At 35.6% G+C, this 144,179-nt stretch overlaps 2 protein-coding genes, 1 long non-coding RNA gene and 1 other non-coding gene across 6 annotated transcripts; 2 read left to right on the top strand and 2 right to left on the bottom strand.

Moving 5' to 3' along the window:
* The first annotated feature begins 76,553 nt into the window (after positions 1-76,553).
* LOC100372432 (next to BRCA1 gene 1 protein-like) lies at positions 76,554-116,066 on the top strand. Of its 2 annotated transcripts, XM_002736625.4 has the most exons (17): positions 76,554-76,787; positions 76,895-76,957; positions 77,077-77,095; positions 81,328-81,569; positions 82,791-83,039; positions 89,877-90,039; positions 90,188-90,260; positions 91,243-91,416; positions 91,920-92,234; positions 93,972-94,101; positions 98,242-98,556; positions 107,492-107,687; positions 109,799-109,969; positions 110,486-110,634; positions 111,005-111,429; positions 111,676-111,781; positions 112,114-116,066. In XM_002736625.4, the coding sequence occupies exons 1-17, from the start codon at positions 76,692-76,694 to the stop codon at positions 112,309-112,311; spliced, it is 3,084 nt and encodes a 1,027-aa protein (XP_002736671.1). In that variant the 5' UTR covers positions 76,554-76,691; the 3' UTR covers positions 112,312-116,066. The 2 variants fall into 2 exon arrangements, with proteins under 2 accessions (XP_002736671.1, XP_006818867.1); XM_006818804.3 differs by lacking the exon at positions 82,791-83,039 and having other exon boundaries at positions 76,555-76,787.
* Positions 116,067-120,108: 4,042 nt separating this feature from the next.
* ctnnb1 (beta-catenin protein) lies at positions 120,109-139,732 on the bottom strand. Of its 2 annotated transcripts, none has more exons than NM_001165005.1 (15): positions 139,602-139,732; positions 130,733-130,828; positions 127,843-127,958; positions 126,864-127,177; positions 126,483-126,736; positions 126,088-126,326; positions 125,552-125,753; positions 124,473-124,617; positions 124,071-124,174; positions 123,598-123,804; positions 123,087-123,341; positions 122,828-122,992; positions 122,405-122,677; positions 121,739-121,871; positions 120,109-121,469 (listed from the first exon to the last, which is right to left on the bottom strand). In NM_001165005.1, exons 2-15 carry the CDS (start codon positions 130,772-130,774, stop codon positions 121,282-121,284), a joined length of 2,637 nt encoding a protein of 878 aa, NP_001158477.1. In that variant the 5' UTR covers positions 130,775-130,828; positions 139,602-139,732; the 3' UTR covers positions 120,109-121,281. The 2 variants fall into 2 exon arrangements, with proteins under 2 accessions (NP_001158477.1, XP_085351615.1); XM_085495489.1 differs by lacking the exon at positions 139,602-139,732 and adding an exon at positions 132,213-132,234 and having other exon boundaries at positions 120,968-121,469.
* LOC144355841 (small nucleolar RNA SNORD49) lies at positions 123,941-124,016 on the bottom strand. Its single transcript, XR_013421320.1, has one exon. It is a non-coding gene; the product is annotated as a small nucleolar RNA SNORD49 (small nucleolar RNA).
* Positions 139,733-140,259: 527 nt separating the features above from the next.
* On the top strand, positions 140,260-141,212 carry LOC144355840 (uncharacterized). The gene is made up of 2 exons (XR_013421319.2): positions 140,260-140,380; positions 140,846-141,212. It is a non-coding gene; the product is annotated as an uncharacterized LOC144355840 (long non-coding RNA).
* The last annotated feature ends 2,967 nt before the right edge of the window (positions 141,213-144,179 follow it).

Genomic DNA, 144,179 nt, shown 5'->3' with positions numbered 1-144,179 from the left:
GTTATAGCGTGCTTTCACTTTTTACTAAATCCAAGATGGCTGCCAAAGGAAGCCATTTTTCGAAAATCTGCTTCAGTCACTTTGTGAAGCTATCAACAGTGATACTATATGCCGAATTGTTTTTCAAACAAGCAAGCAGTTTTTTAGAAGATAATTTTTTGAGTTTTTTGGCATTTTTGTTATAAATTCAACATGGCCGCCAAAACCACTTGAATCATGGGAAATATTTTTATGAACACATAATCATCTTATTGAAGGGATGTTGTATGCCAACTTTGGTTTAAATCTGGCAAATTGTTCATGAGTTATAGCGTACTTTCACTTTTTACTAAATCCAAGATGGATGCCAAAGGAAGCCATTTTTCAAAAATCTGCTTCAGTCACTTTGTGAAGCTATCAACAGAGATACTATATGCCGAATTGTTTTTCAAACAAGCAAGCAGTTTTTAAGAAGATAATTTTTTGAGTTTTTTGGCATTTTTGTGATAAATTCAACATGGCCGCCAAAACCACTTGAATCATGGGAAATATTTTTATGAACACATAATCATCTTATTGAAGGGATGTTGTATGCCAACTTTGGTTTAAATCTGGCAAATTGTTCATGAGTTATAGCGTACTTTCACTTTTTTTTAAATCCAAGATGGCTGCCAAAGGAAGCCATTTTTCAAAAATCTGCTTCAGTCACTTTATAGAGCTATGGCCATAGGTGCTGCAAAGCAAATGTATAATCACATGAATGAGCCATTTTTGAGAAGAAGTGTTTAAAAGTTTTTTGTCAATTTTCGGAAAATCCAATATGGCGGCCAATGTCACATGACCGCTAAAGATTTTATTGCTGATATTTGCTAGACATGAGCCAATGATGCCACACAAAAAAACCGGAAGTTCCTAGACCCCCAAAAAGTGGTGCAATTGAGCACTTCCGGTTTGTCTTCTACCTAAGATGGCGGCCAGGTCATGTGACCTACATAACTGGTTTTAGGATATGAACCACAACTCATTGCCCTTTATCAGCATGCAAAATAGCAAATCAATCGCAGCATTATTTTTCAAGTTACAGCGGTTACAAAAAACGGCGGAAAAATAATAATAATAATAATAATAATAATAATCAAAGCAATTACAATAGGGTTTCGCCCCATAGGGCTCGAAACCCTAAATATAGCTGCATAGCAGCGATGACGGGTTTCGAGCCTGCGTGGCTCATGACAAATTGCACTTGCTCGATGTGATTATTTGACGAACGTTTCATGTCTAGAATGCAAGATAGCAGACAAACTACACAACATATGGATTTGATTTCACAGGAATATGATAAACTTAATGCAAGGACAAATAGTTCATGAGTTATAGAACTTTTTCTCTTTTACTAAATCCAAGATGGCTGCCAAAGGAAGCCATTTTTAAAAATCTACTTCAGTAACTTTGTAGAGCTATCAACAGAGATACTATATGCTAAATTGCTTTTCAAACAAGGAAGCAGTTTTTAACAAGATAATTTTTTGAGGTTTTTTGAATTTTTGTGATAAATTCAACATGGCCGCCAAAACCACTTGAATCATGGGAAATATTTCCATGAACACATAATCATCTCATTGAGTGGATGTTGTATGCCAAGTTTTGTTTAAATCTGGCAAATCGTTCATAAGTTATAGTGTACTTTCACTTTTTACTTAATCCAAGATGGCTGCCAAAGGAAGCCATTTTTCAAAAATCTGCTTCAGTCACTTTGTGAAGCTATCAATAGAGATACTATATGCCGAATTGTTTTTCAAACAAGCAAGCAGTTTTTAAGAAGATAATTTTTTGAGTTTTTCGGCATTTTTGTGATAAATTCAACATGGCCGCCAAAACCACTTGAATCATGGGAAATATTTTCATGAACACATAATTATCTTATTGAACGGATGTTGTATGCCAAGTTTTGTTTAAATCTGGCAAATTGTTCATAAGTTATAGCGTAATTTCACTTTTCACTAAATCCAAGATGGCTGCCAAAGAAAGCCATTTTTCAAAAATCTGCTTTAGTAACTTTGTAGAGCTATCAACAGAGATACTATATGCTAAATTGATTGTCAAACAAACAAGCAGTTTTTAAGAAGATAATTTTTTGAGGTTTTTTGCAATTTTTTGATAAATTCATTATGGCCGCCAAAACCACTTGAATCATGGGAAATATTTTTATGAACACATAATCATCTTATTGAAGGGATGTTGTATGCCAACTTTGGTTTAAATCTGGCAAATTGTTCATGAGTTATAGCGTACTTTCACTTTTTATTAAATCCAAGATGGCTGCCAAAGGAAGCCATTTTTCAAAAATCTGCTTCAGTCACTTTGTAGAGCTATGGCCATAGGTGCTGCAAAGCAAATGTATAATCACATGAATGAGCCATTTTTGAGAAGAAGATTTTAAAAGTTTCTTGTCAATTTTCGGAAAATCCAATATGGCGGCCAAGGTCACATGACCGCTAAAGTTTTTATTGCTGATATTTGCTAGACATGAGCCAATGATGCCACACAAAAAAACCGGAAGTTCCTAGACCCTCAGAAAGTGGTGCAATTGAGTACTTCCGGTCTGTGTTCTACCTAAGATGGCGGCCAGGTCATGTGACCTACATAGCTGGTTTTGGGGTATGCACCACAACTCATGGTCCTTTATCAGAATGCGAAATGGCAAGTCAATCGCAGCATTATTTTTCAAGTTACAGTGGTTACAAAAAACGGCGGAAAAATAATAATAATAATAATAAACATAGCAATTACAAAAGGGTTTCGACCCATAGGGCTCGAAACCCTAATAATAAACATAGCAATTACAAAAGGGTTTCGACCCATAGGGCTCGAAACCCTAAATATAGCTGCAGAGCAGCTATTAACGGCTTTCAAGAAAAAAAGGCCATAACACTATCAAATTTGAAAAAAAAAAGTTTGAAGATTTGATTTGTGCAATGTATATAAGTGTAGGTTACACGACGTTCTGGCCCAATGCCTTCATTATAGCGCTATTTCCATGTCTCTAATTTCAATACTGCTTGAAATATTAGAGACATGCATATTTAATGAGATCTATGACCATATATGGTCAATGGATATGTTGGCCAATTCTCTTTTCTATTGCCTTCAATATAGTGTTTGTTCCATGTTTGTACATGGAATAGCGCTTGAGATATTAGAGACATGAATATATGGTCAACGGATATGTTGGCCAATTTTCTTTCCCAGTTCCTTCAATATAGCATTGGTACCATGTTTATACATGCAACAGTGCTTGAGATATTGGAGACATGCATATTTAATGAGTTCTATGACCATATATGGTCAACGGATATGTTGGCCAATTCTCTTTGCTATAGCCTTCAATATAGTGTTTGTTCCATGTTTGTACATGAAATAGCGCTTGAGATATTAGAGACATGCATATTCAATGAGTTCTATGACCATATATGGTCAACGGATATGTTGGCCAATTCTCTTTGCTATTGCCTTCAATATAGCATTGGTACCCTGTCTGCACATGCAATACTGCTTGAAATATTAGAGATATGCATATTTAATGAGTTCTATGACCATATATGGTCAGCGGATATGTTGGCCAATTCTCTTTTCCACTGCCTTCAATATAGCGTTGGTACCCTGTCTGTACATGCAATACTGCTTGAAATATTAGAGACATGCATATTTAATGAGTTCTATGACCATATATGGTCAACGGATATGTTGGCCAATTCTCTTTTCTATAGCCTTCAATATAGTGTTTGTTCCATGTTTGTACATGGAATAGCGCTTGAGATATTAGAGACATGCATATTAAAAGAGTTCTATGACCATATATGGTCAACGGATATGTTGGCCAATTTTTTTGTCCATTGCCTTCAATATAGCATTGGTACCATGTTTATACTTGCAATGGTGCTTGAGATATTGGAGACATGCATATTTAATGAGTTATATGACCATATATGGTCAACAAATATGTTGGCCAATTCTCAGGTCCATTGCCTTCAATATAGCATTGGTACCATATTTGTACATGCAATACTCCATGAGATATTAGACACATGTATATTTAATGAGTTTTATGACCATATATGGCCAATGGATATGTTGGCCAATTCTCTTTTCTATTGCCTTCAATGTAGTGTTTGTTCCATGTTTGTACATGGAATAACACTTGAGATATTAGAGACATGCATATTAAATGAGTTTTACGACCATATATGGTCAACGGATATATTGGCCAATTTTCTTGTCCATTGCCTTTAATATAGCATTGGTACCATGTTTATACTTGCAATGGTGCTTGAGATATTGGAGACATGCATATTTAATGAGTTATATGACCATATATGGTCAACTAATATGTTGGCCAATTCTCTTGTCCATTGCCTTCAGTATACCATTAGTTCCATGTTTGTACATGCAATAGTGCTTGAGATATTGGAGACATGCATATTTAATGAGTTATATGACCATATATGGTAATTGAACATGTTGACAATTTATCTTGTCCAAACCCTTCAATATAGCAATGGATCCATGTCTGTATGTGCAATAGTGCCTGAGATATTATAGATATGCATATTTAATGAGGTATATGACCTTATAAGGTCAACGAATATGTTGGCTCATTTATTTGACCATTATCTTCAATATAGCATTAGTTTCACGTTTGTGCATGCAATAGTGCTTGAGATATAAAAGACACGCATATTTAATGAGTTCTATGACCATATATGGTTAACGAATATTTTGGCCAATTCCCTTGTCCGTTGCCTTTAATATTCCGTTGGTTCCATGTTTGTACATGCAATAGTTTTTGAGATATAAGAGACATGCTTATTTAATGAGTTCCAAGATGGCGGCCGAACCACGTGACTAATCGAAAATCTGTTCCAGTCACTTTTAATGGCACGACATGTAGAAGGTATATACAAATTTTCAGGCAAAATGGTGCAGCCGTTTCAGAGAAGAAGTCGTTTGAAGTTGGCGGAAGAATAATAATAATAAACATAACAAAAACAATAGGCTTTCAAGCCTGAAGGGACTTGAAAGCCTAAATATAGCTGCATAGCAGCAATGACGGGTTTCGAGCCTGCGTGGCTCATGGCAAATTGCACTTGCTCGATGTGATTATTTGACGAATGTTTCATGTCTAGAATGAAAGATAGCAGACAAACTACACAACATATGGATTTGATTTCACAGGAATATGATAAACTTAATGCAAGGACAAATAGTTCATGAGTTATAGAACTTTTTCTCTTTTACTATATCCAAGATGGCTGCCAAAGGAAGCCATTTTTCGAAAATCTGCTTCAGTAACTTTGTAGAGCTATCAACAGAGATACTATATGCTAAATTGCTTTTCAAACAAGGAAGCAGTTTTTAACAAGATAATTTTTTGAGGTTTTTTGAATTTTTGTGATAAATTCAACATGGCCGCCAAAACCACTTGAATCATGGGAAATATTTTTATGAACACATAATCATCTCATTGAGCGGATGTTGTATGCCAACTATGGTGTCAATCTGGCAAATTGTTCATGAGTTATAGCGTAATTTCACTTTTTACTAAATCCAAGATGGCTGCCAAAGGAAGCCATTTTTCGAAAATCTGCTTCAGTAACTTTGTAGAGCTATCGACAGAGATACTATATGCTAAATTGCTTTTCAAACAAGGAAGCAGTTTTTAACAAGATAATTTTTTGAGGTTTTTTGAATTTTTGTGATAAATTCAAGATGGCCGCCAAAACCACTTGAGTCATGGGAAATATTTTTATGAACACATAATCATCTTATCAAGCGGATGTTGTATGCCAAGTTTTGTTTAAATCTGGCAGATCGTTCATAAGTTATAGCGTACTTTCACTTTTTACTAAATCCAAGATGGCTGCCAAAGGAAGCCATTTTTCGAAAATCTGCTTCAGTAACTTTGTAGAGCTATCAACAGAGATACTATATGCTAAATTGCTTTTCAAACAAGGAAGCAGTTTTTAACAAGATAATTTTTTGAGGTTTTTTGAATTTTTGTGATAAATTCAACATGGCCGCCAAAACCACTTGAATCATGGGAAATATTTTTATGAACACATAATCATCTTATCGAAGGGATGTTGTATGCCAACTTTGGGTTCAATCTGGCAAATTGTTCATAAGTTATAGCGTACTTTCACTTTTCACTAAATCAAAGATGGCTGCCAAAGGAAGCCATTTTTCAAAAATCTGCTTCAGTAGCTTTGTAGAGCTATGAACATAGGTGCTGCAAAGCAAATTTCTATTCACATGAATGAGCCATTTGTAAGAAGAAGATTTTAAAAGTTTTTTGTCAATTTTCAGAAAATCCAATATGGCGGCCAAGGTCACATGACCGCTAAAGATTTTATTGCTGATATTTGCTAGACATGAGCCAATGATGCCACACAAAAAAACCGGAAGTTCCAAGACCCTCAGAAAGTGGTGCAATTGAGCACTTCCGGTTTGTGTTCTACCTAAGATGGCGGCCAGGTCATGTGACCTACATAGCTGGTTTTGGGGTATGCACCACAACTCATGGCCCTTTATCAGCATGCATAATGGCAAATCAATCGCAGCATTATTTTTCAAGTTACAGCGCTTACAAAAAACGGCGGAATAATAATAATAATAAGAAATATAGCTGCGTTGCAGCAATGTCGGGTTTCGAGCCCACTGACTTATTAGCAGCGTTCCAAAATCAGCATCATTGACAATAATATATTAAAGGAAATTGCATGGCCTTCATACTAAACATGTTGCATGTTCCTGTCTGTAACAGTGCTTAAGGTATTACAATCTTGCATATTTAATGATGTCCCATGACCATATATGGTCATCAGATGTTTTTGTCAGCTCTGTTGTGCAATAACTTCAATATTGCATTGGTTGCATTTTCCTATCTGTAACAGTGCTTGAGATGTAACATTTATGCATATTTGATGAGGTCACATGACCATATGTGGTCATCACATTAGTTAGTCACATCTCTTGTTCCATAGATTCGATATTGCACTGGTTGCATGTTCCCGTCTGTAACAGTGCTTGAGTTATTACATTTATGCATATTTAATGATGTCACATGACCGTGTATGGGCATCAGATGTGTTAGTCACATATCTTGTCTCATAGCTTCGATATTGCACAGGTTGTGTGTTTCTTTCTGTTACTGTGTTTCAAATATAACATTTATGCATATTTGATGAGGTCACATGACCATATATGGTCATCACATTAGTTAGTCACATCTCTTGTTCCATAGATTCGATATTGCACAGGTTGCATGTTCCCGTCTGTAATAGTGCTTGAGTTATTACATTTATGCTTATTTGATGAGCTGACATGACCATATATGGTCATCGGATATGTTAGTGACTTCTGTTGTGCAATAGCTTCAATATTGCACTGGTTGCATGTTGCTATCTGTAACAGTGCTTGAGATATAACATTTATGCATATTTGATGAGGTCACATGACCATATATGGTCATCGGATGTGTTAGTCACTTCTGTTGTGCAATAGCTTCAATATTGCACTGGTTGCATGTTCATGTCTGTAACAGTGCTTGAGATAATTCAATTATGCATATTTAATGAAGTCACATGACCATATATGGTCATCACATTAGTTAGCCACATCTCTTGACCCATACCTTCGATATTGCACAGGTTGCATGTCCCTAACTCTTGCAGTGCTTGATATATTACATTTATGCATATTCAATGAGGTCACATGACCATATATGGTCATCTTGTTTGTTAGTAAAATTTCATGTACCATCCCTTCAATATTGCACTGGTTGCATGTTCCCGTCTGTAACTGTGCTTGAGTTATTACATTTATGCATATTTGATGAAGTCACATGACCATATATGGTCATCACATTAGTTAGTCACATCTCGTGTCTTATAGCTTCGATATTGCACATGTTGCATGTCCCTATCTGTAACAGTGCTTGATATATTACATTTATGCATATTTAATGAGATCACATGACCATATATGGTCATCTTGTTTGTTAGTAGAATTTCATGTACCATCACTTCAATATTGCACTGGTTGCATGTTCCTATCTGTAACAGTGCTTGAGATATTGCAATTATGTCTATAAAATGAGGTCACGTGACCATATAAAAGAACAAAAAAATATGAAAAAACATTCTAAAATCTTCTTATAAAAAACGGCTTTTCGCCTGGACTTCCATATTTTGGAATTAAATACTATGTCATATGATCTTTCAAAGTTATTCAGGGTTAGTTGATTTGTCGAAAATTATGCAAATGAGATGCAAAACAAAATTTAAAAAAATTCTTAAAAAAAAAGTCACGTGACCGCTAAAGTTTTTTTTGATGAAATTTGTAGCCCTTGTCGCACTGCTACTATCATAAAAAAATTGGAGCACTCAGTCCCTCAGAAAGGTGCGCAATTCGGCATTGAAAATTTCGCCTTTATTTCAAGATGGCGGCCTGGCCATGTGACCTATGTGTCTGAACTTAGGCTATGCACTAGATCTCATCCAGCTTTACCATTGTGGCAAGTACTGAGCTGATCGGTCCAACAGCGTTGACATAAAGTGTGACCGAAAAACGGCGGAAGAATAATAATAATAAATATAGCTGCGTTGCAGCAATGTCGGGTTTCGAGCCCACTGACTTATTAGCAGCGTTCCAAAATCAGCATCATTGACAATAATATATTAAAGGAAATTGCATGGCCTTCATACTAAACATGTTGCATGTTCCTGTCTGTAACAGTGCTTAAGGTATTACAATCTTGCATATTTAATGATGTCCCATGACCATATATGGTCATCGGATGTTTTTGTCAGCTCTGTTGTGCAATAACTTCAATACTGCATTGGTTGCATTTTCCTATCTGTAACAGTGCTTGAGATATAACATTTATGCATATTTGATGAGGTCACATGACCATGTGTGGTCATCACATTAGTTAGTCACATCTCTTGTTCCATAGATTCGATATTGCACAGGTTGCATGTTCCCGTCTGTAACAGTGCTTGAGTTATTACATTTATGCATATTTAATGATGTCACATGACCGTGTATGGGCATCAGATGTGTTAGTCACATATCTTGTCTCATAGCTTCGATATTGCACAGGTTGTGTGTTTCTATCTGTTACTGTGTTTCAAATATAACATTTATGCATATTTGATGAGGTCACATGACCATATATGGTCATCACATTAGTTAGTCACATCTCTTGTCCCATAGCTTCGATATTGCACAGGTTGCATGTTCCCGTCTGTAACAGTGCTTGAGTTATTAAATTTATGCATATTTGATGAGGTCACATGATCATATATAGTCATCACATTAGTTAGTCACATCTCTTGTCCCATAGCTTCGATATTGCACAGGTTGCATGTTCCCGTCTGTAACAGTGCTTGAGTTATTACATTTATGCTTATTTGATGAGGTCACATGACCATATATGGTCATCGGATATATTAGTGACTTCTGTTGTGCAATAGCTTCAATATTGCACTGGTTGCATGTTCCTATCTGTAACAGTGCTTGAGATATAACATTTATGCATATTTGATGAGGTCACATGACCATATATGGTCATCGGATGTGTTAGTCATTTCTGTTGTGCAATAGCTTCAATATTGCACTGGTTGCATGTTCCTATCTGTAACAGTGCTTGAGTTATTACATTTATGCATATTTTATGAAATTACATGACCATATATGGTCATCACATTAGTTAGCCACATCTCTTGTCTCATAGCTTCGATATTGCATAGTTTGCATGTCTCTATCTGTGATTCTGCTTGAGATATTACAATTATGCATATTTAATGACGTCACATGACCATATACGGTCATCACATTAGTTACTCACATCTCATGTCCCACAGCTTCGGTTTTGCACAGGTTGCATGTTCATGTCTGTAACAGTGCTTGAGATAATTCAATTATGCATATTTAATGAAGTCACATGACCATATATGGTCATCACATTAGTTAGTCACATCTCTTGACCCATACCTTTGATATTGCACAGGTTGCATGTCCCTAACTCTTGCAGTGCTTGATATATTACATTTATGCATATTTAATGAGGTCACATGACCATATATGGTCATATTGTTTGTTAGTCAAATTTCATGTACCATCACTTCAATATTGCACTGGTTGCATGTTCCCGTCTGTAACTGTGCTTGAGTTATTACATTTATGCATATTTGATGAAGTCACATGACCATATATGGTCATCACATTAGTTTGTCACATCTCGTGTCTTATAGCTTCGATATTGCACAGGTTGCATGTCCCTATCTGTAACAGTGCTTGATATATTACATTTATGCATATTTAATGAGATCACATGACCATATATGGTCATCTTGTTTGTTAGTAGAATTTCATGTACCATCACTTCAATATTGCACTGGTTGCATGTTCCTATCTGTAACAGTGCTTGAGATATTGCAATTATGTCTAAAAAATGAGGTCACGTGACCATGTAAAAAAACAAAAAAATATGGAAAAACATTCTAAAATCTTCTTATAAAAAACGGCTTATCGCCTGGACTCAGTATTTTGGAATTAAATACTATGTCATATGATCTTTCAAAGTTATTCAGGGTTAGTTGATTTGTCGAAAATTATGCAAATGAGATGCAAAACAAAATTTAAAAAAATTCTAAAAAAAAAAGTCACGTGACCGCTAAAGTTTTTTTTGATGAAATTTGTAGCCCTTGTCGCACTGCTACTATATTAAAAAAATTGGAGCACTCAGACCCTCAGAAAGGTGCGCAATTCGGCATTGAAAATTTCGCCTTTAATCCAAGATGGCGGCCTGGTCATGTGACCTATGTGTCTGAACTTAGGATATGCACCAGATCTCATACAGCTTTACCATTGTGGCAAGTATGAAACTGATTGGTCCAACGGTGTTGACATAAAGCGTGTCCAAAAATTTAGGCGGAAGAATAATAATAATAAATATAGCTGCATTGCAGCAATGTCGGGTTTCGAGCCCACTGACTTATTAGCAGTGTTCCAAAATCAGCATCATTGACAATAATATATTAAAGGAAATTGCATGGCCTTCATAGTAAACATGTTGCATGTTCCTGTCTGTAACAGTGCTTAAGGTATTACAATCTTGCATATTTAATGATGTCCCATGTCCATATATGGTCATCGGATGTTTTTGTCAGCTCTGTTGTGCAATAACTTCAATATTGCATTGGTTGCATTTTCCTATCTGTAACAGTGCTTGAGATATAACATTTATGCATATTTGATGAGGTCACATGACCATATGTGGTCATCACATTAGTTAGTCACATCTCTTGTTCCATAGATTCGATATTGCACAGGTTGCATGTTCCCGTCTGTAACAGTGCTTGAGTTATTACATTTATGCATATTTAATGATGTCACATGACCGTGTTTGGGCATCAGATGTGTTAGTTACATATCTTGTCTCATAGCTTCGATATTGCACAGGTTGTGTGTTTCTATCTGTTACTGTGTTTCAAATATAACATTTATGCATATTTGATGAGGTCACATGACCATATATGGTCATCACATTAGTTAGTCACATCTCTCGTCCCATAGCTTCGATATTGCACAGGTTGCATGTTCCCCTCTGTAATAGTGCTTGAGTTATTACATTTATGCTTATTTGATGAGATCACATGACCATATATGGTCATCGGATATGTTAGTGACTTCTGTTGTGCAATAGCTTCAATATTGCACTGGTTGCATGTTCCTATCTGTAACAGTGCTTGAGATATAACATTTATGCATATTTGATGAGGTCACATGACCATATATGGTCATCGGATGTGTTAGTCACTTCTGTTGTGCAATAGCTTCAATATTGCACTGGTTGCATGTTCCTATCTGTAACAGTTCTTGAGTTATTACATTTATGCATATTTGATGAAATTACATGACCATATATGGTCATCACATTAGTTAGCCACATCTCTTGTCTCATAGCTTCGATATTGCATAGGTTGCATGTCTCTATCTGTGATTCTGCTTGATATATTACAATTATGCATATTTAATGACGTCACATGACCATATACGGTCATCACATTAGTTACTCACATCTCATGTCCCACAGCTTCGATTTTGCACAGGTTGCATGTTCATGTCTGTAACAGTGCTTGAGATAATTCAATTATGCATATTTAATGAAGTCACATGACCATATATGGTCATCACATTAGTTAGTCACATCTCGTGTCTTATAGCTTCGATATTGCACAGGTTGCATGTCCCTATCTGTAACAGTGCTTGATATATTACATTTATGCATATTTAATGAGATCACATGACCATATATGGTCATCTTGTTTGTTAGTAGAATTTCATGTACCATCACTTCAATATTGCACTGGTTGCATGTTCCTATCTGTAACAGTGCTTGAGATATTGCAATTATGTCTATAAAATGAGGTCACGTGACCATATAAAAGAACAAAAAAATATGAAAAAACATTCTAAAATCTTCTTATAAAAAACGGCTTTTCGCCTGGACATCCATATTTTGGAATTAAATACTATGTCATATGATCTTTCAAAGTTATTCAGGGTTAGTTGATTTGTCGAAAATTATGCAAATGAGATGCAAAACAAAATTTCAAAAAATTCTAAAAAAAAAAGTCACGTGACCGCTAAAGTTTTTTTTGATGAAATTTGTAGCCCTTGTCGCACTGCTACTATCATAAAAAAATTGGAGCACTCAGACCCTCAGAAAGGTGCGCAATTCGGCATTGAAAATTTCGCCTTTAATCCAAGATGGCGGCCTGGTCATGTGACCTATGTGTCTGAACTTAGGATATGCACCAGATCTCATACAGCTTTACCATTGTGGCAAGTATGGAACTGATCGGTCCAACGGTGTTGACATAAAGCGTGACCAAAAATTTAGGCGGAAGAATAATAATAATAATAATAATAATAATAATAATAAACGGAACAATTACAATAGGGTTTCGACCAAATGGGCTCGAAACCCTAAATATAGCTGCGTTGCAGCAATGTCGGGTTTCGAGCCCACTGACTTATTAGCAGCATTCCAAAATCAGCATCATTGACAATAATATATTAAAGGAAATTGCATGGCCTTCATACTAAACATGATACATCTTCCTGTCTGTAACAGTGCTTAAGGTATTACAATCTCGCATATTTAATGATGTCACATGACCATATATGGTCATCTGATGTTTTTTTGTCAGCTCTGTTGTGCAATAACTTCAATATTGCATTGGTTGCATGTTCCTATCTGTAACAGTGCTTGAGATATAACATTTGTGCATATTTGATGAGGTCACCTGACCATATATGGTCATCACATTAGTTAGTCACATCTCTTGTCTCATAGCTTCGATATTGCATATGTTGCATGTCTCTATTTGTGATTCTGCTTGAGATATTACAATTATGCATATTTAATGACGTCACATGACCATATACGGTCATCTCATTAGTTACTCACATCTCATGTCCCATAGCTTCGATTTTGCACAGGTTGCATGTTCATGTCTGTAACAGTGCTTGAGTTATTTCATGTATGCATATTTGATGAAGTTACATGACCATATATGGTCATCACATTAGTTAGTCACATCTCTTGTCTCACAGCTTCGATATTGCACAGGTTGCATGTTTCTAACTGTAACAGTGCTTGAGATAATTCAATTATGCATATTTAATGAAGTCACATGACCATATATGGTCATCACATTAGTTAGTCACATCTCTTGACCATACCTTCGATATTGCACAGGTTGCATGTCCCTAACTCTTGCAGTGCTTGATATATTACATTTAATCATATTCAATGAGGTCACATGACCATATATGGTCATCTTGTTTGTTAGTAAAATTTCATGTACCATCACTTCAATATTGCACTGGTTGCATGTTCCCGTCTGTAACTGTGCTTGAGTTATTACATTTATGCATATTTGATGAAGTCACATGACCATATATGGTCATCACATTAGTTAGTCACATCTCGTGTCTTATAGCTTCGATATTGCACAGGTTGCATGTCGCTATCTGTAACAGTGCTTGATATATTACATTTATGCATATTTAATGAGATCACATGACCATATATGGTCATCTTGTTTGTTAGTAGAATTTCATGTACCATCACTTCAATATTGCACTGGTTGCATGTTCCTATCTGTAACAGTGCTTGAGATATTGCAATTATGTCTATAAAATGAGGTCACGTGACCATATAAAAGAACAAAAAAAATATGAAAAAACATTCTAAAATCTTCTTCTAAAAAACGGCTTATCGCCTGGACTTCATATTTTGGAATTAAATACTATGTCATATGATCTTTCAAAGTTATTCAGGGATAGTTGATTAGTCGAAAATTATGCAAATGAGATGCAAAAGAAAATTAAAAAAATTCTAGAAAAAAATTAGTCACGTGACCGCTAAAGTTTTTTTTGATGAAATTTGTAGCCCTTGTCGCACTGCTACTATCATAAAAAAATTGGAGCACTCAGACCCTCAGAAAGGTGCGCAATTCGGCATTGAATATTTCGCCTTTAATCCAAGATGGCGGCCTGGTCATGTGACCTATGTGTCTGAACTTAGGATATGCACCAGATCTCATACAGCTTTACCATTGTGGCAAGTATGGAACTGATCGGTCCAACGGTGTTGACATAAAGCGTGACCAAAAATTTAGGCGGAAGAATAATAATAATAATAAATATAGCTGCATAGCAGCAATGACCGGTTTTCAAGACCATGGCACATGGCCAAGTCACATGCAATGCATGGCCAGGTATGACTGTTTGCAATAGCCCCCAAAATTAACGTTGGTCCCATGTTTGTATATGTGATAGTGTCCAAGATATTATTGCCATGCATATGTAATGAGTTATATGACCATATATAGTCATCAGGTATGTTTGTCAATTCTCTTGTCCAATGACTTCAATATAGCATTGGTTCCATGTTCCTACCTGCATCAGTGCCTAAGATATTAGAGGCATGCATATTTAAGGAGTTCTATGACCATATATGGTCATCTCATATGTTGGACAATTCTCTTGTCCAATGTCTTCAGTATAGGTTTGGGTACATGTCCCTATCTTTAAAAGTGCTCGAGATATTATGGATATGCATACTTAATGTGTTCTATGACCATATATGGTAATCGAATATGTTGGTCAATCCTTTTGTCCAATGTCTTCAATATAGTATTGGTTCCATGTTTGTGCTTACAATAGTACTCGAGATATTAGAGACATGCATATTTAATGAGTTGTATGACCATATATGGTCATCGACTGTGTTGGTCAATTATCTTGTCCAAAGTCTTCAATATAGGTTTGGGTACATGTTTCTATCTTTAAAAGTGTTCGAGATATATGGATATGCATATTTAATCAGTTCTATGACCATATATGGTCATCGAATATGTTGGTCAATTCTCTTGTCCTATGTCTTCAATATAGCGTTGATTCCATGTTTGAACTTGCAATAATGCCCGAGATATTAGAGACACGCATATTTAATGAGTTATATGACCATATATGGTCATACACTATGTTGATCAATTCTTTTGTTCAATGTCTTCAATATAGCATTGGTTCCATGTTTATACTTGCAATAGTGCCTGAGATATTAAAGACATGCATATTTAATGAGTTACATGACCATATATGGTCATCCAATATCTTGGTCAATTATCTTGTCCAATGTCTTCAATATAGCGTTAGTTCCATGTTTGTACTTGCAATAGTGCCTGAGATATTAGAGACATGCATATTTAATGAGTTGCATGACCATTTATGGTCATCCAATATTTTGGTCAATTCTCTTGTCCAATGTCTTCAATATAGCGTTAGTTCCATGTTTGTATATGCAATAGTTCTCAATATATGTCAATTCAATGTGTATCGTATATGGGCCCTCCCCCCTTTCCCATAATGCAACATTGCTGACTATTTTATATAAAATGTGAAAAATATTCATAAATCAACTGCTCCAAAACTACTGGTCGCACTTCCATGATTCTTTGATTAATCTGTAGTATGTATGATGTTCTTCAAAATTATGGCGTGGAATTTCGATACGATCAAAATTATGCAAATGAGATGCAAAACAATATTTCAGAAAATTCTAGAAAAAAAAGTCACATGACCGTTCAATTTTTTTTTTCTGATATACGTAGCTCTAGGGCCAATGCTTCTTTTAGGCGAAAGTTTGAGACTCCTAGGCCCTCAGAAAGGTGTTCAAATGAGCATGCCATTTTTCGCCTTAAATTCAAAATGGCCGCCGTACCACGTGATCAATATGCGTCATCTTAGGATATGCACTAGATCTCATCAACCTTTACAAACATATGAAAATTTTTTACAGATATGTGCAACGGTGTCGAAATGGCGCTTAGCGAAAAAATCTGGCGGAATAATAAAAAACATAACGATTACAATAGGTTTCCAAGACATGTGTCTTGAAAACCTAATAATAATAAACGGAACAATTACAATAGGGTTTCGACCAAATGGGCTCGAAACCCTAATAATAAACGGAACAATTTCAATAGGGTTTCGACCAAATGGGCTCGAAACCCTAATAATAAACATAGCAATTACAATAGGGTTTCGCCCCATAGGGCTCGAAACCCTAATAATAAACATAGCAATTACAAAAGGGTTTCGACCCATAGGGCTCGAAACCCTAAATATAGCTGCATAGCAGCGATGACGGGTTTCGAGCCTGCGTGGCTCATGACAAATTGCACTTGCTCGATGTGCTTATTTGACGAACGTTTCATGTCTAGAATGCAAGATAGCAGACAAACTACACAACATATGGATTTGATTTCACAGGAATATGATAAACTTAATGCAAGGACAAATAGTTCATGAGTTATAGAACTTTTTCTCTTTTACTAAATCCAAGATGGCTGCCAAAGGAAGCCATTTTTAAAAATCTACTTCAGTAACTTTGTAGAGCTATCAACAGAGATACTATATGCTAAATTGCTTTTCAAACAAGCAAGCAGTTTTTAACAAGATATTTTTTTGAGGTTTTTTGAATTTTTGTGATAAATTCAACATGGCCGCCAAAACCACTTGAATCATGAGAAATATTTCCATGAACACATAATCATCTCATTGAGCGGATGTTGTATGCCAAGTTTTGTTTAAATCTAGCAAATCGTTCATAAGTTATAGCGTACTTTCACTTTTTACTAAATCCAAGATGGCTGCCAAAGGAAGCCATTTTTTGAAAATCTGCTTTAGTAACTTTGTAGAGCTATCGACAGAGATACTATATGCTAAATTGCTTTTCAAACAAGGAAGCAGTTTTTAACAAGATAATTTATTGAGGTTTTTTGAATTTTTGTGATAATTTCAACATGGCCGCCAAAACCACTTGAATCATGGGAAATATTTTCATGAACACATAATCATCTCATTGAGCGGATGTTGTATGCCAAGTTTTGTTTAAATCTGGCAAATCGTTCATAAGTTATAGCGTACTTTCACTTTATACTAAATCCAAGATGGCTGCCAAAGGAAGCAATTTTTCGAAAATCGGCTTCAGTAACTTTGTAGAGCTATCAACAGAGATACTATATGCTAAATAGATTGTCAAACAAGCAAGCAGTTTTTAAGATAATAATTTCTTGAGGTTTTTGGCATTTTTGTGATAAATTCAAGATGGCCGCCAAAACCACTTGAGTCATGGGAAATATTTTTATGAACACATAATCATCTTATTGAGTGGATGTTGTATGCCAAGTTTTGTCGAAATCTGGAAAATTTTTCATAATTTATAGCGTAATTTCACTTTTCACTAAATCCAAGATGGCTGCCAAAGGAAGCCATTTTTCAAAAATCTGCTTCAGTCACTTTGTGAAGCTATCAACAGAGATACTATATGCCGAATTGTTTTTCAAACAAGCAAGCAGTTTTTAAGAAGATAATTTTTTTAGTTTTTTGGCATTTTTGTGATAAATTCAACATGGCCGCCAAAACCACTTGAATCATGGGAAATATTTTTATGAACACATAATCATCTTATTGAAGGGATGTTGTATGCCAACTTTGGTTTAAATCTGGCAAATTGTTCATGAGTTATAGCGTACTTTCACTTTTTATTAAATCCAAGATGGCTGCCAAAGGAAGCCATTTTTCAAAAATCTGCTTCAGTCACTTTGTAGAGCTATGGCCATAGGTGCTGCAAAGCAAATGTATAATCACATGAATGAGCCATTTTTGAGAAGAAGATTTTAAAAGTTTCTTGTCAATTTTCGGAAAATCCAATATGGCGGCCAAGGTCACATGACCGCTAAAGTTTTTATTGCTGATATTTGCTAGACATGAGCCAATGATGCCACACAAAAAAACCGGAAGTTCCTAGACCCTCAGAAAGTGGTGCAATTGAGTACTTCCGGTCTGTGTTCTACCTAAGATGGCGGCCAGGTCATGTGACCTACATAGCTGGTTTTGGGGTATGCACCACAACTCATGGTCCTTTATCAGAATGCGAAATGGCAAGTCAATCGCAGCATTATTTTTCAAGTTACAGTGGTTACAAAAAACGGCGGAAAAATAATAATAATAAATATAGCTGCAGAGCAGCTATTAACGGCTTTCAAGAAAAAGGAGTCATAACACCATTAAATTTGAAAAAAAAGTTTGAAGATTTGATTTGCGCAATGTATATACGTGTAGGTTACACGACGTTCTGGCCCAATGTCTTCATTATAGCGCTATTTCCATGTCTCTAACTTCAATAGTGCTCGAGATATTATGATTATGCATATCTAATGAGTTCTATGACCATATATGGTCAACGAATATGTTGGCCAATTCTCTTTTCCATTGCCTTCAATGTAGCGTTGGTACCCTGTCTGTACATGCAATACTGCTTGAAATATTAGAGACATGCATATTTAACGAGTTCTATGACCATATATGGTCAACGGATATGTTGGCCAATTCTCTTTTCTATTGCCTTCAATATAGTGTTTGTTCCATGTTTGTACATGGAATAGCGCTTGAGAAATTAGAGACATGCATATTAAATGAGTTCTATGACCATATATGGTCAACAGATATGTTGGCCAATTTTCTTGTCCATTGCCTTCAATATATCATTGGTACCATGTTTATACTTGCAATGGTGCTTGAGATATTGGAGACATGCATATTTAATGAGTTCTATGACCATATATGGTCAACGAATATGTTGGTCAATTTTCTTGTTCATTGCCTTCGGTATGCCGTTAGTTCCATCTTTGTACATGCAATAGTGCTTGAGATATTGGAGACATGCATATTTAATGAGTTATATGACCATATATGGTCATTGGAGATGTTGACAATTTCTCTTGTCCAAAGCCTTCAATATAGAAATGGTTCCATGTCTGTATGTGCAATAGTGTCTGAGATATTATAGGTATGCATATTTAATGAGGTATATGACCTTATATGGTCAACGAATATGTTGGCTCATTCTCTTGACCATTTCCTTCAATATAGCGTCAGTTTCACGTTTGTACATGCAATAGTGCTTGAGATATAAGAGACATGCATATTTAATGAGTTCTATGACCATATATGGTCAACGAATATTTTGGCCAATTCTCTTGTCCGTTGCCTTCAATATACCGTTAGTTCCATATTTGTACATGCAGTAGTTTTTGAGATACAAGAGACATGCATATTTAATGAGTTCCAAGATGGCGGCCGAACCACGTGACTAATCGAAAATCTGTTTCAGTCACTTTTAATGGTATGACATGTAGAAGGTATATACAAATTTTCAGGCAAAACGGTCCAGCCGTTTCAGAGAAGAAGTCGTTTGAAGTTGGCGGAAGAATAATAATAATAATAATAATAATAATAATAATAAACTTAACAAAAACAATAGGCTTTCAAGCCTGAAGGGACTTGAAAGCCTAAATATAGCTGCAGAGCAGCTATTAACGGCTTTCAAGAAAAGGGACCATAACACTATTAAATTTGGAAAAAAAAGTTTGAAGATTTGATTTGTGCAATGTATATACGTGTAGGTTACATGACGTTCTGGCCCAATGCCTTCATTATAGCGCTATTTCTATGTCTCTAACTTCAATAGTGCTCAAGATATTGTATATATGCATATTGAATGAGTTCTATGACCATATATGGTCAACGGATATGTTGGCCAATTCTCTTTCCATTGCCTTCAATATAGCGTTGGTACCCTGTCTGTACATGCAATACTGCTTGAAATATTAGAGACATGCATATTTAATGAGATCTATGACCATATATGGTCAACGGATATGTTTGCCAATTCTCTTTTCTATTTCCTTCAATATAGTGTTTGTTCCATGTTTGTACATGGAATAGCGCTTGAGATATTCGAGACATGCATATTTAATGAGTTCTATGACCATATATGGTCAACGGATATGTTGGCCAATTTTCTTGTCCATTGCCTTCAATATATCATTGGTACCATGTTTATACTTGCAATGGTGCTTGAGACACTGGAGACATGCATATTTAATGAGTTCTATGACCATATATGGTCAACGAATATGTTGGTCAATTTTCTTGTCCATTGCCTTCGGTATACTGTTAGTTCCATGTTTGTACATGCAATAGTGCTTGAGATATTGGAGACATGCATATTTAATGAGTTATATGACCATATATGGTCATGAAACACGTTGACAATTTCTCTTGTCCAAAGCCTTCAATATAGCAATGGTTCCATGTCTGTATGTGCAATAGTGCCTGAGATATTATAGGTATGCATATTTAATGAGGTATATGACCTTATATGGTCAACGAATATGTTGGCTCATTCTCGTGATCATTTCCTTCAATATAGCGTCAGTTTCACGTTTGTACATGCAATAGTGCTTGAGATATAAGAGACATGCATATTTAATGAGTTCTATGACCATATATGGTCAACGAATATTTTGGCCAATTCTCTTGTCCGTTGCCTTCAATATACCGTTAGTTCCATGTTTGTACATGCAATAGTTTTTGAGATACAAGAGACATGCATATTTAATGAGTTCCAAGATGGCGGCCGAACCACGTGACTAATCGAAAATCTGTTTCAGTCACTTTTAATGGCATGACATGTAGAAGGTATATACAAATTTTCAGGTAAAACGGTCCAGCCGTTTCAGAGAAGAAGTCGTTTGAAGTTGGCGGAAGAATAATAATAATAATAATAATAAATATAGCTGCAGAGCAGCTATTAACGGCTTTCAAGCCTGAAGGGGCATAACACCATTAAATTTGGAAAAAAAAAGTTTGAAGAAGATGATTCGTGCAATGTATATACGTGTAGGTTACACAACGTTCTGGCCCAATGCCTTCATTATAGCGCTATTTCTATGTCTCTAACTTCAATAGTGCTCGAGATATTGTATATATGCATATTTATTGAGTTCTATGACCATATATGGTCAACGGATATGTTGGCCAATTCTCTTTTCCATTGCCTTCAATATAGCGTTGGTACCCTGTCTGTACATCCAATACTGCTTGAAATAACAGAGACATGCATATTTAATGAGTTCTATGACCATATATGGTCAACGGATATGTTGACCAATTTTCTTGTCCATTGCCTTCAGAATAGCGTTAGTTCCATGTTTGTACATGCAATAGTGCTTGAGATATTGGAGACATGCATATTTAATGAGTTATATGACCATATATGGTCATTGAAGATGTTGACAATTTTTTTTGTCCAAAGCCTTCAATATAGCAATGGTTCCATGTCTGTAAGTGCAATAGTGCCTGAGATATTATAGATATGCATATTTAATGAGGTATATGACCTTATATGGTCAACGAATATGTTGGCTCATTCTCTTGACTATTACCTTCAATATAGCGTTAGTTTCAAGTTTGTACATGCAATAGTACTTGAGATATAAGAGACATGCATATTTAATGAGTTATATGACCATATATGGTCAACGAATATGTTGGTCAATTTCTCTTGTCCGAAGCCTTCAATATAGCAATGGTTCCATGTCTGTATGTGCAATAGTGCCTGAGATATTATATATATGTATATTTAATGAGGTATATGACCTTATATGGTCAACGAATATGTTGGCTCATTCTCTTGACCATTACCTTCAATATAGCGTTAGTTTCACGTTTGTACATGCAATAGTGCTTGAGATATAAGAGACATACATATTTAATGAGTTCTATGACCATATATGGTCAATGAACATTTTGGCCAATTTTCTTTCCCAGTGCCTTCAATATAGCATTGGTACCATGTTTATACTTGCAATGGTGCTTGAGATATTGGAGACATGCATATTTAATGAGTTCTATGACCATATATGGTCAACGAATATGTTGGTCAATTTTCTTGTCCATTGCCTTCGGTATACCGTTAGTTCCATGTTTGTACATGCAATAGTGCTTGAGATATTGGAGACATGCATATTTAATGAGTTATATGACCATATATGGTCATTGAAAATGTTGACAATTTCTCTTGTCCAAAGCCTTCAATATAGCAATGGTTCCATGGGTCTGTATATGCAATAGTGCCTGAGATATTATATATATGCATATTTAATGAGTTCTATGACCATATATGGTCAACGAATATTTTGGCCAATTCTCTTGTGCGTTGCCTTCAATATATCGTTAGTTCCATGTTTGTACATGCAATAGTTTTTGAGATACAAGAGATATGCATATTTAATGAGTTCCAAGATGGCGGACGAACCACGTGACTAATCGAAAATCTGTTTCAGTCACTTTTTTTGGCATGACATGTACAAGGTATATACAAATTTTCAGGCAAAATGGTGCAGCCGTTTCAGAGAAGAAGTCGTTTGAAGTTGGCGGAAGAATAATAATAATAATAATAAACATAACAAAAACAATAGGCTTTCAAGCCTGAAGGGACTTGAAAGCCTAAATATAGCTGCATAGCAGCGATGACGGGTTTCGAGCCTGCGTGGCTCATGACAAATTGCACTTGCTCGATGTGATTATTTGACGAACGTTTCATGTCTAGAATGCAAGATAGCAGACAAACTACACAACATATGGATTTGATTTCACAGGAATGTGAAGGACAAATAGTTCATGAGTTATAGAACTTTTTCTCTTTTACTAAATCCAAGATGGCTGCCAAAGGAAGCCATTTTTAAAAATCTACTTCAGTAACTTTGTAGAGCTATCAACAGAGATACTATATGCTAAATTGCTTTTCAAACAAGCAAGCAGTTTTTAACAACATATTTTTTTGAGGTTTTTTGAATTTTTGTGATAAATTCAACATGGCCGCCAAAACCACTTGAATCATGGGAAATATTTCCATGAACACATAATCATCTCATTGAGCGGATGTTGTATGCCAAGTTTTGTTTAAATCTGGCAAATCGTTCATAAGTTATAGCGTGCTTTCACTTTTTACTAAAACCAAGATGGCTGCCAAAGGAAGCCATTTTTCAAAAATCTGCTTTAGTAACTTTGTAGAGCTATCGACAGAGATACTATATGCTGAATTGCTTTTCAAACAAGCAAGCAGTTTTTAAGAAGATAATTTTTTGAGTTTTTTGGCATTTTTGTGATAAATTCAACATGACCGCCAAAACCACTTGAATCATGGGAAATATTTTCATGAACACATAATTATCTTATTGAACGGATGTTGTATGCCAAGTTTTGTTTAAATCTGGCAAATTGTTCATAAGTTATAGCGTAATTTCACTTTTCACTAAATCCAAGATGGCTGCCAAAGAAAGCCATTTTTCAAAAATCTGCTTCCGTAACTTTGTAGAGCTATCAACAGAGATACTATATGCTAAATTGATTGTCAAACAAACAAGCAGTTTTTAAGAAGATAATTTTTTGAGGTTTTTTGCAATTTTTTGATAAATTCATTATGGCCGCCAAAACCACTTGAATCATGGGAAATATTTTTATGAACACATAATCATCTTATTGAAGGGATGTTGTATGCCAACTTTGGTTTAAATCTGGCAAATTGTTCATGAGTTATAGCGTACTTTCACTTTTTATTAAATCCAAGATGGCTGCCAAAGGAAGCCATTTTTCAAAAATCTGCTTCAGTCACTTTGTAGAGCTATGGCCATAGGTGCTGCAAAGCAAATGTATAATCACATGAATGAGCCATTTTTGAGAAGAAGATTTTAAAAGTTTCTTGTCAATTTTCGGAAAATCCAATATGGCGGCCAAGGTCACATGACCGCTAAAGTTTTTATTGCTGATATTTGCTAGACATGAGCCAATGATGCCACACAAAAAAACCGGAAGTTCCTAGACCCTCAGAAAGTGGTGCAATTGAGTACTTCCGGTCTGTGTTCTACCTAAGATGGCGGCCAGGTCATGTGACCTACATAGCTGGTTTTGGGGTATGCACCACAACTCATGGTCCTTTATCAGAATGCGAAATGGCAAGTCAATCGCAGCATTATTTTTCAAGTTACAGTGGTTACAAAAAACGGCGGAAAAATAATAATAATAATAATAAACATAGCAATTACAAAAGGGTTTCGACCCATAGGGCTCGAAACCCTAATAAATATAGCTGCAGAGCAGCTATTAACGGCTTTCAAGAAAAAGGGGCCATAACACCATTAAATTTGGGAAAAAAAAGTTTGAAGATTTGATTTGTGCAATGTATATACGTTTAGGTTACACGATGTTCTGGCCCAATGTTCGAGATATTGTATATATGCATATTTAATGAGTTCTATGACCATATATGGTCAACGGATATGTTGGCCAATTCTCTTTTCTATTGCCTTCAATATAGTGTTTGTTCCATGTTTGTTCATGGAATAGCACTTGAGATATTAGAGACATGCATATTAAATGAGTTCTACGACCATATATGGTCAACGGATATGTTGGCCAATTCTCTTTTCCATTGCCTTCAGTATAGCGTTGGTACCCTGTCTGTACATGCAATACTGCTTGAAATATTAGAGACATGCATATTTAATGAGTTCTATGACCATATAGAGTCAACAGATATGTTGGCCAATTCTCTTTTCCACTGCCTTCAATATAGCGTTGGTACACTGTCTGTACATGCAATACTGCTTGAAATATTAGAGACATGCATATTTAATGAGTTCTATGACCATATATGGTCAACGGATATGTTGGACAATTCTCTTTGCTATTGCCTTCAATATAGTGTTTGTTCCATGTTTGTACATGGAATAGCGCTTGAGATATTAGAGACATGCATATTAAATGAGTTCTATGACCATATATGGTCAACGGATATGTTGGCCAATTCTCTTTTCCACTGCCTTCAATATAGCATTGGCACCATGTTTATACATGCAACAGTGCTTGAGATATTGAAGACATGCATATTTAATGAGTTCTATGACCATATATGGTCAGCGGATATGTTGGCCAATTCTCTTTGCTATTGCCTTCAATATAGTGTTTGTTCCATGTTTGTACATGAAATAACGCGTGAGATATTAGAGACATGCATATTAAATGAGTTCTATGACCATATATGGTCAACGGATATGTTGGCCAATTTTCATTCTCAGTTCCTTCAATATAGTCTTGGTACCATGTTTATACATGCAATAGTGCTTGAGATATTGGAGACATGCATATTTAATGAGTTATATGACCATGTATGGTCATGGAACATGTTGACAATTTCTCTTGTCCAAAGCCTTCAATATAGCAATGGTTCCATGTCTGTATGTGCAATAGTTCCTGAGATATTATAGATATGCATATTTAATGAGGTATATGACCTTATATGGTCAACGAATATGTTGGCTCATTCTCTTGACTATTACCTTCAATATAGCGTTAGTTTCACGTCTGTACATGCAATAGTGCTGGAGATATAAGAGACATGCATATTTAATGAGTTCTATGACCATATATGGTCAACGAATATTTTGGCCTATTATCTTGTTCGTTGCCTTTAGTATACCGTTAGTTCCATGTTTGTACATGCAATAGTTTTTGAGATACAAGAGACATGCATATTTAATGAGCTTCAAGATGGCGGCCGAACCACGTGACTAATCGAAAATCTGTTTCAGTCACTTTTAATGGCATGACATGTAGAAGGTATATACAAATTTTCAGGCAAAATGGTCCAGCCGTTTCAGAGAAGAAGTCGTTTGAAGTTGGCGGAAGAATAATAATAATAAATATAGCTGCGTTGCAGCAATGTCGGGTTTCGAGCCCACTGACTTATTAGCAGCATTCCAAAATCAGCATCATTGACAAGAATATCTTAAAGGAAATTGCATGGCCTTCATACTAAACATGTTACATGTTTCTGTCTGTAACAGAGCTTAAGGTATTACAATCATGCATATTTAATGATGTCACATGACCATATATGGTCATCGGATATGTTAGTCACCTCTCTTGTTCAATAGCTTCAATATTGCACTGGTTGCATGTTCCCTTTTGTAACAGTGCTTGAGTTATTGCATTTATGCATATTTGATGAAGTTACATGACCATATATGGTCATCGGATGTGTTAGTCACTTCTGCTGTGCAATAACTTCGATATTGCACTGGTTGCATGTTCCTGTCTGTAACAGTGCTTGAGATATTGCAATTATGCATATTTGATGAGGTCACATGACCATATATGGTCATCACATTAGTTAGGCCCATCTCTTGTCTCAAAGCTTCGATATTGCACAGGATGCATGTTCCCGTCTGTAACAGTGCTTGAGTTATTACATTTATGCATATTTGATGAAGTCACATGACCATATATGGTCACCTTGTTTGTTAGTAAAATTTCTTGTACAATCACTTCAATATTGCACTGGTTGCATGTCCCTATCTGTAACAGTGCTTGATATATTACATTTATGCATATTTAATGAGATCACATGACCATATATGGTCATCTTGTTTGTTAGTAGAATTTCATGTATCATCACTTCAATATTGCACTGGTTGTATGTTCCTATCTGTAACAGTGCTTGAGTTATTACATTTATGCATATGTGACGAGGTCACATGACCATATATGGTCATCGGATATTTTAGTCACCTCTGTTGTGCAATAACTTCAATATTGCACTGGTTGCGTGTTCCTATCTGTAACAGTGCTTGAGTTATTGCATTTATGCATATTTGATGAGGTCACATGACCATATATGGTCATCACATTAGTTAGTCACATCTCTTGTCTCATAGCTTCGATATTGCACAGGTTGCATGTTCCCGTCTATAACAGTGCTTGATATATTACATTTATGCATATTTAATGACCTCACATGACCATATATGGTCATCTTGTTTGTTAGTAAAATTTATTGTACCATCACTTCAGTATTGCATTGGTTGCATGTTCTCGCCTGTAACAGTGCTTGAGTTATTACATTAATGCATATTTAATGATGTCACATGATCATACATGGTCATCGGATGTGTTAGTCACCTTTCTGGTGCAATACCTTCAATACTGCACTAGTTGCATGTTCCTGTCTGCAACAGTGCTTGAGTTATTACATTTATGCATATTTGATGAGGTCACATGACCATATATGGTCATCGGATATGTTAGTCACCTCTGTTGTGCAACAACTTCAATATTGCACTGGTTGCATGTTCCTATATGTAACAGTGCTAGAGATACAACATTTATGCATATTTGATGAAGTCACATGACCATATATGGTCATCACATTAGTTAGTCACATCTCGTGTCTTATAGCTTCGATATTGCACAGGTTGCATGTCCCTATCTGTAACAGTGCTTGATATATTACATTTATGCATATTTAATGAGATCACATGACCATATATGGTCATCTTTTTGTTAGTAGAATTTCATGTACCATCACTTCAATATTGCACTGGTTGCATGTTCCTATCTGTAACAGTGCTTGAGATATTGCAATTATGTCTATAAAATGAGGTCACGTGACCATATAAAAGAACAAAAAAATATGAAAAAACATTCTAAAATCTTCTTATAAAAAACGGCTTTTCGCCTGGACTTCCATATTTTGGAATTAAATACTATGTCATATGATCTTTCAAAGTTATTCAGGGTTAGTTGATTTGTCGAAAATTATGCAAATGAGATGCAAAACAAAATTTCAAAAAATTCTAAAAAAAAAAGTCACGTGACCGCTAAAGTTTGTTTTGATGAAATTTGTAGCCCTTGTCGCACTGCTACTATCATAAAAAAATTGAAGCACTCAGACCCTCAGAAAGGTGCGCAATTCGGCATTGAAAATTTCGCCTTTAATCCAAGATGGCGGCCTGGTCATGTGACCTATGTGTCTGAACTTAGGATATGCACCAGATCTCATACAGCTTTACCATTGTGGCAAGTATGGAACTGATCGGTCCAACGGTGTTGCCATAAAGTGTGACGAAAAAACGGCGGAAGAATAATAATAATAATAAATATAGCTGCATAGCAGCAATGACCGGTTTTCAAGACCATGGCACATGGCCAAGTCACATGCAATGCATGGCCAGGTATGACTGTTTGCATTAGCCCTGAAAATTAACGTTGGTCCCATGTTTGTATATGTGATAGTGTCCAAGATATTATTGCCATGCATATGTAATGAGTTCTATGACCATATATAGTCATCAGGTATGTTTGTCAATTCTCTTGTCCAATGACTTCAATATAGCATTGGTTTCATGTTCCTACCTGCAACAGTGCCTAAGATATTAGAGGCATGCATATTTAATGAGTTCTATGACCATATGGGTCGTCTCATATGTTGGACAATTCTCTTGTCCAATGTCTTCAGTATAGGTTTGGGTACATGTCCCTATCTTTAAAAGTGCTCGAGATATTATGGATATGCATACTTAGTGAGTTCGATGACCATATATGGTAATCGAATATGTTGGTCAATCCTTTTGTCCAATGTCTTCAATATAGTATTGGTTCTATGTTTGTGCTTACAATAGTACTCGAGATATTAGAGACATGCATATTTAATGAGTTGTATGACCATATATGGTCATCGACTGTGTTGGTCAATTATCTTGTCCAATGTCTTCAATATAGGTTTGGGTACATGTTTCTATCATTAAAAGTGTTCGAGATATATGGATATGCATATTTAATCAGTTCTATGACCATATATGGTCATCGAGTATGTTGGTCAATTCTCTCGTCCTATGTCTTCAATATAGCGTTGATTCCATGTTTGAACTTGCAATAATGCCTGAGATATTAGAGACACGCATATTTAATGAGTTATATGACCATATATGGTCATACACTATGTTGATCAATTCTTTTGTTCAATGTCTTCAATATAGCATTGGTTCCATGTTTATACTTGCAATAGTGTCTGAGATATTAGAGACATGCATATTTAATGAGTTACATGACCATATATGGTCATCGAATATTTTGGTCAATTCTCTTGTCCAATGTCTTCAATATAGCGTTAGTTCCATGTTTGTACTTGCAATAGTGCCTGAGATATTAAAGACATGCATATTTAATGAGTTGCATGACCATTTATGGTCATCCAATATTTTGGTCAATTATCTTGTCCAATGTCTTCAATATAGCGTTAGTTCCATGCTTGTATATGCAATAGTTCTCAATATATGTCAATTCAATGTGTATCGTATATGGACCCTCCCCCCTTTCCCATAATGCAACATTGCTGACTATTTTATATAAAATGTGAAAAATATTCATAAATCAACTGCTCCAAAACTACTGGTCCCACTTCCATGATTCTTTGATTAATCTGTAGTATGTGTGTTGTTCTTCAAAATTATGGCGTGGAATTTTGATACGATCAAAATTATGCAAATGAGATGCAAAACAATATTTTAGAAAATTCTAGAAAAAAAAGTCACATGACCGTTCAACTTTTTTTTCATGAAATACGTAGCTCTAGGGCCAATGCTTCTTTTAAGCGAAAGTTTGAGACTCCTAGACCCTCAGAAATGTGTTTAAATGAGCATGCCATTTTTCGCCTTAAATTCAAAATGGCCGCCGTACCACGTGACCAATATGCATAATCTTAGGATATGCACTAGATCTCATCAACCTTTACAAACATATGAAAAATTTTTCCAGATATGTGCAACGGTGTCGAAATGGCGCTTAGCGAAAAAATCTGGCGGAATAATAATAATAATAAAATATAGCTGCATAGCAGCAATGACCGGTTTTCAAGACCATGGCACATGGCCAAGTCACATGCAATGCATGGCCAGGTATGACTGTTTGCATTAGCCCTGAAAATTAACGTTGGTCCCATGTTTGTATATGTGATAGTGTCCAAGATATTATTGCCATGCATATGTAATGAGTTCTATGACCATATATAGTCATCAGGTATGTTTGTCAATTCTCTTGTCCAATGACTTCAATATAGCATTGGTTTCATGTTCCTACCTGCAACAGTGCCTAAGATATTAGAGGCATGCATATTTAATGAGTTCTATGACCATATGGGTCGTCTCATATGTTGGACAATTCTCTTGTCCAATGTCTTCAGTATAGGTTTGGGTACATGTCCCTATCTTTAAAAGTGCTCGAGATATTATGGATATGCATACTTAGTGAGTTCGATGGCCATATATGGTAATCGAATATGTTGGTCAATCCTTTTGTCCAATGTCTTCAATATAGTATTGGTTCTATGTTTGTGCTTACAATAGTACTCGAGATATTAGAGACATGCATATTTAATGAGTTGTATGACCATATATGGTCATCGACTGTGTTGGTCAATTATCTTGTCCAATGTCTTCAATATAGGTTTGGGTACATGTTTCTATCATTAAAAGTGTTCGAGATATATGGATATGCATATTTAATCAGTTCTATGACCATATATGGTCATCGAGTATGTTGGTCAATTCTCTCGTCCTATGTCTTCAATATAGCGTTGATTCCATGTTTGAACTTGCAATAATGCCTGAGATATTAGAGACACGCATATTTAATGAGTTATATGACCATATATGGTCATACACTATGTTGATCAATTCTTTTGTTCAATGTCTTCAATATAGCATTGGTTCCATGTTTATACTTGCAATAGTGCCTGAGATATTAAAGACATGCATATTTAATGAGTTACATGACCATATATGGTCATCCAATATTTTGGTCAATTCTCTTGTCCAATGTCTTCAATATAGCGTTAGTTCCATGTTTGTACTTGCAATAGTGCCTGAGATATTAAAGACATGCATATTTAATGAGTTGCATGACCATTTATGGTCATCCAATATTTTGGTCAATTATCTTGTCCAATGTCTTCAATATAGCGTTAGTTCCATGCTTGTATATGCAATAGTTCTCAATATATGTCAATTCAATGTGTATCGTATATGGACCCTCCCCCCTTTCCCATAATGCAACATTGCTGACTATTTTATATAAAATGTGAAAAATATTCATAAATCAACTGCTCCAAAACTACTGGTCCCACTTCCATGATTCTTTGATTAATCTGTAGTATGTATGATGTTCTTCAAAATTATGGCGTGGAATTTTGATACGATCAAAATTATGCAAATGAGATGCAAAACAATATTTCAGAAAATTCTAGAAAAAAAAGTCACATGACCGTTCAACTTTTTTTTTCTGAAATACGTAGCTCTAGGGCCAATGATTCTTTTAGGCGAAAGTTTGAGACTCCTAGACCCTCAGAAATGTGTTTAAATGAGCATGCCATTTTTCGCCTAAAATTCAAAATGGCCGCCGTACCACGTGACCAATATGCGTCATCTTAGGATATGCACTAGATCTCATCAAACTTTACAAACATATGAAAAAATTTTCAAGATATGTGCAACGGTGTTCGAATGGCGCTTAGCGAAAAATCTGGCGGAATAATAATAATAATAAATATAGCTGCATAGCAGCAATGACCGGTTTTCAAGACCATGGCTCATGGCCAAGTCACATGCAATGCATGGCCATGTATGACTGTTTGCAATAGCCCTGAAAATTAACGTGGGTTCCATGTCTGTATATGTGATAGTGTCCGAGATATTATAGCCATGCATAGTTAATGAGTTCCATGACCATATATAGTCATCAGGTATGTTTGTCAATTCTCTTGTTCAATGTCTTCAATGTAGCACTGGTTCCATGTTCCTACTTGCAACAGTGCCTAAAATATCAGAGACATGCATATTTAATACCATATGGTCATCTACTATGTTGCTCAATTCTCTTGTCCAATGTCTTCAATATAGTGTTGGTTGCATGTCTATACTTGCAATAGTGTCCGAGATTTTAGGGACAAGCATATTTAATGATTTCTATGACCATATATGGTCATTGATTGTGTTGGTCAATTCTCTTGTTCAATATCTACAATATAGTGTTGGTACTATGTTTGTACTTGCAATAGTGCATGAGATATTAGGGACTTGCATATTTAATGAGTTCTATGACCATATATGGTCATTTTATATGTTGGTCAATTTTTTTGTCCAATGCCTTCAATATAGGTTTGGGTACATGTTTATATCTTTAAAAGTGATCGAGATATTATGGATATGCATATTTAATGAGTTCTATGACCTTATATGGTCATCGAATATGTTGGTCAATTCTCTCGTCCAATGTCTTCAATATAGCATTGGTAGCATGTTTGTACTTGCAATAGTGCCCGAGATATTAAAAACATGCATATTTAATGAGTTCTATGACCATATATAGTCATCGATTGTGTTGGTCAATTCTCTTGTTCAATATCTACAATATAGCTTTTGTTCCATGTTTGTACTTGCAATAGTGCATGAGATATTAGAGACATGCATATTTAATGAGTTCTATGACCATATATGGTTATCGAATATTTTGGTCAATTCTCTCGTCCTTTGTCTTCAATATAGCGTTGGTTCTATGTTTGTACTTGCAATAATGCCTGAGATATTAGAGACACGCATATTTAATGAGTTCTATGACCATATATGGTCATCAACTATGTTGATCAATTCTTTTGTTCAATGTCTTCAATATAGCATTGGTTCCATGTTTGTACTTGCAATAGTGCCTGAGATATGAAAGACATGTATATTTAATGAGTTATATGACCATATATGGTCATCCAATGTTTTGGTACATTTTCTTGTCCAATGTCTTCAATACAACGTTAGTTCCATGTTTGTACTTGCAATAGTGCCTGAGATATTAGAGACATGCATATTTAATGAGTTGCATAACCATATATGGTCATCCAATATTTTGGTAAATTCTCTTGTCCAATGTCTTCAATATAGCCTTAGTTCCATTCTTGTATGTGCAATAGTTCTCAATATATGTCAATTCAATGTGTATCGTATATGGGCCCTCCCCCCTTTCCCATAATGCAACATTGCTGACTATTTTATATAAAATGTGAAAAATATTCATAAATCAACTGCTCCAAAACTACTGGTCGCACTCTCATGATGCTTTGATTAATCTGTAGTATGTATGATGTTCTTCAAAATTATGGTGTGGAATTTTGATACGATCAAAATTATGCAAATGAGATGCAAAACAATATTTTAGAAAATTCTAGAAAAAAAAGTCACATGACCGTTCAACTTTTTTTTCATGAAATACGTAGCTCTAGGGCCAATGCTTCTTTTAAGCGAAAGTTTGAGACTCCTAGACCCTCAGAAAGGTGTTTAAATGAGCATACCATTTTTCGCCTTAAATTCAAAATGGCCGCCGTACCACGTGACCAATATGCATCATCTTAGGATATGCACTAGATCTCATCATACTTAACAAACATGTGAAAAAATTTTCCAGATATGTGCAACGGTGTTCGAATGGCGCTTAGCGAAAAAATCTGGCGGAATAATAATAATAAAAAACATAACGATTACAATAGGTTTCCAAGACATGTGTCTTGAAAACCTAATAATAAAAAACATAACAATTACAAAAGGTTTCCAAGACATGTGTCTTGAAAACCTAATAAACGGAACAATTTCAATAGGGTTTCGACCAAATGGGCTCGAAACCCTAATAAATATAGCTGCAGAGCAGCTATTAACGGCTTTCAAGAAAAAGGACCATAACACTATTAAATTTGGAAAAAAAAGTTTGAAGATTTGATTTGTGCAATGTATATACGTGTAGGTTACATGACGTTCTGGCCCAATGCCTTCATTATAGCGCTATTTCCATGTCTCTAACTTCAATAGTGCTCGAGATATTGTATATATGCATATTGAATGAGTTCTATGACCATATATGGTCAACGGATATGTTGGCCAATTCTCTTTCCATTGCCTTCAATATAGCGTTGGTACCCTGTCTGTACATGCAATACTGCTTGAAATATTAGAGACATGCTTATTTAATGAGATCTATGACCATATATGGTCAACGGATATGTTTGCCAATTCTCTTTTCTATTTCCTTCAATATAGTGTTTGTTCCATGTTTGTACATGGAATAGCGCTTGAGATATTCGAGACATGCATATTTAATGAGTTCTATGACCATATATGGTCAACGGATATGTTGGCCAATTTTCTTGTCCATTGCCTTCAATATATCATTGGTACCATGTTTATACTTGCAATGGTGCTTGAGACACTGGAGACATGCATATTTAATGAGTTCTATGACCATATATGGTCAACGAATATGTTGGTCAATTTTCTCTTTCCATTGCCTTCAATATAGCGTTGGTACCCTGTCCGTACATGCAATAGTGCCTGAGATATTATAGGTATGCATATTTAATGAGGTATATGACCTTATATGGTCAACGAATATGTTGGCTCATTCTCTTGACCATTACCTTGAATATAGCGTTAGTTTCACGTTTGTACATGCAATAGTGCTTGAGATATAAGAGACATGCATATTTAATGAGTTCTATGACCATATATGGTCAACGAACATTTTGGCCAATTTTCTTTTCCAGTGCCTTCAATATAGCATTGGTACCATGTTTATACTTGCAATGGTGCTTGAGATATTGGAGACATGCATATTTAATGAGTTATATGGCCATATATGGTCAACAAATATGTTGGTCAATTTTCTTGTCCATTGCCTTCGGTATACCGTTAGTTCCATGTTTGTACATGCAATAGTGCTTGAGATATTGGAGACATGCATATTTAATGAGTTCTATGACCATATATGGTCATTGAAAATGTTGACAATTTCTCTTGTCCAAAACCTTCAATATAGCAATGGTTCCATGTCTGTATGTGCAATAGTGCCTGAGATAGTATATATATGCATATTTAATGAGTTCTACGACCATATATGGTCAACGAATATTTTGGCCAATTCTCTTGTGCGTTGCCTTCAATATACCGTTAGTTCCATGTTTGTACATGCAATAGTTTTTGAGATACAAGAGACATGCATATTTAATGAGTTCTATGACCATATATGGTCAACGAATATGTTGGCGAATTCTCTTTTCCATTGCCTTCAATATAGTGTTTGTTCCATGTTTGTACATAGAATAGCGCTTGAGATATTAGAGACATGCATATTAAATGAGTTCTATGACCATATATGGTCAACGAATATGTTGGCAAATTTTCTTTCCCATTGCCTTCAATATAGCATTGGTACCATGTTTATACTTGCAATGGTGCTTGAGATATTGGAGACACGCATATTTAATGAGTTCTATGACCATATATGGTCAACGAATATGTTGGTCAATTTTCTTGTTCATTGCCTTCAGTATAGCATTGGTACCATGTTTATACTTGCAATAGTGCCTGGGATATTATAGATATGCATATTTAATGAGGTATATGACCTTATATGGTCAACGAATATGTTGGCTCATTCTCTTGACCATTACCTTCAATATAGCGTCAGTTTCACGTTTGTACATGCAATAGTGCTTGAGATATAAGAGACATGCATATTTAATGAGGTATATGACCTTATATGGTCAACGAATATGTTGGCTCATTCTCTTGACCATTTACTTCAATATAGCGTCAGTTTCACGTTTGTACATGCAATAGTGCTTGAGATATAAGAGACATGCATATTTAATGAGTTCTATGACCATATATGGTCAACTAATATTTTGGCCAATTCTCTTGTCCGTTGCCTTTAATATACCGTTAGTTCCATGTTTGTACATGTAATAGTTTTTGAGGTACAAGAGACATGCATATTTAATGAGTTTCAAGATGGCGGCCGAACCACGTGACTAATCGAAAATCTGTTTCAGTCACTTTTAATGGCATGACATGTAGAAGGTATATAAAAATTTTCAGGCAAAACGGTCCAGCCGTTTCAGAGAAGAAGTCGTAAAAAACGGCTTATCGCCTCGACTGCATATTTTGGAATTAAATACTATGTCATATGATCTTTCAAAGTTATTCAGGGTGAGTTGATTTGTCGAAAATTATGCAAATGAGATGTAAAACAAAATTTAAAAAAATTCTAAAAAAAAAAGTCACGTGACCGCTAAAGTTTTTTTTTATGAAATTTGTAGCGCTTATCACACTGCTGCTATCATAAAAAAATTGGAGCACTCAGACCCTCAGAAAGGTGCGCAATTCGGCATTGAAAATTTCGCCTTTAATCCAAGATGGCGGCCTGGTCATGTGACCTATGTGTCTGAACTTAGGATATGCACCAGATCTCATATAGCTTTACCATTGTGGCAAGTATTGAATTGATCGGTCCAACGGCGTTGACATAAAGCGTGACCAAAAATTTAGGCGGAAGAATAATAATAATAATAATAAATATAGCTGCGTTGCAGCAATGTCGGGTTTCGAGCCCACTGACTTATTAGCAGCGTTCCAAAACCAGCATCATCGACAAGAATATATTAATGGATTTGCATGGCCTTCATACTAAACATGTTACATGTACCTGTCTGTAACAGTGCTTAATGTTTTACAATCATACATATTTAATGATGTCACATGACCATATATGGACATCGGATGTGTCGGTCACTTCTGTTGTGCAATAACTTCAATATTGCACTGGTTGCATGTTCCTATCTGTATCAGTGCTTGACATATAACATTTATGCATATTTGATGAGGTCACATGACCATATATGGTCATCACATTAGTTAGTCACATCTATTGTTCCATAGATTCGATATTGCACAGGTTGCATGTTCCCGTCTGTAATAGTGCTTGAGTTATTACATTTATGCTTATTTGATGAGGTCACATGACCATATATGGTCATCGGATATGTTAGTCACTTCTGTTGTGCAATAGCTTCAATATTGCACTGGTTGCATGTTCCTATCTGTAACAGTGATTGAGATATAACATTTATGCATATTTGATGAGGTCACATGACCATATATGGTCATCAGATGTGTTAGTCACTTCTGTTGTGCAATAGCTTCAATATTGCACTGGTTGCATGTTCCTATCTGTAACAGTGCTAGAGTTACTACATTTATGCATATTTGATGAAGTTACATGACCATATATGGTCATCACATTAGTTAGTCACATCTCTTGTCTCATAGCTTCGATATTGCATATGTTGCATGTCTCTATTTGTGATTCTGCTTGAGATATTACAATTATGCATATTTAATGACGTCACATGACCATATACGGTCATCTCATTAGTTACTCACATCTCATGTCCCATAGCTTCGATTTTGCACAGTTTGCATGTTCATGTCTGTAACAGTGCTTGAGTTATTTCATGTATGCATATTTGATGAAGTTACATGACCATATATGGTCATCACATTAGTTAGTCACATCTCTTGTCTCACAGCTTCGATATTGCACAGGTTGCATGTTTCTAACTGTAACAGTGCTTGAGATAATTCAATTATGCATATTTAATGAAGTCACATGACCATATATGGTCATCACATTAGTTAGTCACATCTCTTGACCCATACCTTCGATATTGCACAGGATGCATGTCCCTAACTCTTACAGTGCTTGATATATTACATTTAATCATATTCAATGAGGTCACATGACCATATATGGTCATCTTGTTTGTTAGTAAAATTTCATGTACCATCACTTCAATATTGCACTGGTTGCATGTTCCCGTCTGTAACTGTGCTTGAGTTATTACATTTATGCATATTTGATGAAGTCACATGACCATATATGGTCATCACATTAGTTAGTCACATCTCGTGTCTTATAGCTTCGATATTGCACAGGTTGCATGTCGCTATCTGTAACAGTGCTTGATATATTACATTTATGCATATTTAATGAGATCACATGACCATATATGGTCATCTTGTTTGTTAGTAGAATTTCATGTACCATCACTTCAATATTGCACTGGTTGCATGTTCCTATCTGTAAAAGTGCTTGAGATATTGCAATTATGTCTATAAAATGAGGTCACGTGACCATATAAAAGAACAAAAAAAATATGAAAAAACATTCTAAAATCTTCTTCTAAAAAACGGCTTATCGCCTGGACTTCATATTTTGGAATTAAATACTATGTCATATGATCTTTCAAAGTTATTCAGGGATAGTTGATTAGTCGAAAATTATGCAAATGAGATGCAAAAGAAAATTAAAAAAATTCTAGAAAAAAATTAGTCACGTGACCGCTAAAGTTTTTTTTGATGAAATTTGTAGCCCTTGTCGCACTGCTACTATCATAAAAAAATTGGAGCACTCAGACCCTCAGAAAGGTGCGCAATTCGGCATTGAAAATTTCGCCTTTAATCCAAGATGGCGGCCTGGTCATGTGACCTATGTGTCTGAACTTAGGATATGCACCAGATCTCATACAGCTTTACCATTGTGGCAAGTATGGAACTGATCGGTCCAACGGTGTTGACATAAAGCGTGACCAAAAATTTAGGCGGAAGAATAATAATAATAATAATAATAATAATAATAATAAACGGAACAATTACAATAGGGTTTCGACCAAATGGGCTCGAAACCCTAATAATAATAATAATAAACGGAACAATTACAAAAGGGTTTCGACCAAATGGGCTCGAAACCCTAATAAATATAGCTGCATAGCAGCGATGACGGGTTTCGAGCCTGCGTGGCTCATGGCAAATTGCACTTGCTCGTTGTGATTATTTGACGAATGTTTCATGTCTAGAATGAAAGATAGCAGACAAACTACACAACATATGGATTTGATTTCACAGGAATATGATAAACTTAATGCAAGGACAAATAGTTCATGAGTTATAGAACCTTTTCTCTTTTACTAAATCGAAGATGGCTGCCAAAGGAAGCCATTTTTCGATAATCTACTTCAGTAACTTTGTAGAGCTATCAACAGAGATACTATATGCTAAATTGCTTTTCAAACAAGGAAGCAGTTTTTAACAAGATAATTTTTTGAGGTTTTTTGAATTTTTGTGATAAATTCAACATGGCCGCCAAAACCACTTGAATCATGGGAAATATTTTCATGAACACATAATCATCTCATTGAGCGGATGTTGTATGCCAAGTTTTGTTTAAATCTGGCAAATCGTTCATAAGTTATAGCGTACTTTCACTTTTTTACTAAATCCAAGATGGCTGCCAAAGGAAGCCATTTTTCGAAAATCGGCTTCAGTAACTTTGTAGAGCTATCAACAGAGATACTATATGCTAAATAGATTGTCAAACAAGCAAGCAGTTTTTAAGATAATAATTTCTTGAGGTTTTTGGCATTTTTGTGATAAATTCAAGATGGCCGCCAAAACCACTTGAGTCATGGGAAATATTTTTATGAACACATAATCATCATATTGAGTGGATGTTGTATGCCAAGTTTTGTCGAAATCTGGAAAATTGTTCATAATTTATAGCGTAATTTCACTTTTCACTAAATCCAAGATGGCTGCCAAAGGAAGCCATTTTTCAAAAATCTGCTTCAGTACCTTTGTAGAGCTATCAACAGAGATACTATATGCTAAATTGATTGTCAACCAAGCAAGCAGTTTTTAAGAAGATAATTTTTTGAGGTTTTTTGCAATTTTTTGATAAATTCAATATGGCCGCCAATACCACTTGAATCATGGGAAATATTTTTATGAACACATAATCATCTTATCGAAGGGATGTTGTATGCCAACTTTGTTTTAAATCTGGCAAATTGTTCATGAGTTATAGCGTACTTTCACTTTTTACTAAATCCAAGATGGCTGCCAAAGGAAGCCATTTTTCAAAAATCTGCTTCAGTCACTTTGTAGAGCTATGGCCATAGGTGCTGCAAAGCAAATGTCTAATCACATGAACGAGCCATTTTTGAGAAGAAGATTTTAAAATTTTTTTGTCAATTTTCACAAAATCCAATATGGCGGCCAAGGTCACATGACCGCTAAAGATTTTATTGCTGGTATTTGCTAGACATGAGCCAATGATGCCACACAAAAAAACCGGAAGTTCCTAGACCCTCAGAAAGTGGTGCAATTGAGCACTTCCGGTTTGTGTTCTACCTAAGATGGCGGCCAGGTCATGTGACCTACATGGCTGATTTTGGGGTATGCACCACAACTCATGGCCCTTCATCAGCATGCAAAATGCCTAATCAATCGCAGCATTATTTTTCAAGTTACAGTGCTTTAAAAAACGGTGGAAAAATAATAAGAATAATAATAATAATAAATATAGCTGCGTTGCAGCAATGTCGGGTTTCGAGCCCACTGACTTATTAGCAGCGTTCCAAAACCAGCATCATCGACAAGAATATATTAATGGATTTGCATGGCCTTCATACTAAACATGTTACATGTTCCTGTCTGTAACAGTGCTTAATGTTTTACAATCATACATATTTAATGATGTCACATGACCATATATGGACATCGGATGTGTCGGTCACTTCTGTTGTGCAATAACTTCAATATTGCACTGGTTGCATGTTCCTATCTGTATCAGTGCTTGACATATAACATTTATGCATATTTGATGAGGTCACATGACCATATATGGTCATCACATTAGTTAGTCACATCTATTGTTCCATATATTCGATATTGCACAGGTTGCATGTTCCCGTCTGTAATAGTGCTTGAGTTATTACATTTATGCTTATTTGATGAGGTCACATGACCATATATAGTCATCGGATATGTTAGTCACTTCTGTTGTGCAATAGCTTCAATATTGCACTGGTTGCATGTTCCTATCTGTAACAGTGATTGAGATATAACATTTATGCATATTTGATGAGGTCACATGACCATATATGGTCATCAGATGTGTTAGTCACTTCTGTTGTGCAATAGCTTCAATATTGCACTGGTTGCATGTTCCTATCTGTAACAGTGCTTAAGTTACTACATTTATGCATATTTGATGAAGTTACATGACCATATATGGTCATCACATTAGTTAGTCACATCTCTTGTCTCATAGCTTCGATATTGCATATGTTGCATGTCTCTATTTGTGATTCTGCTTGAGATATTACAATTATGCATATTTAATGACGTCACATGACCATATACGGTCAACTCATTAGTTACTCACATCTCATGTCCCATAGCTTCGATTTTGCACAGGTTGCATGTTCATGTCTGTAACAGTGCTTGAGTTATTTCATGTATGCATATTTGATGAAGTTACATGACCATATATGGTCATCACATTAGATAGTCACATCTCTTGTCTCACAGCTTCGATATTGCACAGGTTGCATGTTTCTAACTGTAACAGTGCTTGAGATAATTCAATTATGCATATTTAATGAAGTCACATGACCATATATGGTCATCACATTAGTTAGTCACATCTCTTGACCCATACCTTCGATATTGCACAGGATGCATGTCCCTAACTCTTACAGTGCTTGATATATTTCATTTAATCATATTCAATGAGGTCACATGACCATATATGGTCATCTTGTTTGTTAGTAAAATTTCATGTACCATCACTTCAATATTGCACTGGTTGCATGTTCCCGTCTGTAACTGTGCTTGAGTTATTACATTTATGCATATTTGATGAAGTCACATGACCATATATGGTCATCACATTAGTTAGTCACAGCTCGTGTCTTATAGCTTCGATATTGCACAGGTTGCATGTCGCTATCTGTAACAGTGCTTGATATATTACATTTATGCATATTTAATGAGATCACATGACCATATATGGTCATCTTGTTTGTTAGTAGAATTTCATGTACCATCACTTCAATATTGCACTGGTTGCATGTTCCTATCTGTAACAGTGCTTGAGATATTGCAATTATGTCTATAAAATGAGGTCACGTGACCATATAAAAGAACAAAAAAAATATGAAAAAACATTCTAAAATCTTCTTCTAAAAAACGGCTTATCGCCTGGACTTCATATTTTGGAATTAAATACTATGTCATATGATCTTTCAAAGTTATTCAGGGATAGTTGATTAGTCGGAAATTATGCAAATGAGATGCAAAAGAAAATTAAAAAAATTCTAGAAAAAAATTAGTCACGTGACCGCTAAAGTTTTTTTTGATGAAATTTGTAGCCCTTGTCGCACTGCTACTATCATAAAAAAATTGGAGCACTCAGACCCTCAGAAAGGTGCGCAATTCGGCATTGAAAATTTCGCCTTTAATCCAAGATGGCGGCCTGGTCATGTGACCTATGTGTCTGAACTTAGGATATGCACCAGATCTCATACAGCTTTACCATTGTGGCAAGTATGGAACTGATCGGTCCAACGGTGTTGACATAAAGCGTGACCAAAAATTTAGGCGGAAGAATAATAATAATAATAATAATAAATATAGCTGCAGAGCAGCTATTAACGGCTTTCAAGAAAAAAGAGTCATAACACCATTAAATTTGGAGAAAAAAAAGTTTGAAGATTTGATTTGTGCAATGTATATACGTGTAATTTACACGACGTTCTGGCCCAATGCCTTCCTTATAGCACTTTTTCCATGCCTCTAACTTCAATAGTGCTCGAGATATTATATATATGCATATCTAATGAGTTCTATGACCATATATGGTCAACGGATATGTTGGCCAATTCTGTACATGCAATACTGCTTGAAATATTAGAGACATGCATATTTAATGAGTTCTATGACCATATATGGTCAACGGATATGTTGGCCAATTCTCTTTGCTATTGCCTTCAATATAATGTTTGTTCCATGTTTGTACATGGAATAGCGCTTGAGATATTAGAGACATGCATATTGAATGAGTTCTATGACCATATATGGTCAACGGATATGTTGGCCAATTCTCTTTCCCAGTTTCCTCAATATAGCATTGGTACCATGTTTATACATGCAACAGTGCTTGAGATATTGGAGACATGCATATTTAATGAGTTCTATGACCATATATGGTCAGCGGATATGTTGGCCAATTCTCTTTGGTATTGCCTTCAATATAGCATTGGTACCATGTTTATACATGCAATAGTGCTTGAGATATTGGAGACATGCATATTTAATGAGTTATATGACCATATATGGTCATTGAAGATGTTGACAATTTCTTTTGTCCAAAGCCTTCAATATAGCAATGGTTCCATATCTGTATGTGCAATAGTGCCTGAGATATTATAGATATGCATATTTAATGAGGTATATGACCTTATATGGTCAACGAATATGTTGGCTCATTCTCTTGACCATTACCTTCAATATAGCGTTAGTTTCACGTTTGTACATGCAATAGTGCTTGAGATATAAGAGACATGCATATTTAATGAGTTCTATGACCATATATGGTCAACGAATATGTTGGTCAATTTTCTTGTCCATTGCCTTCGGTATACCGTTAGTTCCATGTTTGTACATGCAATAGTGCTTGAGATATTGGAGACATGCATATTTAATGAGTTATATGACCATATATGGTCATTGAAGATGTTGACAATTTCTCTTGTCCAAAGCCTTCAATATAGCATTGGTTCCATGTCTGTATGTGCAATAGTGCCTGAGATATTATAGATATGCAAATTTAATGAGTTCTATGACCATATATGGTCAACGAATATTTTAGCCAATTTATTCTCTTGTGCGTTGCCTTCAATATGCCGTTAGTTCCATGTTTGTACATGCAATAGTTTTTGAGATACAAGAGACATGCATATTTAATGAGTTCCAAGATGGCGGCCGAACCACGTGACTAATCGAAAATCTGTTTCAGTCACTTTTAATGGCATGACATGTAGAAGGTATATACAAATTTTCAGGCAAAATGGTCCAGCCGTTTCAGAGAAGAAGTCGTTTGAAGTTGGCGGAAGAATAATAATAATAATAATAAACATAACAAAAACAATAGGCTTTCAAGCCTGAAGGGACTTGAAAGCCTAAATATAGCTGCGTTGCAGCAATGTCGGGTTTCGAGCCCACTGACTTATTAGCAGCGTTCCAAAATCAGCATCATTGACAATAATATATTAAAGGAAATTGCATGGCCTTCATACTAAACATGTTACATGTTCCTGTCTGTAACAGTGCTTAAGGTATTACAATCTTGCATATTTAATGAGGTCCCATGACCATATACGGTCATCGGATGTTTTTTTCAGCTCTGTTGTGCAATAACTTCAATATTGCATTGGTTGCATGTTCCTATCTGTAACAGTGCTTGAGAAATAACATTTATGCATATTTGATGAGGTCACATGACCATATATGGTCATCACATTAGTTAGTCACATCTCTTGTTCCATAGATTCGATATTGCACAGGTTGCATGTTCCCGTCTGTAATAGTGCTTGAGTTATTACATTTATGCTTATTTGATGAGGTCACATGACCATATATGGTCATCGGATATGTTAGTCACTTCTGTTGTGCAATAGCTTCAATATTGCACTTGTTGCATGTTCCTATCTGTAACAGTGCTTGAGTTACTACATTTATTCATATTTGATGATGTTACATGACCATATATGGTCATCACATTAGTTAGTCACATCTCTTGTATCATAGCTTTGATATTGCATAGGTTGCATGTCTATATCTGTGATTCTGCTTGAGATATTACAATTATGCATAATTAATGACGTCACATGACCATATACGGTCATCTCATTAGTTACTCACATCTCATGTCCCATAGCTTCGAGTTTGCACAGGTTGCATGTTCATGTCTGTAACAGTGCTTGAGTTATTACATGTATGCATATTTGAAGAAGTTACATGACCATATATGGTCATCACATTAGTTGGTCACATCTCTTGTCTCACAGCTTCGATATTGCACAGGTTGCATGTTTCTAACTGTAACAGTGCTTGAGATAATTCAATTATGCATATTTAATGAAGTCACATGACCATATATGGTCATCACATTAGTTAGTCACATCTCTTGACCCATACCTCCGATATTGCACAGGTTGCATGTAACTAACTCTTGCAGTGCTTGATATATTACATTTATGCATATTCAATGAGGTCACATGACCATATATAGTCATCTTGTTTTTTAGTAAAATTTCATGTACCATCACTTCAATATTGCACTGGTTGCATGTTCACGTCTGTAACTGTGCTTGAGTTATTACATTTATGCATATTTGATGAAGTCACATGACCATATATGGTCATCACATTAGTTAGTCACATCTCGTGTCTTATAGTTTCGATATTGCACAGGTTGCATGTCCCTATCTGTAACAGTGCTTGATATATTACATTTATGCATATTTAATGAGATCACATGACCATATATGGTCATCTTGTTTGTTAGTAGAATTTCATGTACCATCATTTCAATATTGCACTGGTTGCATGTTCCTATCTGTAACAGCGCTTGAGTTATTACATTTATGCATATTTGATGAAATTACGTGACCATATATGGTCATCACATTAGTTAGCCACATCTCTTGTCTCATAGCTTCGATATTGCATAGGTTGCATGTCTCTATCTGTGATTCTGCTTGAGATATTACAATTATGCATATTTAAGGACGTCACATGACCATATACGGTTATCACATTAGTTACTCACATCTCATGTCCCACATCTTCGATTTTGCACAGGTTGCATGTTCATGTCTGTAACAGTGCTTGATATAATTCAATTATGCATATTTAATGAAGTCACATGACCATATATGGTCATCACATTAGTTAGTCACATCTCTTGACCCATACCTTCGATATTGCACAGGTTGCATGTCCCTAACTCTTGCAGTGCTTGATATATTACATTTATGCATATTCAATGAGATCACATGACCATATATGGTCATCTTGTTTGTTAGTCAAATTTTATGTACCATCACTTCAATATTGCACTGGTTGCATGTTCCCGTCTGTAACTGTGCTTGAGTTATTACATTTATGCATATTTGATGAAGTCACATGACCATATATGGTCATCACATTAGTTAGTCACATCTCGTGTCTTATAGCTTCGATATTGCACAGGTTGCATGTCCCTATCTGTAACAGTGCTTGATATATTACATTTATGCATATTTAATGAGATCACATGACCATATATGGTCATCTTGTTTGTTAGTAGAATTTCATGTACCATCACTTCAATATTGCACTGGTTGCATGTTCCTATCTGTAACAGTGCTTGAGATATTGCAATTATGTCTAAAAAATGAGGTCACGTGACCATGTAAAAGAACAAAAAAATATGGAAAAACATTCTAAAATCTTCTTATAAAAAACGGCTTATCGCCTGGACTCAATATTTTGGAATTAAATACTATGTCATATGATCTTTCAAAGTTATTCAGGGTTAGTTGATTTGTCGAAAATTATGCAAATGAGATGCAAAACAAAATTTCAAAAAATTCTAAAAAAAAAAGTCACGTGACCGCTAAAGTTTTTTTTGATGAAATTTGTAGCCCTTGTCGCAATGCTACTATCATAAAAAAATTGGAGCACTCAGACCCTCAGAAAGGTGCGCAATTCGGCATTGAAAATTTCGCCTTTAATCCAAGATGGCGGCCTGGTCATGTGACCTATGTGTCTGAACTTAGGATATGCACCAGATCTCATACAGCTTTACCATTGTAGCAAGTATGGAACTGATCGGTCCAACGGTGTTGACATAAAGCGTGACCAAAAATTTAGGCGGAAGAATAATAATAATAATAATAATAAATATAGCTGCGTTGCAGCAATGTCGGGTTTCGAGCCCACTGACTTATTAGCAGCATTCCAAAATCAGCATCATCGACAATAATATATTAAAGGAAATTGCATGGCCTTCATACTAAACATGTCACATGTTCCTGTTTGTAACAGTGCATAAGGTATTACAATCTTGCATATTTAATGATGTCTCATGACCATATATGGTCATCGGATGTTTTTGTCAGCTCTGTTGTGCAATAACTTCAATATTGCATTGGTTGCATGTTCCTATCTGTAACAGTGCTTGAGATATAACATTTATGAATATTTGATGAGGTCACATGACCATATATGGTCATCAAATTAGTTAGTCACATCTCTTGTTCCATAGATTCGATATTGCACAGGTTGCATGTACCCGTCTGTAATAGTGCTTGAGTTATTATATTTATGCTTATTTGATGAGGTCACATGACCAGATATGGTCATCGGATATGTTAGTCACCTCTGTCGTGCAATTCCTTCAATATTGCACTGGTTGCATGATCCCGTTTGTAACAGTACTTGAGTTATTATATTCATGCATATTTGATAAGGTCACATGACCATATATGGTCATCGGATGTGTTAGTCACTTCTGTTGTGCAATAGCTTCAATATTGCACTGGTTGCATGTTCCTATCTATAACAGTGCTTGAGTTATTACATTTATGCATATTTGATGAAGTTACATGACCATATATGGTCATCACATTAGTTAGTCACATCTCTTGTCTCATAGCTTCGATATTGCATAGGTTGCATGTCTCTATCTGTGATTCTGCTTGAGATATTACAATTATGCATATTTAATGACGTCACATGACCATATATGGTCATCACATTAGTTAGTCACATCTCTTGACCCATACCTTCGATATTGCACAGGTTGCATGTCCCTAACTCTTGCAGTGATTGATATATTACATTTATGCATATTCAATGAGGTCACATGACCATATATGGTCATCTTGTTTGTTAGTAAAATTTCATGTACCATCACTTCAATATTGCACTGGTTGCATGTTCCCGTCTGTAACTGTGCTTGAGTTAATACATTTATGCATATTTGATGAAGTCACATGACCATATATGGTCATCACATTAGTTAGTAACATCTCGTGTCTTATAGCTTCGATATTGCACAGGTTGCATGTCCCTATCTGTAACAGTGCTTGATATATTACATTTATGCATATTTAATGAGATCACATGACCATATATGGTCATCTTGTTTGTTAGTAGAATTTCATGTACCATCACTTCAATATTGCACTGGTTGCATGTTCCTAACTGTAACAGTGCTTAACAGTGCATGTCCCTAACTCTTGCAGTGATTGATATATTACATTTATGCATATTCAATGAGGTCACATGACCATATATGGTCATCTTGTTTGTTAGTAAAATTTCATGTACCATCACTTCAATATTGCACTGGTTGCATGTTCCCGTCTGTAACTGTGCTTGAGTTAATACATTTATGCATATTTGATGAAGTCACATGACCATATATGGTCATCACATTAGTTAGTAACATCTCGTGTCTTATAGCTTCGATATTGCACAGGTTGCATGTCCCTATCTGTAACAGTGCTTGATATATTACATTTATGCATATTTAATGAGATCACATGACCATATATGGTCATCTTGTTTGTTAGTAGAATTTCATGTACCATCACTTCAATATTGCACTGGTTGCATGTTCCTAACTGTAACAGTGCTTAAGATATTGCAATTATGTCTATAAAATGAGGTCACGTGACCATATAAAAGAACAAAAAAATATGAAAAAACATTCTAAAATCTTCTTATAAAAAACGGCTTTTCGCCTGGACTTCCATATTTTCGAATTAAATACTATGTCATATGATCTTTCAAAGTTATTCAGGGTTAGTTGATTTGTCGAAAATTATGCAAATGAGATGCAAAACAAAATTTAAAAAAATTCTAAAAAAAAAAGTCACGTGACCGCTAAAGTTTTTTTTGATGAAATTTGTAGCCCTTGTCGCACTGCTACTAATATAAAAAAATTGGAGCACTCAGACCCTCAGAAAGGTGCGCAATTCGGCATTGAAAATTTCGCCTTTAATCCAAGATGGCGGCCTGGTCATGTGACCTATGTGTCTGAACTTAGGATATGCACCAGATCTCATACAGCTTTACCATTGTGGCAAGTATGGAACTGATCGGTCCAACGGTGTTGACATAAAGCGTGACCAAAAATTTAGGCGGAAGAATAATAATAATAATAATAATAAATATAGCTGCAGAGCAGCTATTAACGGCTTTCAAGAAAAAGGAGCCATAACACCATTAAATTTGGGGAAAAAAAGATTGAAGATTTGATTTGTGCAATGTATATACGTGTAGGTTACACGAAGTTCTGGCCCAATGCCTTCATTGTAGCGCTATTTCCATGTCTCTAACTTCAATAGTGCTCGAGATATTATATGCATATTTAATGAGCTCTATGACCATATATAGTCAACGGATATGTTGGCCAATTCTCTTTTCTATTGCCTTCAATATAGTGTTTGTTCCATGTTTGTACATGGAATAGCGCTTGAGATATTAGAGACATGCATATTAAATGAGTTCTATGACCATATATGGTCAACGGATATGTTGGCCAATTTTCTTTCCCAGTGCCTTCAATATAGCATTGGTACCATGTTTACACTTGCAATGGTGCTTGAAATATTGGAGACATGCATATTTAATGTGTTCTATAACCATATATGGTCAACGAATATGTTGACAATTTCTCTTGTCCAAAGCCTTCAGTATACCGTTAGTTCCATGTTTGTACATGCAATGGTACATGAGATATTGGAGACATGCATATTTAATGAGTTATATGACCATATATAGTCATTGAACATGTTGACAATTTCTCTTGTCCAAAGCCTTCAATATAGCAATGGTTCCATGCCTGTATGTGCAATAGAGTCTGAGATATTATAGATATGCATATTTAATGAGGTATATGACCTTATATGGTCAACGAATATGGTGCCTCATTCTCTTGACCATTACCTTCAATATAGCGTAAGTTTCACGTTTGTACATGCAATAGTGCTTGAGATATAAGAGACATGCATATTTAATGAGTTCTATGACCATATATGGTCAACGAATATTTTGGCCAATTCTCTTGTCCATTGCCTTTAATATACCGTTAGTTTCACGTTTGTACATGCAATAGTGCTTGAGATATAAGAGACATGCATATTTAATGAGTTCTATGACCATATATGGTCAACGAATATTTTGGCCAATTCTCTTGTGCGTTGCCTTCAATATACCGTTAGTTCCATGTTTGTACATGCAATAGTTTTTGAGATACAAGAGACATGCATATTTAATGAGTTCCAAGATGGCGGACGAACCACGTGACTAATCGAAAATCTGTTTCAGTCACTTTTTTTGGCATGACATGTACAAGGTATATACAAATTTTCAGGCAAAATGGTGCAGCCGTTTCAGAGAAGAAGTCGTTTGAAGTTGGCGGAAGAATAATAATAATAATAATAAACATAACAAAAACAATAGGCTTTCAAGCCTGAAGGGACTTGAAAGCCTAAATATAGCTGCGTTGCAGCAATGTCGGGTTTCGAGCCCACTGACTTATTAGCAGCATTCCAAAATCAGCATCATGGACAATAATATATTAAAGGAAATTGCATGGCCTTCATACTAAACATGTTACATGTTCCTGTCTGTAACAGTGCTTAAGGTATTACAATCTTGCATATTTAATGATGTCACATGACCATATATGGTCATCGGATGTTTTTGTCAGCTCTGTTGTGCAATAACTTCAATATTGCATTGGTTGCATGTTCCTATCTGTAAAAGTGCTTGAGATATAACATCTATGCATATTTGATGAGGTCACATGATCATATATGGTCATCACATTAGTTAGTCACATCTCTTGTTCCATAGATTCGATATTGCACAGGTTGCATGTTCCCGTCTGTAATAGTGCTTGAGTTATTACATTTATGCTTATTTGATGAGGTCACATGACCATATATGGTCATCGGATATGTTAGTCACTTCTGTTGTGCAATAGCTTCAATATTGCACTTGTTGCATGTTCCTATCTGTAACAGTGCTTGAGTTACTACATTTATTCATATTTGATGATGTTACATGACCATATATGGTCATCACATTAGTTAGTCACATCTCTTGTATCATAGCTTTGATATTGCATAGGTTGCATGTCTATATCTGTGATTCTGCTTGAGATATTACAATTATGCATAATTAATGACGTCACATGACCATATACGGTCATCTCATTAGTTACTCACATCTCATGTCCCATAGCTTCGAGTTTGCACAGGTTGCATGTTCATGTCTGTAACAGTGCTTGAGTTATTACATGTATGCATATTTGAAGAAGTTACATGACCATATATGGTCATCACATTAGTTGGTCACATCTCTTGTCTCACAGCTTCGATATTGCACAGGTTGCATGTTTCTAACTGTAACAGTGCTTGAGATAATTCAATTATGCATATTTAATGAAGTCACATGACCATATATGGTCATCACATTAGTTAGTCACATCTCTTGACCCATACCTCCGATATTGCACAGGTTGCATGTAACTAACTCTTGCAGTGCTTGATATATTACATTTATGCATATTCAATGAGGTCACATGACCATATATAGTCATCTTGTTTTTTAGTAAAATTTCATGTACCATCACTTCAATATTGCACTGGTTGCATGTTCACGTCTGTAACTGTGCTTGAGTTATTACATTTATGCATATTTGATGAAGTCACATGACCATATATGGTCATCACATTAGTTAGTCACATCTCGTGTCTTATAGTTTCGATATTGCACAGGTTGCATGTCCCTATCTGTAACAGTGCTTGATATATTACATTTATGCATATTTAATGAGATCACATGACCATATATGGTCATCTTGTTTGTTAGTAGAATTTCATGTACCATCATTTCAATATTGCACTGGTTGCATGTTCCTATCTGTAACAGCGCTTGAGTTATTACATTTATGCATATTTGATGAAATTACGTGACCATATATGGTCATCACATTAGTTAGCCACATCTCTTGTCTCATAGCTTCGATATTGCATAGGTTGCATGTCTCTATCTGTGATTCTGCTTGAGATATTACAATTATGCATATTTAAGGACGTCACATGACCATATACGGTTATCACATTAGTTACTCACATCTCATGTCCCACATCTTCGATTTTGCACAGGTTGCATGTTCATGTCTGTAACAGTGCTTGATATAATTCAATTATGCATATTTAATGAAGTCACATGACCATATATGGTCATCACATTAGTTAGTCACATCTCTTGACCCATACCTTCGATATTGCACAGGTTGCATGTCCCTAACTCTTGCAGTGCTTGATATATTACATTTATGCATATTCAATGAGATCACATGACCATATATGGTCATCTTGTTTGTTAGTCAAATTTTATGTACCATCACTTCAATATTGCACTGGTTGCATGTTCCCGTCTGTAACTGTGCTTGAGTTATTACATTTATGCATATTTGATGAAGTCACATGACCATATATGGTCATCACATTAGTTAGTCACATCTCGTGTCTTATAGCTTCGATATTGCACAGGTTGCATGTCCCTATCTGTAACAGTGCTTGATATATTACATTTATGCATATTTAATGAGATCACATGACCATATATGGTCATCTTGTTTGTTAGTAGAATTTCATGTACCATCACTTCAATATTGCACTGGTTGCATGTTCCTATCTGTAACAGTGCTTGAGATATTGCAATTATGTCTAAAAAATGAGGTCACGTGACCATGTAAAAGAACAAAAAAATATGGAAAAACATTCTAAAATCTTCTTATAAAAAACGGCTTATCGCCTGGACTCAATATTTTGGAATTAAATACTATGTCATATGATCTTTCAAAGTTATTCAGGGTTAGTTGATTTGTCGAAAATTATGCAAATGAGATGCAAAACAAAATTTCAAAAAATTCTAAAAAAAAAAGTCACGTGACCGCTAAAGTTTTTTTTGATGAAATTTGTAGCCCTTGTCGCAATGCTACTATCATAAAAAAATTGGAGCACTCAGACCCTCAGAAAGGTGCGCAATTCGGCATTGAAAATTTCGCCTTTAATCCAAGATGGCGGCCTGGTCATGTGACCTATGTGTCTGAACTTAGGATATGCACCAGATCTCATACAGCTTTACCATTGTAGCAAGTATGGAACTGATCGGTCCAACGGTGTTGACATAAAGCGTGACCAAAAATTTAGGCGGAAGAATAATAATAATAATAATAATAAATATAGCTGCGTTGCAGCAATGTCGGGTTTCGAGCCCACTGACTTATTAGCAGCATTCCAAAATCAGCATCATCGACAATAATATATTAAAGGAAATTGCATGGCCTTCATACTAAACATGTCACATGTTCCTGTTTGTAACAGTGCATAAGGTATTACAATCTTGCATATTTAATGATGTCTCATGACCATATATGGTCATCGGATGTTTTTGTCAGCTCTGTTGTGCAATAACTTCAATATTGCATTGGTTGCATGTTCCTATCTGTAACAGTGCTTGAGATATAACATTTATGAATATTTGATGAGGTCACATGACCATATATGGTCATCAAATTAGTTAGTCACATCTCTTGTTCCATAGATTCGATATTGCACAGGTTGCATGTACCCGTCTGTAATAGTGCTTGAGTTATTATATTTATGCTTATTTGATGAGGTCACATGACCAGATATGGTCATCGGATATGTTAGTCACCTCTGTCGTGCAATTCCTTCAATATTGCACTGGTTGCATGATCCCGTTTGTAACAGTACTTGAGTTATTATATTCATGCATATTTGATAAGGTCACATGACCATATATGGTCATCGGATGTGTTAGTCACTTCTGTTGTGCAATAGCTTCAATATTGCACTGGTTGCATGTTCCTATCTATAACAGTGCTTGAGTTATTACATTTATGCATATTTGATGAAGTTACATGACCATATATGGTCATCACATTAGTTAGTCACATCTCTTGTCTCATAGCTTCGATATTGCATAGGTTGCATGTCTCTATCTGTGATTCTGCTTGAGATATTACAATTATGCATATTTAATGACGTCACATGACCATATATGGTCATCACATTAGTTAGTCACATCTCTTGACCCATACCTTCGATATTGCACAGGTTGCATGTCCCTAACTCTTGCAGTGATTGATATATTACATTTATGCATATTCAATGAGGTCACATGACCATATATGGTCATCTTGTTTGTTAGTAAAATTTCATGTACCATCACTTCAATATTGCACTGGTTGCATGTTCCCGTCTGTAACTGTGCTTGAGTTAATACATTTATGCATATTTGATGAAGTCACATGACCATATATGGTCATCACATTAGTTAGTAACATCTCGTGTCTTATAGCTTCGATATTGCACAGGTTGCATGTCCCTATCTGTAACAGTGCTTGATATATTACATTTATGCATATTTAATGAGATCACATGACCATATATGGTCATCTTGTTTGTTAGTAGAATTTCATGTACCATCACTTCAATATTGCACTGGTTGCATGTTCCTAACTGTAACAGTGCTTAACAGTGCATGTCCCTAACTCTTGCAGTGATTGATATATTACATTTATGCATATTCAATGAGGTCACATGACCATATATGGTCATCTTGTTTGTTAGTAAAATTTCATGTACCATCACTTCAATATTGCACTGGTTGCATGTTCCCGTCTGTAACTGTGCTTGAGTTAATACATTTATGCATATTTGATGAAGTCACATGACCATATATGGTCATCACATTAGTTAGTAACATCTCGTGTCTTATAGCTTCGATATTGCACAGGTTGCATGTCCCTATCTGTAACAGTGCTTGATATATTACATTTATGCATATTTAATGAGATCACATGACCATATATGGTCATCTTGTTTGTTAGTAGAATTTCATGTACCATCACTTCAATATTGCACTGGTTGCATGTTCCTAACTGTAACAGTGCTTAAGATATTGCAATTATGTCTATAAAATGAGGTCACGTGACCATATAAAAGAACAAAAAAATATGAAAAAACATTCTAAAATCTTCTTATAAAAAACGGCTTTTCGCCTGGACTTCCATATTTTCGAATTAAATACTATGTCATATGATCTTTCAAAGTTATTCAGGGTTAGTTGATTTGTCGAAAATTATGCAAATGAGATGCAAAACAAAATTTAAAAAAATTCTAAAAAAAAAAGTCACGTGACCGCTAAAGTTTTTTTTGATGAAATTTGTAGCCCTTGTCGCACTGCTACTAATATAAAAAAATTGGAGCACTCAGACCCTCAGAAAGGTGCGCAATTCGGCATTGAAAATTTCGCCTTTAATCCAAGATGGCGGCCTGGTCATGTGACCTATGTGTCTGAACTTAGGATATGCACCAGATCTCATACAGCTTTACCATTGTGGCAAGTATGGAACTGATCGGTCCAACGGTGTTGACATAAAGCGTGACCAAAAATTTAGGCGGAAGAATAATAATAATAATAATAATAAATATAGCTGCAGAGCAGCTATTAACGGCTTTCAAGAAAAAGGAGCCATAACACCATTAAATTTGGGGAAAAAAAGATTGAAGATTTGATTTGTGCAATGTATATACGTGTAGGTTACACGAAGTTCTGGCCCAATGCCTTCATTGTAGCGCTATTTCCATGTCTCTAACTTCAATAGTGCTCGAGATATTATATGCATATTTAATGAGCTCTATGACCATATATAGTCAACGGATATGTTGGCCAATTCTCTTTTCTATTGCCTTCAATATAGTGTTTGTTCCATGTTTGTACATGGAATAGCGCTTGAGATATTAGAGACATGCATATTAAATGAGTTCTATGACCATATATGGTCAACGGATATGTTGGCCAATTTTCTTTCCCAGTGCCTTCAATATAGCATTGGTACCATGTTTACACTTGCAATGGTGCTTGAAATATTGGAGACATGCATATTTAATGTGTTCTATAACCATATATGGTCAACGAATATGTTGACAATTTCTCTTGTCCAAAGCCTTCAGTATACCGTTAGTTCCATGTTTGTACATGCAATGGTACATGAGATATTGGAGACATGCATATTTAATGAGTTATATGACCATATATAGTCATTGAACATGTTGACAATTTCTCTTGTCCAAAGCCTTCAATATAGCAATGGTTCCATGCCTGTATGTGCAATAGAGTCTGAGATATTATAGATATGCATATTTAATGAGGTATATGACCTTATATGGTCAACGAATATGGTGCCTCATTCTCTTGACCATTACCTTCAATATAGCGTAAGTTTCACGTTTGTACATGCAATAGTGCTTGAGATATAAGAGACATGCATATTTAATGAGTTCTATGACCATATATGGTCAACGAATATTTTGGCCAATTCTCTTGTCCATTGCCTTTAATATACCGTTAGTTTCACGTTTGTACATGCAATAGTGCTTGAGATATAAGAGACATGCATATTTAATGAGTTCTATGACCATATATGGTCAACGAATATTTTGGCCAATTCTCTTGTGCGTTGCCTTCAATATACCGTTAGTTCCATGTTTGTACATGCAATAGTTTTTGAGATACAAGAGACATGCATATTTAATGAGTTCCAAGATGGCGGACGAACCACGTGACTAATCGAAAATCTGTTTCAGTCACTTTTTTTGGCATGACATGTACAAGGTATATACAAATTTTCAGGCAAAATGGTGCAGCCGTTTCAGAGAAGAAGTCGTTTGAAGTTGGCGGAAGAATAATAATAATAATAATAAACATAACAAAAACAATAGGCTTTCAAGCCTGAAGGGACTTGAAAGCCTAAATATAGCTGCGTTGCAGCAATGTCGGGTTTCGAGCCCACTGACTTATTAGCAGCATTCCAAAATCAGCATCATGGACAATAATATATTAAAGGAAATTGCATGGCCTTCATACTAAACATGTTACATGTTCCTGTCTGTAACAGTGCTTAAGGTATTACAATCTTGCATATTTAATGATGTCACATGACCATATATGGTCATCGGATGTTTTTGTCAGCTCTGTTGTGCAATAACTTCAATATTGCATTGGTTGCATGTTCCTATCTGTAAAAGTGCTTGAGATATAACATCTATGCATATTTGATGAGGTCACATGATCATATATGGTCATCACATTAGTTAGTCACATCTCTTGTTCCATAGATTCGATATTGCACAGGTTGCATATTCCCGTCTGTAATAGTGCTTGAGTTATTACATTTATGCTTATTTGATGAGGTCACATGACCATATATGGTCAACGGATATGTTAGTTACTTCTGTTGTGCAATAGCTTCAATATTGCACTGGTTGCATGTTCCTATCTGTAACAGTGCTTGAGATATAACATTTATGCATATTTGATGAGGTCACATGACCATATATGGTCATCAGATGTGTTAGTCACTTCTGTTGTGCAATAGCTTCAATATTGCACTGGTTGCATGTTCCTATCTGTAACAGTGCTTGAGTTATTACATTTATGCATATTTAATGAAGTCACATGACCATATATGGTCATCACATTAGTTAGTCACATCTCTTGACGCATACCTCCGATATTGCACAGGTTGCATGTCCCTAACTCTTGCAGTGCTTGATATATTACATTTATGCATATTCAATGAGGTCACATGACCATATATTGTCATCTTGTTTGTTAGTAAAATTTCATGTACCATCACTTCAATATTGCACTGGTTGCATGTTCCCGTCTGTAACTGTGCTTGAGTTATTACATTTATGCATATTTGATGAAGTCACATGACCATATATGGTCATCACATTAGTTAGTCACATCTCGTGTCTTATAGCTTCGATATTGCACAGGTTGCATGTCCCTATCTGTAACAGTGCTTGATATATTACATTTATGCATATTTAATGAGATCACATGACCATATATGGTCATCTTGTTTGTTAGTAGAATTTCATGTACCATCACTTCAATATTGCACTGGTTGCATGTTCCTATCTGTAACAGTGCTTGAGATATTGCAATTATGTCTATAAAATGAGGTCACGTGACCATATAAAAGAACAAAAAAATATGAAAAAACATTCTAAAATCTTCTTATAAAAAACGGCTTTCCGCCTGGACTTCCATATTTTGGAATTATATATTATGTCATATGATCTTTCAAAGTTATTCAGGGTTAGTTGATTTGTCGAAAATTATGCAAATGAGATGCAAAACAAAATTTCAAAAAATTCTTAAAAAAAAAGTCACGTGACCGCTAAAGTTTTTTTTGATGAAATTTGTAGCCCTCGTCACACTGCTACTATCATAAAAAAATTGGAGCACTCAGACCCTCAGAAAGGTGCGCAATTCGGCATTGAAAATTTCGCCTTTAATCCATGATGGCGGCCTGGTCATGTGACCTATGTGTCTGAACTTAGGATATGCACCAGATCTCATACAGCTTTACCATTGTGGCAAGTATGGAACTGATCGGTCAAACGGTGTTGACATAAAGCGTGACCAAAAATTTAGGCGGAAGAATAATAATAATAAATATAGCTGCGTTGCAGCAATGTCGGGTTTCGAGCCCACTGACTTATTAGCAGCATTCCAAAATCAGCATCATTGACAATAATATATTAAAGGAAACTGCATGGCCTTCATACTAAACATGTTACATGTTCCTGTCTGTAACAGTGCTTAAGGTATTACAATCTTGCATATTTAATGATGTCCCATGACCATATATGGTCATAGGTTGTTTTTGTCAGCTCTGTTGTGCAATAACTTCAATATTGCATTGGTTGCATTTTCCTATCTGTAACAGTGCTTGAGATATAACATTTATGGATATTTGATGAGGTCACATGACCATATGTGGTCATCACATTAGTTAGTCACATCTCTTGTTCCATAGATTCGATATTGCACAGGTTGCATGTTCCCGTCTGTAATAGTGCTTGAGTTATTACATTTATGCTTATTTGATGAGGTCACATGACCATATATGGTCATCGGACATGTCAGTCACTTCTGTTGTGCAATAGCTTCAATATTGCACTGGTTGCATGTTCCTATCTGTAACAGTGCTTGAGATATAACATTTATGCATATTTGATGAGGTCACATGAACATATATGGTCATCGGATGTTTTAGTCACTTCTGTTGTTCAATAGCTTCAATATTGCACTGGTTGCATGTTCCTATCTGTAACAGTGCTTGAGTTACTACATTTATGCATATTTGATGAAGTTACATGACCATATATGGTCATCACATTAGTTAGTCACATCTCGTGTCTTATAGCTTCGATATTGCACAGTTGCATGTCCCTATCTGTAACAGTGCTTGATATATTACATTTATGCATATTTAATGAGATCACATGACCATATATGGTCATCTTGTTTGTTAGTAGAATTTCATGTACCATCACTTCAATATTGCACTGGTTGCATGTTCCTATCTGTAACAGTGCTTGACATATTGCAATTATGTCTATAAAATGAGGTCACGTGACCATATAAAAGAACAAAAAAATATGAAAAAACATTCTAAAATCTTCTTATAAAAAACGGCTTTTCGCATGGACTTCCATATTTTGGAATTAAATACTATGTCATATGATCTTTCAAAGTTATTCAAGGTTAGTTGATTTGTCGAAAATTATGCAAATGAGATGCAAAACAAAATTTAAAAAAATTCTAAAAAAAAAAGTCACGTGACCGCTAAAGTTTTTTTTGATGAAATTTGTAGCCCTTGTCGCACTGCTACTATCATAAAAAAATTGGAGCACTCAGACCCTCAGAAAGGTGCGCAATTCGGCATTGAAAATTTCGCCTTTAATCTAAGATGGCGGCCTGGTCATGTGACCTATGTGTCTGAACTTAGGATATGCACCAGATCTCATATAGCTTTACCACTGTGGCAAGTATTGAATTGATCGGTCCAACGGCGTTGACATAAAGCGTGACCAAAAATTTAGGCGGAAGAATAATAATAATAATAATAATAATAATAATAATAAACGGAACAATTACAAAAGGGTTTCGACCAAATGGGCTCGAAACCCTAAATATAGCTGCGTTGCAGCAATGTCGGGTTTCGAGCCCACTGACTTATTAGCAGCGTTCCAAAATCAGCATCATTGACAATAATATATTAAAGGAAATTGCATGGCCTTCATACTAAACATGTTGCATGTTCCTGTCTGTTACAGTGCTTAAGGTATTACAATCTTGCATATTTAATGATGTCCCATGACCATATATGGTCATCGGATGTTTTTGTCAGCTCTGTTGTGCAATAACTTCAATATTGCATTGGTTGCATTTTCCTATCTGTAACAGTGCTTGAGATATAACATTTATGCATATTTGATGAGGTCACATGACCATATGTGGTCATCACATTAGTTAGTCACATCTCTTGTTCCATAGATTCGATATTGCACAGGTTGCATGTTCCCGTCTGTAACAGTGCTTGAGTTATTACATTTATGCATATTTAATGATGTCACATGACCGTGTTTGGGCATCAGATGTGTTAGTTACATATCTTGTCTCATAGCTTCGATATTGCACAGGTTGTGTGTTTCTATCTGTTACTGTGTTTCAAATATAACATTTATGCATATTTGATGAGGTCACATGACCATATATGGTCATCACATTAGTTAGTCACATCTCTTGTTCCATAGATTCGATATTGTACAGGTTGCATGTTCCCGTCTGTAATAGTGCTTGAGTTATTACATTTATGCTTATTTGACGAGGTCACATGACCATATATGGTCATCGGATATGTTAGTGACTTCTGTTGTGCAATAGCTTCAATATTGCACTGGTTGCATGTTCCTATCTGTAACAGTGCTTCAGATATAACATTTATGCATATTTGATGAGGTCACATGACCATATATGGTCATCGGATGTGTTAGTCACATCTGTTGTGCAATAGCTTCAATATTGCACTGGTTGCATGTTCCTATCTGTAACAGTACTTGAGTTATTACATTTATGCATATTTGATGAAATTACATGACCATATATGGTCATCACATTAGTTAGCCACATCTCTTGTCTCATAGCTTCGATATTGCATAGGTTGCATGACTCTATCTGTGATTCTGCTTGAGATATTACAATTATGCATATTTAATGACGTCACATGACCATATACGGTCATCACATTAGTTACTCACATCTCATGTCCCACAGCTTCGATTTTGCACAGGTTGCATGTTTATGTCTGTAACAGTTCTTGAGAGAATTCAATTATGCATATTTAATGAAGTCACATGACCATATATGGTCATCACATTAGTTAGCCACATCTGTTGACCCATACCTTCGATATTGCACAGGTTGCATGTCCCTAACTCTTGCAGTGCTTGATATATTATATTTATGCATATTCAATGAGGTCGCATGACCATATATGGTCATCTTGTTTGTTAGTAAAATTTCATGTACCATCACTTCAATATTGCACTGGTTGCATGTTCCCGTCTGTAACTGTGCTTGAGTTATTACATTTATGCATATTTGATGAAGTCACATGACCATATATGGTCATCACATTAGTTAGTCACATCTCGTGTCTTATAGCTTCGATATTGCACAGGTTGCATGTCCCTATCTGTAACAGTGCTTGATATATTACATTTATGCATATTTAATGAGATCACATGACCATATATGGTCATCTTGTTTGTTAGTAGAATTTCATGTACCATCACTTCAATATTGCACTGGTTGCATGTTCCTATCTGTAACAGTGCTTGAGATATTGCAATTATGTCTATAAAATGAGGTCACATGACCATATAAAAGAACAAAAAAATATGAAAAAACATTCTAAAATCTTCTTATAAAAAACGGCTTATCGCCTGGACTCGATATTTTGGAATTAAATACTATGTCATATGATCTTTCAAAGTTATTCAGGGTTAGTTGATTTGTCGAAAATTATGCAAATGAGATGCAAAACAAAATTTAAAAAAATTCTAAAAAAAAAAGTCACGTGACCGCTAAAGTTTTTTTTGATGAGATTTGTAGCCCTTGTCGCACTGCTACTATCATAAAAAAATTGGAGCACTCAGACCCTCAGAAAGGTGCGCAATTCGTCATTGAAAATTTCGCCTTTAATCCAAGATGGCGGCCTGGTCATGTGACCTACGTGTCTGAACTTAGGATATGCACCAGATCTCATATAGCTTTACCATTGTGGCAAGTATTGAATTGATCGGTCCAACGGCGTTGACATAAAGCGTGACCAAAAATTTAGGCGGAAGAATAATAATAATAATAATAATAATAAATATAGCTGCGTTGCAGCAATGTCGGGTTTCGAGCCCACTGACTTATTAGCAGCGTTCCAAAATCAGCATCATTGACAAGAATATATTAAAGGAATTGCATGGCCTTCATACTAAACATGTTACATGTTCCTGTCTGTAACAGTGCTTAAGGTATTACAATTATGCATATTTAATGATGTCACATGACCATATATGGTCATCGGATATGTTAGTCACCTCTCTTGTGCAATAGCTTCAATATTGCACTGGTTGCATGTTCCCGTTTGTAACAGTACTTGAGTTATTACATTTATGCATATTTGATGAGGTTACATGACCATATATGGTCATCAGATGTGTTAGTCACTTCTGTTGTGCAATAACTTCAATATTGCACTGGATGCATGGTCCTATCTGTAACAGTGCTTGACATATAACATTTATGTATATTTGATGAGGTCACATGACCATATATGGTCATCACATTAGTTAGTCACAACTTTTATCCCATAGCTTCGATATTGCACAGGTTGCATGTTCCCGTCTGTAACAGTGCTTGAGTTATTACATTTATGGATATTTGATGAAGTTACATGACCATATATGGTCATCGGATGTGTTAGTCACTTCTGTTGTGCAATAACTTCGATATTGCACTGGTTGCATGTTCCTGTCTGTAACAGTGCTTGAGATATTGCAATTATGCATATTTGATGAGGTCACATGACCATATATGGTCATCACATTAGTTAGTCCCATCTCTTGTCTCATAGCTTTGATATGGCACAGGTTGCACGTTCCCGTCTGTAACAGTGCTTGAGTTATTACATTTATGCATATTTGATGAAGTCACATGACCATATATGGTCATGACATTAGTTAGTCACATCTCGTGTCTTATAGCTTCGATATTGCAAAGGTTGCATGTCCCTATCTGTAACAGTGCATGATATATTACATTTATACATATTTAATGAGATCACATGACCATATATGGTCATCTTGTTTGTTAGTAGAATTTCATGTACCATCACTTCAATATTGCACTGGTTGCATGTTCCTATCTGTAACAGTGCTTGAGATATTGCAATTATGTCTATAAAATGAGGTCACGTGACCATATAAAAGAACAAAAAAATATGAAAAAACATTCTAAAATCTTCTTAGAAAAAACGGCTTATCGCCTCGACTGCATATTTTGGAATTAAATACTATGTCATATGATCTTTCAAAGTTATTCAGGGTTAGTTGATTTGTCGAAAATTATGCAAATGAGATGTAAAACAAAATTTAAAAAAATTCTAAAAAAAAAAGTCACGTGACCGCTAAAGTTTTTTTTTATGAAATTTGTAGCCCTTATCACACTGCTGCTATCATAAAAAAATTGGAGCACTCAGACCCTCAGAAAGGTGCGCAATTCGGCATTGAAAATTTCGCCTTTAATCCAAGATGGCGGCCTGGTCATGTGACCTATGTGTCTGAACTTAGGATATGCACCAGATCTCATATAGCTTTACCATTGTGGCAAGTATTGAATTGATCGGTCCAACGGCGTTGACATAAAGCGTGACCAAAAATTTAGGCGGAAGAATAATAATAATAATAATAAATATAGCTGCGTTGCAGCAATGTCGGGTTTCGAGCCCACTGACTTATTAGCAGCGTTCCAAAATCAGCATCATTGACAATAATATATTATAGGAAATTGCATGGCCTTCATACTAAACATGTTGCATGTTCCTGTCTGTAACAGTGCTTAAGGTATTACAATCTTGCATATTTAATGATGTCCCATGACCATATATGGTCATCGGATGTTTTTGTCAGCTCTGTTGTGCAATAACTTCAATATTGCATTGGTTGCATTTTCCTATCTGTAACAGTGCTTGAGATATAACATTTATGCATATTTGATGAGGTCACATGACCATATGTGGTCATCACATTAGTTAGTCACATCTCTTGTTCCATAGATTCGATATTGCACAGATTGCATGTTCCCATCTGTAACAGTGCTTGAGTTATTACATTTATGCATATTTAACGGTGTCACATGACCATGTATGGGCATCAGATGTGTTAGTCACATATCTTGTCTCATAGCTTCGATATTGCACAGGTTGTGTGTTTCTATCTGTTACTGTGTTTCAAATATAACATTTATGCATATTTGATGAGGTCACATGACCATATATGGTCATCACATTAGTTAGTCACATCTCTTGTTCCATAGATTCGATATTGCACAGGTTGCATGTTCCCGTCTGTAATAGTGCTTGAGTTATTACATTTATGCTTATTTGATGAGGTCACATGACCATATATGGTCATCGGATATGTTAGTGACTTCTGTTGTGCAATAGCTTCAATATTGCACTGGTTGCATGTTCCTATCTGTAACTGTGCTTGAGATATAACATTTATGCATTTTTGATGAGATCACATGACCATATATGGTCATCGGATGTGTTAGTCACTTCTGTTGTGCAATAGCTTCAATATTGCACTGGTTGCATGTTCCTATCTGTAACAGTGCTTGAGTTATTACATTTATGCATATTTGATGAAATTACATGATCATATATGGTCATCACATTAGTTAGCCACATCTCTTGTCTCATAGCTACGATATTGCATAGGTTGCATGGCTCTATCTGTGATTCTGCTTGAGATATTACAATTATGCATATTTAATGACGTCACATGACCATATACGGTCATCACATTAGTTACTCACATCTCATGTCCCACAGCTTCGATTTTGCACAGGTTGCATGTTCATGTCTGTAACAGTGCTTGAGATAATTCAATTATGCATATTTAATGAAGTCACATGACCATATATGGTCATCACATTAGTTAGCCACATCTCTTGACCCATACCTTCGATATTGCACAGGTTGCATGTCCCTAACTCTTGCAGTGCTTGATATATTACATTTATGCATATTCAATGAGGTCACATGACCATATATGATCATCTTGTTTGTTAGTAAAATTTCATGTACCATCACTTCAATATTGCACTGGTTGCATGTTCCCGTCTGTAACTGTGCTTGAGTTATTACATTTATGCATATTTGATGAAGTCACATGACCATATATGGTCATCTTGTTTGTTAGTAGAATTTCATGTACCATCACTTCAATATTGCACTGGTTGCATGTTCCTATCTGTAACAGTGCTTGAGATATTGCAATTATGTCTATAAAATGAGGTCACGTGACCATATAAAAGAACAAAAAAATATGAAAAAACATTCTAAAATCTTCTTATAAAAAACGGCTTTTCGCCTGACTTCCATATTTTGGAATTAAATACTATGTCATATGATCTTTCAAAGTTATTCAGGGTTAGTTGATTTGACGAAAATTATGCAAATGAGATGCAAAACAAAATTTAAAAAAATTCTAAAAAAAAAAGTCACGTGACCGCTAAAGTTTTTTTTGATGAAATTTGTAGCCCTTGTCGCACTGCTACTATCATAAAAAAATTGGAGCACTCAGACCCTCAGAAAGGTGCGCAATTCGGCATTGAAAATTTCGCCTTTAATCCAAGATGGCGGCCTGGTCATGTGACCTATGTGTCTGAACTTAGGATATGCACCAGATCTCATACAGCTTTACCATTGTGGCAAGTATGGAACTGATCGGTCCAACGGTGTTGACATAAGCGTGACCACTGTAACAGTGCTTGAGATATAACATTTATGCATATCTGATGAGGTAACATGACCATATGTGGTCATCACATTAGTTAGTCACATCTCTTGTTCCATAGATTCGATATTGCACAGGTTGCATGTTCCCGTCTGTAACAGTGCTTGAGTTATTACATTTATGCATATTTAATGATGTCACATGACCGTGTATGGGCATCAGATGTGTTAGTCACATATCTTGTCTCATAGCTTCGATATTGCACAGGTTGTGTGTTTCTATCTGTTACTGTGTTTCAAATATAACATTTATGCATATTTGATGAGGTCACATGACCATATGTGGTCATCACATTAGTTAGTCACATCTCTTGTCCCATAGCTTCGATATTGCACAGGTTGCATGTTCCCGTCTGTAACAGTGCTTGAGTTATTACATTTATGCATATTTGATGAGGTCACATGATCATATATAGTCATCACATTAGTTAGTCACATCTCTTGACCCATAGCTTCGATATTGCACAGGTTGCATGTCCCTAACTCTTACAGTGCTTGATATATTACATTTATGCATATTCAATGAGGTCACATGACCATATGTGGTCATCTTGTTTGTTAGTAAAATTTCATGTACCATCACTTCAATATTGCACTGGTTGCATGTTCCTGTCTGTAACTGTGCTTGAGATATTACATTTATGTATATTTGATGAAGTCACATGACCATATATGGTCATCACATTAGTTAGTCACATCTCGTGTCTTATAGCTTCGATATTGCACAGGTTGCATGTCCCTATCTGTAACAGTGCTTGATATATTACATTCATGCATATTTAATTAGATCACATGACCATATATGGTCATCTTGTTTGTTAGTAGAATTTCATGTACCATCACTTCAATATTGCACTGGTTGCATGTTCCTATTTGTAACAGTGCTTGAGATATTGCAATTATGTCTATAAAATGAGGTCACGTGACCATATAAAAGAACAAAAAAATATGAAAAAACATTCTAAAATCTTCTTATAAAAAACGGCTTATCGCCTGGACTCCATGTTTTGGAATTAAATACTATGTCATATGATCTTTCAAAGTTATTTAGGGTTAGTTAATTTGTCGAAAATTATGCAAATGAGATGTGAATCAAAATTTAAAAAAATTCTAAAAAAAAAAGTCACGTGACCGCTAAAGTTTTTTTTGATGAAATTTGTAGCCCTTGTCGCACTGCTACTCTCATAAAAAAATTGGAGGACTCAGACCCTCAGAAAGGTGCGCAATTCGGCATTGAAAATTTCGCCTTTAATCCAAGATGGCGGCCTGGTCATGTGACCTATGTGTCTGAACTTAGGATATGCACCAGATCTCATACAGCTTTACCATTGTGGCAAGTATGGAACTGATCGGTCCAACGGTGTTGACATAAAGCGTGACCAAAAATTTAGGCGGAAGAATAATAATAATAATAATAATAATAATAATAATAAACGGAACAATTACAAAAGGGTTTCGACCAAATGGGCTCGAAACCCTAATAAATATAGCTGCGTTGCAGCAATGTCGGGTTTCGAGCCCACTGACTTATTAGCAGCGTTCCAAAATCAGCATCATTGACAATAATATATTAAAGGAAATTGCATGGCCATCATACTAAACATGTTGCATGTTCCTGTCTGTAACAGTGCTTAAGGTATTACAATCTTGCATATTTAATGATGTCCCATGACCATATATGGTCATCGGATGTTTTTGTCAGCTCTGTTGTGCAATAACTTCAATATTGCATTGGTTGCATTTTCCTATCTGTAACAGTGCTTGAGATGTAACATTTATGCATATTTGATGAGGTCACATGACCATATGTGGTCATCACATTAGTTAGTCACATCTCTTGTTCCATAGATTCGATATTGCACAGGTTGCATGTTCCCGTCTGTAATAGTGCTTGAGTTATACATTTATGCTTATTTGATGAGGTCACATGACCATATATGGTCATCGGATATGTTAGTGACTTTTGTTGTGCAATAGCTTCAATATTGCACTGGTTGCATGTTCCTATTTGTAACAGTGCTTGAGATATAACATTTATGCATATTTGATGAGGTCACATGACCATATATGGTCACCGGATGTGTTAGTCACTTCTGTTGTGCAATAGCTTCAATATTGCACTGGTTGCATGTTCCTATCTGTAACAGTGCTTGAGTTATTACATTTATGCATATTTGATGAAATTACATGACCATATATGGTCATCACATTAGTTAGCCACATCTCTTGTCTCATAGCTTCGATATTGCATAGGTTGCATGTCTCTATCTGTGATTCTGCTTGAGATATTACAATTATGCATATTTAATGACGTCACATGACCATATACGGTCATCACATTAGTTACTCACATCTCATGTCCCACAGCTTCGATATTGCACAGGTTGCATGTTCATGTCTGTAACAGTGCTTGAGATAATTCAATTATGCATATTTAATGAAGTCACATGACCATATATGGTCATCACATTAGTTAGTCACATCTCTTTACCCATACCTTCGATATTGCACAGGTTGCATGTCCCTAACTCTTGCAGTGCTTGATATATTACATTTATGCATATTCAATGAGGTCACATGACCATATATGGTCATCTTGTTTGTTAGTAAAATTTCATGTACCATCCCTTTAATAATGCACTGGTTGCATGTTCCCGTCTGTAACTGTGCTTGAGTTATGACATTTATGCATATTTGATGAAGTCACATGACCATATATGGTCATCACATTAGTTAGTCACATCTCTTGACCCATAGCTTCGATAGTGCACAGGTTGCATGTCCCTAACTCTTACAGTGCTTGATATATTACATTTATGCATATTTAATGAGATCACATGACCATATATGGTCATCTTGTATGTTAGTAGAATTTCATGTACCATCACTTCAATATTGCACTGGTTGCATGTTCCTATCTGTAACAGTGCTTGAGATATTGCAATTATGTCTATAAAATGAGGTCACGTGACCATATAAAAGAACAAAAAAATATGAAAAAACATTCTAAAATCTTCTTATAAAAAACGGCTTTTCGCCTGGACTTCCATATTTTGGAATTAAATACTATGTCATATGATCTTTCAAAGTTATTCAGGGTTAGTCGATTTGTCGAAAATTATGCAAATGAGATGCAAAACAAAATTTAAAAAAATTCTAAAAAAAAAAGTCATGTGACCGCTAAAGTTTTTTTTGATGAGATTTGTAGCCCTTGTCGCACTGCTACTATCATAAAAAAATTGGAGCACTCAGACCCTCAGAAAGGTGCGCAATTCGGCATTGAAAATTTCGCCTTTAATCCAAGATGGCGGCCTGGTCATGTGACCTACGTGTCTGAACTTAGGATATGCACCAGATCTCATATAGCTTTACCATTGTGGCAAGTATTGAATTGATCGGTCCAACGGCGTTGACATAAAGCGTGACCAAAAATTTAGGCGGAAGAATAATAATAATAAATATAGCTGCGTTGCAGCAATGTCGGGTTTCGAGCCCACTGACATATTAGCAGCGTTCCAAAATCAGCATCATTGACAATAATATATTAAAGGAAATTACATGGCCTTCATACTAAACATGTTACATGTTCCTGTCTGTAACAGTGCTTAAGGTATTACAATCTTGCATATTTAATAATGTCCCATGACCATATACGGTCATCGGATGTTTTTTTCAGCTCTGTTGTGCAATAACTTCAATATTGCATTGGTTGCATGTTCCTATCTGTAACAGTGCTTGAGATATAACATTTGTGCATATTTGATGAGGTCACCTGACAATATATGGTCATCACATTAGTTAGTCACATCTCTTGTTCCATAGATTCGATATTGCACAGGTTGCATATTCCCGTCTGTAATAGTGCTTGAGTTATTACATTTATGCTTATTTGATGAGGTCACATGACCATATATGGTCAACGGATATGTTAGTCACTTCTGTTGTGCAATAGCTTCAATATTGCACTGGTTGCATGTTCCTATCTGTAACAGTGCTTGAGATATAAAATTTATGCATATTTGATGAGGTCACATGACCATATGTGGTCATCGGATGTGTTAGTCACTTCTGTTGTGCAATAGCTTCAATATTGCACTGGTTGCTTGTTCCTATCTGTAAAAGTGCTTGAGTTATTACATTTATGCATATTTGATGAAGTTACATGACCATATATGGTCATCACATTAGTTAGTCATATCTCTTGTCACATGGCTCCGATATTGCATAGGTTGCATGTCTCTATCTGTGATTCTGCTTGAGATATTACAATTATGCATATTTAATGACGGCACATGACCATATACAGTCATCACTTTAGTTACTCACATCTCATGTCCCATAGCTTCAATTTTGCACAGGTTGCATGTTTCTATCTGTAACAGTGCTTGAGATAATTCAATTATGCATATTTAATGATGTCACATGACCATATATGTTCATCACATTAGTTAGTCACATCTCTTGACCCATACCTCCGATATTGCACAGGTTTCATGTAACTAACTCTTGCAGTGCTTGATATATTACATTTATGCATATTCAATGAGGTCACATGACCATATATAGTCATCTTGTTTGTTAGTAAAATTTCATGTACCATCCCTTCAATATTGCACTGGTTGCATGTTCCCGTCTGTAACTGTGCTTGAGTTATTACATTTATGCATATTTGATGAAGTCACATGACCATATATGGTCATCACATTAGTTAGTCACATCTCGTGTCTTATAGCTTCGATATTGCACAGGTTGCATGTCCCTATCTGTAACAGTGCTTGATATATTACATTTATGCATATTTAATGAGATCACATGACCATATATGGTCATCTTGTTTGTTAGTAGAATTTCATGTATCATCACTTCAATATTGCACTGGTTGCATGTTCCTATCTGTAACAGTGCTTGAGATATTGCAATTATGTCTATAAAATGAGGTCACGTGACCATATAAAAGAAAAAAAAAATATGAAAAAACATTCTAAAATCTTCTTATAAAAAACGGCTTATCGCCTGGACTCGATATTTTGGAATTAAATACTATGTCATATGATCTTTCAAAGTTATTCAGGGTTAGTTGATTTGTCGAAAATTATGCAAATGAGATGCAAAACAAAATTTAAAAAAATTCTAAAAAAAAAAGTCACGTGACCGCTAAAGTTGTTGTTGATGATATTTGTAGCCCTTGTCGCACTGCTACTATCATAAAAAAATTGGAGCACTCAGACCCTCAGAAAGGTGCGCAATTCGGCATTGAAAATTTCGCCTTTAATCCAAGATGGCGGCCTGGTCATGTGACCTACGTGTCTGAACTTAGGATATGCACCAGATCTCATATAGCTTTACCATTGTGGCAAGTATTGAATTGATCGGTCCAACGGCGTTGACATAAAGCGTGACCAAAAATTTAGGCGGAAGAATAATAATAATAATAATAATAATAATAATAATAAACGGAACAATTACAAAAGGGTTTCGACCAAATGGGCTCGAAACCCTAATAATAATAATAATAATAATAATAATAATAAACGGAACAATTACAAAAGGGTTTCGACCAAATGGGCTCGAAACCCTAATAATAAACGGAACAATTACAAAAGGGTTTCGACCAAATGGGCTCGAAACCCTAATAATAATAATAAACGGAACAATTACAATAGGGTTTCGACCAAATGGGCTCGAAACCCTAATAATAAACATAGCAATTACAAAAGGGTTTCCGACCCATAGGGCTCGAAACCCTAATAATAAACATAACAAAAACAATAGGCTTTCAAGCCTGAAGGGACTTGAAAGCCTAATAAACATAACAAAAACAATAGGCTTTCAAGCCTGAAGGGACTTGAAAGCCTAATAATAAACATAGCAATTACAAAAGGGTTTCGACCCATAGGGCTCGAAACCCTAATAATAAACATAGCAATTACAATAGGGTTTCGCCCCATAGGGCTCGAAACCCTAATAATAAACATAGCAATTACAAAAGGGTTTCGACCCATAGGGCTCGAAACCCTAATAATAATAACTTTATTACACTACTATGCCATCAGAGGGCGCAGTATGGTAAATAAAATACAAATCATAGGAAAAAATACAGTAGCTAAACTATAAGATAAAATTAAAAATAAAAGATGTTAAAAGCTTAATAGGAAAAACAAATTAAGGATAGTTACAGGATTCTCCCAATGTAGAGGTGATAGCTATCATATACCTGATTTCTGTTTTGCCTTATTTAGAAACTTTGCCAGGGGTATGAAGCACGTCATTATTTTAATGAAATTGTCTGTTTTATTTAGTTTATTTTTAATTCCTATTTCTTGAAACAGCTCCCCTCTTTCTTTATTGAGAAATTCACAATCTAGGATAAAATGTTGTTCGTCCTCAACTGAATTTGTATGACATTTTTTACAAAATCGCTCATCCGCAGGAATTTTTGGTCGTTGTTGTCTGCCTCTTTCAATTTCTAAATTATGATCACTAAGCCTAAATTTACTCACAATTCTCCGAAGGCTGAAGTTTGTTATTTCGGTCAGGTAAGTTTCTATTTTCAAAAACGATTTAAACAATTTATATGCTCTCATTTTATTGCCATCTTTACCATTTTTACTGTGAGGAGAATTTAAGCTTTCTTTCCATAATTTTTCATAATCTTTTGTGAGTTTTATTTTAACAACATTTGAGATTTGATCAATGTTATTTACTTTATGGTTTAAATTTTATTGTTTCAAAGTCATTGTGGCCCATTATATTTTCAATATGTTTTATCTAACTAGAATTATTCTTAACTGCTTCATCGAGAGCACATTTAAGTATATGGTTATCAGGTAGGGTATTTAGCCTGAACCAATATTTAGTTGCCAATGTTGATGCCTTTATTCTTATTGGCATTCTGCCAAGTTCTCCTTTAATACCGATTACTGATGTAGTTTTACTTACACCAAGTATGAAACAATAAAATTGATTACAGGTTTGTTCAAGATTATTGTCATCTTTTAATAAATCACAAGACCAGATTTCTGCCTCGTACATTAAAATTGGTGAAATTAGTTGGTCAAATAACTTAAAACACAGTGAAGGGAACACCATTTTGTGATATAATATGGTTTGTCGTATAGAGAATAAAGCTTTCATTGCTTTGTTTTTTAACATTAATAAATTTGATTTAAATTTTCCATTTGATGTGAATATAGTGCCTAAATAAGAGACCATCTACAGGCGGGTGATTTGGTCAAACATTTGGTCATTTCACAGTGGATGAGCCAGCACTGTGTATTACTTTTGAATTATCAACAGACTACAAGGAAATAGCATCTACTTTAAAAGACTGCAAATGTAATGAATGAAGCAAACTTTATCCACAAATATGTCTAATCGGTCAATGACACCGCGACCATCTACATATGATAGGGAAAATCACCAATATATGCAATATTGACAAAAGGAAAAGGGAAAAGAACATTAAGTAAAAATAACTAAAAATTACATATTCAAAATATAATATTTTAGAGACAGAGCTTGGAGCCGTTGCTTAAATTATTCAAAAGAAACTCCATGCCAAGGGATGCAGACAAATCTATCAAGAAAATAAAATAAAATATGCACTAACAAAAACAATTCAGAATCAGAAATTCACCAACGATGAACTGATAAAACATTAATTAGTAAGAATACATGTATGCCAATGAAAAGGCAGTTAGAGCCATGAATAAACTACAAGATCATATGAATATGAATAATCATAATGTCGTACTTAACACACCAATCAAGCTCGATTGTTATTTTGATGACAATTTAATAAAGCATTATTTAAGTTATTTTTAAAACAAAAAAATAAACAACAAAAAGTACGATGTCAGTCATGTTATATACGTACAAACATGACATTTTATGAGATGCTACAGGAAATAATAGCACATGGTTCCAAAAATTACCGTTATTAACTGAATTTATAATCAATGTTTGCTAACAAAATTATGATGACCCTAGCTTAGTATACGCCAACATGATCACATACATCAAAACAACGAAGGAAGATAACATTACTACAACTTTGGTTGAAAGACTAAAGTTAAAATTTCAGCAAAGTAGTTTTGATTTATTGCATGATGATAACAGAGGAATTAATCATCAAAATAAACTCCGCACATATAGGCAGCTCAAAAAAGACACCTCCTTTGAAAAATATCTGGCGGTTGTAAAAAATCCATACCACAGATCAGCCATGACAAAACTCAGAATTAGTGCACACACTCTTAAGATTGGGACTGGAAGGCATCCAAATATAAACGTAGCAGAAAGGAAATGCCCAGTTTGCAACACTCAACAAATTGAACTTGAAGATGAAGAACATTTCCTTCTTCACTGCCCATGCTACAATAACATCAGAAATGATTTTTTCCAAAAAAATGGCAACGCAAACATTGATCAAATTTGTTTAATAAAAATTCTAGAAAGCAAAAATGAAAACACATTGATCAAACTTGGTAAATTCATTTATCAGTGCTTTAACTTGAGAGAAGAAAACATGAAACTTACTACACCAGCTGCCTCATAATATTTACATTATACATACTTATTTCTGATAATAGTAGTGTTTTAATTTGTTGTTTTTTCTATTATTTAGCTATTTTAGTAATTACATGTACTGTATTCTACTTTCCTTTATCTGATCATTTATTTTTAATTGTTTATGTTTTTTTCTAAAACATTTTTACTTTATTGTAATCAATTTAATACGTACCCAAAAGAAGGTACAATGTCAATAAAGTTTACTTTACTTTACTTTACTTCCGGTTGCGGAGTTTTTGTACTCGGGAGAATGAGGTTACCCTTTGCCGCAACTACCTCCAGGTCACCCTTGGGCAAGGTGTAGCACCTGTAAGCCTTGGGTGCCAACTTCCCACATAACAAGTTCGGTTGACGTCAGTAAGGGCATACGGTCGTAAAACTCCTGCACAAATAGATCCGCACAGGTGGACAATTTTTCATGTAAATATGTAGATATTAGTTTCAGTTGTATTTAGCATTTGGCAGGGGGGGATCGTAACCTCTTGTGGTGAGAACCAGTGTGACTGGCCTGCCAACGGGGTGCTAAGGATTTCATTGGAAAAGTTGTCAGTTACATCCGTTAATGTAATTTCGTTTTACATACCCGTAAATCAAAAATCACTTTACTTTACTTTACTTTACTTTACTTTACTTTACTTTACTTTACTTTACTTTACTTTACTTTACTTTACTTTACTTTACTTTACTTTACTTTACTTTACTTTACTTTACTTTACTTTACTTTACTTTATTTACTTTACTTTACTTTACTTTACTTTACTTTACTTTACTTTACTTTACTTTACTTTACTTTACTTTACTTTACTTTACTTTTACTTTACTTTACTTTACTTTACTTTACTTTACTTTACTTTACTTTACTTTACTTTACAAAATGTCGCGCTCGACGCCGAAAATGTTATATGAGAAAATTATTAATGAAAGAATAAAGCTGCACAGAAAAGTGTTTACCTCAAATACTCAGGAAATGCGCTTACCCGGTCATTGGCTGAATTACATAATTATATGTAGATTATCGAACCCAGTCCAAGATAGTTGATAAATATTATATTATATTCATTATATTTTAACTGAATTATTATTATTCACACCACTATGAAATTAAAGAAAACAATAACATAATAAAGCGTGTATATACCTACATCGGATTTTAATAAGATTCAATTCATTATTATTTTTTACCAACACCGTGAAGACAACTTTTTGTCATCCAATTTCGTTTTGTAACATTTAAAATACAATATATATTTATTATAACCAAATATATATATATCATACGTTCTGGCATTGTTGGTGTAATTTGACAACAATTTTAAGTACCAGTATTATATTTTTTCCGAACGTCACCTTTAAGCGGAAATTCGCATTTCAAAGTCCAATTCCAACTAAACAATGACTTTGGCTCCAACGTGGACGTGTACTTATTTCATCTAGTATCACAGTCATCTATCTACTAGTATCTATAATAGAGGGACTGTGTTAGTATCAAAGATGATAACATGTCATGCACACCTTGCTCACCCAGGGCTGCATTGATCACTCATCGGGTCTGTGAAAGAATGACGTCATTTTTATTTTGGCCCGTGACAAAAACACTGCATCATATCAATCCGCATGAAAAACCTTTCTTGAAAATGGTATTCCACACTACTGAATTAATCAAATTGAATACACTGTAGCTATATATGGATCACATTACAATAGTAAGTGACAGTTTATGCTCATTTACTAAATGTAAATCAATATTATTGTGTTTATTTTTTCTGCGGCGTATGGTTACATTCTAACGTAGGTGTGATAAGATATGTATGACAACAACCCATCACGGTGTTCGAAATATGTGCGTAGTGACATAGGATTGGACAAAACGAACTGTCGGAACCAGTTTTAACCCTATATTTGGGGCATCCCCTCATTTTAATATCAAATCTACCGAAACTACTTCGTTGAAGATGTCTGAAAATTTCGCGTTGGCCGTTCGTACGGACAGTGGTACTAATGTTTATCAACTGACCTATGACATATCATGGGAAAACTTTGAGGCCATGGTAGGTACTTTTTACTTTTTCCCGGTTAATACAAATTTAGAAAACTTCTTTACGATAAATACGACGATGTCAGGTTTAATTCTTATTATTGTATGTTATTTTTTCAGATAAAATGCGTTTTGGATCAGGATAAAATCCGTATTAAATACGTTGACGAAGAAAACGACGAAGTAAGTTCACCGTCCGCCATATTGTTTTTGTGTTCGTTATTTTTCTTTTTTGTTGCATCAAAAATTCCACCCACTGATTTGTATACGTTGCTCATATATATAATATTTTTTTTTTGCAGATTTACATGAATAGTGATGGTAAGTTTCTATTTTATTTTGTTTGTGTATTCGGTTCGTGATCGAATCATGGAATAGCTTCTATTTTGTGGCGTTGCATTACTCATTTGCCCTCCCTCTGGATGGTTAGCTTTTGTATTTCCAAATTGTTGTGACGCAGTTGTTTCTAGCCCAGCTATAAACCTGCTGCGTTTTAATCTGTGCACAGATGTGCTGCATTAACAGACGTATCTGTCTCATTGTTCTGACTGTGTATATATGAGTTAATGTTTACAAATAAAACCAGCTGATGCATCTGTATAAATACCACAACAAACTAGTTTATAAGAATTGAAGGTCAATAATTTGTATACCATATTTGCTCTATTCCTAGCGCATGCATAAGTCTCATTTTAATAATCCAGTATACAACAAATGCAATTATTAATTTATTTTCCATTGAAAATTGGAAATGTTTTCATTAGAAAAGCTTCAGTGTTTCTGGTCATGCTTTGAAAAATTTAGCTTTGGAAAGAGTTTTTTGAACCCCTAACCTGAACGCTAATCATCACCCCCAGCCTCTCTGTTGTAAGAGTAAGTGATAAGAACATTTTTGGTGGGCTGCACCAGGTACCATTTTAGACAAAATAACAAAAGCAGAATCTTAATTTATCCATACACATCTCGATTTGTATCGCCTCAAAGCTGAGATTGTTGCTAACAGATAGCTATTGAAGTAGTTCACCTACTCTATCATTATACAATGATAATATTTTAAAATTACCAAAAGAAGATATGTTTGTGCATATTATGGGAATAAAAGACAGTTTCATTGCCAATAGTCTAGGAAAGTTTATTAACATAATTTTACAATGTAATACCTAATAGTTGTTAGTGTTATCTGTTTTAACATTTTATTAATTATTTAAGATTTTTAATATCTGTATTTCTTGTTATTGTGGTTTTTTTTTTGTGTATGATTATTGACCATGGTTAATGTATTTCCAATTCATTAATTTGAGTCAAATAAAATATACTATACTATACTCGTCGGTAAGGGCATACGGTCATAAAAACCTTGCACCAACAGATCCGCATAGGTGGACAATATTGTATGTAAATATGTATATATACGTTTCAGTTTCCCTTAGCATTTGGCAGGGGGGATCGTAACCTCTTGTAGTGAGAACCAGTGTGACTGGCCTGCCAACGGGATGCTAAGGTTTTTATAGTAAAAGTTATCAGTCACGTTCGTTAATGTAATTTCATTTTATTTATCCGTAAATCAAAAATCACTATACTATACCTATAAAATCCTGGAATCATTACAATTTGTTTACCATCATAAAAAGTAAAATTACTTTATTTTTGCAAGCCTTGGGGATGTCTAATTACAAGAGTTGTGTTTGTGAAGACCATTCTCTGTTTATCATTATTTCACCAGTATCCCTTACCTTGAAACTAAATTAATGACCCACTAAAGGTTATGTTCTCTCATTTTATGCTTTATAGTAAGCTATTTACCTGATAGACTTTGTACATGTTTAGTTCTGAAATTTCCAAGATTGCTGAGATGATTATTTTCCCATATACACATACATGTATATCCAAATTAATGATTCTCCTCTGGGGCAATATTTTGTCATTGTGGAAATAGAGACGATTTGTTGAAAAATGTCAGCTTTATTTATCAACGATTCTGGCTTAGTCACAAAACTGGGGGATTTGTTTGTTTCAAATTTACCAGAGAGAATAGAAAGTGAACAATATCTTTGCAACCAAACAATAATTTGGTTATGAAAAGGTAGTAAGGGATATGCATGACTATCAAAAAGGTTTAAAAAAACTGGGCTTGTAACAATTTTAAAATCTTGTCTGTATGATGCATCAAATTTGAAAGGCAGACATTTTGTTTTCTCAGACCAAAACAATCAATATGGCCGCCATGTCATATGTAAATTACTTGCGGTTGTCACAGTGATATTAGTCATTATCTGATGTACAATGGCTTGCATAGTTATTACAATCATCATTAAAGAAAAAAATCTACATGCATTTATTTTAATTTTATTTTTTGAGATATAAGCATTTTTTTTCTAACAAAGCCTTTGTCTCGTAAATTTATGTTTTCACAACCTCTGGTACTTTGTGAAATTTGGTACAGTCATGTTTTGCGAAGTTCCAATGTCTTCTGTTACAAATGTAGAAATGACTACATACCTAGAATATATAATGTCATTTTTTTAGAGGATCTCCACTGCTATGAGTGTCCATATGGCAGGCACTACATGTATGTTACTATTTTTGTTGTTGATAAGACACCATATAAACAACTGTAATTTACAATATGTTTAGATAATTACAATAGTAAAGTAGTATTACTGTTTTTTCTAAAAAAAATTTGCAAATAAAGAAATAAAATATTTCTATTAGATGGATTGCATTGCCATAATATAATGTGGCAAATTAACAACAACAAGAAATGAAAACTTGTATATTTTTATGAAGAGGGGCCTTTTGAGTTTTAAGTCCATTATTACCATATCTGTAGTCCTAGTTGTACTCATGACATTTATGTTAGACAGTCTACACGCAGCAGCTTTTATAGATTAAATTCATTTAAAAGGTATTGAGTTTGCATAGCTATTTTAGTATTGTTTGATATGCATGACTCAGAGTTTCAAATAAGTATTTACAGTCAAGTCAGCATGTTGTGCAATCAGTATGGCTGACATCCAATTCTCAGAGAAGTAAAATGAATAAAAGCTGCAATATTCTTTTGTTATGTGCAGGTGCATTAACATGCTTGTGTGTATCATATCTATTTATGTAATTGTTATGTAACTAAATTTTGAGATATGATGACACCTGTTTACCCCAATTTTGCTGTTACCATGGATTTTATACAATTTTTTTGTACCAAAGTAATTTAGTAACCAGATTTTGTTATCAGGGTATAATAAAAAACAAACAAAAAACATATAGTGAAAATTCAGAAAATCTGTTTGATTAGTAGTCAAATACATGAATCTTTATGTCATCTTTTTGTCACTGTTTTAATTCAAGTCCCAAACTCATGAATATAAAAAAAAATGTAAGTTTTTGTGTTTATTTAGAAAAAAACTGATTTATGAAATATAATACAATATTCATAACTCCTACATTGTAGACTTCTCATGAATAACTAATACAATTTATTTATAATTTTATGATCACAGTGTAGCAGACAATTATTTTCACATCTGCTGAGAGCACATACTGGTGTGGTGATATTTCCCATTTTAATAATTTGATTAGCCTGATTTGATCAACTTGAATTTTAAAAATAATTCATAAATTAATTATGTGTTGGGACCTGCTCACTGGTAGCTCAACTGCATTATCATAATTCACTTCACCAAACCGGATTTATCACCTAGTCTGTAGAAAATATTGCAAAAATGCAATTCATATGTATAAATATATTGCTATCAATTTTACAAAATAAACCTCCACAATCATTTTCATATATTCTTACAAAATCTTTATCAAGATGAGAAATTGCTATAAACAGTTAATGTTTGCAATTTGATGATTTAATAGTGTTCAAGAGGAAATTTTTGTAATAAATCATATTTAAATGTTCCAGTATAGAGTAAACACAACTTTTGTTGGCATAAAGTCAGACGAGTATGGTAGTGCAGGAGAGAAGATGTTTTTGTTTTGCCATTGTAATGATCATTCATTGTACAGGGGTTGAAAATGAAAATTACCTGTCTGTTGAACAGGTTGGTGAATAAAAGTGCCTGTCCCAACTGATAATACATCTGTCCCTAATATAAATTGAGACATTATTATTATCAATTCTAAAGCAATTTTCTGGACATTAGCAACTTGGAACTACCCCATTTAGTCAGTTAGTATTACCTGGCAGAAATCAAAACACTGGGCTCCTTAAAAGTGGTACGGTCAGCATGCTTAATACTTTTGGATACATACGTTATGACCTACATTTAATTAGTACTGTATATCATTAAAACAGGTCAGAATATCTAGCATGAGAATTGTTACATCTGATATGAAAGCATGCATCATATACTTCATGCTGTAGCTATTTAAAATTATTTGCACGCCATGAAGATTATAATTGTTTATTGCAAGGCTGGTTTCTGTTCACTTTTCAAAAGTTGCCAATGGAGAATTAAGTTTTCATTTATCAACAACAGATTATATCACTTTTTCAATTTCAAAAAAACATTTTTACATGTGATCATTTTTTTATTCATGTATAACAGAAGAACTAGCTGTAGCTAAGACCATTGCCAAGAAATCTGGTGATACAATGAATATTACTGTAGAGAAAGTCATAGAGACACCAGATGTACCAGAGTCTCCTACGATGGCCACAGAGCCACTTGTAGCCTCTGAATTTGAAGAGTTGATTCCTGTTGATGATAATGATAATAATAATGATGATTATGATGACGATGAGATGGAGGTGATGGAGATTGTAGGTGAGAAGGAGAGATCACATCAGGTGAGATTACTGTAATTGGTTTTGCAGGGGATTGTATGGTAGCAGTATTGGGGGGGAGGAGTCAGGTTTGTGCTTACTCAAATAAGTGTCTATAATCTAAATAAGTCATATTGAATGATCCGGTATTATACAGAATATGGTGGATATTTGTTGCTTCAAGCATGTAATAAATTGTAATTTGCCTATCCCTAATTTTACCAACTCCTTAAAAACTCTCTGGGGCTGGTACAATTAAGGATACACTTGTATATCAGGTTGTATATGTATACTGGTATGAAATCAGATTAGCGAATGATAACGGATTGTCTGTGGCCAAAGGAATGATACTTAAATGATATGGTATATATGGATATGGTATAGTATGGATCATTCAAATATTACTTTGCTCTGCAATTAATGGTTTTCATGCACTTCTATTGGAGATACGATTTCAATAGAGAAAGACAGGTACACTTTTCACTAAGTGACAAAGCACCTCTGTGATGTAAAAATGACATGTATGTCAAAAATGCACTTTGTTACAACTAGCTGGAATAGTGTAATTGGTAATTGAATGAGATTGTACTTTTATGCTACCTTATATTTACTCTTCCATATTTCTCTATTAGAGAGACATACAAATTATGGTGTCCACTTTAGCCTGTTATGTTCCTCCATTGAAGATGTACTTCAAATAGAGCTAAGACAGAATTAGTACTGTAAAATCTGTATTAGAATCCGCGGCTTCTTTTAAAATAGTACAATGCAACAGAGGGAATGCGGCTTCTATTAGAGCATACTACACTTGTGAGAAATGATGAATTTTTGATTCACAATTATTCAAAAAGAATGGGTGTGACTTTTATTAGAGATGCGGCTTCTAATACAGATTTACGATAGCAAATTTAGAATAAAGGTGCATAAAAGCCTTAATCATGCACCAACCATACTTACCATCTGATTTGTTCACATTGTTGTGGCGACGGGCAGTATTGCTATTTATGTATAATTTTCAAAAGGTGATGTGCTTCTAATAGAGCAAGTATGATATGTGAACTTAGTGTGATGCATTTACTTTGACTTGGGAAAATTACTGAAGTTTATTAGTTTGTCATGTGTGTGTTATATATACAGTTACATTCATTAACATTGACTAGTCTCTAGATTTGTACATGGTAACATAAAAATATCCCAAATTTTAAAATTAGAAAATCAATTGCATTTTCTAATTGCTTTTACCAGGAGAGTGAAGGCCCAAAGAGTGTGCCCAGGGTTTCTCGTTATAAACTCAGAAAAACTAAACATAAGCGTAAGATGAACTATTACGCTGCTTTAGCTGAGGAGGTCGGAAAATCGCGAGCTGATAAACCTAAACCAGCAACGGAACCAGAGAGTGAAGGAAATCATGTTGCTCAAACGCAAACTAGTATTGAATGTGCCGAAGAAGTTGTTGAACCACCTCCAAAGTGGTTTAAAAGTGAGATAAAAAAGGTAACAGTATTCAGTCAGCTATTTTTCTTGTATGTCCTTCACTTGAACCCTTTCACCATCAGAATCAAACATAAATATGTTTGACTTTGGAAAGTTTTTACTCTATTTTGTACAACAATGTATGAGAGACATGTACGTTTCAAACATTGCATTGTAAAAAGCGTGCAAACGTTTTAACTGTTTACTCATTACATCATGAGAAAATGTCTCTGTTGCCATTTACATCAAACAAAAATTGCAAATGACATATTTTGAAAATATATTTCATGCCATATTTCATCAATTGACCATGGTATAATTAATTTCAATCACTGCTGTCATGAATTGGTTTCGACCAATCAAATTGTCTTTTTGAACACATGTATATGTCTTTTAATTAGATGTCAATTTGTTACATGGTTACAAAATAAGAGTTGGTATGTGGATCTTCTAAATCATGCCATAACAATTCAAACAGTTCAATTTTTTTCGAGCAAACAGACAAAATTTTATATTGCTTTCACATTTTGATTAAAAGTGGCTGTAGCTAGGGTCACAAAGTGGACAATGGTGGTGAAAGGTTTTTTTATGAATCTCCTCTTGAAGTTAACGTATATAACTATGGTAAAATTTGTAGAAACTAATTAACTAATGATGAAAATATAGTATTTACCCAGTTTTTGAACCTCTCAAAAATACAGCTTCATTCTCCTGGTTGTACTAAACTGAACACTTCAGACATAACATGCATTTTACAGAGATTGTGATAAAACTTGTGTACACATCATAGAAGATATTATCATATAATACAGCAATCTGTTTAAAACAAGCAGTATGAATGCTTTACAGTCAACCCATAATTATCTGAACTTATCTTAAATTATCTGAGCCTAGTTACCTAGGCATTTTTGAGCATAGTGGTTTTACCATGCTCAGACTAACAAAAAAATAATAAAAAATAACCATCACCGTAATAAAGGCTATTGTTCCAAAATGATCTACTTATTATGTAAATTAGTTAATATTGTGAAGCAACCATTTGCATAACATTATAAACTTCTTTACATGTTTTCCAAAATATACAGTGGAATTAAATGTATACAATTGATCTCTATTTGTTTGACATTGATGGGATGACAAGCTGAGTGCAATTTGGTCTGTTTGTTTGGAAATCGCTTTAATCGCTTTAGTTTGGATTATTGATCACAGAGTGTATGAAATAAAATTTGAAAATCGATATTTAAAAGTGAGGTTTGAATCTACTTTGCATATCTACTTTTAAATTTCACAATCTTCACTGTGACTCAGTGAAAAGTTTGCTATTTGAGCTGTCACCGTGATGAAATTTTGCGATTGTCACTGTGACTCGGTGAAATGATTTTTGCTGTTCATGGAATGAAATTTGTCACTGTTCGTGTGAAATGCCTACTGCTATAGCAAACGTATATACTAACATAATTATAGATTAACCTATTATTCCATTTATTCCCTCTTGTAATTTGCCTTTGTAGTTAATCCAGACAGTTTCATCTATTTGTTCAAAGTGGCGATGGGCAAATGTCAATGATTCTGTTCAAGTATGTTTACTCACTTTTCGCCGCAATGTAAATTGGATGCTTTATTTTTTATCATTATTTCAAATTTGTGCTTACATGTATCTGTTGAAAAAAAAATGAGTTGCTTCTCAATTTTATTTTTAAAATATCAGCCTCAGTAACAGCCATTCACACAATCACTAAAATTAGTCTCGCTAAGTAACTAGATGCAAGACTAGTTTTCCTAACTTATTGTATATTATGTAAAGGGAGTCTCTTTAACTGTTTATCTGTGGTTAGTCCCCTTAACTGATTGGAAATTCCTGAATATGTAAAGGGAGTCTCTCCAACTGTTTATCTGTGGCTAGTCCCCTTAACTGATTGGAAATTCCTGAATATGTAAAGGGAGTCTCTCCAACTGTTTATCTGTGGCTAGTCCCCTTAACTGATTGGAAATTCCTGAATATGTAAAGGGAGTCTCTTTAACTGTTTATCTGTGGCTAGTCCCCTTAACTGATTGGAAATTCCTGAATATGTAAAGGGAGTCTCTCCAACTGTTTATCTGTGGTTAGTCCCCTTAACTGATTGGAAATTCCTGAATATGTAAAGGGAGTCTCTCCAACTGTTTATCTGTGGTTAGTCCCCTTAACTGATTGGAATTTCCTGAATATGTAAAGGGAGTCTCTCTCACTGTTTATCTGTGGTTAGTCCCCTTAACTGATTGGAAATTCCTGAATATGTAAAGGGAGTCTCTCTCACTGTTTATCTGTGGCTAGTCCCCTTAACTGATTGGAATTTCCTGAATATGTAAAGGGAGTCTCTCTCACTGTTTATCTGTGGTTAGTCCCCTTAACTGATTGGAATTTCCTGAATATGTAAAGGGAGTCTCTCTCACTGTTTATCTGTGGTTAGTCCCCTTAACTGATTGGAAATTCCTGAATATGTAAAGGGAGTCTCTCTAACTGTTTATCTGTGGTTAGTCCCCTTAACTGATTGGAAATTCCTGAATATGTAAAGGGAGTCTCTCCAACTGTTTATCTGTGGTTAGTCCCCTTAACTGATTGGAAATTTCTGAATATGTTTGGCTGGCACAATCCAGCTTGACCCCATCAGGTTATAGGATGTAGTTTCAGGTCAACTCATGCATGAAAAAAAACATTGTGGACATAATTTTATATCATGTGTTTGTGTGCAGCCGAAGACATTCGCTTTCAATGAAACTGTGTTGAATTTTACTTTCATTTCATAACAAATCAACAAATTGATTTTTTGTAAGTAATTATATTCACGACTAATAATTGACAAATAATTTGTGACACCTTGAAAAATATAAGATATCACCTGTGAAATAGTGTGACCAGATTACACTACTGTGATTGTTTTCTTATACATGGAAATTCTGACAATTTGTTTTTCAACTGTTCATAACGCCTGTTTTAGAATTAAATCAAGACCTTTTGCTCATGTCTGATGGCTAAATTATGGAGATGTCTAAATTAAAATAATAACTTTAGTCTTCCTAACTGATTGTACATGTCTCTATATAAAAAGACTACTCTTCCTAACTTATAGTTTATGTGACATGAGTCTCCCTAACTTACAGTTTATGTAAAGCTATTTTCCTGTTTGTGTATGCAAGGATATTCCCTTGAATTTATGGTTTAAGTGCAACTTGTCTTCCAAACTAATTGCACATGCAAAGCTAGTCTCCCTAACTGATTGCACATGCAATGCTAGTCTCCCTAATTGATTGCACATGCAAGGCTAGTCCCCCTAACTCATTGCACATGCAAGGCTAGTCTCCCTAACTGATTGCACATGCAAGGCTGGTCTCCCTAACTGATTGCACATGCAAGGCTGGTCTCCCTAACTGATTGCACATGCAAAGCTAGTCTCCCTAACTGATCGCACATGCAAGGCTAGTCCCCCTAACTGATTGCACATGCAAAGCTAGTCTCCCTAACTGATTGCACATGCAAGGCTAGTCCCCCTAACTGATTGCACATGCAAAGCTAGTCTCTCAAACTGATTGCACATGCAAGGCTAGTCTCCCTAACTGATTGCACATGCAAGGCTAGTCTCCCTAACTGATGGCACATGCAATGTCTAGTGTCCCAAACTAAATGCATATGCAAGGCTAGTCTCCCTAACTTATTGCACATGCAAGGCTAGTCTCCCTAACTGATTGCACTTGCAAGGCTAGTCTCCCTAACTGATTGCACATGCAAGGCTAGTCTCCCTAACTGGTTGCACATGCAAGGCTAGTCTACCTAACTGGTTGCACATGCAAGGCTAGTCTCCCTAACTGATTGCACTTGCAAGGCTAGTCTCCCTAACTGGTTGCACATGCAAGGCCAGTCTCCCTAACTGATTGCACATGCAAGGCTAGTCTCCCAAACTGAATGCATATGCAAGGCTAGTCTCCCTAACTGATTGCACATGCAAGGCTAGTCTCCCTAACTGATTGCACATGCAAGGCTAGTCTCCCTAACTGATTGCACATGCAAGGCCAGTCTCCCTAACTGATTGCACATGCAAAGCTAGTCTCCCTAACTGATTGCACATGCAAAGCTAGTCTCCCTAACTGATTGCACATGCAAAGCTAGTCTCCCTAACTGATTGCACATGCAAGGCTAGTCCTCCTAACTGATTGCACATGCAAGGCTAGTCTCCCTAACTGATTGCACATTCAAGGCTAGTCTCCCTAACTGATTGCACATTCAAGGCTAGTCTCCCTAACTGATTGCACATTCAAGGCTAGTCTCCTTAACTGATTGCACATTCAAGGCTAGTCTCCCTAACTGATTGCACATGCAAAGCTAGTCTTCCTAACTGATTGCACATGCAAGGCCAGTCTTCCTAACTGATTGCACATGCAAGGCCAGTCTTCCTAACTGATTGCACATGCAAGGCCAGTCTTCCTAACTGATTGCACATGCAAGGCTAGTCTCCCTAACTGGTTGCACATGCAAGGCTAGTCTACCTAACTGGTTGCACATGCAAGGCTAGTCTCCCTAACTGATTGCACTTGCAAGGCTAGTCTCCCTAACTGGTTGCACATGCAAGGCCAGTCTCCCTAACTGATTGCACATGCAAGGCCAGTCTCCCTAACTGATTGCACATGCAAGGCTAGTCTCCCAAACTGAATGCATATGCAAGGCTAGTCTCCCTAACTGATTGCACATGCAAGGCTAGTCTCCCTAACTGATTGCACATGCAAGGCTAGTCTCCCTAACTGATTGCACATGCAAGGCCAGTCTCCCTAACTGATTGCACATGCAAAGCTAGTCTCCCTAACTGATTGCACATGCAAAGCTAGTCTCCCTAACTGATTGCACATGCAAAGCTAGTCTCCCTAACTGATTGCACATGCAAGGCTAGTCCTCCTAACTGATTGCACATGCAAGGCTAGTCTCCCTAACTGATTGCACATTCAAGGCTAGTCTCCCTAACTGATTGCACATTCAAGGCTAGTCTCCCTAACTGATTGCACATTCAAGGCTAGTCTCCCTAACTGATTGCACATTCAAGGCTAGTCTCCCTAACTGATTGCACATTCAAGGCTAGTCTCCCTAACTGATTGCACATGCAAAGCTAGTCTTCCTAACTGATTGCACATGCAAGGCCAGTCTTCCTAACTGATTGCACATGCAAGGCCAGTCTTCCTAACTGATTGCACATGCAAGGCCAGTCTTCCTAACTGATTGCACATGCAAGGCTAGTCTCCCTAACTGATTGCACATGCAAAGCTAGTCCCCCTAACTCATTGCACATGCAAGGCTAGTCTCCCTAACTGATTGCACATGCAAGGCTGGTCTCCCTAACTGATTGCACATGCAAGGCTGGTCTCCCTAACTGATCGCACATGCAAGGCTGGTCCCCCTAACTGATTGCACATGCAAAGCTAGTCTCCCTAACTGATCGCACATGCAAGGCTAGTCCCCCTAACTGATTGCACATGCAAAGCTAGTCTCCCTAACTGATTGCACATGCAAAGCTAGTCTCCCTAACTGATTGCACATGCAAAGCTAGTCTCCCTAACTGATTGCACATGCAAAGCTAGTCTCCCTAACTGATTGTACATGCAAGGCTAGTCTTCCTAACTGATTGCACATTCAAGGCTAGTCTCCCTAACTGATTGCACATTCAAGGCTAGTCTCCCTAACTTATTGCACATGCAAAGCTAGTCTCCCTAACTGATTGCACATGCAAAGCTAGTCTCCCTAACTGATTGCACATGCAAAGCTAGTCTCCCTAACTGATTGCACATGCAAGGCTAGTCTTCCTAACTGATTGCACATGCAAGGCTAGTCTCCCTAACTGATTGCACATTCAAGGCTAGTCTCCCTAACTGATTGCACATTCAAGGCTAGTCTCCCTAACTGATTGCACATGCAAAGCTAGTCTCCCTAACTGATTGCACATGCAAAGCTAGTCTCCCTAACTGATTGCACATGCAAGGCTAGTCTTTCTAACTGATTGCACATGAAAAGCTAGTCTCCCTAACTGATTGCACATGCAAAGCTAGTCTCCCTAACTGATTGCATATGCAAGGCTAGTCTTCCTAACTGATCAAATTTCAAGTTCCAACCCTAGAACTAAACCGTGATTAATTGTCTTTATGTGAAAATATTTGTCAAGGGGACATGACAATATGAAATATAGGCAGTTTTTCTGAGACTGATATTGTAGCTGCCTTTTTCCTGGTTGTAAAGTGCTGCAAATTCAACGTGTATGTCTCCTGTGTACATAGTATAATTATATTTAAGTGTGTTTCATATCCTAAAACAACTTTCCTAGAAGTTGTCTCCTCCAGCAGCAAATAATGTGAAAAATATGTAGATTGGTAAGAACTGTGTCATACAAAGCAGCAACCATGTTGGGTGGTGTAGTTGTAGCTAGTTTGAATATAGCAGCACAATTTTTATTGATAACTCTGGATAATAACAAAACAATCTTCCATTCACTTTGTTGCTGGAGGGTTTGTTGACTGAAAAGTTGTACTGCATGTGCTTATGCAACTTGTGCGTTTATTTCAGCTTTTTTATATCTGTCAATTGAAAAGTGCATATGTGAGAAAGAAAGACATTGAATAATTGAGTGACTCATTGTCACATAGAGCTGCACAGCTGTTGCAAGTCACGAGTCTGGCTTGTGTTTTTCTGATAAAAAAGGAAAATAAATTAAATATTTATATGGCAAATTTATAGTAATAATAATTCTGTGTTGTATTTTCTTTTTATTATGCACACACCAGCTAGATAGAGATATAAAGATAATATTGGATTATTTGTCAAAGACTAATATTGTTTTTATCTCTCAGATGGTACCACAGATAGTGCAAGGTGTCTTGAAAGGTCTAAATGGTGCTGTCATTGAGTCAATACATGGTACTAGTGGTCAGCCACAGAATGTCCCTCCACAGACGCCATCAGTTGCACCAACTGATGTGCCTCCAGAAAAGACTGAGGGTGCTGCAGCTGCACGTAAGTGGCTTACCTTGGCATGAAATCGCCTATGGTGGGTGATTTACGTACAAATTTATTATCTAGCTTCATTCATCATTACTATTTCTAAAATGATCAAATTTCAAACGTTTCTGTACGTAACAATATTTGTTTTTCATTATTTTAGCACTTTACTGTCATGTTGGCATTATCTGTGACCACTGTGGACAAACAATTGTCGGTATACGCTACAAATGTGGGTATGTTGAAACATGTATTACTTTTGCCTCAAGACCATTTCATCGCACTTTCAGTCCTCCCTCTGAAAATAAATCTCATTCACTGATATTATCAAATGTCTCGATAGAATGCCATCATCTAAACAATCTCTTAATTTTACACATGCAAGTTGTGATGAAGTGTTACTAGTATTTGTGCACCATACCCAGATTAAATTGACAGAAGTTCAAAACCTTCTAGATGTTTAACACCAAAAGGGGGGTTCATCTCGTACCCAGGGAAAGTGTGCCTTGGACTCGATGGGAAGCGTGACTCACTGAACGAGGTACATTCACCAAGGCATGCAACTTTGAGAAAAACACACAGCCCTCTCGCCTAATCCCAACATGGAACGTAGTTTATGTGGCAAAATTTAGTACATGTGCTACAGGCAATTGTGTCAATGATTTGGAGAGACAACATTTACTGTAGGCCAGTTGAGAAACAACTTAAGTGCCAAACTTTTTGTGTCACAAACACTGTACAGCCTACATAACATAAAGTACTGGTACTTGGAATGTTATTCTGTGCAGGTAACAACAATTTGACATGTTTATTTTGGTTTTGCTACAAAGAACTTTTGGTAATACAATAGTTGAGGTCAGTGTGTTGACCTTGGTCACATGATCCATTGTATGCAAATTGACCAGAATAATGTAAACTTTGTATACCATCACTTTTCCAAAAAAGGAAAACTGCACCTACCGGTATCTAAAAATAGAACAAGTGCTATGTTGAATGGAAAATGTAAGAAATTAGGTGTTTCAGATAAATAAGTATATAGAAATTTGCAAAATGGTAGAAAAAATGATGTCATTTGGTAAATAGGTATGTCTGGTCCAAATAAGTTAGATTTTACTGATGCATCATAGATGCAATATAAGGTTTCTGTGTACTTCTATTAGAAATGTGCTTTTAATAGAGCAAATACGGTATTTATATTATTTATTGTTTGTAATGTAGAAACTGTGCTGATTTTGACCTGTGTGAGCAGTGTGAAGCAATTGAAGGTATACATAATGATACCCATGTGTTGCTGAAGATGAGACGACCAGCCATAGGGGCTGGTAGAAAAGATGGTGTACTTCATCCATTACTCAATGATATTATTTACAAAGAGACTGTTGACCTACCTATGTGAGTATATTTAAATAAGTTTACATTGCAAATCCTATGTATACCAAAGACCTCCCCCAATTCTTCTTATTCACACATTATGTACTGTAAAACACGTCTTTTTAACTAACAAGTTTGTTTTATTATTTTAGCTAATTTACAAATCCATAATTTCGCTAATTTATAATGTTGCTAATTTAAATATGTTCTGACAATGTGATTGTTTGCACTTAAGCTTAATTCAATTCTGTTAATTCATGCATTGAGTCAAAATGACATGTAGCTAGTCATTGTGTTTTACAGTATGTAAAAGAGCTACATAAATCGAAAACCTCAGTTTCTTGGTGCCTTTGGTGTTTTGTTTAGACAGATTTCTTTGTAACCCGCCATACTCTGTTATCTAATATTCATTTGGTTCAAAATACATTCTAAGATTATCAAATAGCAATTTTGAATCATTGTTGTATGCAATATTTTATATAAACATGCAAGTTTCACACTTCTAAATTCATGTTTTTATACAGATTCAAGTCACCATGGTGGCAGAGAAAACTACAACAAGTTGAAAAAGAGTGTGAGAAAAAAGTTGAGAAAGCTGCAAGAATGGCTGAAAAAGCCGAAAGAAAAGCTGAGAGAATGAACCGCAGAGGATGTGATAAAATGAAAGATAAAACAGAGAAAAAAATAGAGAAGATGAAAGAGAAGTTTGAGAGAAGAGAAGAAAAGATGAAGAGGCGTCTAGAAGGAAAAGATACTTCGATGCCAAGTAAAAAAGAAAAAGTTGATGATGATGGTAGTACAGAAGGTCTTGTAGGCGCTTCATATACCAGACTTTTGGAGTAAGTTGCATTATGGAATATACAGTAGATGCTGGGGGTGATAACCTGAGTCAATACAAAAGCTAATTACATTATTGTCCCTGGTTGGCTACTCAACAGTCAAACCAATATATATGTATATATGCTCTGACTCAAGTCGATAACCTTAGAAATTTAGAAGCTTGAAGCGATACAAAAAGGAATCTGGTACAAGAATCAAGGAGCCAGACAAACACAAAACTTGAAGTGAAATGAGTACATCCCTTGACAGGACAGGATAGGTGATGGGAAAGAAAGAATGATACATAGTGGAAATATAAGGAAAATAGGAAGGTGATGGCAAACAGAATAATTGTCACTGTATGAAGCAAATAGAAAAGGTGACGGGAAACAGAGAATGCTTCAGAGTGAAAATATGAAGAAAATGAAATTTGTGTGTTACTGTGACGTATTTTGAGAAACTTGTCCTAATATTTTCAAAAAATCTTTTTTTTTTAGAACAATCCCATAGGACACAATGTTAAAAACAAAATTGCATTTTTTGACACTTTTTAAAACCCAGATTTTTGACAACAAAAAGTATCCCATCATTCACAATATATAATTTTGTTGTCACCAGACTACAATTTGAGATATGGCATAATGTCTGTGCCATAGGAACCTATGATTGAAGAATTGTAATACTGTTAAAATGGCCACTGTCCACTAAAATGCAACCATTATTAGTCCCCGTTTGGACAAAGTCTGAAAACCGGGACTTATAATTCGGTCTCCGTCTGTGCGTCCGTCCGGAGTCGTATCTCAGAATCCCTTGGACCGATTCCGTTCATTCTTTGCATGTGCCTAGTACTTTATGTGGGACATATGCACATGCAGTGGTTTAGTGATTCGATTCAAAATGACCGACTGGCAGCCATCTTGTTTTTTGAAAATGTCGTATTTTGGACATGCTTTGTCAGTTTTCACTCAAATTTAGTACATAGATCATACATGTTAGGATATATGTCCCCAACCGTCCGTGAGTTCCTGAGTCTATCCGTCCGTGTGTCCGTCTGTCCGTCCATGTGTCAGTCTGTCCAGAGTCATATTTCAGAATCCTGTGGACCGATTCCGTTCATTCTTTACATGTGCCTAGTACCTTATGTAGGACATGTGCACATGCAGTGGTTTAGCGATTCGATTTAAAATGGCCGACTGGCAGCCATCTTGTTTTTTGAAAATGTTATATTTTGGACATGCTTTGTCAGTTGTCACGTGGGTTCATGACGTAAGGGGTAAAAGAATCTTGAGGTCATGGGGCTTCCCCTGACCTAGATTCTATCTCTCCGTCACCGGCAGAATCGCTGATTAATGCCTACAGTTCAAAATAGTCATTTTGACTGACCGGAGTCTATGGTGGGTATGAACTATGTGAATAGGCGGGTTCGGAGAACCCTCGCCTAATTTAACAGGGACTGTGTTTCATTTTCAATGACTTGTTTTCTTGAAAATTAGGCTCAAAGAAAATTAGGTCAATAATCTTATATTGCCTGGAAGTACAATTTATTGGAAAATGAATAAATTCTGTTGTTGTTTTTTTTTTAGTAGGCTTCTGCTTTAAATCGCTTTCCTTCCTCACTATCAGGTGTATCTGACTCCTGTAAACCAGCTTTGAGACAGTTTGTATATTCTATAGTATGGATGTAAATATACACAACAACTCTAGTCTGATTAATGAGATGCACTTATTGACAATTATTTGTATCCATTTGTTTGTAGTAAAATGGATGCTGTGTTTGTAAGAGATGGTAATATACCAGATGACACCCATGTACAGCCAGGTACTAAGTTTGTCAAACATTGGGTTATGAGTAATCGGGGGACGCAACCATGGGACTCTGATACACGGGTAAGTTTTAGTGTATTCCTTCAAAGTGTTACCTGAATCTTGCATAATTATTTCCAAATTTTTGACTCCCATGTGCGAAGCACAAAATGGGAGTCTTTGCAGTTAGTGTGTCTGTATGTGTGTATGTGTGTATGTGTGTATGTGTGTATGTGTGTGTGTATGTGTGTATGTGTGTCCGACTGTTCCACTGCTATCTCAAGAACCATACATCGGTTTTTGATGAAACTTGGTGCATAGATGCTCTGGGCCAATGCGCAGATTTGATTAGGTTTTGGTAAAAATCCATGCTCGTTAATTACCTAATTTGCATGATAATTAGCTAATTTTTAGCTGTTCTATGACTGTTCCACTGATATCTAAAGAACCACTCATTGGATTTTGATGAAACTTGGTACATAGATGCTATGAACATATGCGCAGATTTGATTAATTTTTGGTAAAAATCCGTGCATATTAATTACCTAATTTGCATGATAATTAGCTATTTTTTAGTGGTTCCATGACTGTTCCACTGATATCTAAACAACCACTCATTGGATTTTGATGAAACATGGTACATAGATGCTCTGAACTAATGCTAGGTTTTGATTAGTTTTTGGTAATAATCCGTGGATACTAATTACCTAATTTGCATAATGATTAGTCAATTTTCGGTTTTTCCACTGATATCTCAAGTACTAATCATCACATTTCAATGAAACTTGGTACATAGATGTCATACGACACTGCACAGACCTGATAGTTTTTATGGTAATATCAGTACATATTAATTACCTAATTTGCATAATTAATTAATTTTCAGCATTTGATATAAGTAGTTAGCATTACATTTCAATGAAACTTGGTACTTACATACTCAAGGACTATGCAGAGATTGATTGTTTTCGATAAATATTTGTGCATATTAATCACCTAATTTGCATAATTAGTTAATTTTCAGCTTTTCCACGGGTATCTCAAGTACTAATCATCGCATTTCAATGAAACTTGGTACATAGATCCTTTAGGACTATGCAGAGACCTGATTAGTTTTAGGGTAAATAATTGTGCATATTAATTACCTAATTTGCATAATTAATTTTCAGCTTTTCTACTGATATCTAAAGTACTAATCATCATATTTCAATGAATCTAGAATTATGCAGACCCAATTAGTTTCCGGTAAATATTTGTGCATATTAATCACCTAATTTGCATAATTAACCAACTTTCACACTGATATCTCAGGTACTATACATCACATATCAATGAATGTACATGGATGCTGTAGGACAATAGACAGACCTGAATAATTGTGGGTTAAAATCTGTACATATTAATTACCTAATTTGCATAATTAACCAATTTTAATCTTTCACACTGATATCTAAAGTACCGTAAAAACTCCAAAATTTCGACTGGTTTTAAATAATTTGTGTTAGAAATGTGACGTGTTTTTAGAGTCAAAATTTGGTGCATTTTCGGACGGTCGAATTTTTCAGAATAGAAATCAGCAAAAAAAAATGGGGATGATAGACAGTGTGCTTCATTAGTTTTTAAAAAATGCAATGTCCGTCAATTGACGTAAACTTCCTCATGTTTCACGGTAAAAGCAAAGGTCGTGGCCGAGTTGTAACTCAAAATCTAAACAAAGTCATCAATCAGTGAGTATTATGACAAGCAAAACAAAACATCAAGACGTGGAGAAGAGGTCAGCACAAAACTAATAGGTCAAAAGACAAAGCTGTCTCGCACTACCTAGGAAAACTTGCGAATGTTCGAAGTACAGGTACCCATTGGACAAAAGATACATGGAAGTTTAGCAAACGATCTCCCCGACCCAGTGCAATGTATCCGGTTAGAATCAAAGCTCACGTGTCCCTTATTTGAGCACCGTACCGGTGATTTGAGGGACCAAATTCTGCCGTAAATTCGCCCTTGGATTAAAAAATATAATGGGATTTAAGAAAATAAAATGGGACTTTTAAGGTGTATTTTGGCGTCATTTTTCGGACATTTCAATCAATCCTGCCGGCTAAAATAGAGTCTAAGTTTTACCGTAGTCATTGACGTCTGTCTATTCAAGAGTACACGTGTATGATTTTTATCGTGACTAGCGTGAGCGGGTAAGCTTCCTTTCGAGAATGAGCTGTTATCACTGTGAACAATGTTAAATTATTCTTCAGATGACCAGTTTATTTTTTAAAAACAACTAATTTTTTTATTTAAAAAAAATCATGCCGTTTTCGCATCATCCAGCTTTTTGATTGGTTAATTAGCGATTTGACCTATTTGACCTAAGAGAACATGGCGGATATCCTACAGCATCAAACGTTTATACGAGACCGGAATCATTCGCTTACGATGAAACTAAGTTGACTTTTATTTGTATTTCATAACCATTCAACAAATTTATTTTGTGTACATTATTATAATCACTACTGAGTACAGTAATAATCAACAATTCAGAAACGCAGCATGCCGAGATTTTTGTGTTCGTTTTTATTTGAAACTTCGTTTATTTAGAATATATTTTCGTTACCAATAAAATAAAAATCTCTCAGTCAATCAGAAACCCGGATTCATGCCTTTGAGGAAGGTCCCGTTTGAACGCTCACATCGGTTTTTTTTTTCGTTTGGGGGAAAACTAAAACTGGTCGCAATTTTCGAATAAGAATGAGTCGGCAATTTTTAGTGGAGTCGAAAATTTGGAGGTAAATAAAACACCGAAACCCGGCAAATAAATAGGCGGTCAAATTTTTAGAGGGGTCGAAATTTTGGAGTTTTCGCGGTGCTAATTATTCCATTTCAATGAAACTTAGTACAAAGATGCTCTAGGACAATGTACAAACCTAATTAGTTTGGGGTAAAAATCTGTTCATATTAATTCCCTAATAAGCATAATAATTCATAATTTTTTGGTTCTAATCACATTTCAATTAAACTTGGAGACATAGATTTTCTGTTACATTGCGCAGACCTCATTAGTTTTACACTCAAATCTGGTCATATTAATTTTCTGATTTGCATAATTAGTTTTCAGCTAAGTAATTTCGAATTATATTTAATGTGTCTCCAATACTCTCAGCACATGGGAGTTCTTTCTAAGCTTTCTTTGATTTTTATTAGGACTTGTAGTCATTAGGGAATTATGTCCATTCGGTCAAAAATTGCCAAAAATATTACCAGTAAAATGTTTAAAAAATGTTGACTGAAAAAATGATGGCGTTCAAAGGGGTAAAACACTCGTCAGAACTGTGCACATATGTAAGAATGGTTCACACAACAAGCCAGCTGTTCCAAGCTAGTAAATTCAAACAATTTTCAAAATTATCTGTCATGAGTAGTCATTGTTAATACCCCTGGGCGATTTCTCGGTCCTATGTTTGTTTTTTTTAAACCCAAGCTGCCGTGTAATGGCTCAGGTACTATATCTCTCTGAATGAGCCTGGACAAATGAAATTCAGTTTTGATACAAAAAATGCATGAAGGTGGCATATTAATTTCTGACCATTTTGGAGGAGCCATTTACCACATCTAATTTCTGTTGATACTAGACAAGCCAACTATTAACTCTAAATTATTAACTATGCTGTTGGTCCATATTACTTTATTTTTGACATGAATAACATTTCCCCCAATTCCAACAGGGACTTGTTTAATATCTATCTCTGAGAAAATTGAATAATTAAATAGTTTACGTAAAATAAGGTTGCAGTATTCACCTGTGTAAAGTAATTTCAAATGTTCAATCCAAAGACCTGCACACACTGAAGTACCATCTGCTAGTCTACCCTTTTGAGTTCAAGGCAACCATATGTTTGAATTAAAAATTTGTAAGCCATGAAGTCCATGTTCTTTCAAACCATGTAATACAAAGCCAAAATGACCTTTGTGGTACCAGTAAATACATGTTAATAGTATGAGAATAACAAGAATGAAATATTACTCAAAAAAAAATAGTTCTTGTGATATTAGGCACTGTTCAAGTGTGCATAACATATCAGAATGTTTTATCCTGTGTTTACTCATTACCATAAAATTTGTTTTGGCTCATTAGCATACAGATTATAAAAAATGAATAAAAAAATCTTGAAAAATTTGCAGCTCATAGTGGCTTGATATAAATATTAGAAAATAAATGTTGTGTATCAATTACAGTTGAAGCTGTTGTGGGGTAGCATTGATATATTATGTAGTCCTGAGATGAATGTGCCACCAGTAGCACCAGGCAATGAAGGTTCTGTTAGTGTTGAGTTTGAAGCACCCACTACCCCAGGACATTATCAGAGTCATTGGCGTATGTGTCATAAAGACAAGGAGTTTGGACATCGTGTCTGGTGCTCCATCATTGTAGATGAACCAGAAGTGCTGGAACCAAGCATCAAAGATGAAGTGATTCTAGTCAGAGAGGTTCTGGATGATCTAACAGATAAAGTAGAACAGGAAGAAGAGAAAGCTGTGGAAGCAGGGGAGGTGAGTTTTTGTATTTGACTGTGTGAGTATCCCTGTATGAAATTGAAGCTGTTATAGTTAAATGTCGTCTAATGTGTTTCTCATTTATTAAAACTTGCCTGCGTATTTGATAGTGTGAATATCTATATTGTGTATACTTGTATGTGAGTGTGTGTGTGTGTGTGGAGGGTGGTGCTTTTGTATTCGCCGCAAATCTGAATTACTCAAGGTCAAAATGAATCTTTCTGAATCAGGAGTGATGGGCAGTCCACAAATCAGGAGTGTTTAGCTAGCAAGTCTTAATATTGTGTCATTGTTATGAATTTCAAAATAAACTTTAGTTGTGAACGTACATGATATATTTTTATTAGACGCATAAAATCCTTAGGAAAGGATAAAAAGGGTCTTACAGAAAGAAATTAAAAAAAAAAAAACTACAATCTAAAAAAGAAAACAAAAAATAAAAACATGATTTATGACTTTTCATGCATGATAAAAACAATTAATTTTCAAATGTTTATGACATCTTGCGAATGCGCTTGTCTAGACATAGCAATAACAAAGTCATAATATCATTTGAGTGCTAGTTTAAAGGGCACTTCAATGTTGACCTTCTTAAACTTAAGGGATAAAAATATTTGGGGGGGGGGTCAACACGGAAAATGTCAGAAAAATCATGTTTGTTTTTGAAAAGCACCAAAATATGTTACAGCAAAGCCAAATGATGATCAAAAAGTTTGTGGTTTTTGAGGCTAAAAATAGTTCCCTGTAGCATGAATTAGAATCAGTCATGCTTGTTTAAAAAGAGCATTACCATAGTGGCAAAAATATAAGATGTTTTGATAAAACAAAGTAGTGTTGTTTCTTTACTCCAGTGTCATTTACTGTATTTTAAATTTATTTATTCGGTACTGAAGGATACATGTACTTTATTATTAAGCTTAGAATACGATCCAGTGAAACTACTTTTTGTTTTGTTTACTTGTAATTAATGCCAAATCTGTAAAAATGAATTGGGTCAACCTCATACACTTTCTGCAAAAATAAGTAAAAAAAAAAAGACAGGTTAAACCTTGATCAGTCAGTAATTTATTGTACATACTTCTTCCACAATAGAAGTAAATAATATGGTTTCTAACTACCGTATGTACTCTAATTTAGGCGTCCCTCTAATTTAGGCGTCCCCCAAAGGTCAAACCTAACAAAAGAATTCTAATTTAGGCGTCACCCAAACCTGAAATTGTACACAATGTATCGAAGTTGTAAAGTGCACTAAGCTAAGAACATGTGTTAAATTTCCCGGTCAAATCCAGACAGCTTGACTTCCTGTTAGAAAGGCACTTTCTTTGTTTCAGACCTAGTACATCAAGTGTGAATTACCAATCCATGCAAACGAAAAACAACTTCACAATTTTGGTTGAGCGATGATCACATGGGCACAGTCATATACCGGTACCGTATTTCGTTCGATCTCCGATGTACATGTACTGCCATAGTTGGTATGATGCAAAGCGTCTTATCTAAAAGTCTGATAGCTTCTAACTAAACGACGTCATGGCTAATTAAAACAAGAAAATTTAGTGAACTCAGTACACCAAAGGAGCTTATGGCGTCTGGAGGCAAAAGAAAAACGCACGAGACAAAACAATGCCATTTCAATAAACTACCAATCAAAGGAATTTATATTTATCATTTCTTGTTAATATTCATTCCCAGTTTTATGTTCGTATAATATTTCTTCCAAGTGTTACACAGCAATGATTTTTGTACCTATAAAGCATCAAAGGCATACCGCGTCCGGTGTTTTGATTAACTGTCGCGTGAGCGAGTATGTAATTTTATTGCGTCTGCAGCGGTCACTGGAGTGTCTAGGAAAGTGTCTGGGGATGTTGCTAAGTCCCTCGGTAATTACCTACCGGGTGCGGAAGTTAGGTGTATGTAAATATTATGCGCATGCTGTAAATTCTTTCTAAATGTAATGTTGTTGACATTAAATGTGGAAAACAGATAGTTCTAATTCTAAAAAAACGATTACAGACCACTATATATTTTTGCTTTTTTTTACCTCTCAGTCTCACGAATTCATCGCGTGAGAAAGGACCGTCTTAATGTGTTAGTTTGTGCATCGTTTGACAGGAGGTCACATTAACATCCAATCAAAACGCCGCTTTCACGCACTTCTATTGCAACATATTGCGGAGTGTTTGAGCACAACTTTTGGTACAGTTGGCAAAACAAATCTCGGTTGTACAATTAAAAACAAGATTGTTTAAAATACATTTATCCCGGATTAATCGTAACTCTCGACTGAACGATGAGGCCAGTTACTTTCAAATAATTGAGTATGAATTATCTCTCGCCTCGTGCTAGGCATACAGTCCCGAAAGCTGGCCACCGGATACTCGTTTACCAAGTCTGACACTGATAACCGCTGCCGGGGTGGTTTCCTGACATCGTTTCTCGAGTCTGGCACGTACCTGTGATAAACACTTTTGTTTTTACGGTATAAATATAGGACCAATATAGTTGATGAATCACTCTTTCTCACATCGTGATGCACAACGCCACTCGACAATGAATTCTATTACAAATTATTTTGCCAAACATCCTACAGAAGATAATCCAGGCACTCCACCGCCTAATGTGGACGATGTTTGAACTCCGGGAATTTTTCTTAATTATTTTACCGTGATATCATGCACACTATTTTGTTTTAATTTTTCATAAAATTTTGATAATATACTTTTTTTTTTAAATCACTAACCTGACAGTTGTATTGAAAACTGTAATAATAAATTTTCATGTCAAGTACAAAAAAATGTGTTGATCACTGCTTGTTTATTTTGTATATAAAGTTTACATTTACATGAATAAATCACCTGGTTCTTCATCAGTATATGTCTTGTTCCATTTTGTTGACAATCCTTCTAAAAAAATTCCTGTTCCAATTAACACTCAACCAGAAGTTATATATTCTTGATGCCCCACATTCCACAAACCAAAAAGGTGCAAATAAAAAAAAATCATACTTGTTTGACCCTGTGACCCTTGAATAGGCGCCACTTGCAACAAATTGTGCTAAATGTCAGTGTTTCATCTAGGATGAAGCCATGAGGGGGGATTGTCCCCCTTTGGTGTAAAAATTGAGGGGGACTTCACTTTGTCAAGGGGGGAATGGAAATTGATGACAAAACAGATTTTGCTATTAACACAGGTTACGGGTATTGTATTTTTTTATTAAAGTTGGGAGTATAACGGTAAAGTATTATTAACATAATTGTACATGTCTATCTAAAACTGAGAGTGGATTCAAGACAATACTATATTGTACCAAATGACGTTGTAATATGCAAATACAGTAAACCTATCTGAAATGCACTGAAGATTATTATTAGTTATTAGTTACTAATAACTACAGTTCCTGTGCTGCATCATGGCTAAACAGTAATTGAATTTGTGCATGGTCAATAAAATATTTTCACCCTTATCAGTCAGAGTGACTTAATGTAAATATATTTGGTACACAATATACAATAAACATAAAAGGATATGTTGGAATTATGAATATCATGGGTAAGTATATTAATGTTTCTATTCAAATAATAATTATACTGCTGTCATATTAAGAACAATTTTCATGGACCAACTTAAGTTATAAAATTATTTAACTGACAAAAAATTGGATAATAATAAACCATTAGTCAAAAATTTTATATTCATTGTATCAAATAAAAATAATTTCAATAAATTAGTATGGCAAACACAATATAAATTGTGATGACACAATATTATGAGATTTTTGAACCACTGATTTTTTATTTGCCTGCAATATCTAGGTAGAAATATGCTAATTTATTCTATTTGCAAATTTTCTCATCATGGTGAAAATACTGAAACTCAATCAATTGTGTACCACTGCTGTGCTTATTTATTTGATCAATGCTCTGAAGCGGAGAAAAACAGTCAGCCAAACTGAACGAAACAAGCTGAACGGTTCAAACAAAAACAGAGCTGTAACATAGTTGGAATGATTGACAGGTGAACGTAAACACGCAAAAGTTTGCAACATTTTATCTTTTGATCGTGCCGACTAGAAATTTGGGCACGTTGAATTGGCAACGCAACCGGTCAAAACAAATTTATTCTTTCAGGAATATGCGCCGCGATTTTTGGATTCTCCACTGGCGAAGCGATTCCTCATAATCAAAATCCTTGAGTGGGGGACCTTCAATCAGAATGGTCATCAGGCGATTCAATGCGCGCTCCTCAATTCTATTGCGTAGACACGTTTTGATTTTATTCTGGGCTGAGAAGCCCCTCTCGCAAATAGCCGTGTTAACTGGCAGCGTAACGGCAATCTTCGCTAAGATGATCAAATTTGGCACTGTTTGACGGTGGTTGTTGTTTATGAGTTTCCACAACAATGATAGGTTATCACGTGGATAAGCTTGTTGTAGGACGAGCTTTTTCACAACGGACCATTCGTGTCGGGTCTCATCAGGGACAATGATCGGGTCGCAGGGCTTGCCTTGACTGTCGTACTTCGTCTCGCCATAATGACAAATCAGTACTTCGATTCTATCATTGCCGTGGTGGGAGAGTTCGTCAGCTGGTACGAATGACAAGTCACGCATTGCGAGAACATCAAACGCCGATACTACACTGGTACTATCATTTGGAAAACGACTTTCGATGTTCTTGATAAGGTTATCGAGGAATTCGCGTTTGGTCTTCTCAACATAATCGACGTGTTGACGATTTTGTAGTTTGTGTCCCATAAGCTCGCCGTCTTCATTGATTTGCTCTTTTAATTGGGCTTCATAATACCCATGCAGAGATCCACTACGTACATCTTTCAGTTGCTGGACTGTCGTGTCTACGGTAGGTTTAATTGCCGCGACGTCTAAACTGTCCTTTTGAAATATTAAGTTCAGTTTAGTTACAATTGGAATGACATCCATCAAAAACCATGTTATGGCGACGAACTTGTATTGCGTCAGTTGCTTATGTAAACCAACCCCTTTTGGATCTTTATGTAGAACACTCTGATCGAAGTACGTAACAAGTGCGTTCCATGATCGGTAGACTGTTTGCAAAGAATCGTAAAATGCAAACCAGCGCACTGCGTGAATCTCCTTTATCTTCAGCTCAGGGCTATCAAGAATTTTCTCTATCCCCTTAAATCGTGATGAACGGAGCGAAGACTGCTTAAAATAATAAAACAAACTGGTGAGAATTTCTCTGTACTGCTTTAAATATTCAACACCGCCGGCTGCTTGGCTGGTACATAGCGCAAGTCGGTGAGCGACGCAATGAATATTTATTAAAAATGGGTTTGTTCCTTTTAGCTTGGCACTAACTCCATTATTTTTTCCTACCATTACCGATGCTCCGTCACTTCCCAGGCCCATCATTTTTCTAGCATCGAGTTCTCTTTGTTGCACTGCGACGACCAGTTTGTCGGTAATTGATGCCGCATCTTTTTCAAGGAGGTGATAATTACCGAGGAAATGAGATTCCACATCGAATCCTTCATTTACCATACGTATATACATAACCAGCCTCCCAGTCACCGATATATCAGTGCTTTCGTCTGTAAGGATGCTGAACATATCACAGCTCTGAATACGTTTCGAGACTTTAGTTGTTATAACGTCGCTAATTGTTTGCTGTAAGTCTTCGGCTGTCGTGGACGACTGATAGGTAGCATTACCGCCAACCTGCAAGTTGCCAACATGTTCGCAACCAGACTCGCGCAATAACTCTAATAATGAAGAATATTTATCGGTAGCAATAGCCTCTTTAGCTAACCAATATACGGTTTTCATTGCTGTGATAACGGCGTCTTGCTTTTTGGTAAGGACGGTAGAGACGGCTGCTTCCATGTCCGCTCGCATTATCGTAGCTTTTACAGCTTCCAAATGCAAAGCGCTGCTGGCGTGTCGTGCAACAGTCGATGTGCGGTAGTTTTTACAACCGTCGGCGTCAGTGAATGGGTTTCGCTTTCCAGATTTGAGACATATTCTGCACTTCATGCCCGTGCCATCTTTCGGTTGTTCCAGCCATTCAGACCATCCCGGTTTACTGAGCCATGACGACTGAAAATTACTTTGCTTCCCCCTTTTAGCAGGTGGCGACGACGGGTCTACACATGACTCCAGATCGAGAGGTCCTACAGCGTTGTCAGTTTCTTCGTTTTGCGTTGCATTATTTGCATCATTGCTTTCGTCGACTTCGTCTTCATTTTCATCGACGTTTTTCTTGAAAAACGTTGTTATTAGTCGACCCCTTGTCATGATATTCACGTAGTAAATAACTAGGATGCCGCACAGAAAACCAGGACACAGAACGTAAATTTGAAACTGGCGCTCAATGAAAACCAGAATCACGTCACAAGTTTAATTAAAAATTAAAACAATGATTTCACTCCCTCGGATAATTAAGGAATCGTACTTCAAAATAGTTTATTCATCACAAATTTAACAGGGGAAGCACCGTTTTTTACGGAGCGTTGATGGAATCTACTTGATAAAATGTAACAACAAAAAACACACACGCAATCACACGTAAGAGTTTATTCATCACGTACTAGTATCAACCAGGAAGGCAACATTTTTTGGAAGAGCTTTGATGGAATATACATCATAAAATGTAACAAAAACAATTCCAGGCACGTGGCATTCACGCACACTACTGCCCTGGAAGCAATTAACTTCCCTCGCGTAGGATATACAATGTTGCATTTGCAATATTACTCGTGCCCAATACGTGCTATGTAAGTGGTTCAGTCCAAAAAGTGTGTGTCAGACGCGTGTTCCGTCTCATTTGAGGGAGTGGCTGGGAGTGGTAATAAGATCGATTTTGCGCGATGATCGCCCCGTCCTCCTTTGAGTGGCGGCGCTGAGTTCAAGTATTTGCGCGAATCGCGCAATCGCGCGCCCTGGATGAAACACTGAAATGTATTCTAATTTTGGCGCCATGGAGAATTGAAATGTTGCAAAAAGGACGCCTAAATTAGGGTATCTACGGTAGTAATTTAGTAATTAGTTGAATATTAAATGCAAACTATTATTCTTTAACTCAGTGTTTTGTTATTTAGCAAAGAACGTTTTAAAAGTGCATTTAAATCTGGTTGTTTTGAAACTGAGCTTGTTAGATCCCTTTTTGGATGAGAATAAACAGATCTACTCTAAACAAAAGCTGTTTCCTCATTGGATAATCATTAATCATGTTTGCTATTCAGATGCAAATTTTGCATCATTAGTTATAAATAATTAAAGCCATAAGGTCATAGTTCGCAGAGGATTCATAATAAATTTTCATATATTGGGAATCCTTTGTTGGTGAGACTACAGCTGAGTGTCATTTTCTGTATATTTACGGGACCTAGATATGTGTGTTTTAAAAGATATTGTGTTCAGTGTGCGAGATACAGTGAAATCCTTTGTCCAAGTAAGTATCCATCATTGTGTTTTAGATTTTGTGATGAAAACAATACCATGTGTGGAGTACCATGTGAAAGTGTAAACAAAGAAAGCGCTGTAATATACACAAAAAGATTTTCTCAGCTTCAGACAAAACCATTCGCACTGGTATTCAGTTTTTATAAGCAAGAATGTTTATCTTCTCCGAATTGAATCTGGTGTGTTATTGCTTTATATCTTTGTGGGTAATGTATGGTTGAATTGAGCATGTAATTGCGTGCTTTGTTAGGAGCATACAAGGTCAGATCAAGCCATGGTACTAGATGGTAACTATACAACCACACATGTAGCCCTGAACTGTCTTGATTTAAGCTGCTACTTTAAAATCAAATCCAGATTATGTGTGAAATAATATTAATTTAACTTGTTAGCTTTAATAACACCCCCTCCAGATATAGTAGCTCCCAATACAAAATGGTATTGTGAAACAAATGGTTTGTTTTTCTAAAACTGGAACAAACCATTGTTATTAAATAGGGGTGTTAGTTTAATGGGTGGGTGAGTGAGTGAATGAGTCCAATTTAAAAACTCATTAGTAAATCAGGCTAGCTACCTTCTACCACAAACTGCCCTTCCATTGACTATAGTTGAGAATTTTTTTTCTGAATGACTAGAAGCTCAAGTTTAGATTTGAATGTTCAAAACCAGTTTTCTCATAAATTCCAGTATTATAATTTTGTTTAATGTTGATAAAGGAATATACCATACATGTGTAAGCCCATCTTTTTACTTAGTTTAGGTTTCTTTTGTCTAAATAAGCAATATTGAATGATTCAGTATACACCAAATTGTTAGTGTTTATGCCCTTCTATGGTATCTGTTTTATTAGAAGTGTCTTCTTTTAATTGAATGATGGTTCACATCAATTACCGGTAATGTGGTAAAACAACTAACAGTTTTTGGCTTACATATGTGTACTTCCACTGGAGATGCACTGGTTACATTGGTGTATTCATGTTCGTTTCACTTTATACACGACAGTGAAAGAACAAAATAGATAGTTTCACAGTTACAGGTGTCTTTGAAATATAAATTAGTTTAAGACTCAAAAAGCTGTTACTGTTATTTAGCATTAATGGTGAACAGTGTGTTGATATAGAGATCATTTTCACCACCAGATCTTTGTTTCTTTTTCAATACTCTTTGAAATCTCCTAGAAATAAAAGATTGTTCATGCTGCTCCGTTATTACAAACACTTAATAATTAATTTTTGTGATGAGTATATCTAATTAGAGAAGCAAAGTACCTGGATTAATGTCTGCTATATATGAAGTGTGTTCAAAGCTGGCTGAGTCTGAGAGTTGAATTATCTTCATAAACAAACTACATGTATATTGTTCAACTCTCAATGTATTAGAATGTGTCTTCCAACTTGTATTTAATTTTCTATCAGAGAAAAATTTGTTTGTGATTGTGTTTCATGGTGTAATGTTTCCTGTGCCAACCTTTGTGCTCCATTGGTGTTTTGCAGACTGTTGAAGAAGCCATTGATGAAGTGATTGAAAAGCACATAGAGAAACACAGAGAGAAGAATGAGGCACCCTCTACTGACGTTCAACACGATGATGAAAATCCTGAACCAATACAGCAACTAACAGAGCAAGATTTGTTGACCTTTGAACTATTAGACATCAATGAATCCAACACACCAAATAATACACCCAGTGGTATGTATGCAATCTTTGATGTCTTGTATGTTAGAGGTAGACATCAATGAATCCAACACACCAAATAATACACCCAGTGGTATGTATGCAATCTTTGATGTCTTGTATGTTAGAGATAGACATCAATGAATCCAACACACCAAATAATACACCCAGTGGTATGTATGCAATCTTTGATGTCTTGTATGTTAGAGGTAGACATCAATGAATCCAACACACTAAATAATGCACCCAGTGGTATGTATGCAATCTTTGATGTTTTGTATGTTAGAGGTAGACATCAAAGAATCCAACACAACAAATAATACACCCAGTGGTATGTATGCAATTGTTGATGTCTTGTATGTTAGAGGTAGGCATCAATGAATCCAACACAACAAATAATACACCCAGTGGTATGTATGTAATCTTTGATGTCTTGTATGTTAGAGGTAGACATCAATGAATCCAACACACCAAATAATACACCCAGTGGTATGTATGCAATCTTTGGTGTCTTGTATGTTAGAGGTAGACATCAATGAATCCAACACACCCAAATAATACACTCAGTGGTATGTATGCAATCTTTGATGTCTTGTATGTTAGAGATAGACATCAATGAATCCAACACACCAAATAATACACCCAGTGGTATGTATGCAATCTTTGATGTCTTGTATGTTAGAGGTAGACATCAATGAATCCAACACAACAAATAATACACCCAGTGGTATGTATGCAATCTTTGATGTCTTGTATGTTAGAGGTAGACATCAATGAATCCAACACACCAAATAATACACCCAGTGGTATGTATGCAATCTTTGATGTCTTGTATGTTAGAGGTAGACATCAATGCTTCCAACACACCAAATAGTACACCCAGTGGTATGTATGCAGTCTTTGATGTCTTGTATGTTAGAGGTAGACATCAATGAATCAAACACAACAAATAATACACCCAGTGGTATGTATGCAATCTTTGATGTCTTGTATGTTAGAGGTAGACATCAATGAACCCAACACACCAAATAATGCACCCAGTGGTATGTTTGCAATCTTTGATGTCTTTGTTTATCATGCATGTCTTTCAAACAACCTCATGCACTTTTTGATACCCACATTTTTCCCATCTCAAACAATCATTGTTTCAAGACTAGTATATTTTTGTGGTCCCCATATGAGATTCACATCTAGAACAATTGGCATTTAAAGTCTATAGAGAGACTGTTTCCTGGCAGTCTGCTTATTCTCATGTATGGTATTACCACCTTGTTGCTTGGCATCAATAAGTATCATTTGCATATCAATGAAACCAATATCATTTGTTGTACAAATAAGGGTCAGTGTTTTGTGTACTGTGAATGTATTAATTAATCACAGGTTTTTAATTTCGCTATTTTTGTAACACTTTTAAATTATATGCTAAAAAAGTAGATTACTCACACACATGGTATTTACTTTAACAACATTAATTAAACAACAGACAAATTTTGTGTCCACAAATACCATTAGGTCATTAGATTGCAATTTTCTTTTTAAAAATCATAATAAAATAATGTGTCTGAAACTATATTATACGTTACTATATACGTTGAATTTTTAGACAAAAAAATAACCACAATTTGAGGCATTTGTGCCTCATGAATGCTTTAACTGACCAACTTGCTATTTTGCATGTAGCATGTATGACTATAACATCATCTGAGAAAAATAACATATATCAGTGAGTACTTATTAGGTCATATTCAGCTTACAAACTAGACTTGACTAAACAGCATTAACTAACTTTAAGATTGCTTGTAATTCACGCTGTTTGGTCTGTGAACACAGCATATAGGTTATAGTTATATTCATTATATACTGTATAGTTATTTGGAAGGCCATTTACAATTATTGGGTGGCTGGGAGTTGGAATTAGGGTTCAGGTTAGGATGGGGGTGTGTCCTTAAGGGAATCTTTCCAACAGCAAAAGAAATGTTCACTTATGTCATAATTTGTGAGTGTTTTTCAATAAATTATTTTGCGTTTGTCCTCAACTCACAAAATTCCCCCCAAATTGGTCTATTGAGAAATAAATGCAATGTCAGAATACTGTTTCTAACATTTTGCTGTTGTCTTGTTTCCAGATTTAACGCCAAGGATCTCTCCACTACCATCACTAGATGGACTTTTACTACAGCAACAGATATCCAGGTGCAGTTCTAATAGTAGTAGCAGTCTTAGTGTGGAGATCATTGACTCACCTGATGCAGAGAATATGGTCACAGAGGCAATACAACACCTGGAAATCACAGATGGTACATATACTAATATATATTTGTAGTGTACCACATCACTTTCACAAGTTGGTCTAAACTGACTCAGTAAAAAACATTATTTTAAATTCTGTATTGTGAAGATGAGCATTCTAAAAATTTCACTGTTTCTTATACGTATTTAAAAAAGTAGTTTCTTACTAACTGTGCATGCATCAGAAACATGTTTTTTTTTTTTTCTGGATCCTCATCAAATACTCAAATTTGAATTATTTGCAGTATATACTTAGAACCCATGTAATTTCAAAAGAGAAATTACTGCGAGATTTGCAAGTCAGTAAAATTTACAAATTTTGTACGAGTGAAAATATTTCTGGGGTCCTACATTATCCTCAAAAATAACACCACATCCTGAAATCACAAAATTCTAATTGGGAAAATTAGACTGTGCAGACAAAATAAACGTGTCTATTGTTGCAGTATAATCTATAGAGCAATAAATATTTACTAAGCTAGACTTGCAAACAACCATTCATTGTACAATTATTTATATTGTAGAAGCTGGTATAGAAGATGAGACTGCGAGTATATTAAGCCAGATATCTAATGATACATTGGATGATTTCTGTGTTGTACCATTACCAGATTGCTTTAATACTGATTTACCATTAACCAAATCCATATCTGATGCGGCTACTGAAAACGAGGTATGTAATTTAAATGTTCAATACATTGTTGTTGAGGACTATACTGCTTTACCTTTCTGCGTCAATGTTGTGTCAATAAAATATCAATGTTGATAATTTGAGCATGTTCACATCTAATTACTGTGAAGGTGATTGATGATTTCTCTGCCTAAAGATCATGTCTAAGTGAAATTTATTCTGCTACAAAGATTGCAAAATTTAAAAACATTTGTCTTGCAGTCTTGATTGCTCCTCTAGTTAGGACATCTTCTTATAAGCTTAATCTCACAGTGAATTGAAGGCTGTTTTTAAAATGGAAAACCTAATACACTAAATGCATTGTACAGTTCAGAAGATTGATTGATTGCTTTTCCTTTAATTTTTACAACAGAGTACATTCAGTGAGTGTGATTCAGTGGAGATGGAGAGACAGAGTGTTGATGACATTCTTGCTACTTCACATACGAATACTCAGCAGGAACCCCTTATACCAGTTACATTGACAAGCAATGCTGCTTCTACCGTTGTCTCAACCATAACTGTTGCTATCAGTCCAGCGAGCACTACTTGGACTATGTCAGGGGAAACCCACCCAGTAGAGGAACAAGATAAAGAGGAGATTCATTCCCAAAATGTGGAAGAGTTGACATCCTCTGAGGGTGATGCACCTAATGGGGCAGAGGATGAACCAGAGGGTGCTTCTGCAACTGTTGATGTAGATGACCAGAAAAAGGAGACAAGAGAAGAGACGATCCCAGACCATACTGGATGGGAAGAGAATACATCATCAGACAACCTTGATAGAGAAGAACCATCGTGAGTTCTATAACTTGTTGAATTTTAAATTCAAGATGAACCTCGCACATGCACTACTAATACTAGCAAAGAATGCAAAAATACTGCAGATGAAAACATAGAATAATTTTCAGGTCAATTGTCCAACAAGCTACTCTGTTAAATACAGGCATAACACCTAAAAACATGCTAACCTATCAAGTAGAGTGCATATCAAAGGATTACATTTTGAATTTACCAGCATCCTATTTTGATTGTATTCCATAGATTTGATCCAGTTCGTGCTATGGAGTATGCTGGAGGATTGGCCGTACAAGCATTTAGTGCAGCTGCTGGCACGGCTAACAATGTGGTACATGCAATATTTAATCAGGTAAGAGAAAAATCTAGCAACATGAGTTTGTATTACACTGCCCACCTTTAGTTGAACAGTGAACCCTTGTAAAAATGGTTTGATCTAACCAATTTCAAACACATAACGTGCCTACCAGCAATTTGGCAAGAAAACAAATGACGAAATCAAAAAAAGAACAAGCCCAAAATGACAATTACTTGTTCACAAATAGTTTGATTAGACCAAGTTACCCGACTTTGTCAATTAAGTTCAAATGATATAGTATTTACAAAAATAAAAATGTTGCTGGTTGTGTCACCTTGAGTAATATGAATTTTATAGATTATTCAACTTGTACTTTACTATTACAGAAAGTACCACCAAGACCAGAGTGGCCCAAACAAGACGGTAAGAATCCACCAAGTGCCATGGAGCAGCTTATTGACATGGGATTCTGTAATCGACAATTCAATGCACAGCTACTTGAAAAACATCACAACAATTTGGAACGAGTGGTGCAGGAACTCCTAAATGAGATGGACAATGAGTGGTCCAACAATAGACATTAGATGCTTCATATATCCCTGTATTGTTATTGTTAATGCATTGAATTCTACCATTCTACCAGACTGGGAAGGGTAGCTGTCATTGTGGCTCCAATAGTTTATTTCAAGTTATGATACAAATTTTCGTACCCGTAATACCGCATACATCTGGAATATTATTGAGATATTATTAAGATTTGTCTACTTAGAACCATATAAGGATTTCTAAAAATAAGAAAAAACTTAATCTGGGCTAGCAATTGAATCAAGTCAGAGTATTCTTATTTGTTCAAATTATTAAAATTTGTTTAGACACAGATTGAAATTTTGAAATTACTTGCTGTTGCTTATCTTTTAAACAAGATATTTGTTTTTTTGGTTTTAACCTAACTGGAAACCATAATTCATGTTATATTAGTTTTTCAATATATTAATACATATTCATTGCATACAAGTCTACATATTGGGTACACTGTTTAGTTTTGCTGCTACATATTTTGATAGTGATTATAAATATCATACTCAAAACTTTGTAATATTGTGCATGAGTGTCTTGTACTAATATTACATATATTTCAGCTTTTTACCTCATAATGATTGTGATTTGACCCAAATAATGCTTCCTTTGTATTCAGGATTGTGTTCAGTGTATGCAAAAAATATTCACTAATGAAACAAATTAAGTTTCCATAGTTACCTGGTCTATTTTAAACTCTGCATAGGTCAAATAAACAATTACTGTCACCTACTTTAGAGTTTACCATTTGAGAGCATGTTTGTTTACTATCAGAATGGCAGATTTTTCAAAATTGGTGAACATTTTATACTTTTGACGTATAACAAAGTGTGGGTTTGATTTATAGAAGTCTCCTATACATTTAAACAAGTATAGTGTTTTATGTAGGTTTTCAGTCTACACAGGGTTTCTTTATAAACTGCTTCAATTTTGTAAAATCTTGTAGCAGTTTACTGGAGTCCACATTGATGCCATTGAAATCTCGAAAAAATTCCTAGCAGCAGAAATGAAACGTGTTGCACTATTGTTATATCCTGTTAGTCCTGCAGTGTCCTCTACAGGCTGCTGCAGTGTCCTTTAATGTCTGATGCTAGAAAGGTTTCTAATTTGAAAGTTGATTAAACTAGCAAAGAAGTTCTTGTTAAGAATTTTGGGATATTTCTTGACTAGCAAAATTAAAGCGGTTTACACTAGTCACGCAACTATTGCGAACTTTTACGTAATTCATGGTGAATACAGAAATTTATATTTATAGATTTCACTTTATTGTTAATAGTATTTGTTTTCTTGGCATTGTTTTTTTGTTGCACTATTATATACTGATTGTCAAATTTGTACTATTTACATTGTCAAGGTGATGGATTAATAATAATTTTTTCCTTTTGGTCATTTCATAAATTATTTTTAAGCATTATTGACCCCTTTATGTTAAAAAAATGCATTTACGTCACTTTAAAATGTTACAAATTTACAGTATGGATGGAATTGGATGCATTTCCAATGATTAAGGACAAGTGAACAAAGTGATGTAGTTACTAAGTTTGAATTGGTATGATTGGTTTCTGAATACATAACAAATAGTGATTGATGGATATTTTAAAGAGTACTTTTGTAGTGCAGTAAACTCACTTGCAAACCATTCAATAATTTGTACCTAATCGTAGAATGTACTTGTCAGTGAAATCTGTTATATTTTCATGGGTGGTGGTCATCGCAAACATGTGCCATTGAATATTGTGGAAATAAACAACACATTTGACTCGCATGCAAATACCTTGCTATGTATAGGGAGGGACCCACTCTTCATAAGTGCCACTGTTAAATTTCATGTAATTGTATTTTGCTGCATTGCTGCAAATGTGACCTATATATTGAACTTGATGCAATGACCGAGACAGTTTAAAATAGTAAAAACTACTTGGATTTTGAGAAATAAATGACATACTACCGGTAGTTAGGCCAGACTTTTATTATCCCTTGTTTTGTGAACCCGCCGAATGAACAGGAGCCGAAAATGAAATAAAAATAAAATTTTATTTCAGCTTAATTTCTCGCGCCCGCTGACTTCTGAGTGCAACTACCGGTAATTGCTAAAAAAAAAATATTTATACATGTATCTTCATTTTTTTATGCCCGCCGCCCAACAAATCCAAGTTGCATTTTCATGGGAGTATCAAGATCTATACTTTATGTGCGTTGGTTGACAGTGAATCTCGGGTATTGACCTCTCTGTGTGCTGCTTGCGACTACTAGGTGAACATGGCGGCAGCGTGGTGTCACGCCTTGAAACTCTGTCCTCTAAAACCGAGAAATCCCTCATTAATGCTGAAAATTGTGCCACCATTGGCGACATTTACCAACCAGGTTGCACATGGAATAAAATTTTCTCCGATCAATGATCTCACTTACAATTCTTTGAGAATCTCAAAAATCTAATGGAAAAAAAGAATTAATTTTATTTTTCCCCCGCCCTCTTCAAAAAAATTGATATATAAAAACTAGAGAAACAAGGAATAAAAAAAAGTCTGGCCTTATATGTTCAATATTGTATATAAGGGGCTTGTCTAAAGCTTGTTATTCATATTTTTGTCAGAAGCATATTTAGTATTAGAAGCATAATTAGTTGTTTTATTTGTCCTTACTTTTATTGTTTGTATTTCTAATTATTGTTGCATTTTAAGTGTGTAATTGAGACTGCAGGAAAATCACAGAGGAGCTTGTTTTTGTGTTAGTCCTCTTTATTTTGAACAGGCTCAACAACCAATCGCTAGGTTGCCTTCCCATGAATTACACAGACACTGAAGTACACTTGTCAATATTGTCTCTTTTTCCAGTGAAAGTGTGTCCACACAATACTGAAAACTCAAAACAGTGATATTGATGTTGTGCACATACTCTTTTTGTAGTATAATATGCTATGTTTGTTTTATTTGTATCACATGTACTGAGGTGAATGACAGTGTTTGGTCTACAGCCAAAATAAGTCAGATTTAATGATCCTGTATACAACAAATGAAGTTTGGGGTTGATACAGCAAATATGTATTTGTCAGCATCAGAAATAGTTTATTGCACCACAATCTCAGGTTCTTTAGAGTACTAAAGACTTGATGATTCAGGTAAAATAGTTAGAACCTCTGTAACTTTCTTTTGCTCAGTTATAATTAGTGCAGTTGGTTTGACAGCTTGGCTGATCTGGAATTGTGTAAGGTTGATACATTCAGTGACACATTGATATGGAATTGTGATTGCCAAAATTGGCTTGCACATGTTTTTGCATATTTTTATGGAATTCTCTTTAAATTTCTTAATTTTGGACCAAATGGGACATAATTTCTTATTAGTTGCACGTCTTTAATCAACATTAGTGAAAATATATATGGAAAAATTGATGTTCACAGGGTTGGATGTACGAAGATAGGATTTGGAGAGGATGAGAGGGTTAATATCAACATGTGACAATGTAAAGAAAAAAAGCTATCATTCAGTTCAACCTCTGAAGTGCAACATTCTTACTACTTGAATTCTGTATATATATATTATCTAGTCTATATAATTATTACGCCTTTGTGTATTTTATGCATTTACATGAAGTATTGTATGGGATTACGATGCATGAATCCAGGCATAGTGTGATGTGTGGGATTACTGTGCATGAATCCAGGCATAGTTTGATGTGTGTATGACGAATGAATGAGATATTTATGTAGAGAATGAAGGAATGTATCACTGTGAATTGTAGTAATAAACTATATACATCCAAACTGTCTTTGTTGCGTCTTTATCAGTGGTTGTGTTATATTCTGGTAGTAATGCTCGCACAAATGGCTGTCTAGATCTCATGGAGACTAAGGTTTGTTTCTGAATCTCAAATCGTGTTTCATTTCCTCATTTATTTCATGAGTAGACAATTTTTGTGCTAAAAATCAAGCATTTTTGTCATTTCGGAATCGGATCTCAGTCGTGCATAAACAGATTTTGTTTGAACTTGGTAGGTACATTGGATATTATTGGGCCTTGCTGATCCAGTGCCATATCTCTGACATGCCTTGACCAATTACATTCAAACTTTATATACCGGGGGTACATGTCATACATCATGTGACATAATCGTCTGATGATCAGATTCAAGATGGCCAAATGGCGGTCATTTTAATGTTGAAAATCCAGCATTTCTGTCATTCAGAAGCCAGATCTTGGTTGTATATGGACAGATTTTGTTCAAACTGGTACAAACATTTGACATGTCTGTCTGTTCATGTTCAAACTTTATATGTCTACCATGTAGTGCAATTATTTTGATTTTTACTTGATTTAGTCTTTCATTTACTTAAATATCGAAGATTGTAGTGCTTTTGAATTTTTTATTTTAAAGTTTAATTGACCATAATATTCCCACCAAATTGTACCTTCATGCATCTCCTAAGATTGTTTTTATTTTTGACTCCCGTGTGCGAAGCACAAAAGGGAGTCTTTGCAGTTACCCTGTCTGTATGTCTGTATGTATGTATGTCACTTTTTTTGTTCCACCGTTATCTCAAGAACCACTAATCAAATTTTGGTGAAACTTGGTACATAGATGCTCTGGGATAATGCGCAGAGTTGATTAGGTTTTGGTAAAAATCTATGAATATTAATTACCTAATTTGCATGATAATTAGCTGATTTTTAGCTGTTCCAAGACTGTTCCACTGATATCTGAAGAACCACTCATTGGATTTTGATGAAACTTGGCACATGGATGCTCTGAACTAGTGTGCAGATTTGATTAGTTTTGGGTAAAAATCTATGAATATTAATTATCTAATTTGAACGATAATTAACTGATTTCAAGCTGTTCCATGACTGTTCCACTGATATTTGAAGAACCACTCATTGGATTTCAATGAAACTTGGCACATGGATGCTCTGAACTAATGCACAGATTTGATTAGTTTTGGGTAAAAATCTGTTAATATTATTAGTTACCTAATTTACATAATGATTAATCAATTTTCGGCTTTTCCACTGATATCTCAAGTACTAATCATAACATTTCAATAAAACTTGGTACATAGATGTCATATGACACTGCACAGACCTGGTAGTGTTTAGGGTAATATCAGTACATATTAATTACCTAATTTGCATAATTAATTAATTTTCAGATTTTGATATTTCGAGTAGTAATGATCACATTTCAATGAAACTTGGTACATAGTTACTTGAGGACTGTGCAGAGACCTAATTAGTTTTTGGGTAAATATTTGTGCATATTAATCACCTTATAATTAGTTAATTTTCAGCTTTTCACCTGATATCTCAAGTACTAATCATCACATTTCAATGAGACTTGCAACATTTTCTAGGACTATGCAGAGACCCGATTAATTTTGGGATAAATAATTGTGCCTATTAATTACCTAATTTGCAGAATTTTTTGCTGTTCTATGGCTGTTGCACTGATGTCTACAAACCACTCATTGGATTTCAATGAGACTTTTAAACAGTACCCATCACATTTCAATGAACCTAGGACTATACACCATATTAGTTTTTGATAAATATTTATGCTTCTTAATCACTTAATTAACATAATTAATTAATACTGATTTCTCAAGTATTGATCATCACATTTGAATAAAACTTGGTACGTAAATGCTCTAGGACAATAGACAGCCTGATTAATTTTGGGTTAAAATCTGTTCATATTAACTCTCTAATTAGCATAATAATTAATATTTTTGGGGTTCTAATCACATTTCAATGAAACTTGGTACATTTTGCAGACCTTATTAGTTTTACACATAAATCTGTTCATATCAGTTACCTGATTTACATAATTAGTTTTCAGCTATTCCATCAATATCTCAAGTGCAAGTAATTTTGAATTAATTTTTAATGTGTCTTCAATACTCTCAGCACACGGGAGTTCTTTCTAAGCTTTCTATGATTCCACTTTTTCTTGACCATTATAAACTTCTGGGAGTAGAAGTTGTCCATGTATTTTAAGTAAATGTGTGTTGTATAACTTGATTCTTTGCTGTGATGACTGTTTGGCAATTTGACTTGGTACATAGTTTTGGTGGTGCAAGTCTGGCTGAGGTACGAGTTTACTCTCCTTGGCTAGTAATAATGCACTTCCACCGTCGAGGGCGGTCTCACACCTACTAAATCTTCTGAGAGGTTGTACATACAGTAGTAGATGGTGTGAATTCAAACCTAATACTAAGCAATGAGGCTATGCTTACCCTGATTCTGCTGCAGTGTTGGACTGAGGGACAGAATACATCTCCAATCTGACTGACCTGCCTATATGCAGATTACAAACCCAACGATCTCAGGAATGCCAGAGTGTACTGTAAGTGTTCATCTGGAAGTCTCTTGTGGTTGATTATGTACAGATACACCAAGATGTCAAGCGTGTGGATTTGAAAGTACCAACAACTTGCACAACCTTGTAAACACTAGTGCTGCCGAGCATAGCCCAAACAGGAGTACTGGTACTCAAAACTAGTATGCCATTCCTTTTAACAGAAATCTTAGAAGTTAGCTTGCTGGATGCATATCCATGTGGTCCAGGCATACTGGTTCAGACATACTGTCTGATAACTTTGGCAAGTAGAGATGATACTTCTCCTGTATCACTTTTGTTTTCATGGGTCCATTGACAATGTGAGCACAGGTTTATGCAATGTCTTTGTAAGGAATTATCTTTGCTACTCTTACTGTTCCCTCATGTCCGTTACAGAGCCAAGAATGCAGCAACAGACTGTAAAGACCCTGGACAGGTTGGCACTAGTTCTATGCAAGATTTCCATGATGGTACAGGTTCTGTTGACACTGGCTCAGAAAATGTTATGTTAAGGCCTGCACTGAATCAACCAAATGCAGAACCAGAGGTGAAGATTCTGCACATGTTAGGAACACTGACGATTCAGTAGACAGTGGGTTTGGCAACACTATTTACATAAATTAAACATTTGAGTTTTCAGTATTACTAGCATTACCTTCTTTATGGTTATGCCTGCCCTCTTTAGGCCGATTAGCTAATGACACCACTAGCAGCAAATAAGCAGACCTAGAGTTTTGAAACGTCAATCAATGTTTGACAAGTTACAAAGCTGCACATCTCTGGTAACGCCGTCTTCCCATATACAGGAGTTTCATAATCAATTGGGAGGATGGTGGTACAACCGACGATGCTCCTGCAGTAAAGAAAGACATTGCACATCTCAACGATAAAACATGCTCTGCCATGATACAAAAGGTGTCAGAAGCCAAAACATAAATTGCACAACAGGAGAAACTCGTATGCAAACACAGGAATAAGATGACAATTGTAAATTATGTTATTGTAACTACAAGATAATTTGTAGCGAAATTTTATGAATCTTGAAAAACTTGCATAGAAACATGTACCATAATCTGACTTGGCAGAGTTTAAAAAAAAAATGGACAAACCGTTCAGGTTTTTGTACTAACAAGTCAACAATGAGGACAGACATTTTCCCTTGCCATCTACATTGTAAGGTGAAGAAATGGTGAAGATGCCTGCTGTTGGTGGTGCAATTTCTTGTTCATGCACAAACATAGACTTGACGTTGTCAATAGGAGGGCACTTTTTTTTAAGAAACTATTTGATGCCTGAAATTGGCAACAGCAAATTGCTTTTTACAGTGATCTTCTAAATGGGCAATCTTACCAATGTTTCATTTCTCAACAGAACCAATTTGAACACGATGTGTTGAAAAGCTGATTGATTCGATTCTCCAAGCATACTTCGGGGACAAAAATGAACATGCACAAAGAAAAGACAAAAATATCTATATAAAATGTCAGACTTTATTATGACTGAAGTAGAGATACACACATACACTAAAGCTAAATTACTAGGTAGGTACAATTGACAAGCCACTACAAGCTAAAAATACATGTAAAAATGCTTCCCTTAAAGATACCAAAGGTCACCTTTTCCCAACTAACATTCTAGTAAAAAGCACAAGTGAAATAAATGAGAAAAATATTAAAAAAGTTATTCTATGATTAGGAAAAAAATATACACTACAACAAAGTCTTTTTTTTGCAAATGTCTGTAAAATTTCAAATAACTGTCTTTAGAAAGATTTCAACTTCCACTATTACTAAACAAAAAAAATATTGAAATTCGATTCATGCTTTTATTTGGCTTAACTAGGTAAGCATCAACCTGCATTTACGGAGGGAGAGAGAGGGGGAAATCTGGAATTGCTTTGACTTTTTAACTGGTTTCTGCTTTACTCGAATATTATTTGAAACACTCGCAAGACGAGGCACGCAGTACCAAAGTTTGAAGGTTATATAAACACATGCAGAATAGTCTTAATGCACAATTTGAGTATGTTTCCCTTGTAAGGGTAATTATTAAAAGTCATAACATGATGTTAGAGTTGTTTTATTCATGATTAAAATTGTCGCTGTTATTATATATATATATTTGTATTGGCATATTATATGTTCAAAGTCCAAGCTCTTTAAGATGGCTAGTATAAAGCTTAGATAGTGGAAAAAACTGTAAAATTTAGTAACACTTGTCTGATTGTTATACTTGTCATTTTCGGTGACACTAGATTCATCAAGGTTCAGAAATTTAACTTTATCCTTGCACCGCTGTGACATGGTCGCAACTTCCAATCTTTCGGTATCATTGGGAAAATTGGAGGAAAAAAAAAATTGTCAAGTCCATGTTCAGAGAGATGAAGGTCTTAAGTGTAATCGCTTCCCATCAAAAAAGCCACCATGACAGCTTCAGCGGCAATTCTGGCACTTTTAAAAATTCCAAATTCGCAGAGTCTTTAAGAAAAAAACTTGTCGATTAAATTACCAGGTGAAATTATACTGATTCATTCAACTTAAAAAAAAATCATTTCATTGAAAACAAATACTTAAAAAATTTCAACTAAGACCTTCACTCAAAAGAGAAAATTAAGTCGTGTTCGGTAACCCGAGAGTCATCTAGCTTCACAAGTCCGTGTCAAACCAGGACGCTGCAAGTTGATTGTCCGCAGGTGGTATGTCATCCAGATTGAGGTCAGCAGACGGAGGTCCTAAATCAGGAATGGGCGGTTCCATAGGGTAGTCTCCACCATGTCCTCCTAAATCCAAGTCTTGCATTGGTTCAACTGGTATTTGCGGATCATGATAGGATCCTGTGGGAAATCAAACAGAAGTCAGAAATTTGTGTATAGAAACATTGACAGTGGTTTTCTGGAACCTAGAAATGTGTACAATTAAAAAAAAAATGTTTACCTTGGTATCACATCTACAAAAACTGCTAACTGATATTTTTAGCAACTATAATATCAATGACTTGATACAATGTCAAGTTAAAACAGGATGCAAGACGATAAGGTGATTCATATGAACAGCAGGGGATATTAAAATCATGGAGATCAACAAGAAGTAAGCTGTGACTTACCAGGATGTCTGTGCATACCATGATGTCCACCACTATGTACACTGCTTACACTGCTATGGTGTGAATACATTCCTTCTCGATACGGCTCATCAGGTGGAAGCAAGGCTGCCCCCAAGTCAGACATGTCAGTTGGCTGTTGGAAAGAATTTAGTTACAAAATCCAGTAGTACAAATGATGATTCTCAAGTCAAGCATGCAGTACAAAATCCAGTAGTACAAATGATGATTCTCAAGTCAAGCATGCAGTACAAAATCCAGTAGTACAAATGATGATTCTCAAGTCAAGCATGCAGTACAAAATCTTTAATGTCTGCACAAGCACAGTAATCCATTCACAAAATGTTGCTAAAGTCGCTGACTTGTCATGCAGGGACACCAGTAGTGTTCAGTTGTGCAGCTGCTACAAACTATGATTTGCCAGTATTCACAGTTAAACATACTTACAAAGTTATCTTTGTTTAATTATTAAAAAATGTGATAACAAAAATGCAATATGGAGGAGTGATCACGCCATTTTTAATTTTCAAATACAACATTTTTGACTGAATAAACTTGATTTAAAATTTGACATTTTCTCCTCATGATTTGAAAATATGTTTGTACATTTTCCACCTACCCTCCACCCCCTTCCAAATGTACTCTTATTTATTAGTGAACATAACTTACCTCTGACCATGGCATAGAGTCTGCACGGAAGAGAGAACTTGTCAATTCAACGGATAATCTTTTCTTGTAGTCTTGTGGTTTGTCTTCAGACATTCGGAACAATACAGCAGCAGCGTAAGTGGCCACACCTTCATTCCGAGAATGCAAAAGTTCTGTGAGAGGGGCAGTGGCACCCTCCTGTTCAATTGCTTCAGCACCCTCTTTGTCCTGGGCAAGCTCACACAGTACACCGGCGGCAACACGCTGGATATTGTCAATATTGGAGTACAGTAACTGAAATTTAAATAATCAGTGTTTAAAATTATTGATATTTACACAGATAATGACAAACCATTTATAACTGCCATGCCACACTAGTTTTCTGTTAGTAAGAAATCGAAAATCTACACAGTAAATATCGTACACATATTACAGCAGACTTACCTGCACAAAGAGTGGTATACAATTAAGTCCTCTGATAATAGCACGGTTATGTGCTTCACGAGCCAAGATATGCAATGCACCAACTGTGCCTTCAACAATCTCCTCCATACGTACGCCATCATTGAACCCACTCTGGTGACTGCTAGAACTACCCATGGATGCTCGCTACAGAATAACAATACAAAATGATTAATGTCAAATTATCATTCATTAAACTACAGTGACTGGTTATAGCTGTATAAATCAATAAATAACTCACCCTCTGTGTGTCTTGGTGTGCCCGCATCAACAACTGCACAAGTCTAGGAAGGGCGCCATGTTCTCGAAGTGGTGCATGATTGGCCGGGCACAGAGCCAAATTTCGGATTAGGCCAACAACAGCTTTAATTAATGGCCATCTGGATGGTGGGTGGAGTAGTTTTACCAGGACTGGTAGTCCATAGTGTAATCGGACAGCATTCTGGGCCATCTCTGCTTCTGGGTGACGACTAGTTAAATGACGCAGTGCACATACCTGTGTTGATAATTAAAACCAATTAATAATAAACAAAACACCACAAGACATGCATGACTTTATTGGACTTTAAATTTATTGTGTCATTTGACCAGCATCTCATTTCTGAGACTGCATAATTGCTGCATGTACAACACTTAGTGATAAAACTAAATAGAAGATTTATTCAAAATTCAATTAAGAAATTTTCATGCCGGTTGAAATGTTATTCAGCCAAATACACAAACTATCATAGGATAGCAGTAAAGTAACTTACGGCTGGTTCTGTGATGTCTTCTCTGTCTCCTGCTTGCAGTATCATCCTGACTAAGGCCTCAATGCCACCGACTTGACACACTGTTATCTTATTACGGGCGTTATTGCAGGTCAGGTTAGATAAGATACCTCCTGCGCATGTCACCACATTGATATCGTTGGATGACAATAGCTGTACCAGCATCTGCAGTAAACCTTCAATACCATCCTACATTGAACAAAGAAAGGCAAAGCAATGACAGTCAGCGACAAATTTAGTTTTGGTCAAGAACATTTTTTATCTCAATGACCTTGTCTTGTAAGGCAATAAGGGCCTTTAATTCATACAAAGTTGTAGACATGTTGATCAGAAAAGAGGATCTATCGTCAGTTATCGTTTCAGACGGCAATTCCTATCAAGAATACCATATCATCATATCAACAATGGTACACCAGCAGAATTAAAACATTGAAATGATATTGATTGGTACATACCACTTTAGTGCCAGCATCTGACAGATTTCTCAGTGTCCAGAGACAATTCTGTACAAGTCTGTTACTTTGATGTCCAAGATGCATTCCTAAAGCCTGCATACCACCTGACAGAAAATTTACACATTAACACGATTGCAAATGGCCACACAAAATGTAGGTATCAACAAAATGTAGGTATCAACAAATTTAAAGTTCTATTGAATAGAGCATGCAAACAAGTTCAACATGTACTACCAAATCAAACGTGCATTTATGCTACATTTTCGGCACCATAAACTTTGCGAGCTCTTAAACGACAAACATTTCTAACTAAACAGAAATAACATTGAACAAGAAATGCAGGTTGACATGAACTTGTAAATAATTGTTGGCGATAGAGCAAAAGTAATTTGTACAACTTACCAGCATCTACGATAGCGGGTTTGTTGCTTGGACACACTGACAGCACTTTGAGTACACGACTTGTGGTCCACAGTAACTTCTCGTACGTGTAGCTTCTCATGATGCGTACCAGTTCAGCAGGACCACCACTTGCAAGGATTATCAGCTGTGCAAAAAAAAAAACAATATTGTCAGTGTTAGATATTTTACTGTATTTCAAAATAATGATACAGTAATACTTTGAGAGTAACACTTTAATATGCATGTTATTAGTGTCTTGCCTTGTGGAGTAATTTCTGAATCATTTATCTGTGAAGCATTGTAATTGAAACATGCAATATTTGTTAATCGCTTTATTCATTACGTTTTATACAAGTTCAATAATACTGTATTCCGACATTGTTGCAAAATACGGATCCTGAATTGAGACTACGACATGAATGCGAACGTGATAGAAACCACCGCAGTGTGTTCTTTTGTTTCAATTTTTATATTTATCCAATTAGATGCTTTCCCACTAATTTTCTTACACGGTCAAGAGTTTATCGATGTATATCAAGGGCATACTGCCAATTCTGTATCATTCTTACAATTTGTGTTTTATCGTTGAAATCGAGTTGTAAGTCTCCGAATTGCCAGCGGGTTTTCCATTAGTGAGTAAATCCTGAGTTTATTATTAAGTCGTTCTGTGGTGATTGGTGCTGGTTGTGTAGCAGATAATTTTGCATACTACATTTCGTTACATTTCCATAACCGCAACATATCGTCCCCCACATGCCTAGTTACCAAACATCACTTTAATGCAAGAAGGTAAATTTGAGATAATATTTTGAAGTGGTGATCTAGGCTCAATTAAATTTCTTTAGTCTGCTAGGCTACCCAGTTTGAAAAGTTAGTCTTAATTTCAAGTCCTGGGTGTTTAATAGTGTCATTAAAGGAGTTGCATGATCACTTGTGAAATGTTATAGACATGATTGTCAGTAAATCGTATTATCACAGCAAATCCACTATTTGATTATGAAAAACAAGGACTGAATGTAATCATTATTAAGCAATTCTGTTTTTTTAATGCTATAAATCTACAACAAAACAAGTCTTACCTTGGATTCTTGGTTGCCATAGGCAAGGATCTGTAAACAGTCTGTAGTGATGGCCAGGAATTTAACATTATTTCTCTGGAGAAGAGCCACCATTTTTTGTAGTCCGCCAGCTAGACGTACGGCCATCTTGGATCCTTCTTGGTGAAGTAGAAGGTTATGCAGGGTTGTGATAGCATAGAAAAGAACCGACTCTACTGGAGAACTGAAAGCAGAAACAAAGTGAATGTTCAGTAAATAAGTCTAACAGACAAGAGTAAAACTAAATGCAGATTTCATTACAAACTGTCAATGGTCATTTTCAAGACTTTAAATGACTGTACAAGCCAAAACGAGAATTTATACTCATTACTTTAAAATAAAATAGGGCGTATAGTTTCTGCTAGTTCTAACACAGGAATCATGAGGGTGAGCATAGTGATAAACTGGAGAAAACTGCTTTTCAAACCATAGATATAGGATTCAAATTCTTATGAATTCAATACATTTTTTATTTTCCCTCGTTTGAACCTTGGTACTCAGAATAATTTGAAACTTACCTCAATAACTTGACCAGGGCTGGAATACCACCTGACTTGAAGATCGATAGTAAACCTTGTCGGTGGTGAGAGAGATTATGTAATGTTCCCGCTGCACATCTTGTTGTCTCCACGTCGTTCGTGTTAGCCATGGCACGAACCAGTGCTGCCACCATTTGTGGGGAGTTCATAATAGCATGACGACTGGCTTCTTTTTTAGATAGCTGATGAACCATCATAGCTGCTTGACTGACGACAACCTTTGACAACCAATGACAGTTTTGTTACAAAGCAAATCAGTATACCAGAATATTGAAGCATTTGACCTCTTTTTCGCACTGTTAAGTGATTTTATAAAAACAATAAAATTTTGCTGCAGGCTAATATTGGTGTACACAAGAAACTGAAAATCTTACCTGGTCTTCATCGTTGAGCAGTTTGGTTAGTTCTGGTATTGCTCTTGTGGCTAGTTCTGCATCGTCTTGATAATTAATAAGATTTACAACAGCATGTTTCAGCATTTGGGATGGTTCTGCCAATCTCTGGACTGCTGTAGGGTGCTGTGGGTCAAACTGCGTGGAAGGGATCTGAACACCCTCGTCCAAGGTCTCGGGGAACATGGCAGCACGTACACGTTGGGAGCGTGTCTGATTGAGCTGCTGGTTCATTTCTGGAAAAGAAAGTTTTTAAGAGTCTACCATTACAACCAGGCTATTGCAGAAAGCCATTGAACAAGAACCAGAATATGTAATTCTGTGCAGAAATTGTGAAAACACTCCCATCTAAATTACTCTTACCATCAACCTGTTCCTGGGTATAATATCCTCCTTGGTCCCAGTTTCCAAACATAGCTTGGGCACCTGCAGCATCAAAATCATCATCATCTGGATGGCTTTTACTACTGAGAGATGGTGCATTTGTGGTGACTCCACTCTGAATACCAGAATCCCAGCCATGTTGTTGCCATTGCATTGTGTTCTGCATGGGATCTTGTTTAGGCAGGTCTTGAGGGTCAATGTACTCTTTTGATGTAATGGTGGTTGTGGTGGTGGTAAAGGTATAGTTTCCGCCTTGGCGACTGCGTACTTGCTCTATTTCATTTTCAATGCTCCTGTACAGACAGGTAAATAACAATCAGATGTGTCGAATATTTTATTTCATCAGTAACAATATTTTTTTACAAAACATATCGGTACCAATAATGGCCTAAATGCTCTAATTTTGTGACAGGGCATTAACTTCGAAGTTTAGAAGACATTATCGAAATGGCCTTATAGCATAACATGAGAAATATCAGTAGACATCAAATCAATTGGCAGTTTAATTCCTGCAATCTGAAAAAATTGTGAAATATTGTAGCATTGAACAGTCAATTATGCTGGGAAGTTATTGTCCTATTTTGAAAATATTGGATACTTTTAACTATAACTTTCAACTTTTAACTATGATTCTAAAACAGACATTACTGTGCACATTATGTTTTGCAATCCCACTCAATTCTAAGCATTCAGTGGCTGGCAATGTTCCAAACCAGCTGGGCATTTTGCTTTATGAATGGGAAACCCACAGTAATTAATATTTGAGTTTTCAGACAAAATATATAGTAACTAAAAAAGATTATAGTGATAATTCAGTTGAATTATCATTATTTTTTCAATTTCATATCTAAGATGGCAGGTGTCCAAAATCCCCCATGACTGCAAGACTCCCTAACTTCTTGGCAATACTGACAGACTCCTTAACTCCCAAGTTACAATCACAATTCACAAGTCTTACCTCATTTCAGCTTGCAGTTCATCTCTTCTGTGTGGGTTCTGATGCATCTGGTTCAATACACGCTGGCGTTTATCTTCAAGCATTCTAAGTAAATGCTCTTCTGTGTTACGCAAATCCTGATAAGAGACACATTGTTAGAATATCAGTGAGACAAACCCCTTCACCACCGTGATCAACTTGTGTTATTCCATAAAGTAGTCCCTTTTCAACATTCACAAATCTGTTCAGTCCAAAATTATCACTAGTTAAAATTAACATAATCTGAACAATGTGAAACACTGACAACTGAAATTTGTTCAACACTATTAGTATGTGGATATTTTTTAGTTATCTGCATTCAGCACAGATTAAAATTCACTAAGGCATCAAAGGCAACAATTAAAATTGGTGTCTGTGCAACTGTAAAGTTAAAGCATCAATGTGAGCTGCACTTTGATTGCTTTTTGCCATCTTACAAGTTACTGGCATTTGTTTACAATAGTTTTATTCATCCATCATATATACAACAGATGGCAAATTTAATGTACATGTAAGCAGATATTAGACTGAACTTTATATGCAGCTGGCAGTATTGCATTTTTATAACATACCAGTTTTTGGTAGACTTCAAAAAGGTCAATTCTATAAATAACATCAAAGCACCACTTATCAGCCGCTGATTGACAGTACTGACTGTTTATTTGCCTCCTATAAACCTGTCCAGCTGGACACCAAATCTAGTTCATCCGCAAAGGTCATTAAACCATGATCAATTCAAAACAGACTAGATAAACTAACTATTATGGGAAAAACCATTGATAGAAAACGGGAGTGAAAGCATTCAAATATTTCAACTAAAACCACAGAGTAAATACAAACCACAAAATCTATGATTTCATTCACAAAATTGAATTCCAAACAGTGAATATCAAAGCAACGTCAAATCTCTAAAATTTAAACCAGTGCATATTATTGTTAACATAAAATAATTCATTTATTTTTGTTTAAGAACATACACTACGCCCAGGGATGGTCTTTAAATATACAACAACAAAAAATGATCCTTAAAGGCCCAATGCTGCCCTGAATAAACAATGTTTTAAAGTAGACTTAAAAATGAAGGTGGCAGAACATGATACATGAATAAAGAACACTCAATCATAGCACATCACAACCATTATGCTGAAGGGCAGGTCTGACACCAAAAGAAGAATTTTAACGGAAATCAATGCAACTGGTGGTATGCAATTATGGTTTCTACTTTCTAAAACTATCTTATTTGATGCATTTAGAGAAGCACACCAGTGCCAACACTCCCTGGCCAAGGCTAACACTACATACAGTAAGGGATATAACATTATCCCAGTCCCAGGGACAATCAATAAGGCCTTTAAAACAATCACAAATTTTATACACAAGAACCTTGGTTTATTAATGACCTTGGCTTAGCAGGTCAAAGTTTGTGAGGTTATAGGTCAAACCATTATTTACCTAAATTCTGAGAGGATGTACAACTTTTAGAAATGTGGAGGTTTAGAGAAATCTACTCATTATGCGATGGTCAAGCAGACAGGTCATGTTTACTGTCATTAATTACGTCAGGAGTCATTTCCAGAGATTGAATATCTACTCAAATCATTTCCATACATTGAAATGGAATGCATACAAGCTTGAAGCAATAGTTCTAATGTTATTTGCACTCGATATCTACATACATTCAAGTTCATTTCATCTATTCTAAACCTTAATCTTTTTACTTGTTTCATAGCATAGTCAAATTGCAGCCTGCCACTTAAGAACATAGTGTTCATTTTTTAGTCCAAAATTGGTTCTCAGCTTAATGTTTTGTTAGGCATTATAGGCTAGCAAGAAAACAATTTAAACTGCAAATTATTTCCGCTAAATAATACTGAATTATATTATTGATTTGTTGGGATAAACAATGTTATTGGAATAATTAAGTTAAAAATAAATGGGAACCAATACTCTTAAAGACACGCACCACTGAGCAAAGCAAAATTAAATCAAAATAGTAGCAATAATTATTATTTTTTGATTAATCTATTCTACCATACACAAGATATTTGCAGTCTCATGATGTGTGGCATGGCTGGAAGGATCTTTATTTGAAGTTATTGTCTGATTTATTTGATAATCTGAGAAACGATAGATCTTTAAATAAATAAAGAAATGCTGGTCTTTGGACTAAAATCTAAATCAATGAAACTATTCCAGGATAATGACAGTTGACTTGCATGCTCTTTAGATACTACACAATAAAGACTTCATTTTAGGACATGATTTCTATCTTCCAAATTACCTCTGGCACCAATTTAAAACCCAATTAGGGTAAACCTAATTTGACAAAATACTCTCTGCAGTCAGATCAATCAATGACACTTGACAAAATCACAGCACAAATTGATTGTTAAAAATCCATCAGAAAACAGCCCACAATGTAACCCATATCTTTTCATTTTCAGACCATGTTTATGTCAAGTATTCACTTCTCAAATTACAAAACTTTAATTTAATATATTCTAGGTAATTTTCTACGGTAGAGCTAACTTTCATGAAATATTAGTTGCCATAGCAACAAGCTGCTAGATGGGGTTCAAGAATTTTATGATTGAGAACCTTATTCCTAATTACTGATATTTCTATGGTTTCACTAAATGCCTGACTATTATAGTGGACAGGATATGACTCGTGACATTTACTTAAAGATATCACAAATAGTGATCATATTTTAACCATGAATGTGCTAACCCCAAAATCTGTTTTTGAACAGCAGATTGACAATAGAGTAAATTTTGTAATGAGACTTCATCGGTAATATATGAATTTGTTACAATACTGCTCAGAATGGTGGTTACAGTACATACACCAAACTAGAAAACTTGATACTTACCCGCTCTGTTTCACTAAGCATGCTTACATTGACATTAGCCATGGCTGTAGTGTTATAATTGTAGGGCCCTCACACAAAACTAATAGGCAGCTTGATCTAGAGAAAAACAAATAGCAATGTTACAACTATAGTTTATAAATAACTCAGTGCAGTCAATGTCTTGACATTTATCACTCAATAACTTTGCTTGGTGGTGTAATAGATTTCAAATATCAGACACAGACATGTGTACTGCAATAAAGTGAAAGCTAGGAATACACACCAGTAAATATACAAATTACATTGGACATAATGATAAGTTAATACTAGAAATGTTTGCTATTAGTAGATTCAATGGCTTTCATAAAAAGATAAAATTTTGAAAATATTTGCAACTCCCAGTCTAAAAGAACTACATGAAAAATGTTTTACTACTACAAAAATGACTCACCAGTGTTAACAATTTGTGTCTGAAATTTAAGTAATTTAAAGTATGCTAGGCCTACATGTGATTATGGCAACATGTTAACACGACAGTAGTTACTATAATATACGTGTCAGATCATAGCAATAAAGGGAAATTAGAATTTGATATGACCATACAAATATATCGAAGCATACTGTATTTGCTTTATCAAATTAATATCTCTAATAGAAGCCATGCAAACCAAAAGTTGAAAGTATTGTATACTGCATTATTCATGTACTTTATGGCAAGGAAATCACAAAGTATGCATGAAGACAGTACAGTGGTATTGAGTATTGTCAGATATGTCATGAAAAATTATGTGATCGCATACTATAATAATATACATCTTTGCAAACCAACATTTTGATATAGGAATCCATAGCTGAGCAAAATGATGAACATTATTAGAACTTTCTCGCTGTGAACTTCATTTTCAAAAACCTTGGAAATGCAACATGATCGATTATTATTTGAAATGTGCATTTTCTAATATAGTAGGATACCACTTGCAATACACACTGTTACTTGTGGCAGTACAGTGACAGCTTAATAATAAAACTTCATATGACCATTGACACGACCCATTTACACAACTGTACGCCCTACTAATAGAGCTAATACAGTAGTTAAAATATACTGAAAACATTATTTGGCGTGTCCATATCCTGCTTAGTCCATACATTCATAGTACCAGTAGTAAATGAGTAATGGTTGAAACAGACCACTCATAACTTGGCAATGACAGCGAGTACTGGCTATAGTCTTCACCTGAACAGCCCACATTCCAACCATATATCCAATATCCTAATACACAGATAGCATGGATGAATGACAGACTACCAATGATCAGCTTGCAACATTATCATAAAACAGCTCCAGTAATGTCTATACAAGTCTTGAACCCTGGCAGTTCAATTGGCTCAAGGCTTTCCTTGCCCAGCTGACTAGATTCCAATGAAGAAACACTATCTATACATCACTATGTGCCAGACTTATAATCAATTGTACTTAAGCGGTATGTAAATTGCTTACTTGTAAATTCCTTGAAACAATTACAATAGAAAAATTGTTAGGCCGGAATATTAAAATAATTCTATTGCGCACTATTCAGTAATATCCACCAGCAAAGCTCCCAACTTGATAAACATTACTTCTGCCAGGCTGTGCAATTAAGGTTCGAATAAATCCAAATCCAATACAAAATCTGGCAGCATACGAGCAGTGAAGTATAATCCTTCGATACAAGCTGTAGTGTGTGCATGGATGGCAATGTGTTGTTTTTTTCAAGGACGAAAATGACTGAAAAAACATACACCCAGAGAGGAAGGTACTAGAGTTTACTTCATTGTTATTGGCTAAGCTTGGATGATTAACTATGCAATTCCACATTGGCCGATAAAATGGGGAACGATTTATGGGACAGAGTCTGCGTTGCATAGAAACACAGTAATTTAGCGTACATTGCCCTCGCCTTACGAGGCCTTGAACATAAAAATTATTAACCGACATAAAACGTGAGGACAGCCTTCCTGTGACGTGCAACCAACGTGACAACATTCGTGGCCTACGCAAATTCAATGTCTTATCTCAGAGCGTTACTGAATAAATATTTTTTGGAATACCAGTGAACAGTTTTTCATAACACTCGTATGAAAAAATTTGGTTGCCAAACAGGTTTTACTTTTTTTTTATAGAACAAGCAATAATGATGTACCAATTAATGACCTTGTCAATACAATAGTTATACTAAAACTGCAATATAAACGAACTACAGTGCAAGTCTAGTGCACTGACTACCTGTAACTTTTATCAGTATTTTACAATCAATATTTATACTACATGTGGTGGTTTTATTTTTTAAATGACAATCTTTCATCTTTCACAAGACTAACATAATGTTAATCATTTTTTTCAACTTTTATTTTTAATTTGTTGCCAATAGGACAGACATAATACCATTGACAATTACATGCGTAGGATAAAATAGAAAAATTGTACAACTAAACTCTTGGTAGAAGTGTTTATAATAAATTTTAGAGAAATTTCCAGAAAAGTTATTCACTGGAAAAAAATACTATTTTGCAAAAATAAAACGAAATTTACTCTGACAGGTAATTTTCTATGACAAAGTGACAAAAGTGAAGTACTAAAGATAGTTAGGTCAATCTGTTAAAGCTTTGGCAAGAAGATCGGCGTGTCCTTCCTTGAACATAAAATACATAAGGGTGCTTTTGACAATCATTTTTGGACGCAATTTTCTGATCTTTACACCCAGTAAGAGCTGGAATGTTTTGTCACGAAGAAGTAAGTTGCCCCTCACCCATAACTCTAATCCTGCCCCTCCCCTCATCCATTTCAATTTATATCTCTTCTTTAGGTCAATTATGATTAATTGGAGGGGCATATTGAATTCTATTGGGAGGCTGGAGTATTAGGGTTCAGGCTAGAGACTAGGGTTGTCTCAAGGAACTCTTACTGGCGACAGATGATCTAAAAGTTGCAGAGAAAAAAAGATACCGATTATTTAAATTACCATAATAATATCCATTGTTAGTACATTTTATTCTACACTCTTTAGAACGTGTATATTTATAAACTGAAAACTTCTGTAGATGTCTGAATGTAGCACCAATCTAGAATGGTTATAAACTGGGATAGAGATCAGATAATGTTTACATCAATCGATACAACATTAACATCCTGCCCAGTGACACAGTGGGCTGACCTGTACATGTATTGATATAGCTTTGTCATATAACCAGTCTATGAACAGAAGGAAATAATCTACAATTAAACACGGGAGATCAGACAAATTCAAGTATTGATATATGCAGTCTATAAATGTATCTAATTTTTGTTCACAAAACAGAACATAATCATATATATCATAAAGGTCAATTGTGAAACGCAAGCAATCTGTCAATCAAGACATTCCAGCTGTTTGTTGATTTATAACATTATCAACATTTAGTAGTTTTTAAAAAGCAAGTTTTAACAAAATAAATGAAAAATATTCACTAATTTCAAGAGAATTGATATCATGAAATGAACATATTTGATAGGTCTTCCACAGTACCTAAATACAAAGTACGGTAGTTTTGAAGCGGAAGTCAAAAATAGAAATTACCAAGCACATGCAATCAGTAAGATCACCAGTAGGCAACTACAACTCAAGCAAAACTGAAATTATACCATATTCCCTTTTTTGGAGTTTACATTTCCTAATAAGGTAGAATACCAAAGCCCTATTTACAAAGTCGTGAAGATACAGAAACAGACGATACTATATAGGACTTGGTCAATGATTTTACAAGTACAACAATGAGGTGTAAGAAGTCAAGTGACTAAGTACTAAGTACTCATAAAAAGGTAATAGCATCTAGTGTTTTACAAGTCAATATCCATCAGTTTTGTGTAATCTAGAATGTGAAGTACAGTGACACTGCTGCAAAAACTGACGATAGTCAAGTTTTTTTAAGATGTCTATCATCGACAAGGCCCTTACACTGTTTATGCCTCTGAACAAGACTTCACTTCAAAAAGATGGTCATAGTTAATAAGTAAGTTTTATTGTTATTGACTGGTATCTTGAAACAAATTTTTGATGTGCCTCAATTTTTAAAATTTAGAACTGCAAAGCCAAGTATTTTGACCAATCTTGGATCAAAAATGGCTGCCAATGTAGGATTTAATGCATTGTTATTTTCATACAGTTTTTTTTTTTTTTGCTTTTAGTTGTGTATTAGCACTTAGCAAAGTAAGAAATTCTATTTTTAAGTTACAACAATTTGTAATAGCAGTCCATCCTTGTAATGTGTGCTTTCACTACAACAATTACATTTTAAAAATTAAGCCAAAGTTGTGTACATATATCAACCCAATGATAGGAATTCTCAAAAATTATTTTCCCAAAATACAAAGCAAAGAAAACCCATGTCAATTCAACAAAAGATGGTTCAGTTCACATCTGATAACTCAACTTAAAACAAATCCAGTTCTCAATTTGGACACCCACTCAAGGTTCAAGTGTATCACTATGGTGATGCCTGAGAGTACAAGGCAAATCACTGGAGCAGAACCAAGAAACTGATGGGAACAAACAAGTGTTTCCTGTCCACTTTTATGCAAATTAACACACCCCAAGTGTAATTTCTATGCAAATTAGAATTGCCAAATATAGACATAGTGGTCAAAAGGCCTGATGACATTGAACAGTCAGCCAATTCAACTTGAATTTGACTGCCAAAAACTACACAATGGAAACTTGAGACGTTTTTGTGGATGGCGAGTATATTCAAAAGTTGTTTCAGAAAAGTACTAGACAACATTCATCAAAAGTTGCACAAAACATGACCTGAACTGTCAATTTGAGAGAAAATGATTATGTTCTCGTGTTGGAAGGTCCACCCAAATACTGTTAGTTGTAGTCACAAATTCTAAAAATAGAATAAGTAATTTATATTGCCAATGTATTATGTTACAGTGTGAACAGACAGTCGAGTAAACCATAGCTTGACTATTAAATATACAAATACAATATAATTATCAAGCCATGTTAAACTTGCTTGATTATTCCAATTATACAACATGTCATACTGATTATTTCGGTTTCACAAACTTCTTATTTATCGCCCAAAAATTGATATCAACTCTTGACATACTACACAAAATAGAACAAATATAGCTTTATGATGACTAATTTATATACAACAGTTATTGGTAAATTATTGAATAGACAACTTAACATAATTAAAGCACCTCTATAATATTTGAGAGATAAAAATAAAATATTCAGCAATTTCAATTCTCAACCTAAATCTGAAATCCACTTAAACTCGCATACATATTGTATATTTAGTTTCTTTTAAATTAATTTTCTCTAGCATAACAGTGAAGCCGTAATAATACACTTTCCATTTTAAAGGTCATGGCATTGTACTCTTAATAAAATTTACTAACAGTTTTTTTTGCATGCATTGTATACTAATGTACATCATATTGTTTGCTAATTTGTCTTTTTGCAAATAGAAAATCTATTCCCAAACACGACCAAAATCAGACAAAAGACCACTACTAACGACTACCGGTAGTCTAAATTTCATAAAATCCATTTTCTTTTCCTTAGAGCTACTACTAACAGCTGTTTGGGAAGTCAATTCATATGAACAAGGCTTTACAGAGAAAATCAGCAATTTTAATTTTAATATAAAATAAAACCTGACAGACAGTGGTGCAAACAAAATTCAACCTCTGAATGAACCCAACCACAATGAAAAATATCAGAATAATGAAATAAAACGTCTCCATAGAACGAAAATGAAGGTGTAAAAATGAAGGAGTCTTTAAATTTCCACTCATTGAAAAGCAGAGCCTGACTTGGCCAATAGTACATGATTTACATGCCACCCCTCTACATGGGAAATATTTTAACCAAATGTTACATAAGCCATGAAAAAACATGTTGAATTCGAATTAACGATATACTGGCAACATCAGGTAAAATTGAAACTGCACAGATTAATTTAGTCTGAGTTCCATGGTCTGAGTATATGCTATGCAATGCATTTCAGTAAAATACAGCACCATTTTAAAAATAACATTAATATGGCCAATACCACATTGGTAAATAAGCTTGGACATAGAATTGTCAGTGAAGACAATTTAATGAAATTCACTGCATTGTTACTAAATATGAGAATTCACAGTAACTTATTTAACCTTGCTGCTGACTTTCCTTTGGGAGAAGGAAGAAATAATTCATTCCACCAACAATTAAGATGAACATGTACACCCAAATAGATGTGTGTGTGCAAGTAATACCATACACAATGTAAAATATCAGAAAAATTACTGCAAATCATTTCTGAAAATTCAGGGAGTCGTGTATATTTGTGTTAGTCTGGGTCATCAGAAACTTGCGTTAAGATTAAACAACATAACTCATCCCCCAAATCAGACTAGCAGTAGAAGTCTACACCCCAATGTATACAATCCTATTCTAGTTAAATCTACTGTATTAATATCCACAATAGTACTGAGAGACAGATGGTGTGCATTAGACAAGTGATGGAATTTATAATATATTCAACAAGGGCCATGTGGATATCAAGTTTTCATATTTAACCAGTGATTGATGTGGGTTCACTATCAGCTGACAAAAGACTTGGACACCTCTGCCTAGCTGACTAATTATATTGCAACACAACAAAACCAATTGAGACAAACTGTCAATTAGCTGTTAATCATTACCCATGGACGGCAAATACTAATCTCTCTGCTCTTTTGTTTCAGCTGTACAACATCTAGTCCATTATAACAAATATGCAATGCCTGCCACCCAGTGCAGTACACCAAGAAATTATCTTTTGTTTTGACAAGGTCTGCAACCCATTGCAGTATACCTAGGCTAGTCTTGTTTTGACAATGCCAACCACCCACTGGAGTAAAGTAATGAGATTTCCAGCTGATCTCTTAAACTGCTCCAAATGTATAGCAGACACATGAACCATTTTTTTAGCTCCATGCATGAACACAATCAAAAGATAAACCTTATATTACAACAAACTATTTTTTTTTCAAAATCTACTATCAGCAGCAGCAGATGATAGTACAAAGGCAAATGTTATCGATATATTAACAACAATAATTATTTATACAGAGAAGTGGCCTGTAATCATCACATAAAGTCAATAAATTTATGCATTTTTAGTCTTGAACATTTATTATAGGGGAGTTATGCAGTTGATGTATTACTTGTAATATAATTAGCTCTGAGTACATTTCATGAATTAGCTCTGAGTACATTTCATGCCAGATGCAAAAAAAAGCTTGGCATTTCTTTCCAGTTACCATCTGAACAGAATGAAATAATTTTATTTTTTAAATTAAATTTAGAATCCTTGTATAATTAATTTTAACATTGACAAAATACAAACATTGCATTGGGCCACATGAATAAATACATTTTCTAAGACAGGCTCACACTCCAAAAACAAACAGAACTAAATGTCAACATCTTGGTAACCTTAAAGCAAAACTAAACTCAAACAGTCGTGAAATGTGATAGACACAATCAAATATATTGGACAGCTCATTTGACATTTTGAGGAGCAATTCACTCATCTGTCCCCTCAGTTTGACCCGTCTAGTATGAAAGACCAACCAAGAAAACTGCTCCCTCCAAAAGGACAATAGAATGACTGTCCGTCCACTTAATCAATGGAATTCAAACAATCTTTTCTGGCAACAGGAAACTGGAGGTGTGTGGGATTGTTGTTGCCATTTTTTGACCCCGAGTAATCAAAACCGTCTTTCTACATGTTGACTAATCACACAGGTGAGAAGGTACCTCTAAACAAAGCAACTTTATTGAGTCCCTCCATGTCCCGAATGTTTTTTTTAATTCAGTCAAACTTACAATACTGTTGAAACGTTTTTTCCACAAAAAAATAAATATTAGTGACAATTTATTTTTAGAAGACATTGCTCCACAAATGTATGTATGTATGGAAGGTCCTATTACAGCAAATGGATTTTGATTGAAATAGTTATGAACAATAACAACCAAGTCTCATGAACCCATTTCAGAAATGCATTCTGTACACCAACGGAGAAATCGTATTCGTAAACGGAACAGACGTGATTTAAAATTATACCACGGTACACTGGTTTCTCGATTAAAATCCCATGATTAGGGAATTTCACAACTTTTTAATGACTTCTTATTTCTCGCTAGTTTACATTATTGGCAAAAGTTCTAACTTAAGGACTTGTCGAACTCGTAAGTGTTTATTTACAGAAACGCGTTAATGAATTATAGCAAAATCAGTAGAAATACATACTAGCCCTGCGTTTGTCAAACAATGGGGGCCAAACGAACAGTTGGTGCATTCGAACACCATTCACCTCGCAGCGTGGTGTCCCGGTCAATCACTGGGGTAGATAACCCAAGAAATGCCGAGACATTCGTCACCAACGACCGAAGAACAACTCTAACCTATCAAATGAATGATTTCGGGAATGAAAATCACAGCAGTTACTGTTTCTCCGCGAAATAAATTTTGAACTGTGTGCAAGTTATGAAGTGTACACAGTGTTCTACGAGGTAATATATGCATCCCCGTTTGTAAATAATGGGGACCTTGCACTGGAAATGGCTTCGAAAATCGTTAATACGACCCAAAGAGAACAGAAATAAATAGTTTCCTCTTAATTGCAGACATGTGAACACCAACCAAAGTACAATTGACAGAGTAAAGCGGCAGCTAAGACAGAGAATTTACTGAAAAACCAATCGGACTTATTTGGAAGGGTCCGTGACACGAAGTGGGAAGGGGTATACATTTCAACAGCTTGGTTAGAGTCGAAATTACCTGGGTTCTCACTCGAAATTGTTGTTCACTAACACTAAATTGAACTTACCTAATGACCAGGGCCTACAGACACTACTCGGGTGGTTACGAGACCCAAAATTGAGCTCCAAAGTCGGTAAAATAACACAGAATCCGTATATAGAATGCAGACAGAAAATGGCGTGGCTCTGCAAATGTAACGAACAACGCTGAGTGGAAGACCTGTCAATCACGCAACAGAACCTTCCGAGGCGAACAAAATAGTGACAGCGAAAGTTGCTAATAGGCAGAAATCTAAGGTCATATGATTTTTTTTCAACTAAAAGATACGTACCCAACTTACTTATGTGGATCATATAACTTTCTCAATACTGTTTTCAGGTTAAATTTTACAAAACAGATGAAATATCAATTAGCGGATGGATAATCCGTAGGTGGTGAAGCGGTGTAAACAGACTCAGTGGATCGGAATGTGTCAGAGCAATGGACACTTTTCCATAGACAGTCTCATTTGCATTAAAATTACACCAACAAACATTTTCTTAGCTACATCATACTTAATCGATTAACCCATCTCAAAGATAACATTTTCGGCCAATTTCTACAACTCTTCAACGGCAAATGAACTTCTATAAGTTGTTCTTTTACTTTTCACATTAAAAACTATTTACTAATATTCAATCACTGTGACACGCCCTAGTGGACGATACCATTCGGTAGACAGGGCCATGTTTGGGTTTCTTGGTGTGAGAGGTCATTCATTCGATCTCTTTGCCTCTGCGGGGGAAGAGAGACATTGACAGACGCCTGCCTGTCATATTACTAAGAAAACCAGAAACAACTGTCACGGTAATTATAACCTAGCTATTTCATTTCAGGATTTTTTTTAGTCGCAATGATTGTTAATTTAAAATTTGTGCCCGTAAATCGCCCACCATTACGGCAACACCCGTTTAACAGAAAGTGCGATTTAAAACCAAACAGAACAAAACTTGGGTGTGGAGGGGGCTAGTCGAGAGTTTCGTCGACGCGATCAACGGATACCAATAGTTATTTATCCACGTAACTTGCAGGTGAACAAAAATAAAACTACAATACTCTGCCGAATTTCAAACCCATTTTCTCTCATAGGCTGATCATGGACCTATAAACTCATGAGACGTAGCTGCGAGGCCGTACTGCTAACAGGGCCTTGCCATATCCATTATGATAAGCCCCTATTGAAACATTACGCAACACAAATGAACATGTGTACAAGGGCGGAGCAGTTTGAATAGGTTCATGAAGACTCAATTGAATTATCTCTAATTGCAGATATCAGGAGGCTGACCACTTCTAATTGCTCACCCTTATAGGTGTGAAGTACAAAGTCCACCAATAAGTTGTGAAAGTGGGAGGGAAGCTAACGCGCAATGAAACTGACTGACTTGGCATCACTCACGATACCACTACACTACGCAAGCCATTTGGCATTTCCGATTTGCCGTACTTCTTTATAAGCACGGAAAGAAAGAAGATACCTAAATGATACATAAGAAAAATCACTCAGAAATCTTATTTTTTGTCAAGTACAAACACTAGATGGCAAAATTAGTTAAGGCTTGAGTTTTTGTGTCTACCTCAGTATGTTATACATGAATATCCAAATTATAGATGTTTATTGTTAGCATGGAAGTAACAATATTTTCCCGTCTACTATATATAGTATGATGTAAATGTCCACGTGTATGTTGTCTCAGAGTATATACCTTATCTGCATGAACGATGTTGTTAAAGTTTGTAGAATGGTCCACGTCAAATACAAAGTGGGACTAAAACGGAAGATGATTTGAGACGTAGGAAAACAAACACCTAACAATAGGTTAATAAATGGGAGTTCTTCCCTTTGGAGTGAAAAAGAATATGTGAGAGTCCCCCCCCCCCTATGGGGGTCACAGTATACGAAGGTTGCTGCCTGGTATTTTGTTTTCGAACGCCTAAGTAAACGTTTTTCACATTTCACAGACAAATTAAACTTGAATAATTGTTATATCCAATAGGAAATTATGTTTATTTGGTCAAAACATACGTACAAATATACAAATTGTTGTACCAAAATTTGTTGCGGGGAATGACGCAACGGTGTACGGTATCGACTATCGCAAATACATTCTTTTCGGCTCTCGGAACACCACGGCAAAGACCTTGATTCCACAACTTGCACAGATCACACTGTGAGCATATAGCATTTGTATTGTATGTTTATTGGTCCATACGGTTTCCTACATATGGGAGGCGGGTATTCTCATACGCAAACATCCGCCCATTAACACTGACTAATACTAATAGTCCACACAGCAGGCTTTCTCGTAAACAACTCAATAATGTAGGTTTATAAATAAACTTTCCCTCAGATAAGGCAGTTAGGTATATAAATGCCATTGTAGTTAGTTATATCTCAGTATTACATGAGTTAAAAAGTAATAGACTACTAGTTGCCTCAGATATTGTAGATTGGAGGAGGGGGGGGGGGTAAATGTGCGTAGTTTATGTGCCAGATATTGTAGATTGGTGGAGGAGGGGGGGGTAAATGTGCGTAGTTTATGAGCCAGATATTGTAGATTGGTGGAGGAGGGGGGGGTAAATGTGCGTAGTTTATGAGCCAGATATTGTAGATTGGTGGAGGAGGGGGGGGGGTAAATGTGCGTAGTTTATGTGCCAGATATTGTAGATTGGTGGAGGAGGGGGGGGGGTAAATGTGCGTAGTTTATGAGCCAGATATTGTAGATTGGTGGAGGAGGGGGGGGGTAAATGTGCGTAGTTTATGTGCCAGATATTGTAGATTGGTGGAGGAGGGGGGGTAAATGTGCGTAGTTTATGTGCCAGATATTGTAGATTGGTGGAGGAGGGGGGGGGGGTAAATGTGCGTAGTTTATGAGCCAGATATTGTAGATTGGTGGAGGAGGGGGGGGTAAATGTGCGTAGTTTATGTGCCAGATATTGTAGATTGGTGGAGGAGGGGGGGGGGGGTAAATGTGCGTAGTTTATGAGCCAGATATTGTAGAATGGTGGAGGAGGGGGGTAAATGTGCGTAGTTTATGAGCCAGATATTGTAGATTGGTGGAGGAGGGGGGGGGGTAAATGTGCGTAGTTTATGAGCCAGATATTGTAGATTGGTTGGTGGAGGGGGGGGTAAATGTGCGTAGTTTATGTGCCAGATATTGTAGATTGGTGGAGGAGGGGGGGTAAATGTGCGTAGTTTATGAGCCAGATATTGTAGATTGGTGGAGGAGGGGGGGGTAAATGTGCGTAGTTTATGTGCCAGATATTGTAGATTGGTGGAGGAGGGGGGTAAATGTGCGTAGTTTATGTGCCAGATATTGTAGATTGGTGGAGGAGGGGGGGTAAATGTGCGTAGTTTATGTGCCAGATATTGTAGATTGGTGGAGGAGGGGGGGGGGGTAAATGTGCGTAGTTTATGTGCCAGATATTGTAGATTGGTGGAGGAGGGGGGGGGTAAATGTGCGTAGTTTATGTGCCAGATATTGTAGATTGGTGGAGGAGGGGGGTAAATGTGCGTAGTTTATGTGCCAGATATTGTAGATTGGTGGAGGAGGGGGGGGGGGGTAAATGTGCGTAGTTTATGTGCCAGATATTGTAGATTGGTGGAGGGGGGGGGGGTAAATGTGCGTAGTTTATGTGCCAGATATTTTAGATCGGTGGAGGAGGGGGGGGGTAAATGTGCGTAGTTTATGTGCCAGATATTGTAGATTGGTGGAGGAGGGGGGTAAATGTGCGTAGTTTATGAGCCAGATATTGTAGATTGGTGGAGGAGGAGGGGGGTAAATGTGCGTAGTTTATGTGCCAGATATTGTAGATTGGTGGAGGAGGGGGGGGGGTAAATGTGCGTAGTTTATGTGCCAGATATTGTAGATTGGTGGAGGGGGGGGGGGTAAATGTGCGTAGTTTATGTGCCAGATATTGTAGATTGGTGGAGGAGGGGGGGTAAATGTGCGTAGTTTATGTGCCAGATATTGTAGATTGGTGGAGGAGGGGGGGTAAATGTGCGTAGTTTATGTGCCAGATATTGTAGATTGGTGGAGGAGGGGGTAAATGTGCGTAGTTTATGAGCCAGATATTGTAGATTGGTGGAGGAGGGGGGGTAAATGTGCGTAGTTTATGTGCCAGATATTGTAGATTGGTGGAGGAGGGGGGGGGGGTAAATGTGCGTAGTTTATGTGCCAGATATTGTAGATTGGTGGAGGAGGGGGGGGGTAAATGTGCGTAGTTTATGAGCCAGATATTGTAGATTGGTGGAGGAGGAGGGGGGTAAATGTGCGTAGTTTATGTGCCAGATATTGTAGATTGGTGGAGGAGGGGGGGGGGTAAATGTGCGTAGTTTATGTGCCAGATATTGTAGATTGGTGGAGGAGGGGGGTAAATGTGCGTAGTTTATGTGCCAGATATTGTAGATTGGTGGAGGAGGGGGGGGGGTAAATGTGCGTAGTTTATGTGCCAGATATTGTAGATTGGTGGAGGAGGGGGGGTAAATGTGCGTAGTTTATGTGCCAGATATTGTAGATTGGTGGAGGAGGGGGGGGGGTAAATGTGCGTAGTTTATGTGCCAGATATTGTAGATTGGTGGAGGAGGGGGGGGGTAAATGTGCGT

The sequence above is a fragment of the Saccoglossus kowalevskii genome, chromosome 22, assembly GCF_978046115.1.
Source record: "Saccoglossus kowalevskii chromosome 22, keSacKowa6.1, whole genome shotgun sequence".
Lineage (NCBI taxonomy): Eukaryota > Metazoa > Hemichordata > Enteropneusta > Harrimaniidae > Saccoglossus > Saccoglossus kowalevskii.
Note: the sequence above shows the minus strand (reverse complement) of the source record. Positions and strands in the feature narration are given on the sequence as shown.

Coding starts and splice junctions, on each gene's coding strand:
- ctnnb1 (NM_001165005.1), bottom strand. CDS start 130,774: ATGGCTAATGTCAATGTAAGCATGCTTAGTGAAACAGAGCGG. Junction 124,618..125,551: donor ATGGCAACCAAGAATCCAAG/GTAAGACTTGTT, acceptor TTTTTTGCACAG/CTGATAATCCTTGCAAGTGG. Junction 121,470..121,738: donor TGGTATGCACAGACATCCTG/GTAAGTCACAGC, acceptor GATTTCCCACAG/GATCCTATCATGATCCGCAA.
- LOC100372432 (XM_002736625.4), top strand. CDS start 76,692: ATGTCTGAAAATTTCGCGTTGGCCGTTCGTACGGACAGTGGTACTAAT. Junction 92,235..93,971: donor TCATATACCAGACTTTTGGA/GTAAGTTGCATT, acceptor ATTTGTTTGTAG/TAAAATGGATGCTGTGTTTG. Junction 107,688..109,798: donor ACCAAATAATACACCCAGTG/GTATGTATGCAA, acceptor TCTTGTTTCCAG/ATTTAACGCCAAGGATCTCT.